We start from the raw sequence: 117,514 nt of genomic DNA, 5'->3' as shown, positions 1-117,514 counted from the left end.
TGCTGTATCATCTGCAAAGAGACGGACTTTGGAGTTAATATTTTGTGGGAGGTCATTTATATAACCTAAGTACGGACCCCTGGGGAACACCGGATGGGACTGGGATGGCATTGGAACTGTTGCCATTCAGGACAACTGGATTGGATAAGTTTATCAAGGAAACTTTTAATCCTCTCAAGAGTTGACCTCTGACTCTATAATTGTGCATTTTCAGTAACACTTTCCATGGCTGACCTTATCGAAATCCTTACAGAAATCTAGAAGTATGAACTCAACTTGTTTCTTATCAAAGACTGCGTTAACCAGGTCATTAACAAACATTACTAACTGAGTGACATACGATCTTTTTTTCACGAAACCCGTGTTGTAGGTCATAGAGGATACTGTGGCTGGTGAAATGTTTTACAATTGAAGAGGAAACAATGTGTTTCAATACTTATTTTGGTCGATTAAAAATTCTGGCGAAATCCTGGATAAGTTGAAAATTAATAATTACAAGGTATCTACAGTCAGTACATACGATTTTTCTACTTTGTATACCACTTTACCACATAACTTAATAAATGACAAATTAACTGCTCTAATTCAAAAGACTTTTGCCAGAGAGAATGCTACATTAATCGCTTTCAATTTTGATAAAGCTTTTTTTACTAGCAATATTATTAAACATTATACTATGTGGACCTGTGACGAAGTTTGTAAAGCCCTTTCCTTTTTATTGAACAACATTTACAACAGGTTTGGGAATGCAGTTTTTAGACAAGTTGTTGGTATTCCCATGGGAACAAATTGTGCACCCCTTGTCGCAGATTTGTTTTTATATTGTTATGAAAGAGACTTTATGATGAGCCTTTCTCCAAATAAGCAAGCAGATATTATAACTGCATTTAATAATACATCACGCTATCTGGATGATATTCTTAATGTAGATAATCCGTTTTTTGGTCATTTGGTGGGTACTATTTATCCTAGGGAGCTTCAGTTAATTAAAACTAACAATTCGGATACTGATGCTTCATTTTTAGATTTACATCTCTCTATTTATGACAATATTATACATACCAAAATTTATGACAAGAGGGATGATTTTAATTTTAGTATTGTAAATTTTCTCCATTTGGATGGGGATGTACCTCAGGCTACATCTTACTGGGTATATATTTCTCAATTAATTCGGTTTGCCAGAGCGTGTAGTCATGTCAAGCATTTCAATGAACGTAATCAATATATTACAAGTAAACTTCTTCAGCAAGGCTACCGTTATTACAAATTGCGTAAATATTTTACTAAATTTTATTATCGTAATTCTGATTTAATTCTAAAGTTCAATAGTAATTTAAAGACACTTCTGCGAGAAGGTGTTTCTGAACCCGTTTTTTATGGGGATGTGGTTTGCAAACTTCGTAGGATCTGGGTCATGGTAATTTTCCAAATGTATTTGAAAAGATTATCAAACGTTTTATTAAAAGAGGTTACGACCCAACTGTTTTGAGACATACCGCATGTTTAGTGTTCAACCAGTTTACAGTTGGACACTACGCTTCCCTCTTTGATTGCGTCTGACGGAAGAGGGGGAGGACTCTATGATGAGCAGTTTTTAAATCCTACCAGGACTGAACTGTTTTGATATTTGTCTTCTGGCTTGTTTCGTCGGGCCCTTGAGGGTTTTTCTCTTGTTGCTCTGTCTTCTGAAAAGGCATTGAGTACATACGTTTTTGGTTCTTAAGGTTTGCTTTTTATATATTTATACACGAGCATTTTTGTGTTTTACATGCCATGCCTTTTTGTTTCCATTACGTGTGTTAGAGATTCACCTGGAGGGGATTACTTTTATTTACACTGTCCCATGTCTTTGGAACATGGTGGGGGTAAGAGTGAGGTTGGGTGCGCACCATAAACCGGTTTAAGCTCCCCAGTGGTGTTTTTGCTACTGACCGTTCCAAGGCGGTGCCTCACTGTGTTCCTTTGTTCGTTTTGTCCTTGTGTGTTGACTTTGTGTGCGCGCGTGTGTGTATGCTTGTTGTTCGTCTTGTCCTTATGTGTTGGCTTTTGTGTGTGTGTGTGTGTGTGTGTGTGTGTGTGTGTGTGTGTGTGTGTTGTTCGTTTTGTCCTGGTGTGTGGGCTTTGAGTGTGTGTGTGATGCGTGCGTTTGCGTGCTGGGGGGTTCGTTTTGAGGAGGCTGCGCTTTTGGTGCGTGGCACTCCCTGTTTGATATTTTTCTTTGTTTTTTTTTTTTGCACAGAACACATGTTAGAGAAATGGGCCTGTAGTTGGCGGGGTTTGACCTTTCACCTTTTTTTTTTTGTAAACAATGGTATTATTAGCTGATTTCAACTGGGATGGTAGGGATCCCTCATCAAGGGATTTCTGGAATAAAACCTTTAGGAGTAGGGCAAGTTCTTTAGATAAAGATTTAAGTATGATTGGTTTCAATTGAAGGGGATTTAGGTTACTGAGAAGTTTCTCTATCCCATTTGAGCTAACATTAATATCTGACATGTCAGGGATGAAATTACCATTTTGATTAACAGACATGTCTTGCAATTTCATTTTACAAAGTGAGGAAAGTCTCAGGGGAGATTTTGGGCTGAAGACTGACTGGAACTGCTTGTTCAGTACTGTGGCCTTACCGTTTTCTTCATAATGGAGTTTCTTATCATACTTTAGGGGTGGAAGGAAGAAGGGTCTTGTTTGGAATCCTTAATCAATGAGTAAAGTATTTTAGAATTTCGTCTTTCGTTTACTTGGAAGGTTGGCAACAGTACTGTGTAGATTTTGGATGTCTTCAAGATAATGGTGATAAGCCTCTTTGACCCTTTTCCACACTAAGTGTTTTAGGTCTAGAAACTTCTTCCGACCAGAAGACTTGTTTGATATCCTAACATTTTTAAAGGTCCTATTACGTCTTCTGATCATTCTCTTAACGCTCTGATTGATCCAGGGAAGATGGTCCCTTACTAATGACTGTTCGGATGGAATCCATTTTTCTGTTAAGCTATTGAGTGTGTGTGAAAAACAGAAAAACTATCCCACAACACTTCTGTATTTAGTGCGGAATATTTTTCTTGAGGGGTCATAACCTGGTGGTAGTTGTTTAGTGACTGTACAGTGGAATCTTACGAGGCTTTTGGTAACAGTTCCTTGCATATGTATTGACATTAACTTAAACTATGTTTCATTACCTCTTATGAACAAACTCAGTCAAACCGAGTCTGCTATTACTCTTCTTGGTTGCGTTCTTTGCTCCCAAAGGACCTTTTTACTGATTTTATTAACTATCACAACAGCAAACTTTAAGTACCGTGTGGCGGCTGTAAAAAGTCTCCATGTATTTGGATTCGGTGTTGTTATATTTTCTTACCCTTTGGGGGTCGTGGAGTCCATCTAACATATGTGTAATAGAGTTCCGCTTAAGCCGGTGCTAGGGAGGTGTTGCACATTTCATTACCTCTCATGATCAGACTCAATTAAACCGAGTCTGCTATTATTCTTCTTGGTTGCATTTTTTGCTTCCAAAGGATCTTTTAACTGATTTTATTGTGATCACTGATGCCTCGTAGAATATTGACTTGATTTAAGTAAGAAGGATTTGTTGTGAGGAATAGGTCTAGGATATTACTTTCACGTGTTGGGAGATTAACCATTTGGGTGATATTTATATCATTAAATGTTTCAATAACCTGTCTATAGAAGGAAGGGTGTTTACAATCAGCGGCCGGACCAGTAGTGTCCCTGTCCATCTTTGGAAGTTTTAGATCCCCAGCAACCTAGATGTTAGAGAATGTTTTGTTGACATTTTCTAGGGATTTGGTAAACACGGTGAAGCTGTTTGTGTTGAGCTCATGGGGTTTGTAATGAACACCAGTCACAAGGGACTTATTGGAGAAGTCTATCAAGACCTCTCCATAGTGTTGGCTTTCAAACTAGGAGGATTTAGACTAACTGGAGAGGTCTATCACACACATGTAAGTTTTGAAATCCTCTAAGACGAAACTAATTGTTTGTTTAAAATAAAGAAAAATAGTGTAATACTATTATTACAAATGTTAGAAACGGTTCAGTTATTAATAGCAAAGTATATAGATATATATTTACTATTCTTTGTTCGCAGTATTCAAAGATATGCATATGCATTGAATCACGTTAAATATATTTCGTTCAATTAAATACATTTATTGTCTAACCGGCGGTTCGTTTTCCCCGTTCGTTTGGGCCATGGAAGATCTACCGGAATAAGAAGAGCTCTTCCGATACGTTCCATTGTGCATCTTCTGTTTTTAGAAGATCTTCTGTGTCTTCCACCTGATAGTAGGAAGAGATGGCAGTGATGTTAATCACGTGATCAAAACAACGCAGCAATTCGACATATAAAACTTACAAACTGAGTAATAAACTAGAACAAATAAAATGTTTAGAATTTCTTTTTCAAATAGCACATTAACAATAAAAATCTCTAAAGAAATACATTTAAAGAAAAGAATGATATATTTTTTCACTTCCGGCAGACGTCTGTTCGATTGGGTTTTATTATCTATGTCCCTGATATAACTTTAAATGGAGCAACACTGGACTTCTCCTAGGTTTCTTTTTTAAAAGAAGCCTACACGATTCCTTCTAGGTCTTATTTTAACCACATAGAAAAAGTGGAAACTCCACAGGTCGCTCAACACGACAAAAACGAAAATGTTGCAGGCTCGGTTTGATTGAGCCTGTTCATGGACTGTAGTGGAGGGTTGAGCAGAACTCGACATTAACACATGCTACACGTACAAAATAATTTAGAGACATCCGCAGACGTGTTCATACGGCGGTTACAATCAGACTGGAGTTCTGGCATTTCCTGGGCTATTATACAGCCCCTTACTACAATAAAGACTCCACCGTCTGCCTGACTGGTGCGATCATGGCGGAAGACAGAATAACCTGGATTGGAATTGAATATTTCATTGGTATAATGTTTGGGCTTTAGCCAAGATTCAGTACCTATCACAATGTCTGGTTTAGCTGATGTGTCTAGACTGCTAAAATCCAGTTGTTTTTGTCTACAATTGACCTGCAGTTTATGATATGAGCTTTAAGTGACCTTCTTTTATGTTATTTTTCTTACTAGATTTTGGCTTTGGTCTGGACTGTGATAAGGAATGGTCACGTTTAGGTGTAGATGTGTGGGCCATAGAGACGGATAAATCACTGGTGCTTGTGGTATCAGTATTTGCAAAGAGGTTTGAAGTTTCAAGGGAGTCTAAGGTTGGGATGGAGCTATGTGAAATATTTATATTTTCACACAGGGAGCACTTCCAGACTGCGAAATCTCCGAGTCTGTCATAATCATAAGGAATCATTTATATGCAGGCAGTCAGCATAGAACCAGACCATGCACATTTCACACTGGACTCTTTTACAACTTCATGTGACTGGCTGTTGGCAGCTTGCAAATGGAAAAACTGCCTAGTTACATTCAAGGAGTAATTCTATCTATATTTTGCATAAAATTAAATGTACTTGTTGGATTTTTGAAGCAACCCTTCTGTAATATTTTTCCGTTGTGGCTTCTGTTTTTTTTGTGGGCCTACTTTGCAAATGCGTAACTCTGAGGCTGTGTTTGTGGTGCTCTGTGCTTCCGAGAAATTTTACCGTTACAGATTATCTTTTGGATAGGACCAGAGTTGCTCTCAATGTCATGTGACAGGGCAGGCAGAAGGAGACACAAAAGTGTAATAGTGTTGGGGACACTTTTACCATTCCTCTTACGGTTCGTAGTCTTCTCAAATCTTTTGCACAGTATTCGTGTTTGACTAAAGACCGAGAGCTGTATGGATGCTTTTGTTGGTATTGGTCGATTAGGACCATCTTTGCAACAGGAAATGATACTTATAAAGACAAAAATAATAACAAAAATAGCTTTAAGCATGATGAAAATAACAGCAGGGATGACAAAATTTGCCTGTGCCACAAAAGAAGCACATAAAAACCAGTTCCATCAGTACTCTACATCAACTGACTACTACAAATACAGCTTCTTCCCTAGGACCATCCCGATGTGGAACAGACTCCCAGCCAGTGTCGCTGAGGCTCCCTCTTTGGCATCATTCACTGGAGCACTGCCGGCGGCGGAACCTTGGGTCTTGGTAGCGCCGCGCAAGTCAGGCTGGTCACTCATATGGGAAGTATTAGAAGGCACTTCTCATGCTTTTAACTTCTTATTTTTCTCTTTGCACCATATCCTTGACCGTTTCTATTTTCTTACTGTATTATACTTTACTTCATGTTTCTTATTTCTTACTTGTTGTCTTTTCTTGCGCACCGTCAAGTCATGGTCAAAGTCGACAGTTTGACGTAGTTGTAGATATAGACTTGTGGGATGCAAAAAATGAAGAGTAATCAAGGGAGCTAATCAGGGGAACAACTTCGGGTTGAAAACTGGACACAAAAGGGTAAATCAAACAGTACCAAACATGTGCAGCGACAATAATATTCAAAAGGAATCTGTAAAGAAAACTTCTTTTGTCAATGTTACCACTTATACCTAGCCTGATTGATCGATTGCTGCTAAAAGCAAAACGTTGAAGTTTGCAAGAGCGCAAAGAACAGGATATTGTTGTTGACATATGCCCGCGCAGGTATGATATAATTGGTTTTAAGTAATCTTTCTTAAAATAGGGTCATTTAAACAGACACTCAAAAGCTATACAGAGCTTATGTTCATTGTTTCACAAAGCGTCCGCCAGGGTGAAAGTTCTTATTATCCCACGCCGATGAAATCGGGAGGGGGTATTGAAATGGCGTTGTCCGTTCGTGCTTGTGTGCGTTCGTCCGTCTGTCCGCAGCCGTTTCTCAGTAACTAGCAGGTAGAATTTCATGAAACTTGAAATAAACATGGACCAGCATACTGCGATGATGCCCGTCAATTTTTTTTTTGGATTCAGTTTCCCTTAGAGTTATTGCCCTTTAATTGTTAAAAAATCCACAGATTTGTACATAACAAACGAACCAATTGGTAGAATTTCATTAAACTTCTTTCATTTTTTTCCATGAACATTTATTATAAACATGTGAAGTTGTGTACCCACATCTGGTCAACACCTTGCCTTGGTCACACTCCCCCCACCCCCACCCCTCACCCTCCAAAAAACCATTCCTTTTTATTATTTTTTCAAATCTTCCATGAATATTTTATCAACATGCAAAGTTGTACCATTCCCCCACCTCACTCTCCACTCAGTCAAGCCCACCACCTCGATCATGCACCCCCCCCCCCCCCACCCCGCCACCCCCAAGTTTTTTTTTAATTTTTAATTTTCCATCAATATTTATAATCAACATGTGAAGTTTTGTACCCTCACCCGGTCACCCCCACTGCCCCCCCCCCCCCCCCCCCCCCATTTATTCATTTTTCTGTTAAAATAATTTTGACTAATGAAATTATTTGCTTCTTAGTAAAATCCTTAACTTTTTGCCAGGTATATTTTTTGCCATTCCTCTCACCGCAAACCCTTTTGGCAGGGGATACCAATTCATTGAATTTTCTTGTTACCTATATAATTTTCGTGTTTTTTTTTTCTTTCTTTCTTTTTTATTTGAATGATTTAAACGAGTTCATGTCGCACTAATAAAGTGATCTTCAGCTTTCATCTGACCAATAATGTTAACACAAAGATAAGTGATGATGATACATATGGTTTTGGAATTTCCACTATTTCTATTTTCTTAGACTTTTTAATGTTTTTATATATGCTGCTGATACTGTTATTTCAGCTGATGATGAACATTAATTTCGGCTAGCTTTATATGCTATGTCTTATTATTGTAACCTTTGTGGTTTACAAGTTAATTCTACTTAAATTAAGATTGTTGTATTTTGGAAAAAATAAAAGAGGTTTAAGAAACAATGAAGATTTTGAATTAGATGATAATGTTTTAGAGATTCTTTACATATCAGATACCTGGGAATAAAGTGAAATTTAGTCCGTTAATGTTGTTCAATAATGTAAACAAATTCAAGAGTGATATATTTCGCGAAATTGAACCTTGTTAGTGTTTTTAGAGTATTTTGATGCACCTTTTGGCAATATTTGTTACATTTGATGAATACTGAAATAGTTTTCTCCTTAAAGTCAAACGATGTAAACAGAAGGTCATATCATTTACACGAAAAATACTCAAATGAATTATCATTATTCATATGTTTTTCACCCGTTATTTTGGTAGAACTAAGACATTTCTTGAAAAGTTGTGATCTGATTTACATATTTCAATTTAGGCATACAGATACTAAGAAGGAAAATGGTGCAAAAAATGGTGGATCCAATAAAATCGTCCTCGGTTTTTTTTTATTGATCTGTAGAGCTATTTCCTTATTCCCAGTGCATATTTTTACCGAAATCACATGACAGATGCTTGGCATGTAGGCAGGAGTTTCATAATGAAATAATGGCATGACACAATTTGTCATATATATTCAGATCATACACCACCACTGCAATTTGGGGTCTTATTATTAGCTGACTTTGCAGTTTGTATGTTTGACTGAAAATATTTTTATTGCATCAAAATGACCCCCACTTTCCTTCTGATTTTTTCCAGCACTGACATTATTCTGCAAGAAAATGTAAGTTACAGACATTTAAAATGGGTCCTGATGTGTGCTACAGCCATTGGGAATATGTCAATTTTATTTAGAATAGAGAAGAATAGCTATTTAATGTGTTGAAACCTTTATGAAAGGCCGAACAGGTCATAATGTCACAATGGAAGTTTATGGGAAAACAATTGGTGGTCTCTGACCTAACAACTAAACTTCTGTACAGGAGTATAACGGGCTATATAGTTATTATCCTCAACCGTAATGGCGGCCTCCATGCAACATTTTTCGTTACAAGACTGTAAAGGTATTTTTTATTTTTTTCTGTGGAAATGGACTTGCAACACTTCGTCCAACGTTCGGTTATTTAATGTAATAGCGTTTGTGCGATTTGTTAACTGTTTTACTTTGTTCAGGTAGAGTCAAGTTACCTATGCTCGGCCAGTCCAGTGCTCGGCCACCTAATATTCTTTATTGTTTATCAAAAATAGGACTTCAAACCCTTGCTTTTAGTGTTTGTTTATTTTTCGATGTAAGGACGCCAATTCAAAATGGGGTCAAATCTGTTTCGACCAGGCGCTTGTTTTTTCTATAGCAGACGAAACCGGTCAATAGTGACAGCTATCATTTTGCGTTTTCTGAGTTAAGATCACCGCAATCAAAGAACTATAAAATACACAGAATGGCAACTTGGGATAATCCCGCGACATCTCGTGTTAGCGTGTTATCTTATTTCAAAGCGTTTGCCGACTTGATCAATCATGATCAGATCAACAGACGCTTACTGAAGTATAAAACTGGTGGTACGTCCGGCACGTAATAAACCAATTTGAGTCCTTTTTCAAACGAAAGCTGTTGATTTCTCAGACTTTCAATCATAAATTCATTCCTTCCCCGTGTAGAAAATACTAATAACATTAAAAATGCACCATTATCATGATAAACAAATGATCCGAAAGTAACCTTATTTCAAAGCATTTGCTGACTTGATCAATCATGATCAACAGACGCTTACAACGAGATCTCATTCAGTTGTCACGGGATGTTGGCGAGATTTGTTCTATATGGCTTTCAAGTTGCCGATCTGTTTATTTTATAGCTCTTTGCCGCAATCTATGGTAAAAACGTTCATCTGTATATTTTCTTACATAAATATATACAAAAATATATATTCTATTGAATTATATACAGAATATACTATATTTTATGTTTTTTTACTGCAAAAATTTGCTTCTATCGGCAACACCATCGGTGTTATCAGTGTAGATAATAGACCGCACCGCACTAGCCCCCCAACGTTAATGAGTTAAATTATTTGTTATTCATTTAAATTCTAATATATAAACTTTTTTATTGTATTAGAGTTAATTGCTGCTGCATTTGTTGTTACCTGATCTGTTTCATTGTTTTAGTTTGACTGAAAGAAAAATGTACTAATCGAAATACATGTAGGTTTAATATGTGTATATACCTATTTCAAAATATTGAAATATTATTGTTTTACTCATAATTTTTTCTAGAAACATGTTTAATAACATAAGAATATAATAAAATCAAAGCACATACCTTTCACAACCGCTATAAATGGGTGGCCGAGCATTGGTTCGTATCTGGTGAAATTAGTGGTGTTTGACCTTAGTTGCACCGCACTTATTTTACTCCGAAATCTGTGATCAATCAGGCGCTTGATCACTTGACCTATTTTCTACAATGGTGTACTGTTTAAAAAACGATTCTGATCGAAACTGAACAACTTCAGTAAAACAATATTAGCAATAATGTAAAGAAAATGGCCGAGCATTGGTAACTTGACTCTATAAAATGGGCTATATAACCGATAAGTTCTGTTTATCAACAAAGACAAAAGTCAAAAAACGTAAACAGACTAAATCTACAGAGAGTGGTGACGTCTGTATTGGGCCATTCAAGAAAGTATTCTTCAACCATCTGGAATCAGTTTTTATATACAGAGGGGGTTGGTAATTTATAGATAAATGTAAGGAAGTGGCTAGTTCTGGCTACCATAACTTAACTGACGCTGTTTTTATTTTCTGATGGTTGCATCTATTAAGTTATGGCGAAACCCCATTTGGTTAACTAACAGTATCAAACCGCAACATCTCGCACAGTCTCTCGTGAGAAACTGATGTAACATGCAACAGTTCAGAGCACGTGGTTATTTTTGAAAATCAAGATCAAAATTTTACCTATTTATGAATTTAATTTAATCATAAACATAACTATTTTCAATAAAATTCATAAAAAACATACATTAGAAGGTTTAAGTTCTCAGAAAAGGTCAACAAATAATGATTCTATACTGCCTGTTTGTTTTCAAAATGAAGAGTACCGTAATCAGGTGACAACTGCAATGGCAAACAAAATATTGCAGACAGGGGTACCAATTTGAAACTTGTGTGTATAAGTTAACTTGTGTTCAAATTATATTTCATGTATTGTTTTGTGCCAGATCAAAAGAATAATGGAATAGAAATATTTTAAAGTAAAAGGTGAGTCCATTGCATTTAATTTGATGAAATTATAGCGTGACAGACTTCTGGCACAATTCCTGGATAGGTTTCAATATGGGATTCGTTTCAGCTCAGGGATCTGTAACAGCTTATAAACATCTCTGAACTGAAATTGTTTAGCTTGGAAGTGGCTAACCTACTCAAAATAATTCGAAGTTCAGATTGTTTTATATTTGTGACAGGGCAATCTATAAGTCAAAACTTTGAAGGACCAAAATAATGGAAGATAAATCACAGTACACCACGTGTAAAGTTATTGGTTTTATCGCTTGCGCATATTGGCATACTGTACACGGTAAACGTTAATTGTGTACAGTACATACAAAGGTTTAAATCACCAGAAAATCTGTAATTTTGGATATTATTTGATAATTTTTACATAAATCAATGAGGAATTGAATCCCCTTTTGATAGATGAAAGTTTTATTTGAATTTATGGCCAATTCATGAAATAAACGGCATTTAAACCTATATCATATAAAGCATCGGCAGTGATGAAAATTTCATCGGAAGTTGTTTCAACTATTTTGGTCTTTTGAGTGTTTGACGCAAGTGGGGATATTGCCCATATGAAGAAATTATCTCAGTATTCATAGGATCGCGTCCGGGCTTGGGGTAATTGAATACAGTAATTGTAATCACCTGTAACTGATTACTCAAATGCAAGTATTCAAATGTTTTTGGTATTCACCTCAATCTGATTACATGTAATGTAATTTAATCAATTACAGTGAATTTCTGCCTGTAATTGTGATTACTTTTGATTACTCTCTGATTACTGAAGGAAAAGTATGACATCAGGGTATCAATATATAAATTTACAATGTTAGTGATTATCTCTAATATGTTTGATTCACTTCATCTTGAGAATATTCCAAATAAGTTCAATGTAGTCAAAAACATTTCCCTAATCAATTGAGAGGTACAAAATGTATGATAAATGTACTAAATTACCATCTTATTATAGTTTTAACTTATTTACAAGTTTATTAGGCAATTGGCATTATAACATGCCTTTGGCCACTATTAAGGATCAATAATCCACTGACACCTGCATTATCTACTGTCACTGTGGATTCAATGTATTATGCACAGGTGAGAAAATATGACATTTAGCAGTTAATATACATACGAACAGTTTAAACAATGACCCTTGGTAATGCAAACATGACTTGCCTGAATTGAAATCAGAATGCTATTAATATTATAATTTATCCTTCAAAATTTGTGAGCATTTAATTGTAACCAAACTGTCCTTTCACGACTTTACTGAAAGATGTCAAAGTGGGTGCTGGATTATTTTGATATCCCCAAGGGTTGTTCTGGGCCCATAAAGGCCAAATATAAAACGTGCCCATCCATAATTTTTGGGAGTACATTGTCGATATCAAAGGTGAAAAATGGCTACAGACAGCAAATGTTACTTGTTGGAACTCAAACTGACAATGATAAGGTCAGTCTTGAACATTCCTGAAGAAAAGCTGAACAAACTTGACAGTGTCACAGTGAAATTAAATTCATATAAACGTAAGCTTCTAAGTGAACTGTGCACAATTTTACAGCCCTTTGAAGAAGCAACAGTACTAATACAAGCAGATGTGAATGTTACGGCCAGTTTAATTATTCCAATCACAATTTGATTAAAACAAGCTATGGACAAAATCTGCTCCAAACACAACAATAAAATGACCCAATTGTTGAAAGCAACATTGCAGATTGCTTTCTAACTATTAAAATGATGATTTGTTCAAAATGTCAGCTCCAGAAGAACGACTGTTTAGTATTGCAGGAAAAATCTTCAGATCTGAACAATTTTGTCTAAGTGATGAAAACTTTCACAAGTTAATGATTATCAAGGACAATGATACCCTATAGTGAGAAGCCTGATCACGTCAAATTATTTGGCCTAGTGTCAAACTGTCCATTTACCGGACGCCTAGCCTGCGTTTTAGCCATCCGGATACCGAACAGTTAGCAATTACTCAGGGGATTTTCTAGCCATCAAGTAATCGATCTCTTAATGAATAAGTAATGATTTCATATAATTTTGCCTGTTATTTACTTAAGATAATATGAATTAGGTGTTACCCAACGATCACGCTACCGTTGCATCGAAGTGTTTCTGTGATGTCATCCTCAACAATTTTATGTATATATGAAATATTTCAGTCACGACAGCGGGATGAAAATCGTTTCACATTGTAATTTATGTATTACAGCTTTTTTGTACCTAGAAAATTTATTTGGCACTAATTTCTTATCATCAAACACCCATTTACATTGTTATTCCATGTTCATAGCAGTAAGCAGGACATTTTTATGCCCCCGAAGGGAGGCATATAGTTTTTGAACCGTCTGTCCATCTGTCGGTCCGTCGGTCTGTCAGTCTGTCCGCAATTTTCGTGTCCGGTCCATATCTTTGTCATCGATGGATGGATTTTCAAATAACTTGGCATGAACGTGTACCACAGTAAGACGACGTGTAGCGCGCAAGACCCAAGTCCGTAGCTCAGAGGTCAAGGTCACACTTAGAAATTAAAGGATAGTGCATTGATGGGCGTGTCCGGTCCATATCTTTGTCATCGATGGATGGATTTTCAAATAACTTGGCATGAATGTGTACCACAGTAAGACGACGTGTCGCGCGCAAGACCCAGGTCCGTAGCTCAAAGGTCAAGGTCACACTTAGACGTTAAAGGTCATTTTTCATGATAGTGCATTGATGGGCGTGTCCGGTCCATATCTTTGTCATTCATGCATGGATTTTAAAATAACTACGCATGAATGTGTGACACAGTAAGACGACGTGTCGCGCGCAAGACCAAGCTCCATAGGTCAAAGGTCCTAAACTCTAACATCGGCCATAACTATTCATTCAAAGTGCCATCGGGGGCATGTGTCATCCTATGGAGACAGCTCTTGTTGTAATACGTAAACATCAAGAGTCTACTGACACCGTTAATTACTTTGTGTATATTCTACTGGAAGAGAACGGAACAGCACTGATTCCAATAAATACCATGAATTTTCAATTGATAGTATATACACTATATCTGTTTTATTTTTCACACGTCTAACTATAATGCGACACTGTCAGCGGTGCCGGTAGCTCTGCTGTCAATACTTATCTGCAACCACATTTTCTGTGAATACATATACCAAAGTATATTTTTAATCGACTCGAATAGATTACTACTTTCCAGCCAATAAAACAAAATTTTACCAAAATCAATAATGGTGAAACAATTAGGAGATGATTATGTTGTTGTCATTTTGTTGTTAAAAAGCATTTGTTACATAATTATGTGCTAGGAACTTGATGGTTTACCAAGCAGCCTATATCCACTATATTAAAAATGATAATTCAAAAACTTGTTTTCTAATGTTATTATAGTTTCGAAGAAAAAGTAGAGCTATTGCACTCGCCCCGGTGTCGGCGTCGCCGTTGGTTAAAATTTTTGATAAAGTCAAATATCTCTGTTACTATCAAAGCTATTGACTTGAAACTTAAAGTACTTATTTACTATCAAAGTCTACACCAGGAGAAACAATCCCATAACTCTGGTTTTAATTTTGACAGAATTATGCCCCTTTTTAACTTAGAATTTTTGGTTAAAGTTTTTGATAAAGTCAAATATCTCTGTTACTATAAAAGCTATTGACTTGAAACTTAAAATACTTATTAACCGTCAAAGTCTACACCAGGAGAAATAACCCCATAACTCTGAATTGAATTTTGACAGAATTATGCCCCTTTTTAACTTAAAATTTTTGGTTAAAGTTTTTGATAAAGTCAAATGTCTCTGTTACTATCAAAGCTATTGACTTGAAACTTAAAATACTTATTTACCGTCAAAGTCTACACCAGGAGAAACAATCCCTATAACTCTGATTTGAATTTTGACAGAATTATGCCCCTTTTTAACTTAGAATTATTTGTTAAAGTCTTTGATAAAGTCAAATATATCTGTTACTATCAAAGCTTTTGACTTGAAACTTAAAATACTTATTTACCATCAAAGTCTACACCAGGAGAAACAATCCCCATAACTCTGATTTTAATTTTGACAGAATTATGTCCTTTTTTTTACTTGGAATTTTTTTGTTAAAATTTTTGATAAAGTCAAATATCTCTGTTACTATTAAAGCTTTTGATTTGAAACTCAAAAATAGTTATTTACTATCAAAGTCTACACCAGGAGACACAATTCCCACAACTGATTTGAATTTTGACAGAGTTATGTCCCTTTTTAACTTGGATTTTTTTTTACTGGCAAAGCTCTAATTCAGAGTCAAGCACTGAGAAAAGTTGAGCGCGCTGTCTTACAGACAGCTGTTGTTATTATTAATGTATATGCGTGTCTGAGATATAAATGAATAATTAAATATCGATTCTACACATTTTTGTTGTATTATTATTATCATCATCAAGAATTCAAAATTAATTAAAGAATAAAAGTTCGAAAATAACAAGATATTTTTCGAAATAAATCATGAAACAATTGTGAAATATAAGATTTTTACCTTTCATTTTCAAACTTTGGAATAAAATCAATATATTAGAAGATAGTTACTTACAAAATATTACATTTAAATATTTTGTCAGTGTAATTTCATTCATTCAAAAAAAAAAAATATTGAGGCATGATGAGAGTGCCTCATTGTAGTATGGCAGGGATGCCTATGAACTGTGTACTGCGTGATATCTCCTCAGTTGTAGGCAAACATGTAACTAAATGCTCTCTTACAACAAAGATGACAACGACATAATCATCTCCTTATATTTGTTTCGCCATTATTGATTTTGGCAAACTTTCATTTTATGGGCTGAAAATGCAGTAATCTATTCGAGATAATTAACAATATACTTTGATATGTATCCACACAAAAATTTGTTTGCAGATAAGTATTGATATCTTAAGTAAATAAAAGGTAAAAATGTATTAAATAATAACTTATTAATTATGAAATCGATTACTGGATGGCTAGAAAATCCCCTGAGCCTAGACACTTCCTAAATGTAACAGGGTGTCTAAAGAGGAGAAGGGTAGCCTTACTCATCTGGCTTATCGAGACTAGCTCCTAGACTATGATATATTTTTTTTACATTTTTAATTTAATGTAGTGAACTGAACCAGTCTATATCCTGTGTCCAATATCATATGATACTTCTAACATCAGTCCTCTTAGAAAATCTCTAGAATAGACTGGCTTTTGTCTCTATGAACAAAAAAAAATCATAGAAATATCTTAATTATCAGTCTAGTGGCTAGTCTAGGCTTATCGGGATGACTTATTTTATGATTTAATATTTCATAGTTGTCATTTCTGTATGCCTACCCATATCTGCAATTTACTGTTAGGAAAACAAATGCAATAAAAAATCTAAAGGCATAAGATGCTGGTTAGACTTATTTGCTCCAATAAATTAAACATTAATATCCATGTAGAAACTTCAGATGGGTTGAATATACCTCATAATTTTAAATAAGAGACTTCAGTCTGCGATAATATAATGCGGACATGTGCGAGGAGATACATGTACTTATCCCGACACCAGTTTTGATACACAGCGGGCTCCCGATGGCACTAAATTGCAGAAACATGACATTTTGAGGCTGGGTCATTTGTCAGGGAATATTTTTTAAACATTTCATTTTTGTAAAATAATTACATTTCCAATTATTATAATTAAATGATTAATATTAATAGTAATTCTGAGCTATTTGCATATCTATAAAATAATACCAATAATAACAACATTGTTTTGCAGTAGAGAAAACAAACAAGGCATTGGGTAATGTAAAAATATAATTATAATGCTTTGTATTAAATTTAAATGAGTTAATAACTGGGCATCATATGCAAATTCTCCTGAAGAAATCCTGACAGTGTAGTTTAAAGCTAAATCGAAAATGTTGAAGAAGGCACTTTATTCAGTCTCAGGTACAAAAGTGTGTGTCAACTACCAGATTGCAGGGGTTCCATTTGACATGGAATGTCACTTGGGACTGGGGGTGGTGGGGGAGGGGGTGGTGCAGCATTTTGTGTATTCTAAATAAACACTCGCAGTCACTGAAAGCACACATACACTAATAATGATATGCGTGACGTAAGCAGTAAGGTATGGACCATTGACAGGTGATCGCAAGGCGGTACTTGTCTAATGATAGCAGTAAATCTGCTAAAAGGTGTTTGTGGACAGCCATTGTCAAAATACCATCTTTTTAAAACATGAACCAGTAAACTGTAAAGATTTGATTATTTTCAGGAGCACTACAGGAAATTTTATATGCATTTCGTGAACCTGGCAATGTGCGTAGACTGGATGAAGCCCGAGATCATGCTGGAAATGACATGTTACGGGCCATGCAGACCGTGTTCCCTGTAGCATCACAAATACAAATGGAAGTTATAGAAAAATATGGGTTCCCTTCTGACGGCGATGGTAAGTGCTTGTGGTTTTACTAACAGAATAAGTTAGGTATATTCCCACAAGTGAAGCAGTTGCCACACTGATCTCTTACAGTGAACTCCTCTGAAATGATTAATATGCTAGCATGAAGTATTGTAACTTTCTAACATACCAGTGCTATAGGTCTGTTTGGGGGTGTTACTGTGAAACAGCTCTACGAGCATCTTTATTTATATGCATTTAGAACACTCGCTTTCACCCCTTGATTTAGAACAATCCAAATAAAATTTGTCTAAATGTCTCGGTAGCAGTTTCATTTTCAGCTCACTATTCCAAATTGCACCATATTGTACCTGCTCATCCATATAGATTGAGTATCTTGTGTTCTATTCATGAAATATATCTCAAGCTTACACTGAAACAAACATATATCCTCTATAACTGACATTTCAGGTGTCATATTGATATAACCTCTATATCTGACATTTCAGATGTCATATTGATATATCCTCTATAGCTGACATTTCAGGTGTCATATTGATATATCCTCTATAGCTGACATTTCAGGTGTCATATTGATATATCCTCTATAGCTGACATTTCAGGTGTCATATTAATATATCCTCTATATCTGACATTTTAGGTGTCATTTATCCTCTATATCTGACATTTCAGGGGTCATACGATTCACACAGGCTGTGAAAGTTTACGAGAAACAAGACCAAGATGTTGCACAACTCAACAGTCAGCTTCGAGCCATACTTATCCCACCTATAGCAGCACAGGGTCCCAGTACCAACGGGTCATGACACAAGACATTTAAAATTTCACTGTTATGAATGACTAAATGTGTGAATATGTTGATGTAAAACCGTATTTTTAGTGCTTTTACACATAATTTATTGTTACAGTAGATCTGTAGTTATGTGTTGTGAATGAAAGGGTATCAGTTGTATACTTTGTATATATATTTATGATTGTAACACGATATATATGCTTCCAGTGCATGTAAGAACAATAATTCATCTTTTAGCTCATCTGATTTTTTTTTATTGTCATCACTTGATCAACGTTGGCGTTGCCTGGTTAAGTTTTATGTTTAGGTCAGCTTTTCTCCTAAACCATCTTGGCCCTCTTATTTATGCAATTTTGTAAGCTTCCTTAGTGTCTAAACTCAGACCATTCTAATTTCAACAAAGTTTAGAAGTAGACATTAATATTCCAGATGTAGTGTCAAAACCTTCATAATTATACATTATGTATATGTAACATGTTTGGTTGTATTATATAAATAAAAGGGGCTAGTGAGTGTGATATGGGATATTGTCAACATGAGGAAAGTAGTAACACTAGAGGCACTAGCTTGAGGAAGTTATGTTTTGAAGGTTGACAATTTTCTCATCTCACCCAAACAGGCCTGTGTTATTTTGTTTTATCATACAGGAAAACATATCCCCAAAGATGGCAACATTTGTTTTCTTCAAAACAGGGTAAAATATGTATTTAGAAATAGGAAGGACTCCTTAATAATATTTAGGTGGGACTTATTTGAACGCTTGTTGGTACAGGGTTTTGAAAATGAAGAACATACAGGGTTTTATCAAACAAGCTTCTTAGTAGATCTAAAGGTTTGAGACACATTTTTGTACAATGTAGAATTTTATTGAAAAGTTGTTTTTTTTTCAAAGTCTCATTCTATCCAAAGGAAATTCAGCCAGTAAAAGAAAAGGTCATGTGCTTGTTGTTTTGCAAGGCTGATTCGAAAATATTGGTCAACTGTCAATTTTCACTATTGGCTTCTACTGAAAATGTTCCACGAAGTAGATTTTATTGAAACTGTTTTTAGTTGTACATTTACCTACTTTTAATCATATGATTAGATAAAAGTGTAGGTTCATGTGCTCAATTTTTCCTAATTCGTCAAAAAAAAAAATTTGAGTCTTAAAATTGCTGCTTATAAATTTTTCTTTTCTTTTTTTTTTTAAATCAAAACACATCTATAGTAAAACTTAATACAGTTCTACACACTTAATTTTGGGCATATAATAGATTCCCAGCCACATTAAAGTTACTGTATAATGGCTACCCAGCATCATTTTAGCTTGAACGAATAAGTTACCTTACACTGTCACTTAAGATTAATCAGATGTGCAGAACCACCTTAATGAGTGATGGGACGGGCTTGTCATCTTATTACTCATGTATAGTTATCAATGTAATCTTCCATGTGCCATTTTGAATCTCGTATGAAATAAAGACAAAAAACCTTTTAAAATTGTTAATGTTTTATTGTTTTTCAATTTTACAGAAATGAATATTTCTACTTCTGTACATATTGATAACCTACCGGTATGCTGCGCAATAAATTATCTACACGATGGAACAGTATGTTACACAATATGAGAGCAGCAAAACAGCATATATATGTAACAGCATATGTTGATAATACACAGTAACAGATTATAACGAACAAACATGTTGTAATGAAAAATATACCAGTAAAACTTGTTCAATATTCCTACCCAACCTATTCACACACAGTATAATTCTTCCACTTAATACATGCTTTTCACAGATTCTAGTTGATTTACTGACTGACATGGGATAAACCAATGCACAATTCCGAGGTCCTGCACGACAATTTTTACAAATAAAAAGTTTTTGTTATGATTCAAAGGTAAAGCAACCTCCATGAAAATGACGATGTTCACGATAACAGACTGCAATGTTTATACTATATGTTAATGTGTATATGTAGTCATCACTTCGGTTGTATATTTATCTTAAATACTGATGGTGAAACAAATTCTTCTAACTAACTTACAAATATTAAAAGCAAGAAATATTTATCTCTTAAGAGGGCCTCATAACACTGATTTATCACCAGTGTCTTACTGTACATTAGGTGAACTGCCATGCTTTTCCAGTTTCACAACATGATAACTGAAGTATGATTGGTAGACGCCTTTAAAGGGACACACCTCCAGATTTTTGTCAAAATATTTGAAATAGACGAAACAATCTAATATTTCAGAAAATGTAAAGACTGTATTGCTCGAAGTACAGGGAAATAACTCTATTTTTGTGTGTAAAATATGCACAAAGTCGTTAATACGTTACACTGGTTAAAACTGTAAAACAGACATGCTTTTAGAAGTACCTGGTACATTGTGGCATACAGTGAAAATACCACTTGGGATTTCAACAGTTTCCATAATTACGATCTTTTTGAAAATTGTGATATTTTGACATTAATGTGGGGGCGAAGTCCATTTAAGTTTTTCTGGCAATGGTTCTTTAAGTACACCTTGAATGAAAGATTTTACACAGAAGATAATACGCTTCAAAGAGACAGCTTGTAGCATTGTATAATTTCCATAAACATGCATTGTATTTAGTCCTGCTTTAATTTCAAAACTCGTGTTATAAATTCTGAAAAGAGACATTATTGCACACTTGGAATAAAGCAAAAAGCATATCATTTTTAGTACAAAAAAACAAGAGTAAATTTCAATTTTATATGTAAATATATATTTAACACTATTGGCCATATGGCCCTCAAGAAACAGTCGAAGTTATATGTACTAAAAAATAATGCCACATATATTACATGTAGTACATATTATCATAATTGATAATTAATCACTTGCAAATTAAACTTCTATTGCAACTACTTTTTTAAGTTCTAAGCATAAGTATTTATTATGCCAAGTTATATTTCAAGTAAACATTCATTATGTGTATATCCTAATAAAGATTCCTATATATATCACAAAACAAATGCGTGTAATTTAACACTTTGAAAGATTCTGGTTTCACAACATTCTGTAGAGGTAAGATGTGCGAGATCCTTAAACCTAGAGCTATTACAGAAATGATTAATACCCCTGTAATACTGCACTATCATAAGACACATTTTGTCTCAAGTCCAATGATCCTTAACTCTATATTGCTTAGACTGACCCTTAAACAGAAAAGGCACATTATACATATTACGGTGAACATGCATAGAATTATTATCCTTTTTAAGTATGTAAAGTAAGAAGTTAATTTTGCAATCTTTTTTTGCAACAAACCAACTGCATTACCTTCAGTAAGACGACTCCAATGTACCACCTTGAAACATTTACAAAGCATAAAAAGTAAATTATTTCAAATATATGGAAACACAAAAAGAAGTAACTGTGTATTTTGAGCACGCTGCTTGATCTATTTATCAGGAAAAATGCAGCAGGCCCTCATTACTATGCATCACAATTTCCTACATGTAAAATCTCAAAATATCTACAGTGAAAATTCTGCAAGACTCTATTTCTTTTAATTTACATGTAGTTACTGGGAAGCGATCAGAGAAAATCAAATTCTATTTCAACATTAATTTTGTTCTATGCTGTATTAATGAAGAAAAACACACACCATGTGAAATTAATGCCTGAAAAAGTACAAGTACAACTTAACAAGATGCATAGATGTCATAAAAGCTTAATCCATTCATTTCTAAAATGATGGATGCAAAAATATTACAGAGCAAAAACATAAACAAAGATGAAATTTCAAAGGAAATATTTCAACACTAAGATTTGCTTTTCAATTTTTTGGTACAATGCTCTGCACGGCTACAGACTTTTAACTTTTCAAGTTTGGCAATAAATATGATTGTTCCAATGTATTTTAAACTTCAGCCTGCTGGCAGCAAGTGATTCTGCCTTTGCAACCAGTGCAGACCAAAATCAGCCTGCACGTCCATTCGCCCTGTTTGCTATTCAGTCAGTAAACACCCCTTTGAATAATAACTGGTAATGTTAAAATTGAACTAGAGCTATCACTAAAGGTGATGAATGTACCCCCCACATGCACTGACACAGTACATTGCAATTTGACGCACACAAGATTGCTTAATTATGTGGACTGTATGTATATAGACTGTATGTATACAGTATAGTAACAAAAAACAAAGTCCCATAACTATGTAGAATATTTATCTAAAAGAATGTAACATGCACCATGCACAACTAGGGTTGGTACTGATCACTTGTGTGAAGTTTCATTAAATTGTGTGCAAGGGTTTGGTAGATTAGGCACGCACAAGACTGCATATGCAGACTGTATGTACATAGTATGTTAACAAGAAACAAAGTCCCATAACTCTGCAATTTTTGCCAATGAAAGAATCTAACATGTCCTGTGCACAACTACTGTTGTTACTGATCACTTGTGTGAAGTTTCATTAAACTGTGTCAAGGAGATGAGGAGAGATGGTGCGCACAAGATTGTGTCTACGTATATAGTATAGTAACAAAAAACAAAGTCCCATAACTATGCAAAAATTTTTTCTAAAAGAACCTAACATGCCCCATGCACAACTACTGTTGGTACTGATCACTTGTGTGAAGTTTCATTAAATTGTGTCAAGGGGATGAGGAGAGATGGTGCGCACAAGATTGTGTCTATGTATATAGTATAGTAACAAAAAACAAAGTCCCATTACTCTGCAAATTTTTTTTCTAAAAGAACCTCACATGCCCCATGCACAACTACTGTTGGTACTGATCACTTGTGTGAAGTTTCATTAAACTGTGTCAAGGGGATGAGGAGAGATGGTGCGCACAAGATTGTGTCTATGTATATAGTATAGTAACAAAAAAAACAAAGTCCCATAACTCTGCAAATTTTTTTTCTAAAAGAACCTAACATGCCCCATGCACAACTACTGTTGGTACTGATCACTTCTGTGAAGTTTCATTAAATTGTGTCAAGGGGATGAGGAGAGATGGTGCGCACAAGATTGTGTCTATGTATATAGTATAGTAACAAAAAACAAAGTCCCATAACTATGCAAATTTTTTTTCTAAAAGAACCTAACTTGCCCCATGCACAACTACTGTTGGTACTGATCACTTGTGTGAAGTTTCATTAAATTCTGTCAAGGGGATAAGGAGAGATGGTGCGCACAAGATTGCGTCTACGGACAGACGGACAGACAGACAGACAGACAACCTGAAACCAGTATACCCCCTCTTACAACTTTGTTGTCAGGGGGTACAATAATGGACAAGTTCATTTTAGAAATTTAGCAGGGTAAAGGTTCAAGAGATAAAAGAACTACCACAACCCCCGACTTGTGTTGGTTTCAATACTTCTAACTTACTACTTATTACTCAAAGTACTATCTGTGTGTACTATTTCCTGCCAAGCTGGAAGACTTGTGTAACATGGAAGTGGACATGTGACTTGATAAATTAGGAATAACAGGAGTACACATGTATACCTCTTGTAAATATAAAATTAAGCCATTCTCAACAAAATAACAAATGAATGGCTAATATCAGTTACGCCTACAACAGTGCATAAATAGAACAAGACACTTAGGCCATAATATATCAACAAACTAAATTTTTTATTTCATTATGGACTTCAAATCTTGACAATCTTTTCATCATTTGCATTTCTTCACAACATTAACGTCAATTTAATCAAGGTTTCAGTACACATCTTTAAGTCCATTTAATCTTTCATCAAGTGTAGTTCAAGCTTTAACATAGCCCATTCAACTGGACATAATTGTTGATATAATATAAAGTTTAAAAGGGGAAAGCATCCAGATTCAAGGTAATGGACCTGTAGTGACAACTGGTGTTTTCTGTTCGAGACCATGTCCTCCATATCGGGGGCTGAGCGCGAAACTATTGTATCTTGTTCTTTATTCATATACAGTTACAATAGTTTCGCGCTCAGCCCACGATATGTGCTTTTGTCATTCTCCGGTTGATATGGAATAGTAACTTTTTTTTCTCTGGCCAAAGGACGCTGAAATAGCATATGATGACACGAAAATGCACAAGAATTGCTTATTGTCCATACTGGTCCATTACCTTAAAATTTGCATTTTTTTTTTTGAAATTAAATGAACTTGTAATTACTTCATGTAGTCAGTTGGTATGTAGAGAAGTCTTAAGCATTAGTCTTGTGTAAAAGAGAAAGAACTTAAATATCTGTTTTACACTATACATTTTAGAATCAACTTAATGTGGTGGAGCCATAATAATGACCAGTAATTTCTGTGCATTAACGTGTTTGCCTTTGCTATTTCGTCATTCTTTCGCCGTTGATGTAGCCCACTAATCAAATGACTTCCCATAAAAACAGAGAGTGAAATCCAACAAGCTGAATAAAGCATATCTTATGTACTTGAACAAAAGTTACTGATTGTCAGTACCTGTACACTACCTTAAATAATACTGACTTACGATTTTTACCGTAAAATCAAGAACATTCCTGAACGGAAAATTTCTTTGGATTTTGTGGTAGAGTCAATCCATAAAATTAAATCCAAAATAACAAGTTATATTCCAATTCATCTACATGTATGTTCAAAGGGTGAAATATGAATGTTAATGTACACTCAAAATAGCTGTTTTTCCCCCCAAAACCACAGAATTTCTCGCTCCACAAAATTTTAAAATATATTTTGCTATCATGTTTTTTAAAAAAAAGTAAATATAATGAAAATAATAACTGAACGGACATACTGAGAAATGAAATGCTGACTGAACATACATTACACATGATTTACAGAACTATATAAATATATGAAATAGATGATGTAAAAAAATATGTATTTTTTTAACAACAAGCACTTTTATAAAGTGGAAAAAATGTACAATGGTAAGAGCACTATGACTTGATAAGTTTTTTCACTATCATATGTAAACTCGTGAAAACTTTTGAATGTGTCTACATTGATGTTTGAACTTAATTTAAACAGAAGGGTGATTGTTTCCAAGTTACAACTATAAAGTTGTTGACAGGTCTCGTTTTCTGTTAACTCCCAACTGAATTTGAACATAACTGTTATCACATGTAAGTCTTAAATTTCATTACAGCACTGGCAATGTGTGCACGTCTAAATTTCCTTTACGGAAACAAAGTTTAACTTATGTCATCTTCTGCATCTGGGTTTGCATTACAACTGAACATAATGACTCAAAATTAAACACAACAGAAAGAGTAATTTTCCTTTTCTGATCTGAATTGTCTGGTTTTAAGCAACTTTTGAACTTACATTAAAATTAACAGGTCATCACTTCACAAAGGACTTGTCTACTTTTTCATAACATTTACACAAGGTTTATTATCTGCATGAATAACTAGCATTAAAACTGTGAAGACTGGTTAAGCCTCGTTTCCGTACTATCTTAACTGTATATAAATATGCTGTTTAACATCTTCGCAATTAAATTATGAAATAACACAAATGTTTTGAACATGCCACACCTTCTACAGCATTTGAACAGAATTTATGTAAGCTGTTTATCATCTATGATACAGAGTTCAAACAATTCCTATATCTCCTCGAACATACAAACACCTTGATTTTTGATACGCAACAATCCTGTTAACTGATTTCAAAGGAAGCCCAACTTGTCAATATTTCCAATGTCCACAATCATCTAACTGGCCTCTACTAGTCTAAAAGCTCTAGCACTGATATATTATACAAATTCATAATTGTTTATTGCCTTAATAGTTTTTCACTGCATTTGTCTACATTGCATAGAAAAGTCACTTTCTCTACAACAGTATCTCGTAAAATCCAGTCCATGTGGCACCATGAAATCTCAAATTCTGTTACTCCGCATTATGTGCCAGAATAAATTCAAACGCTCCTGGCAAGTAAATCTCTCCCAAGTAAGTACTTATTATTCAATGCATCTGACAATATTGGCACTGTTAGATTTCACATAAATTACCAATACTTTACAAATATAAGCAACGCCCAGTATTCACGACACTCAAAAGAACGTCAAGATTTCAAACACACACTGTAAACTGTTATACAGCAGTGTATTGCTAAAAGATAACTTAGAAAATTAACACAATCCTTAATATAGGAGGTAAGTATCCAGATTTTGCTAGTGTCAAAAATCCTGCGTAAAAAATTCAACACCACGCAATAAAATTAACTCGACACTGAACCAACTCAACTCCCTTTCAAGCCAAAGATGATAGCAGCATTGGGCATAACCGTATATCTTCCTTGCCAACATGATGTCTGTCAGATTTTCTCTTCCAAGTTTTGAACAAATCGTACTTCTAACAGCGATTTTACTTGTGTTCATCAAGGAAGATGCAACTGGCACAATTTTAATGACACCTTAATAACACTCTATGAAAATGGTTCTCAATGAAGTGTTGTAAATCCTAATTCCTTTTCATTGTGCTAGCACCAGTCGGCAATATAGTTAAAGTCTTTGAACAAGTCTTGATCTTCCAAATTTAGGCTCCTTCGATCCTTAGCCGGTGTTAACACAGCTTTTTCCTGAGTAAACTCGTCATCAAAATTACTAACATCTTCGGGATGGCGCTGTAACATAACATTAATAAACATCAAAATAGTTACAGTTAATAGTACTGATCAGAACAAGCTCAGAATGGTGCTGTAACCTAACACCAATAAAATTAAAACAGTCTTAACTGTACATAAGGTAAATTGCCACAATTTATATTTAGCTTTTTGTCTTCTAAACACATCTATTTATTTGTTATTTAATAACATTTTCATAATTTATTTGATATGGCAACTATCCACTGAATGGTGGAATGAAGACCAAAGGTGCCTCCTCAGGAAAATATTTCAGGCACAAGCTGGCATCTTGGTAGAACCAGTAACCTTCTGAAGCCAACATGATAGCTTTTTTTCACATGCAAGAATTCTACTCTCCAATTGTGGCTTTTTAATCCATACTAGGGGACAGTGACCTTAAATCCTCCATCTAGACTAAATGCCCAAGGGCAACATGTGGAGCCTGCCAGCTGTCAAAAGGACTGGGAGTTGCACATGAAACTCTGTCTCACTGAGACAAACATTTGTGCCAAATAAAACAATTGTGCCAGGTTATTCTATAATCCCACATTCAATGACGAAGTTATTGTCTGGACAAGGTCAATTATAGCCATATTTGACCTTTAAACTCCAAGTGTGACCTTAACCTTTAAGAAATTGATACGGGTGTTGCGGACGACACGCCGTCTTATGGTGGTGAACAACTGTGCAAAGTTATTTTAAAATCCCACAATCAATGACAATGTTATTGTCCGTACAAGGTTAATCATAGCCATATTTGACTTTGAAACTCAGTGTGACCTTGACCTTTAAGATATTGACACGGGTGTTGCGCGCGACACGCCTTCTCGTGGTGAACAATTGTGCCCAGTTATTTCAAAATCCCACAATCAATGACAAACTTATGGTCTGGACAAAGAAATCTGGATGGACAGACACACCCATGCACATACACCGAACTGCCATTTGGACAACTATGTCTTCGCTCCCTTACAGGCTTGACAAAAACCTCTAGTGAACAGATAAAAAGTGGATACTTACAACAGTTGGAACAAATGGTGGCTTTACTCGTCTCATTAACAACTCATTCCAGTCCAGGTTCTGTAACATAAATATATTAACATTTTGCTTTTCTGGGTTTAATGCAAACATCTTTGAACAGTACAGGTATTTAGGTTAAACACCATGATCAATACTCCATACAAACACAACTTTCTTACTGCAACTACCAATTCTCCGCATAACCAAAAAATTTCAACAACAAAAATTTGATGTCTTATATCATCAAACAAAACATCGCCAAGTTAATAACTTACATTAATGAAGTATAAAAAATATTTCCGGCATTTCTGAGTAGTCTGCTTACATTATGTCTTGTTCAGGATAGGGATTTCATGGTTGGCATGTTCTGTAAGTGGTTTAATCATTTGGTATTTATTGAAACTACATGGATCAACAAATGGATCAAAATGACCTTGCAATATTTTCTCAAGATGGAGCGTTATTATGCATCTGTAATGACAAAGCATCCAGCATGCTCTGTGACTCATATTTCAAACTGCAATAACATACCAACTGATGAAATTCATGCGCCGACGATAACTTATCAATTTGCATTTGTTACAGTCAGCAGTCGTAAGGAATAACCGAACTAAGACCAGTTTAATGTCTAAACTTGATATTCCTAGTCCAGAACATTATTTCAAGTTTCTTAAAAATCTTACCCTGAAGAATGCTTGCTTCTTCACATCTTCAGCATCTCTCTCACTGGATCCCAACCTTCTGTCAGGGTTACGGCGTAATAACTGAAATATTTACTAGATTGTCAATGTTTATTGTTTCACACGTCTTTTAAACCATTTTTTTTAACTGTTTGTCAGCTATGTAATTGGATCAGTAACCTGAATTAGTGTTCCTGAACCTGCTCATATTCATCCTCTGTAAGTACCTTACAACTTCTACACAAATTTGCTCACAGCAAGGAACTCACAATTACGCAACTTTGATCGAAGGTGGTGATCAAACGAAAAAACAAATTGTGGACTGAGTGCGAAACTATTGTAACTGTATATAAATCAAAAACAAGATACAATATTTTTGCGCTCAGACCTCAAAATATGCCTTTGGCCCATATATTAAGACAGGTTTAGTGTTATTTTGTAAGTAAAGCAACACCTGTAAACTTCATGACTATAAAATTTAGTTAAAGACATTGTAAGAAATGTGCGCTTACCCGTCTCATTATAGCTATGGCCTCTGTGGATAGAAATCGTGGATATTTCACCTCCTCATTTACTATACTGTCAAACACCTCCTCCTCATCATCACCAGGGAATGGAGACTGTAATGTGCAAAATATTTCAAAATAAACAAAATCATGTCCATTACTTCTAATTCACCGACACTGACACAAAATCTATGCATCTCTGTAGAAGAGGTACTGATGGGAAGCTTAAATTGTGTGACTTACTAGTATACAGAAGTTGTGTTGCTCTGAAAAGGTTCTGTATCTTATAATACATACATACCAGCTGTTCAAACTCTATATCACAAACTCACTTATCTCAAAATTCTGGCAATCTCGAAGACATTTTCAAGTCCAATGTCGAAAACAGGTGCACAAAATATCATTTTAAGTTGAATTTCAATTACCTCAAAGTAAAATGCTTGATCCCTTGGAATTCGAGGTACAGAGTTTCAACTGTATATGTATCTTCGTACATATCTGATTAATTTACAAATAAACTTGTCTAAAAATACCTGCAGAATTTTGCTTTTAACAGGCGTAAGTACATGTATACAGAAATCATGACTTTGCCAACAAATAACTAAAAATTCATGCTTGATTGGAGAAAATCTTAGGACTATAATAATAATTTTTATTTAAGTCTAACAGAGGTTTACCTCTTGTGAATAACGATAAGCTCTATATAACTAAATCATGCTCACCTAATGCAATGAAGTACAAAATTTCAGTTGCAAGATTTATATAGCTGACAGATTCTTAAGTTAAATATCATTAACAAAATTTCAAACATACCTCTCCAACAAGCATTTCAAATATCAGAACACCAAGACCCCACCAATCCACGGCTCGAGTATAGGATGGTTCAGTTAGAACTTCAGGGGCAAGGAACTCTGGTGTACCACAGAACGTACTTGTACGATCACCGAATCCCATTCCTTCTTTACAAAGGCCGAAGTCAGCAATCTTAAGATAACCTTCCGAATCTAGCAGTAAGTTGTCTAACTTTAAATCTCTGTAAAAAAATATTACTCTTGTATAATATCACACAACATTAAATCTGTTATTATATATGTTATATAAATACATATATAAACCATGCCATTTCTTACAATTTATTCTGCATACTGAAAAAATTATTGTCAATGGTTGTCATTCCACTAAAGTAAAGCCCAACAAACATGTAAACTCCATTCATCTTTAATATCTCCTTGAATTCATGTCCACCTGAAATAGCTGTTTGGACCAAAGCAAGAAATGTCATGCTCACAAAAAAATGTGATTTACAAGTAATAAGCGAATTCCGGAAAGTTTATCCGTTCAAAATGTAACCAATGTGTCATTACACCATAAAAACATCCTCTCAGTACTTGGAATGAATTACAACTTAACCAAACTTTTGACCACTTTAAAAATTTCTTATTTCACAAGTGCGAGATCTCTATGATGTTTAAACTAATTATCCCTGATAAAAGTAAGAGTGTAAAGGCAGAATCAAATGACAGACAGATGGATAGCCATAGGCAAATCTACTGGCACAGTTCCCCCATTTTTAGGGGGAACAATCAAAGTAACATACTTTTCTGCCTACCTTTAAACTGAATGTTCTGAGGTTAACTTTCTTAACCCTTAGCCTGCTAAATTTCTAAAATGGACTGTTCCATCATTCAGTTTGGGCAATACCATTTATTATTCGAAGGGGTGTTCACTGAAAATTTACGAACTGAATAGCGAACAGTGCAGACCATGATCAGACTGCACGGATGTGCAGGCTGATCTTGGTCTACACTGGTCGCAAAGGCAGAATCATCTGCCGCCAGCAGGCTAAGGGTTAAGTATTGCTTACTCTTGTCTTGCATATCCTACATATCTACTTACCTATATACAACATTATGCTCATGTAGATATTGCAACCCAAGTACAACACAGCCTGCATAAAACACGGTACGAGGTTCGGTGAACACGTCATTGTGTATATGCATCATAAGATCACCTCCACATGCATATTCCATCACAAATATTACGTGCTCCTGTAAAAACAGATCACAGACATTCATATACATGTGCACTATAAGTTCAAAATGAACTCTTTCCATCATTCAATCGAGCAGTTTATTTCTTGTCTTAAGGGGGCTGTATCATTGTGTATATGCACCACAAGATCACCTCCACATGCATATTCCATGGGAAATTTTGAATTTTAGTATTTATCGTGAAGTATAAAATAGAATAGCACTGTTAAAGGGCCGACTTGGCTATAAATTAGCTTCCAGAGTCTTGTGGTTTTCCCTGACATTAATGCCCATTTTATCATAATGTTTATCGCATTTCAATGATCAGCCATTACCAGGTACACACTAAGGCAATAATGCTGGACATGGCTGCTCACTGACCATCTGGGTTCCTCTCAGGGAATATGTTCCATAGGCGTAGGAGCAGGGGGGGGGGGGGGGGGCAGCGGGGGCCAGGCCCCCCCAAAGCTAGGAGAGGGGGGGCCAAACTAGTTTGGCCCCCCCAATATTTTGAAAAAGAGATATAACTTGCAGTCTAATATAACATTTACTTAGCATCATATAATTCTTTTCAACCTGATTTTTTGATTTGCATTTGGCCTTCCCTTGTATTCTGACTTGTCTCTTTCCGTAGTGCGAGTACTGAAATCTGTACGCGCCACGCCAAGGATTGTTTGATTACATTTTATAAAAATAATATGTCATTGAGCGCAATCACTACAGTTCCGGCTTGAGCGTCTGCAAAATCTATGTAGGCCTAACCTGTTTACGCATGTAAACGTTATGTATTTTTTTTTTTGTTTTTCATTATCCATTGAAGGGAAGTGATATTTCCACAACTTTATATCACAATTAGACAAATGCAGCGCTAACTGATTGTATGTCCAGGATTTCAACAGAAGAATGTAAAAAATGGCACACTTAATTAGAACAATATATAATATGACTGATTAAGACAGTTTAGTGCCTAGTCATATGTGTATCATCAATTGATAACTTTTTTTCATAATTTACTTGCTTTTATTATGTCATAATGAAATATGAAGAAATAATTAAATAAATTCCAATAATAAACATATGGCAGGCCCTTTCCGATCATGTTAAGCCCTTTTTGCGGAAATGGCCCTTTCCGGTATCTAGTCATAGCGGCTCGCCGTCTATCATTAGAATAACTCAATGATTGCTAAAACATAGAGGCTTGAGGGGGCCTATGGCCCATTTGGCCCCTGTACATAGAGGCTTGAGGGGGCCTATGGCCCATTTGGCCCCCCCCCCCCCCCCCCAAAAAGTTAAACTCACTCCTACGCCCATGTGTTCATGCTCCAGTGTTGAATTGCACTTGTGATACAGAAAAAAATATTCTATCCAATGTCATGTGCAATGATATATAAACCAGTAATTTGATAATTTACAGTTCAATCACTGTGAGTCATTTGTAGTACAATCACTGGGTCTGGGAACTAAAACCCCCATTACTTAGTACTTGAGTTTCTGTTTTTCTGAAATATATCTTTCATCGTTTTCATCATTGGGGTTAGTTTTTTATGAAACACATACTAAGATCTATTGTATTTCAAAGTAATTAAATGTGATATTAGTAATTTCTTTACATAAGTATGAGACAATTATGGATTTACAGTCAACTCGTCACCTAGTCAACTCGTTTCCGAGTCAACTCGTCCCCTATTTGGTCATTTCGTCCCCCTCGGTGATTTCAAATTGGTCATTTCGTCACCCTTTTGAGGTGACACCGTACATTACTATCTATGTACATGACTGAGATGAATGTGATGAAAGTAATTTATTTAAATAAATATAAGACAACTAAGGAGAGTGTTGGTCTACGGATCACGGGGTTGACAGTTCGATCCCCGTGCAGGGTGTATGTTCTCCGTGACGATTTGATAAAGGGCATTGTGTCTGAAACCATTCGTCCTCCACCTCTGATAATTCATGTGGAGATTCGAGAAGTTGGCAGTTACTTGCGGAGAACAGGTTTGTACCAGTACAGAATCCAGGAACACTTGTTAGGTTAACTGCCCGCCGTTACATGATTGAAATACTGTTGAAAAACGGCGTTAGACCCCAAAACAAACAAACAAAAGAGGTAATCCTAAAGCATAAAAAACAACTGTCTTTATTCCAGATTCCCAAATGAGTGTTACATTTTTTTTTTTTGCTGTTTTAAAATAGTTTTGATAAAGTTTATGTACATTTTGGTTACCAAAGGAACAGTTATACTGTTTAACAATTACTGAAATGCTTTATTATGCAATCTATTAATATTATACACAAACATTTTTTTTTTACATAGATTTTGAAATTTGAAAATATTCCCACAAGAGCATTATCCCAAATCCACTGGTTTTGGTGGCATTCCCAAAATGATGAAGAAAAGGCCCGATAGTAATTTATTTGCATAACTGTAAATGTCTGCGCATATATATAAACAGATGGAGAAAGAATAATATACAATAAATTTACATATATGTAACAATAGATGTATTTACAATAAATTACATATCAAATATTCCCGAAGAATGGATTTACTTCATGGAAAGATAATATCAATATACATGTATAATGAATAATAATATACTCTAGAAATATAATAAGCCTAATCAATTTGGGCAAGTGAATGGATAACGACATGGAAACAGTAATAAACCTACACTATTGTAGTTTATTTTGTGTTATAAGTAGTTGCATTACTTCATGTTTTTTTTTAGTGTGACACAAATACCATAACGTCATAATAACGTTAGTGCTGAATAGTTTAATTTGTGTATTTTTATCTTGTTTTTTTTTTTTGTGAATATTTTTTGAGATTCAGAGTTCAACTTTTGTTTTCTCTCAGAGATATTTATACAGCATACATGCTTGGTGTGAAATTTCAACATGTAACAACACACACCTGATTCCAAAAATTGACCAAATTAATTGCTCTCTTGCAATTCATGCTGGGCGTAATGGCCATTAAATTTCCATGTTATAGCTGTAAGCAGATAACTGATAAAAGTTGCCTGGAGAACCAAGTCGGCCCTTTAAGTTTCACACACTGATATGAGAAGGAAAACTTATGTCTGACCGTAACAGTCATCATAAACCGGTAACCTCATCCATATTTACCCTAGTTCAGTTATCAAGGTATTTACATGAATTTGGAAGCAAAAAACAGGTAAACAAGTTATTTTATCAGAGTTTGGAAGCTCGCAAACAAGTTTACAAGGTATGTACCAAAGTTGTGATGCTGAAAACAAATTAACAAGGAATTTCACCTGAGTCTGGAAGCAGGCAAACAAGTTAACGAGGTACGGATGTCGCATGGCATTTATCACTTCAAATATTCTCTTCTCTGACATCAAGCTTTCCACTTCGTCTCGCGCTATAATCTCACCTTTCTTTAATGCTTTTAAGGCAAAATATTCCCCAGTGTTCTTATACTCTGATAATATAACCTGAAATAGAACAGAGCAAAATGGAAAATAAATTCTGCAATAATAATATAAATAATTAATTAGCCTAAATTAGGCTTTCTATTTTTGGTAACTACCTCCTGAGTCTAAGGTTATTAAATACTGTTTTGAGTACCAGTCTCACAACTCCAGCATCTGACTGGTTGTTCAAGAGTACGTTAATTGAAACTGACCAATGGCAAGGCTGCATTTTGGGACTTCTCTCCGAACTTTGACTCAGGATTTCAAACCAGTATTTGCTTCAAAGTGTGGAAACATACAGACAGCAAACACCCATGATTTTTAACCCACCCTGCAACATCCCAGTTTTGGTATAGGTATTTTGTTGTTGTATAATGAGTAGGAGCAACTTTCAACAGTTTTTCAGACACATAATATAAGTCTACATGCCTTATCATGTTCCTGGGTAGTTACTATCTTGTTCTCCACCAGTGAGTGACAACTCTCCCACTTTCGGTAGCGGAAGACTGACACTGGAGGCAATTTTTGTAGAAGGTGTAAACCTGTTTCTACTAAATTAAGGTATTTGTATGTTAACATTGTTATCCTATCTTATGTATTTTTCTAACCAAAACCCAACTTTTTCTACACTCATTTAAACTTCTTAAAATGGCACCAGGGTGGCGGATAAATGACTATGTAAGCAATGCCTTCATTAAATAATTTCATACTTGGTATAACAACTGACGACGAAAGTAAAAGACAGACAGAACAATACAGGTTTTCAATCACTTTTGACCGTAACAAAAGAAATTTTACCTTTCCAAAATGGCCACGACCAAGAACACTGATGGGTCGAAATTCTGTCATATTTACAGCTTGACCAGTAAAACTGAAAACAAAGATAACATTTTAAAATTTTATCAATACATGTCTGTAGTCCTGTACTACCAACATGAAGCCAATTATTAGAATTAAAATTCAACAACTGAACAGAAGTCCCATTCATTTAGCTTCAAAAGTTGAAATCTGAGAATTCCTATCACCATGCAATAATTGTTTTTACCAACATCACAAAATTTTATGCCCATGAATTCTAACCATTTCACCATACTGCAATTATTCTACCTCACTAATTTTTAAGATTTTAGCCTCGCAAAAATATTGCATTTTTCAGTATTTTCAAACTTTTTAATACATAATTCTAACATGATCCACAGAAACTGCTATATAAATATAATACAAACAACCTATATATGATTCTACTATAAAATATGCTTAGCTATTACATTTCACCCATAGAACTATAACATAAAAAGACTCTATGTTTAAGTCACTGTTAAAACATATGTACACATTTATTACTTTTAAAATTTCCAAACTATACTTACTCTGGTTGAGACTGTTGCACTGCTGGCGGGTATTTTCTGCTTGGTGTATCATAAATAATGGGCGGGGCTTCTGCAGGTAATGGGGGCGGGGGTGATGGGGCTCGGGGACTGGCATAGTTGGCAGGGGGTATCTGTGAGGCGGGGACACGTAACCCCACATTGTTGGCAGGTATAGAGTCTAAATCAATTGTATGACCAGAAGAATCTTCGCCAAGAAAATCTAATGACTTTAATGCTTCCTGAAACAAAAAAGCAACAAAAGTATATTCATGGGTGTTGTTTTTTTTTTTATTTTGTGGCTGCACAAGTCCATAAAATTACATCTGAGAAAACTAATAAATTAAACCTTTCTTTTACCTTTCCAAAATTAAAATCCATTAATATGTGCCCTCATGAATGTTAAGAAAATTGTGAGATTTCACAGAAACCTTTTTATATTCTTAAACAATTCTTTCAGTTTGGTTAGAATGTAAACTTTCATCAAATTTTAAACATACTGATACAAATAAAGTATCACAGCTCTGCTAAAATAGAATTATAATAAATCTTTTACACTATTTTCCATTTAAAGAAGAAGCCTCCCAATCTTTCTAATACCTTCTTCTTTCTCTTTATGTCCAATGTGTGGGTGGCACAAAAACTATGTTGAACCTATTAACCCTTATCAGGCTGGACACAACCGATTCTGCCTTTGCGACCAGTGTTGATCATGATCAGCCTGCACATCTGTGCAATCTGATCATGATCTACACTGTTCGCTATTCAGTCAGTATCTTTTTGGTAAGCACCCCTTTTAACAGTTAATGGCACTGTCTAAACTGGAAAATGGACGAGCTCATTATAGAAATTTTGCAGGGTAAGGGTTAAACACAGAAACAAAATGTGATTTTTTCCAAGTAAGTTATTTCCTACCTGTATATCTCTTTCTTGACCTTCTGGTGATCTGGAAGTGTTGAGAGTTTCGGAATGATGTCGGTTATTGAGCTGCTTATCATTGGGCGTAACAGGTTCAAAATGCATCGGGTGGACAGCAGGTCGAACAGCTGTAAATAAACAATAGTTGATCTATCTTGTACACAAGTATATGTATGTCAAAGATATATAACGATATCACTAAGCAGTCTATCATCTGGCGTTAACAAAATCCGAACAAATGTTAGTAATTTATACTTTCTCCACCCTACTTGTTTTCTTGTTTTATGATCTTTAAACAAGTTGAAACACTGTCACCCTTGAGGTATTCTTTGTCAGACATGACAGGTTCAAAGGCAGGCAGCTGTGTACAACCACAGACCTTCCATATACAAGCTGGATAGCTTCTCCATATTAAAGAATTCTACAGCAAAAGCTAAGTTTGGAACCCAAGGGGTGAGGGGCAAGTGATTTCAAGCCAGTAACCATTACCGTTCGGCTGCAATGGACCTCTATAGAATGAACAATCTACAGGCCCCTATTTAAAGAACAATATCAAAATATATATTTCAATCTAAATATGCTGCAAAGGCATCCACTAACATAGTGTTTACTTTTTTCAAAACATATGTACCAGTATTAACAGCTGGAGGACTGAAAGCACTAGTAGATTCTGCACACTGTGGAGGGATAGCTCTTTTCATCAACCGACCCCAAGTTGCAACATTTATATTCATCTGACCAGGTCGGAGAAAATTCTTTCCTGAAATTATTCAATAAATTTATTAACCGTTTAATCAATAATTTCTATAGTATAGCTAAGATAATTGGCCTGAATGAATTTTTCAATCTGCACACAAAAACTGGAATGCATTAACAAGTTTTAACTAACTTTCGAGAAAATCAGGTGAAAAATTCTTTCCTGAAATTATTCAACAAGTGTATACTCTGTTTGCCTTATAGTAAATACTGTAAAACCTAGACAGACTGGCACAAATGAACCATTGTATGTGAGAAAAAACAGAAATACATACACCCCTTTACCCACATTTAAAAACCAGTGCATAGAAATTTTTCCCTGAAGATATTAACTTTTTTTGCTAATAAAATTAATGTTCTCAAATAAAAGAAACAATTGGCAAAACCTTTTAAAGGTTACAACACTTTTTACAACAGAAACAGTTCTGAAATCAGTTCAAGCACATCAACAAAATAAACCTTCCAGTATACTTGAACAGAATATATGTAAACATTTTATGTTACCTTTATGTTTTGGGAAAATTCTTCTTTGTCTCTGAAGCTTTGGTTTTCTAGACAAGGTTGGGTTTAAAAATGTAATCTGCAATACAAAAACAACTCTTTAACAGTTTTGATACTGCAATAACTTATGATTTATGTGATAGTGATTTAGAAAAAAAAATCAGACTAAAAGAAATGAACTGCATTATAACTAAAAGAACAAAATTTGGATTAGAAAAAATAAAAGCATTTTCATTTACCCTGCACATGATCTGTAAAATCCTCTAAAATATGACACAGAAAATTATGTATCACATAACAATTGGTATTAAATATTTCTAAACAACATAGGCAGAGTGCTATATCTGTTCTCAATTTCAAAAACATCTTAGACATTTTACTACTTTGGAATCATTCATTTTATAACAATTTGTACAAGGACACATTGTAACAGTGTATTTGGTGTTACTTCTGAGGAATTGGGAACCATATTGTATCACTGCTGAATATACTACACAGGAAACGCAAGTACTGGGTTAAAGGCCCTAACATTTTTTAGACCAGTCTTAAAAAAGATGCTGCCATGAAATTGGTCTATTTCAAATGCGAGCTACAAATCAACAATAGTATTGCAAGACTTGCAAGCATTTAGGGTTTACCTCAGCAAAAAGAATGCCTTGTGGTTCTAGATGTATAGCAATACCATGCCTCTGATTGTCAAGGAAATCTTCTAGTCGGAGAAACTTGACAGCCGCCATCTGACGCCAATCTTTCCAATATATTGCTATTTCTAGTTCCCTACTCTGAAACAATAAACACAGTACATTATAGTTTAAACACAGTCTGTAAACTCCATTATATCAATAATAAACAAGAAAGAACTTACAGAGCTTCTTCATACAAAATAAATTGTTCTTGTAGTTGGGTTAAGAGTCACAGTGACACAATTTAGGTCATTTATCAACTTTTTCAGCTTTTCATGGTCAAGGAAGACCATAGGGTCCCAGACAAGTATTTCAGGAGAGGATGAACACCTGAGTAGAACCACGCGCTTTCTGCAATCCAGCTTGATGACTTCCTGACATGAAAGAATTCTACACTACCAATTCAGTTTTCATACAAAATATTTTTTGTTTTGTTTTGGGTGTAAACACTGTTTTTCAACAGTATTTCAGTTATGTAATGGCGGGCAGATAACTTAACCAGTGTTCCTGGATTCTGTACCAATACAAACCTGTTCTACGCAAGTAACTGCAAACTTCCCCACATGTGGAGGACAAATGATTTCAGATCAAATCGTCATGGAGAACATATGCTCAGCACAGGGAACTAACTCATGAACCCACAATCCGTAGGGCTGTGCTCTCCCTATTAAGCTAAACAGGTGGGTTTACATACAAAACAAAATTTGAGCCATGCCATGAGAAAACCAACATAGTGGGTTTGCGACCAGCATGGATCCAGACCAGCCTGCGCATCCGCGCAGTCTGGTCAGGATCCATGCTGTTTGCTAACAGTTTCTCTAATTCCAATAGGCTTTGAAAGTGACCAACATGGATCCTGACGAGACTGCGCGGATGCGCAGGCTGGTCTGGATCCATGCTGGTCGCAAACCCACTATGTTGGTTTTCCCATGGCACGGCTCATTTGTAGAAGACAGCGTACCCTGTCAAGGTCTATACTAGCTCTATGATCCCAGCACTGCTGACTGTTGGCTTTCCACGATGTTTGAACAACCTGCTGGTGGTCCAGCTTGATCACAGCCATTACTTCATCTGAAATATTTACATTAAAACAGTTAAACACCACCTGTGAACAGTGACAACAAGACGATATGTTCATTAACGAAAAATTCTTTTGTGGAGTTCATGCGAAATGAACAACAGATTATCACTGGCAAATCCATGAATTGGTTGATTTTCGAATTATATTCTATTGTTTATTTTTTATTCAAGCGAGACTTATTTTCATAAATTTTGTGGAGGCATTCTGTATGAGTTTCAAAAAGAAATTCATCTCCTCTATTAACAATACATTTTCTTTGCATGTGCTAACAAGTTTTTCTATGAATCATACACATTTTGTTGAATCTGGTGTAAGAACCAGCTTCCAGGCCATTAGGTTCACCAGTAAGAAATGCAATGTCATCTAAGGAACATTCTCTCTGACAACATGAAGGTATCATCCAAACAGAGGCAAATTATCATAAATGGCATTATCATAAAGTTGGTGCTTTTCCTTTTGCAGTTCAAGAAAACTCGTGTCATTTTTTTTTTCATAAAACAAATAGGGAGAATATGACTACTTCCTTTTTAATTACATGCAGAATTTTAACCTCTGAATAAAATCTGGTCCACACTGACATGACAGTTGATGATGGTTATTTATAGTTAGTTAACACTGCTTTTTAAAAGTTTTATTGTATGCTTTCACAATGTTGGACTCACTCCAAAACATAAATGCTACTACTGATACAAATGCTATGACATATATGGGACTTGCTTGGCATACCGTAAATGCTATGACATTGTTACTGGATAATTCGTTAAATTCCTCTTTAACACTAAATTTGCCAAGTTAGACTTTCTTGCAGGGTTTTTTCTTTCTGTTTTGGGAACATAGCCTATACCCTCAATATTGGGAATTTTGACGCGTAAATGTTCCAAATTGGGAAATATTTAGTCTCACAGAATATAGTAAGGATGTGTTTAAGTACTTTCTCATACACTTGTTTCACATTTACAACCTCTTTAACATACTGCCATTACTAAACTGTTCATAATTTGGCCAATGTTCATGCAATTTTGATGAAATTTTTTTCAGAATGTAGATTGGGAATTTTTGCACACATTTTGGGAAAAATACATACTTTTTTGCATTGGGAGTATAGCCCAATAACGGCTTTAAAAACAGCGGAAAAAAAAAACCCTGTCTTGCCATAAATGCTATGACATTGTTACTTGGTAATTCCTCTTTAACACTTAATTTGCCAAGTTAGACTTTCTTGACATAAATGCTATGACACTGCTGATTTTTTCTGAAGTCAGTGCTATGGCATCATGGGTCTTTCTAGACAATTTCTTTTTAACACTATACGAAATTAAATTTTCTAACACTTACTTGACATAAATGCTATGACTTTTTTATTTTTTGAAAACATTGCTATATCATGGAACTTACTTGATAATTCCTCTTTGACATTGTAGGATTTAGATTTTCTGAGTAGACTTTTACTCTCTCCTGGACTAGCTACCAATAACTGTAGACTGTCTTTCCGTCTACCTGGGATTTCTTCTAACAAACCTTGACAACCTACCAGTCTACAAAAAATGAAAAGATATTTAGTCATGTATAGATCTAAGATGATTATTTGACACTGGTGTACATGAAAAGGTAACAATGCTATAAACACTAATGGGTAAATCCTGCAGATCTGTACACAAATATTTGTTTACTTTAAGTCGACTGTTCAGAAATTCCAGTTATCACAGTAGAGATACCAAAACGAAGATTATCCCATATATCTGTAATTACATACTCTTCAAATTGTACATAAGAAATTTGAGCCATGCCATGAGAAATCCAACATAGTGGCTTTCCGACCAGCATGGATCCAGACCAGCCTTGCATCTGCGCAATCTGGTCAGGAATCAAGCTGTTCGCTAACGGTTTTTCTAATTGCAATAGGCTTTGAAAGTGAACAGCATGGATCCTGACCAGACTGCGCAGATGCGTAGGGTGGTCTGGATCCATGCTGGTCGCAAAGCTCCTATGTTGGTTTTCTCATGGCGCAGCTCACATTATTTCTTTTAAAACAATACTTGATAAAAACAGATTTGCCTTCTCAAAATCATGTACTCGTTTTAACTATACCATGAAGAATTCCAAGACAGTGACAAATATCCTTTTTTTTTTTTTTTAAAAAAGCAATAAAAAGAAAGGCAAAATATTTTGTGGGTTAATACAAAATATCAAATTGTCTTGCCATCTGTTTTATGTAAGTGAGACAAGTATTTAAGAAATTCACCCCATACATTTACACAAAAACTGCAACATGGCTTCAGAAAAGTATCGGAACTGGACATCATTGGACATTTGTCGTTAATAGTGTTGTGCTGCTGGTAACTGTATTGCAGGCCAATGCCCTTTTATTTTCAATTAATTCTTTAAAGTAAAAAAGTCTGTTAATAAAGTGACTGCTTGGGCTATGCCAATCATAATAAGTATTAAACTTAACGTATAGCTTGAAATCTTACCGAACTTCAAGTTTTCCCGTTAGTGCCGCAGCTTTAGCGAACGGTGAATTACTTTGGGTACGTTTTAAACTGTTATGCAGTTTATTAGTGTTACTATAAGAATTTGGACTCATTGCATCCAATTCTTGTTTCAAAAAGTCTATTTTCAAAGAGCTTGGTCCAAGCTCATTTATTCGTTTCTCCATCGAGATCCGTAACAATTCACATTTATAATTGGATTCCGATAAACTTGCCTGTGCCTGAAAATACAAGAAAAACCGTGCATTATCATATACTGAAATAAAAGTGTTTTCATCACTTGTAACAGATCTTAACCTTCACCCTGCTAAAATTCTATAATGAACTTGTCCATCTTTCAATTTGGACAGTACCATTAACTGTTCAAAGGCGTGCATACCAAAAAGATACTGACTGAACATGCTGAATGGCGAACAGTGCAAATCATGATCAGACTGCAGAGATGTGCAGGCTGATCATGATTTGCACTGGTCACAAAGGCAGAATCAGTTGTGTTCAGCATGACTGATATGGGTTAAGTTTGTTGTACTTGCTAATGTTTAACAGCAATATCATTAGATAATCCCTTCCAACTAATAATGCTTATCAATTATCATAAAATAAACTACTTATTAATTATCAAAAATAAAATTACTTATCAATTATCACACTTCATTTTAAAACTGACTTATCTGGTTGTTTTACCTCTTGCAGGGCTTTTTTATCTTTCTCTTTGGCCATCTGTAAAAGTTTAATAGCATTTTTGGCACCTTCCATTACCGCAGATTCTATCTTGATGTGATGACGTAATTCTTCTATTCGTAGTTCAAGGGGAGACAACACTTCACATCTTTGTGATGCTGTAAATTTATAATAACATTGTGTCATGAATATACAGTACAACTTTCATTAAGAGAACACCTCACAGAATAGCAAAAAGGTGGTCTCTTAACACAACCCATCTCATTATATATTTTTTCTTTGACAACATGAGAAGGAATTGATAAAATGGTTTCTTAATAGAGGTAGTCTCTTAAGTTCCAGAATAATACCATAATAATATCTTATGTCAAACTGAGGTTTACCTAATTCTGGTACCTATCTTATTTCAATATGAGCCTTCCAGGATAGTGATATCTTATTTCAGTTCGAGAGTAACAAGATTCTGGTATCTTATTTGAATATGAGCCTTCCAGGATAGTGATATCTTATTTCAGTTCGAGAGTAACAAGATTCTGGTATCTTATTTCACTATGAGCCTTCCAGGATAGTGATATCTTATTTCAGTTTGAGAGTAACAAGATTCTGGTATCTTATTTCAATATGAGCCTTCCAGGATAGTGATATTTTCAGTTCGAGAGTAACAAGATCCTGGTATCTTATTTCACTATGAGCCTTCCAAGATAGTGATATCTTATTTCAGTTCGAGAGTAACAAGATTCTGGTATCTTATTTCAATATGAGCCTTCCAGGATAGTGATATCTTATTTCAGTTTGAGAGTAACAAGATTCTGGTATCTTATTTCACTATGAGCCTTCCAGGATAGTGATATCTTATTTCAGTTTGAGAGTAACAAGATTCTGGTATCTTATTTCAATATGAGCCTTCCAGGATAGTGATATTTTCAGTTTGAGAGTAACAAGATCCTGGTATCTTATTTCAATATGAGCCTTCCAGGATAGTGATATTTTATTTCAGTTTGAGAGTAACAAGATTCTGGTATCTTATTTCAATATGAGCCTTCCAGGATAGTGATATCTTATTTCAGTTTGAGAGTAACAAGATTCTGGTATTTCATTTCACTGTGAGAGTAACAGGATAGTGATATTTTATTTCAGTTTGAGAGTAACAGGACTGTGAATATTTTGTCAATATGATACTAACAGGATTGTGATATTTTATTTCAGTCTGAGGGTAACAGGACTGTGAATATTTTGTCAATATGATACTAACAGGATTGTGATATTTCAGTGTACATGTTAAAGGATAGTGACATCTTATTTCAGTCAGAGAGTAAGAGGATTGTGGTGTCTTGTTATACCTACCATCGTCTGCGGATGCGGTATCCTGATTGACTTTGAGTATCTGCATACGTATGATTTCTATTTTAGTTTTAGAGTCTGCTAACATCTGCTGGGCATCGGCTAATAATTTCCGATCCTTTGATGAACCGGTGCTGTACATGGTTATAAGATTCTCTGCTCCCTGCTTAACCTGAAGAATACATGTGAAACAATCAAATGTATCTTTCCTATATATGCCACTGGAAGAATATTGTATCTGTTATTAAATTCTATTTCCTGTTTGTTTTGTTGCAACAAATGTCACATCAATGCTGTGGACAATAATGGTTATTAGATAATTTTTTGTTTTACAATAATAATCAAAAGTGCCTCTCTCGACCAAAATCCTTTAAAATGCCAGCCAGATGATATTCTCATTTGAATTTCTTTTTCGCAATGCTTGAATGGGAAAATAGAAGGAAATTTTCGTCAACAATACCAAACTCAGGCAACAAGGCTCATGTTCATATTAGCTCAAGCAAGAGACTTTTTCCTTGTGTCATAGAAGCAAAACTCAAACAATTCTGCCTTGATATTTCTTTCCATTACATCACTACTAAATACTTACAAAATCAAAATACTGTGGAATTATTCAATTTACCAGGGTTTTTTTTTTTTTTGGAGGGGGGGGGGGGGGGTATTTTTCACCTAAACAACACTGGATACATATTTGTGGATTCCAACTTTAAAGTTTTAACATTAAATTAATTCAAAATGTACTTTTTCAAAGGGATTAAATTTTGTGGATTGACTAAACCATGAAAAATGAGTCCTCCATGAATATAAAGGATGTCACAGTATTGTAATAACTGATACTTTCTCTGTATAACAAATAAACAATAGAGAGCTAGATACCTTATTTTCAATGTTGAGTTGTTTTTCCAGCGACATAAGTCGGTTCGGTCTGTCATCCTCCCCTTCACCTCCCCTAACCACACCCGAGTCTTTGTGAATCTCTGGAGATCTCACATCTGTTAATATAAAACAACACTAAAGTAATATTGTTACCTGCATCGTAAGATGTCATTTTCTACGTATCACTGACAATTTGATTTCAGGCTTCACTTCTGCAGCGGTAGTAGGTGGTATTGGGTTTTCACAAGAATACAAAATGATGTCAGATGACAATGAGAAAATAGATCATCAGTGATGAAGGCAAGGATGAAAATTACCGTGAGTGATAATCACAAATGATGGCGATGATAAAAATTATCATGCATGATAATCACAAGTGATGGTTTAATATGTTGAAAATTATCATGAGTGATAAGGGTGATGATGAAAATTATCAAGACTGTTGGTGGTGACAAAAAAAAATATCATGAGTGATAAGGGTGGTGATGAAAACTTGTTATGATGGATGATGAAAATTATGATGAAAACTACCAAAAATAAAGATCTGTTTGTTTAAGATGGAGTTAACAGCATCAGTTTTTCTGTCTGAAGCTGTTACTGTCAAACAAGCGTCTATACCCAATGTTTACAAATAGACACTACAGTGAAACACCGCTCGCTCGAGCATCGATGACTCGAGCACCCGGGCTCGCTCGAGCAATTCATGTGGTCCCGGCCGATTTCCTTCTATTTTCTATGTGAAATTACCATGGCTGGGTCGAGCATCGATAACTCGATCGCTCGAGCATGACACCTGGTCCCTGTGTATTAATTTACTCTTTGTTGCATATGGCAAACTCGAGCAGAGGTGTCAAAAATTTTCACACCTTCGGCGGTCAGAATGTATCGGTTAATTTAAAATTTTCTCACGTCGTGAAAATTGCATGGTCTATTCCCTGACTATCTTAAATGTTTGTTTGTCGGTATATTTGATCTGATAATGAGATTAATTATTGATGAAAGGTGGAAGAAAAATTTTATTGATCAAAATTGTTATTAATTATTACTTTTTTTCTGCCGGATCGAGGAGATAATTATGAGATCTTAATATTTTAATCAACAATTGTTTGCATGCAAATAAAGGAAATAAGATAGCATTTTCATAAAATTGAGACGATAATTATGAGATCTTATTTTGGAGAAGAAAATTGCGAATTCGATTACAGTATTTCAAATAAAAAAAATGTCTTAGCTGTTTCTTCATATGTGCCATTTACGATCTCTCATAAATAACGTTTGTAATACGTTTTCTTTGAAAATGTCACGAGTGTGCTATTATTACGCATTACCGTTTCCTCTGCAAATGGTCTCGATGACAATTGGTAAAACAAACTTCAATTTTCTTCGTATGTTGGTCAATGTTTGGATCGCTCGAAACCATGGATAACTCGAGCATTTTGCTCATCCCCTTGCGACCTCGAGCGAGCGGTGTTTCACTGTATTTATTATGATAATTGAACTAAGGGAAATCTTAAGTGACAACACATCCTGAATTTATTTCATTCATGTCTGTGCATATAAATGAAACCTGATTTCTAATGACATTTTCACAACAACTCTAATCCATACTAAAACTGGGGAAAATCATGGGTTTTAACCAGAAAAGGGGATGGGGTTTGCATATAAATTACTGAACTGCTCAGCTGGCTGGTCAGTAAGGTAGCAAGACCTTGGGGTTATTTCTGCAAATCTGTTTACTTAATTTTTTTTTTTTTTTTTAAATAAATAAACAAATAAATACAATATCAATCACCTGTTTCCTAGATTTAAACTGTGGTGCAGTTAACATCCCCTAGCAGGTTAATCTACACTACAAAAAATGAACTACTTTTCAGTGGTTTTTCTTTATATGTTAAACAACTATCCTTATTGGTTGATTCTGAGTCTGAGATCAGTCTTTAAACTGACCAATGACAAAGTTGCATCCTTAGACTAGTCCTCAAATCTACTTCCTGAACTACTTGAAGGAACTAAAACAAAATGGTATAACTATATTCTGTCTTTTCTTTTCTTTATTATTACCTCCCCTTAAATACACACAAGAGTTTACACCCTTGCCACTCAGACACTAGATCAGCTAATGCATGAATGTACATGTACATGAACAATAGCTCACCCCCATGCTATTAATCTTGCATCAGTTTTCTTACTAACGGCCCTAACACCTCGGCCAATACTTTATATCACTGTTTACTTTGGTGGCATAACAATGTTACTGCAAGTATGTAAAATTGTTTAGCATGTAATTCTGCTTGCATTATCGACTAGACTGCATGATAACAGATTATATCGTGTGCAAACATATGTTCTACAGCTACTGAAACATGACCCTCTGCAATATTTCATGAGAGATACTGCCAAAAATAATCCAAACTAAATCTATGTTACCGAATTAGAGTTTAGTTGTTTACAATTCTCATTTTGTTTTTGTTTCAATCGCAACAAGGGTTTAACTTTTTGGTATGATTTGAAGGACTAACTTAACTCACAAACTATTCTTCTACTTGTCCAGCATTGAACAGAAATGCAAAGACGTAAATTTAATGAATATACTGGTAATCAAATTAAATATAATAAATAATGAAATATACTAGTAATATTTTAAAGTTTTAGCTTTAAAATTGGGGAAAAACATACTCAGACTAGCTCCTAGACTATATTTTTTTTAACATTTTTTTTTTCAAAATTGTGAATATAGCCAGTCTATAATTATCCTATGTCCAATATCACAGTCAGTCTGATAATATTACAATCTAAAACAGACTTGCATTTTTCACTATCACATGAAATAAAAGAAAAATTTTAAAAGTTGAAATTTTGTAACAAAAATTCTTTATTCAGGGTTTTCCCTCGGGTTTTTTATTTGGGAGTCCATGGACTCCCATGGCTGCTAATTTAAGGGTCCCTAATAATTTTTGGGGGTCCACAAATTACTGATCTTGAAAAGGGACATTATTACTATAAAAATTTACCCTGAAACCGAATTAACTTGTATCTTTTTAATTTAGATAGCAGATGATTCAATATTTTGGAATGGCATCTTTCAAAATGACATGAGCTTCTCAATTCAGACCGACAACAAAAGGTGTGATACTCTTTTAGTTAAGATCAAATAGCCAGTAATTACCGGCAATTAGTGTGTCCCCTCGTGCCAGTTGTGTTGTTCACAGTTTGATCTCAGTTAAAGATAATACTCGATCCTTAATTAGTATCATAATTTTTGTGATTTATTTAGATTTCTTACATCAAAATACTTCTAATTCATATGAAATTAATTTTGTTTGAAAGAAAAATAAACCGTTTGATCTTTTACGGAACATAACGGCAATCTTAGATTTTAGCGGTGATGTTAGCGCGGAGACTGGTTTCCCTTTACCAAAATGGCGAACATCGGTAACAAAACTTGTTTGAAGTTGGAAAATTGTCTATACCTAAGTATAAATGTGCACACACGATTCGGGTTGGTCCCGGCTGTAAAAAATCTGCACATTATATATGGGTATCTGCGCAAAGGTGGCTTAAGTGCAAAGGAGTTTTGTGACCGATTTTGCGGGTCCATTAGACGCAGAGGCACTGAAAATTGCGAGTTCAAAGCAGTTAAAGCGCGTCAGGGATGCAGAAAACCTGCGTCCGGGAAAACCCTGTTTATTATCAGTCTAGTGGCTAGTCTAAAACATACTATATTATGCCATTGTTGTTGCAGCAAAGCAAATTGGTCAGACAAAACGAAAACAATGAGTAGACCTACATTGAAACAAATAAACATTACAGTTGATATACTGCCCAATCAATGTAAACAAAAGATGACATAATGTAACAGATGTTAAATATATCTTCTTCCTTCCACATTGTGATAGAATGACTAATACTCTATTCACCCGGTTCTATTACCAGTAATAATGACCCTACCATACTATGAGACCTATCAATTTACCATGCTCTTTTCAAAAAGCTTCCTTATGACCTTGATCTCTGAAACCTGATCAATCCAATGATTCTATGCTCCTTTTTTCGAAATATAAACATACCTAAAACCTGAGAAATAAACAGGGAAATGGTGTCCGAAATAAAATAATGACTCGGATTAAAATTTAGTTGATATCTGTATTAAAATTTCATCTTTTATTTCTGTGTGTCCGTTACATCTCCACTTCTTCCACCGTCAACAATAAGATATCATATTTCTTCTTCAACTGCTCATTGTGACTCATGTTCGTCTTCCAAATCTCCCAAATTAGTTCTGCCCAATATCTAGTTACCATTAATAGCTCTAGAATATCCTAATATAAAGGTTTCTATATAGGAAACTGTATCTAGGGCATGTATCTTAAAGCAGACCATCACCCATTTTTCATTAGGCTTAAGAAAGTTTATTTTTATAATCTTGTCCCCTTCCTACTTGTCCTTAGCTTCCCAACCTCCTCTTTCATAATCTTTACCCTGCTAAATTTCTAAAATGGACTGGTCAATCATTCAATTTCAGCTGTACCATTTATCATTCGAAGGGGTACTTCACTGAAAAATTACTGACTGAATAAGTGAACAGTGCAGACCAAGATGAGCCTGCAAGGATTGGTCTGCACTGGTCGCAAAGGCAGAATCACTTGCTACCAGCAGGCTAAAGGTTAACAGTTTAACCTTTAACATGCTAGATAAATAGTCGTCTGCTGGAAATGTCGTTTAATCGGCGTCTGATCTGGTTCCAAGCTGTTTGCAAAGGCTGTTAATTTCGCCTGCAGCAGGCTAAGGGTTAATTTGCCATAATAAATTTATAAGTAGCTAATCAAAGACATTTTAAAAAATCTGACAGTGGGGGTGGGGGCAGGTAGTTGAGTGGGTGGGGGTGTACAACTATAAAAATTACTTATGAATTTTTAACAACAGTTAACCTTTTACATCCAACACTTACAGTACCAAAAATAAGCATGTGAAATTTGTCAAAATATTTTGTTGACAATCAATCATATAAAGTTGTATTGCCTTATTGAAAATCATGTTCAAAACAGATTCAAACAGGCATAAAATCATGACTAACAAAAACCACAGACCTTACTCAAAATTCAAAAACACTTTTTAAACAGACAAAAGAAAATTAGAAGGTTAAACATCTTCAACGACCCTAAAACCACAAACGACTGATGTGTTTTAGGGCACAAAATAAGGCCATAAAAACATGAAAATTTATCACTTATCTCCATCTTGTGGGCGAGCATACTTTTGGGGCGGATAATTGACATCAACCCTATTTTTAGAATTAATTTTAAAAAAGCTTGGATTTAATATCAATGTTTATTTCTGATTTTTGATAATACATAAATAATTTAACTTTTTACAGATTTTATATCATCCTTGGTCAATCAAAATACATAAATAATTTAACTTTTTACAGATTTTATATTATCCTTGGTCAATAAAAATACATAAATAATTCAACTTTTTACAGATTTTATATCATCCTTGGTCAATCAAAATACATAAATAATTTAACTTTTTACAGATTTTATATCATCCTTGGTCAGTTAAGACACATTTAACGTAACTACATTTATAAATGTTTTTTGTTAACTCCAGTAGACAGATTTTAAACAGATATTGCTATTGCCCCTTGTACCATTGAAATATAAATTAAGATTATGATGAATATAAAGCAATCACATGAAAATGTGCTTACTAATAGTTTTATTACGCAGTGTTGGTCTTGTTGGACTCAGGCTATATATAGGACAGTCTGTAACCTTTATAACTAGACTGCAGCTGGAAGGCATTTTGTTGACAGACAATGAAATCTGATCTGAACATCAGTGAGTTAATGGTATTAGTCATGGACCACAATTAGAAATGTTTTGTTTGTTTGTTTTGGGTATAACGTTGCTTTTCAACAGTATTTCTGTCACGTAACACTGGGCTGTTAACCTAACCAGTGTTCCTGGATTCTGTATCAGCACAAACCTGTTCTTCGCAAGTAACTGCCAACTTCCCCACATGAATCAGATGGGGAGGTCAATGCTTTCAAACATGTCTTTTAACAAATTGTCTTGGGAAACAAAAGCAACGCCTTTGGACCGAACTCACAACCCCACAATCCGTAGATCTGCCCTCTCCCTATTGAGCTAAGCAGGCAGGAAATTAGAACTGTGCTCATATAACTGACAAAACAATAGTTGTAAAATCAAATAAAATCATGTCAGGACTTTTTTGTAATCTTCAACAGTGGTTCCATTTTTGTTAGTCTGCCTGTTTTGTGTGGAAAGGGAAAACATAACAGAACAAATTCTACAGTTGCGATTTTGACTACGTGTTTTTAATGGATTTTGATAAGTCAAGCGCTCCGAAATCATGGCCAGGTGACACATCTGGCAAAAACGGGCTAGAAAGAACTCTGGTTTACGGGTTTGCAAACATGAACTCATGACGAAACTATACCAAATAACTAAAATACTTGAACAATATGCAAATTACTGGTATTTGCATTCCTTCTGTAAGACAATTATAATTCCTGCATTAATTATATTTCAGTAAGATTATTGAAGTGTCTACAAACACCCTGAACAAACCTGTAAACACAACCATCCATCATTTTTAAGGTAGTGCTAACCCATCTCTTTTAACCCATCTTTCATTTTAAGGTAGCTCCTGCTACCAGTTTTTGGAAGCACTTTCTTTGGGAAGTCTAGATGAAAATATCACTTACAAAATCAGTTCTAGTAACTTCTACAACAAAGGCTTTTCAGTGTGTTTTACAAACAAGCAAGACTGTTTTAGCAGCAGGTCTGAAAATTAGAACCCTCAAAGATGACATACAGCCAACTCAATGGTTCTATTTTCAAAGAATAATATGTCCGAAACTTTATTCACTTTTTGTTCATCACTCATATGGCTATGCCCCAGCTTTATTGGTGTAGAAGATCCTAGTAGATGCTCTAACCTTTAGCCTGCTGGCGTTGAGTTATTCTGCCTTTGCAATCAGTGCAGACCAAGATTAGCCTGCACATCCGTGCAGGCTAATCATGGTCTGCACTGTTTGCTATTCAGTCAGTAAATTTTCAGTGAACACCCCTTTGAATAATAAATGGTATTGCCCAAATTGAATGATGGACCAGTTCATTTTAGAAATTTAGCAGGGTAAAGGTTAAAGCATTATTGTGGGCATGACCATATAACCACCAAACTTAGGCATGCTAGTTGGACTGAAAGAATATGAAAATCAGTGGAGCTTGATAAGTAAATTAAATACAATGTTAACTTTTATAGCCAAACGACCCAATCACTAGTATAATTTTTTTATAATTTCTTTTTTTTTTTTCATTGTTACTACATTATTTTACTTCTGTCTTTCTACCCAGGTGCCTGCTTGTGACAAAATAATGCACGGAGGGGCACCTGGGGTCTTCCTCCGTCATCAAAGCTGGAAAGTCGCCATATGACCTATAATTGTGTTGGTGGATGTGAAACCCAATAAAATAAATAAATAAACTTCTGCCTTCATAATTCTGATATTGGTGGTAAATCTATCTGCGGTAGGAAATGATGTTAATAAACTTAAGTTTGTTTCTTTGCAAAGTATCATTTACCATGCACTGAAAACACAACAAAGAAAAGATAGCAGGGTCAATGCAAAATCTTGTCAGGGACTGTTTATAATGAAAATAAATTATTCACATGACAAGTTCAATACTAAATCGTTGATTACTGAGGAGATAGCAACCAGGCCAGTGACACATTATTAGTGTACAACTTGAGTAAGCAGGTGATCAGGTACATGTAAACATACTCCTAGCATATTTATCAGCCTCAAGTGTTGACAATATTTTTAAGGGACTTCACCTTACATATAAGAAACTGTAAAATCATTAATATTCAAGTGGGGAGTAATTTTTGCCATGAATATTGCTTGAGTCAATTCACCAAAAAATCAGCACATTCTCCATTTTTTGATCCTTAAAATTTAAAATCACAAAAAACTTGATGGTTAATTAGATTTTGGAAGATGTAGAGGGTCATCCAAGGAACATTCTATGAAAATGTTTCAAAATCAGACCTGCAGTAATTGTTTCTGAGCATAAGATTTTCAAAGTTTTTCCTTTTGGTTGCCAAGAATTCTTCATGGATGACCTAGTTTTGACAGAATCTGAAAAAGAACCACCCAAGAAACATGCCTGGGAAGTTTGGTTGAAACTGCCGTAGTGGTTTAGGAAGAGATATTCTTTAAAGAATTTGTGGACAACAGATAGACGGACAGATGTCAGACATATAATGATCCTAAAAGCTCACCATGTGCACTTTGTGCTCAGGTGAGCTAAAATGCTGTAGTGGAAATTGTTGCAAAAAGTTGCATCCCCACCCCCTCTCCCAACCCCCCAGTTTTTTCACACTTTTGACCATTATGTTTACACATTCAACACGTTTGTATGACCACAAGCCTTGACAATAAAGAAAAGCGCCTGAAGTCCCATGTATATGTGTCTGCTTATCAGCCAAAAAATAATCACACACCATCGGGTTTCATAAACACACTTCCTAATACCGCAGACAACTGTATTGAATTTTTCAGAAAGCAAGATCAAGAGTTATTCCGATTACATTTATAGTTCCAATCTTACATCGCAACAAAGCTAAAACAGTAAAATCTAAAAATAACTTGTTAGACTCACCGTCGATGATATCTCCTCCAAGACTGTTTGAGACGAGGAGGTAGGTGCTCAGTTCATTTAACTCTTGTTGTAATTCCTGTAACCTATTGTTAGCTTTCTTAACAATTGTTTGTACATGTGCTAAACTCTTCTTATCAGTTGTTGCTTCGCGAAGCTTCTCCGCACCTTCTTTGATTTTCATTTCTTTTCGTATTTCTTTCTTGACGGCTTCCCGGGCTTCTTCTATCTCTGCCTTGGAGTGAAACGAGTTCGGCATGGCACCTCCCTGAAACAGCAAAATTATAATCAACATAAGAATTAGTAAAGTGTGCTGTACATAACAATATTTGAAATAGGCTATAGATTTAAATAAATCTCTGCTGCAGACCTATTTTAAAGTTCAGAAGTTTGCGAAACAGGCTATTAGATAAGTTTTAAATCAACTCCATTTTAAAAGTTACACAGCTTTATTCAATACTATAATACATCATTTTTAATGATGAAGCAAGCAAGGTGAACTTTTATACCAACAGAAAATCATTTCCTTAGATTTTTTTTCCAAAGATTTTAACAAAAAGGGGAAAAAGACAAAAAGGAGGTAGATCTAATGTCAAAGAAAAAATATTGATAAAAATCTACCAAAAAAAAAAAAAATAAATAAATAAATAAAATAAAGCCAAATATTCTCCAAAATCTATCCTAAAGGATGAAAACAAAAAAGAGTAAATCTATTAAAGTTCAGTCTTAAGCTAGAAGACTGTGTGTAAAATCATTCCCCAACCACACCCCCTCCAACCTCGGACGTGGAGAAGTTTTCATTTAATAGAAGAGAGTATGTTAATACTGGTACAGGATAAAAAAATACTTGGTAACTTAAATGAAATACTGTATTGTTGAAAATGGAAATAGACCAAAAACAAAACAAACTAAATATATAATACTAATATTGTAGTACAATTAAAACAGCCTGCCAACTACACATTTTTTTGAAAGTGAGGAATTACGTAATACCCATATTTGAAAGTGAAAAAAACACATTTCATATTCTGTAAATTTGTGATCAGTGAATATTTTCAGGAAGTATATTTCTTTTAATATTTATACTTAAAAACAAACACATTTAATATGAAAACAAGTAAAAAGCATATTACTACTTTATTTAATAGTTTGACAGAAAAATCATAAGAAATACTATTATAGAGTATAAAATGTTTTATATAGTATACACCTATTGAAAGGCTTGCTGGTCAATAACCAAAACTATCTGCTCAAAGGCTAGTAGTTTCCTCTAATCTACTGACCCAGCAAGCCATTCAATAAGTCTTTTATTACATGACATCATAAATTTATCAGATCTGACTTTAGCAAAGCAAAGCAGAATGTCAACAGGGGCGGTCGTTATAACTAGTCATATAATAACATGGCTTACAGGTAAGCTAACTGCTTAAATAGAGTAGTTATAATTACTTATAATTTTGATAATTTGGTTGAAAAATCTATAATTGCCAGCTTTAAGAGTCCTTTCCTTAGAAATTAACAGACATCCATGTACTAAAGTAATACCACATATAAATAATTAAGCAAGGAATTTTTTCTCCAGAATACATTTCTTTTCATATGAATAAAATACAAACCTTTTTATAAACCAATAAATCCCTCATTATACAAGTTCTACAATCGGCATTAATTTCAAAATCTTACAAACATATTCTAATGTAACACTTTTGTTTTGACACACAACAAAAACTGAAAATGTTATTATTATGCTATTGTACTAGAAGTAGGGTAACGATTACAAATCGGCTACCACCCTGTGTTTAACCACATAGAGTGGGACTTGCAAATGTTTACATCTGTCACGAATCTATAATTATAAAGGTCAATCTTGCGTGTAGAGGTGTATTCGTAATTTACTTAATTTATCTTATAAGGAAGAACCACGCTGTGTTAAGAAATCATTTAGCTCTAAGGAAAGAAGTTTAAGCGTTTAAAATAAAGCAAACTATAGAACTGGCAACAAAAATAAAAAATTTGGAAATCACAGCCTGAACAAGGGGCTGGAAAAATGCTATGCAGCCTGAACAAGGGGTCAACACCTGAGAAAGCTCTCTACTGGCTGAACAAGGGATCAACACCTGAGAAAGCTCGCTACTTGCTGAACATGAATTCAGGATCTGAAAAAGTGCTCTACAGCCTATCATCATCTACAGGCAGATGAATATATGGTAAACCCTCAATATCCAGGACTTTTAAAGGTCAAATGGTCCCCTTCCACCTCAAATCAATGATGATAAAAACTGATTGTGATAATGTAGGCACAAAAAGAGAGAAAAAACAGTTAAGATAAATAAGGCTGGTTAGCTGTTAAGGGTCAAACAAAAAGTTCTTATATATTTGTGTGAGAGAAGTTCTAATGCTTATAATCTATAAACTGATTAGTCAGAATTCAAAAATCCAATCAGTTGCCAAGCTGAAGACAAAAATGATAAACAAAATGGGATTTGTGCAACATTACAGATGATTTTTAATAATACCAGTTTTCATTTCCTTGCTATTTTTTTCAATGACATAATTATGTAAATTTCAAATCAAACTGTATGTATAACTGTAGAGATATTCCAGTTTTTCACAATATGGTGTACCAGTTACTGTAGCTTTAAAGGGGCATGCTAAAAATGTTTACAATCAAAATACCAAATTTTTCAAAACGGAATTCAGCGAGCGTTTTTTAAGTCAAGTCTACAAAAAACTAACAGTATAAACTCATTCATCACTTTGAAATATCTTTATATAAATTTATGGTTTAAATACTAACAATATTAAATTTTATGAAAGTAGCTCCTAAGTTCTTGAAAAATACTGAAATAAATGTTGCAGCATGTCCCTTTAATAATTTGGTTGTAAGTTAGTCATCTTGCAGATTGTAATACTGGGTTCTAAGTTACAAAACCAAGCCGGAGACCGATCTCAAAACTCTAGCACCTGATTGGTTGTTTTTAATGCAATCTGAAATTGACCAATCAAAAAGCTGTATTCCAAGGTTGATCTCCAAATTTGGGTTTCATAACCTTAACTGTAAAACTGAAAACTGAAACTAAAGAAGGCGCACTGTATAGGTGTAAAATGTTCTGATAGCAGTTCTTCCATTTCATCAAATTCAAATCTTTTTGCTTTCATTCTATCTTCAGTGGAAGTAATGAGAAAAAATGTGACATCACATTTTCATGCATTTCGATAAAAATAACCCTTACCATGCTGGACACGATTAGTTTTGCCTTTGTGACCAGTGTAGATCATGATAAGCCTGCACATCCATGCAGTCTGATCATGATCTGCACTGTTTGCTATTCAACCAGTATCCTTTTGGTAAACTCCCCTTTTAACAATTAATGGTACTGTCCAAATTGAAAGATGGACCAGTCCATTTTAGAAATTGAGCATGGCAAGGGCTAAATGACACAGCAAGAGTTAACAGTACTGTTCTTTTACATTGGCGTTTTAGTATTATGGAGTGGTACTACCGAGTCTACCATAATTCTCAGCAAACTGAATAAAAGCACATTTCTCAATTAGCTTTTCATACCAGTGGTCAGAAAATTTTAATGGACAAAATTTCAAAAAAGCGCTGAATAGCCTCGGAGTTGTGTCTTCTTGTCTATGCCAATTCAATTAATCATCAAACTGAAATGCATGAGAATGTAGAGCTTCTACATTTTTCAATTACAGATTTCTAAACCACTGTCACCATCGGCACACATTTCTAAAAACTAGACCGAAAATGCACAAGACACATTTCTGGAAAGTAGATGTTGTAAACGGAATAACTGCATCATCAAAACATTTGAGCCGTGCCATGGGAAAACCAACATAGTGGCTTTGCGACCAGCATGGATCCAAACCAGCCTGCGCATCTGTGCAGTCTGGTCAGGATCCATGCTGTTCGCTAACAGTTTCTCTAATAGCAATAGGCTTTGAAAGCGAACAGCATAGATCCTGACCAGACTGCACGGATGCGCAGGCTGGTCTGGACCCATGCTGGTCGCAAAGCCACTATGTTGGTTTTCTCATGACACAGCTCATTTGGTGTTTCGTCACATTAAATAAAGACCATCTTGCTCAGAAGTACTAATTTAAACTTTAGTGGTACTTCTTTAATTTTGGCCAAGTTCACAATTAGGTGTATAGTTTCTTGAAAAGTAATTATACAGGGTCTTACCTTCACCTTTTTTTTGTAAATTAGGCCAAAGCCCTGCATTTTCATGGGAAAGGGATATTGAATTTTCTTGAATTAAAATAAAATAATAACCCTGGTAAATGATGGAAGTTTACCATTTTAGTTAAATCCAGCATTGGATGAAAAAAGTATATCCCCAGACAGTGGAAATGTGGCCTTCTTTAGGCCAAAGAAAACATAGAATTTGAGTCCTGTACTTTACTTTTAAGAAACTTTGAAAAACAAAAATTCCTAAAATATTTAACAAGATGGTCCTTTAATGTGATGATACAATTTTAATCAAGCTCTGCTATTCACACACATCACACTGCATTATTACCGCATGTCCCCCTGACCCTGCTGACAGCCGTCGTTTAGACGTCTTCAACATCACTCCATTCTGTGTCCCGCTTTTAGCTGACATACTGTGAAGCAACACACATGCATTAACTAATTATCTGTTATCTATCTTACGTGTACAGTAAGCAAAACAATGCATTATGGGATTAGAGTATGAAAAGTTGAAAACAATTTATTTTCAACACTGTCCTCTGCCAAATATGACTACAGTCAAACCTTTACACAAAAACAATGTGTGAGAACCAAAACTGGGATTTATTTTGACTTCATTGAATTTTCAAATACTACTAAGGATGCATGTGACAGTTTTGGGTGAAAAAATTCCCAGTAATAGAATTTGTTCAAACTTTGTATATGAACACAGTGTCATGTTAAAAACAGAATTATGAAAACAAATCGGAGATCACCCTGCTTGCTTCAAGAAAAATCCAGTTTTAAGGGCAGATAACTCCTAAACAAGCACAGTGACATAGGATAGTTTTTGCATTTCTCTGTTTCTAACAAGAAACTGTGTTAATGTACAAAGTTTGAACAAATTCTATTATTGGGAAATTTTTGCCCCATCTCTCATACAAGAAACTGTAGCAAGTGTCTTTAAAATGTTTAAATCGGAAAAGAAACTAGCGATCTTTCCAGCCAGGTTCTGTTCTGTTCACATGTGGTATTTAGCAAAAGTTTGACTGTATCCTGAGAATGAAAACAAGAGGACCATGATGGTCCTGAATCGCTCACCTCTTCCCACATGACCCAGTTTTGAGTATGACATCGTTTTTGACCAGCTTTCATGAAGATCCCATGAAAAATGTGACCTCTAGAGTGGTCACAAGGTTTTTCTATTTTTAGACCTACTGACCTAGTTTTTGAAGGCACGTGACCCAGTTTCGAACTTGACCTAGATATCATCAAGATGAACATTCTGACCAACTTTCATAAAGATCCCATGAAAAATGTGACCTCTAGAGTGGTCACAAGGTTTTTCTATTTTTAGACCTACTGACCTAGTTTTTGACCGCACGTGACCCAGTTTCGAACTTGACCTAGAAATCATCAAGATGAACATTCTGACCAACTTTCATGAAGATCCCAAGAAAAATGTGACCTCTAGAGTGGTCACAAGGTTTTTCTATTTTTAGACCTACTGACCTAGTTTTTGAAGGCACGTAACCCAGTTTCGCACTTGACCTAGATATATTCAAGATGAACATTCTGACCAACTTTCATGAAGATCCCATGAAAAATGTGACCTCTAGAGTGGTCACAAGGTTTTTCTATTTTTAGACCTACTGACCTAGTTTTTGACCGCACGTCACCCAGTTTCGAACTTGACCTAGATATCATCAAGATGAACATTCTGACCATTTTTCATGAGATCCCATGAAAAATGTGACCTCTAGAGTGGTCACAAGGTTTTTCTATTTTTAGACCTACTGACCTAGTTTTGACCGCACGTGACCCAGTTTCGAACTTGACCTAGATATCATCAAGATGAACATTCTGACCAACTTTCATGAAGATCCCATGAAAAATGTGACCTCTAGAGTGGTCACAAGGTTTTTGTATTTTTAGACCTACTGACCTAGTTTCTGAAGGCACGTGACCCAGTTTCGAATTTGACCTAGATATCATCAAGATGAACATTCTGACCATTTTCATGAAGATCCCATGAAAAATGTGACCTCTAGAGTGGTCACAAGGTTTTTCTATTTTTAGACCTACTGACCTAGTTTTGACCACGTGACCCAGTTTCGAACTTGACCTAGATATCATCAAGATGAACATTCTGACCAACTTTCATGAAGATCCATGAAAAATGTGACCTCTAGAGTGGTCACAAGGTTTTTCTATTTTTAGACCTACTGACCTAGTTTTTGAACGCACGTGACCCAGTTTCGAATTTGACCTAGATATCATCAAGATGAACATTCTGACCAACTTTCATGAAGATCCCATGAAAAATGTGACCTCTAGAGTGGTCACAAGTTTTTCTATTTTTAGACCTACTGACCTAGTTTTTGACTGCACTGACCCAGTTTCGAACTTGACCTAGATATCATCAAGATGAACATTCTGACCAACTTTCATGAAGACCCATGAAAATGTACCTCTAGGTTGGTCACAAGGTTTTTCTATTTTTAGACCTACTGACCTAGTTTTTGACCACACGTACCAGTTTCGAACCTGACCTAGATATCATCAAGATGAACAATCTGACCAACTTTCATGAAGATCCATGAAAAATGTGACCTCTAGAGTGGTCACAAGGTTTTTCTATTTTTAGACCTATGACCTAGTTTTTGACGCACGTGACCAGTTCGAATTGACCTAGATTCATCAAGATGAACATCTGACCAACTTTCATGAAGATCCCATGAAAAATGTGACCTCTACAGTGGTCACAAGGTTTTTCTATTTTTAGACCTACTGACCTAGTTTTTGACTGCACGTGACCCAGTTTCGAACTTGACCTAGATATCTCAAGATGAACATTCTGACCAACTTTCATGAAGATCCCATGAAAAATGTGACCTCTAGAGTGGTCACAGGTTTTATTTCTATTTTAGACCTACTGACCTAGTTTTGACTTCACGTGACCAGTTTCGAACTTGACCTAGATATCATCAGATGAAACATTCTGACCAATTTTCATGAAGATCACATGAAAATGTGACCTCTAGAGTGGTCACAAGGTTTTTCTATTTTAGACCTACTGACCTAGTTTTTGACCGCACGTGACCCAGTTTCGAACTTGACCTAGATATCATCAAGATGAACATTCTGACCAATTTTCATAAAGATCCCATGAAAAATGTGACCTCTAGAGTGGTCACAAGCAAAAAGTTTACGGACGCACGGACGGACGACGGACACTGCGCGATCACAAAAGCTCACCTTGTCACTTTGTGACAGGTGAGCTAACAAAGATGATAGAGACAAGAGTCAATGTATACATGTAAGTTGTCACTTTAAGGCAGTGGACCGGATATGACAATCTCGCAGCATTCTCCGGACATTAATTGCGCATAAATTGCCAATTGCTATTACAGGTAGGCCTACTACCTTAAACATGATAATCTTGCAAAACAATGAACGGTCAACAAACAACAGTGTAATTTTCATTCCAAGACAGATTTTCTTTCATATCTCTACATGTCAATTTCTCTGAATTTCTTTTGAAAAATCTGAGTACACTATTTCCTTCAACTTAAAATATAACATCATACAAGCAGAAATCATCAAGCAACATTTTATAGTTTTTACCATATATTTTACAGGTAAGGACCTTTTTTATTGTGGTAGAAAGACACATTGTATCTAGTAACTACAGCAACTTTAAACCAATAATTTACACGTTTTCAATTGTATATGTGTAAATAGTAAGAGCTCTTTACACAAAAAAGCAGAAGACTTAAGTGCATATACTTTTTTTTTTTAAAGAATTTTTTAAAAAATTCAAATTTTCACACTTGAGGTTATCTAACTTTTAAGGGTTTTTCATTACTGAGTGTTCCTGGATTCTGTACCAGTTGCAAGCTATTCTCCACAAGTAATTGCCAACCTTTCAACATCAATCTGAGGTGGAGGTCGAAATGAATTCCGACATAATGTCTACCAAGAACATACATCTCAGCTGGGGACATGTCATCCTTGGACCTGAACTCTCTTATTTAGTTAAGTAACCTGGCTAACTAACATCATTGTAACTTGAAACACAATGAGCAAAAAGTATATATTAAGCAGGCTAAAGAAATGTATACAGCAAGAACTAGGTTGTGTCTTGAAAGAGAACCAAAAATAGTAGTTAAACATGTTATTTTTTTAAAAGAGATTATACAAGAAGAAACAACTTATAGGACAGTAACACACAAGAGTTTAAATAGTTTTTACTGGTAATTGTTCAAAAGCACTACACTCACAATATAAAACACATTTTCTATCTTAAACGTTGTTTGATAATTTTCAAATAATACATGTCTGAAACCTTTAAGGAATCATTTATAATTATATGTAAAAGCACAGGGGGACTACTTTCTTGGAATTAAGCTTACAAGTTCAATTGCGATAAACAAGTAAAATTCCCAATTACTTTAATCCCAATAAACAAGTAAATTCCAAATCATTTTATTTTCAGGGATTGAAATCGACCAATTCATATCCTCGCTAATTACTGTTTTGGATCAAACGATTCCACAGTATGGCATCAAAGTACTTGATTTTCTAATTTGTACAGTTCTGTTCTTCAATTCCATTCAGGCTGTCAGATGTTACAGTACCATTGTATATCAACAACCATTGGGTTACAGTTTGTGAAAACAATGTCACAATAATTATTAAATGATGCCTTCAAAATTAATTGAATTTATTAGGTTTCTTCACCTGGTAACTTGAAAGGTCTTTTCGACTAAAGTCAAGAAATGAAAATATTGACAGGCAGATATGGGTGGTTTTCAAAATAATGAAGCTTTTTCTTCTCTCTCACCTTACTTTAATTCAGTTCAGTTTTATAATGTGTTTTTGGGCAAATTATATCCAAATCAGTGTAGTCAATAAATGTGTGCAATTTCAGCTTAATGGCTCAAGCAGTTTTAAAGTTATATTAAATTATATAGCTAATTTTGTCCCCTGTGCACCCAAAAAAGTGTGACATTTTACATGAAGGATAGTTTTCAACTGTGTTTTACTTTTTCAAACCAAGCTTTATTGTTACAGCTTTGGCTTTTTTATGTAACTTAAACTCTGCACATTTAAAGCAAAATACTTTTTTTCATTAACTACATCTTATTCTTACCAATATTTCACATCTTGTGATGGAACCCCCTTCACAAAAAATAGTGAAAAAAACACTTAATTTAAATGTTGAACACTACAATTTCATAACCCCATTACTTTTCTTAAGTCCTAATGTTTTTCTAAGATCTTTATCCTTTCAGCTGTGAAGACACCATATGAATTTTTTGTTTAATAAATCAATTTTCTCAGAATCTTGATGAATGTCTATACACCCAAAAATGTCCCCTGTGCACCTTTTCAGTTGTTAAGTGTCAGATTTCTTTTATTCTTTAAATAAAATGGGTTTTCACTTTATTATCCTTGAAAGGGAGTTACAATGGATACAAAAGCAGCTTTCAACTTCACATATTAAGGACTGTTAAACATTCACAAAGCCAAAAGTGATGTCCCCTGTGCACCCTTTTTTGACATTCATCAATTATCATAGCATTACTGTAATATGTGGTGGCAGTTCTATATTCTTAGCAGTGTGTACACAAAATTTAGGCATTACTTGATAATTTAGCATTTATATAAGAAATCCTGGACAAATTAAAATTCATTGTTTGCATTTTTTCTGAAGTTGCCAGTTTTCAAGTTAAAAAGTGGAAAAATCAATTTTATTGCTTCTTAAGCTCTTAAGTTTACCTACATATGTAAATGTTCACTAGTGAATATTGTGTAGTTCAAAGAATTTTACTTACTATGAACAATATCTATAAAAATATATTTTGCTGCGGTTTGTCCCATATGCACCTTCTTAGTAACATTATAAAGTATGTATGAATTTTTCTATTCCATTTTACCATGCATGGCATTTTGTAATTTTTCTACTCTGAATAAGCAGTCCATGTAAACTAAATGATTTCAATGTGTTAGTTATGTTTAAAGTCACTTATTTTTCATTTAAAGCATTACATGCTGTTGAATTTTCATGTTTTTGTAGTGAAAATTTTCAGTTTTGTAGTTATTTTGTGGAATAAACTTAATTGTTTGATAGGATTTGTCTTAAGTTGATCACCATTAGTCTTTTTATGAACAGAAAACTAATAATGAATGAATATTACACTTATTTTCAGTATGTGTCCCCTGTGCATCTGTAAAACAACTCAATTTTGAGTTGACAATTTTAGAAATTAAAATTACTGGACATTCTTGAAATTTGGCATGTGATTTATAAACATGCAAAATGCGAGAAAAAAATAGGTTTTATAATAATATATTAATTATTTTTCATTCAGCAACAACTTTTCTAGGTAAAATTTTATTTTCATGTCAGATTTGTGCAGAAAGGGTGATTTTAAAAACCAATGTCCACAAACATTTGATTAAATAAGTTTCAAACCATGCACATACACCTATTACTTATTGTATATGTTGAAAAAATTACTGTTATACATATTTCCTTGTCATAAAACACTGCAGCATTTATCACCCATCTTACTGGAAATTCGCTGAACTTTCGAATTAAAGGCTGAAATATTTTCTTATTGGTATTTCTCAACACTTTCCCAAAGTTATTTTCTTGAAATTTGAAGTATTTGCTATCATAAAAAATAGGTGACCACCATAAGAAATAGGTTTGAATTTTCAACCCCTATGTCACACTTTTGCTTCATTATTTTGAAAACCACCCATATACAAGAGCTGTCTGATGACAGTGCGCTCGACTATTCGAAGAATTGATTGAAGAATGGGATCAAAATATTTCCACGGATATTCAGACAAAGAAAATAAATAGATTAGACAAACAATGTTCCTGTATTACTTTGATTTTTGATAAGTCTTGCACTAAAAGGCAATATATGAGCCAATTTCAAAGTCCAAAAAGGGCCATAATTCAGTCAAAATAGTTATGTACTCCTGCCTACAGATGGAAATCATAATGATAAACAAGTGTTCAAAGTTTAAAAGCCATATGTCAAATAGTTTTGACAAAACACGGACTTGTATGAAAACAGAACCAATTTCAAAGTCCAAAAAGGGCCGTAATTCAGCCAAAATAGATGACAGAGTTATGTTCTCTTTCCTACAGATAGAGACTATTATACTAAACAAGTGATAGAAGTTTCAAAGCCATATGTCAAACACTTTACAAAAAAAATGAACTGGTACGAAAAACTAAACCAAGATTTCTAAGTCAAAAGGGGCCATAATTCAGCCAAAATCCTTGATGGAGTTATGTACTCTTGCCTATAACTGGACGTGGTGATGGTAAACAGGTGTTGAAAGTTTCAAAGCTTTATCTCAAAAGACTTTGTCAAAATATGAACTGGTACGAAATATAAACCCAGATTTCTAAGTCAAAAAGGGCCATAATTCAGCCAAAATCCTTGATGGAGTTATGTGCTCTTGCCTATAACTGGACATGGTGATGGTAAACAAGTGTTGAAAGTTTCAAAGCTTTATCTCAAAAGACTTTGTCTAAATATGAAGTGGTACGAAATACTTAACCAAGATTTCTAAGTCAAAAGGGGCCATAATTCAGCCAAAATCCCTGATGGAGTTATGTACTCTTGCCTATAACTGGCCATGGTGATGGTAAACAAGTGTTGAAAGTTTCAAAGCTTTATCTTAAAAGACCTTGTCAAAATATGAACTGGTACGAAAAACTTAACCATGATTTCTAAGTCAAAAGGGGCCATAATTCAGCCAAAATCCTTGATGGAGTTATGTGCTCTTGCCTATAACTGGCCATGATGATGGTAAACAAGTGTTGAAAGTTTCAAAGCTTTATCTCAAACGACTTTGTCAAAATGTGGACTGGTACGAAAAACTTAACTAAGGTGTGACGCCGACGCTGTGGTGAGTAGAATAGCTCTACTTATTCTTCGAATAGTCGAGCTAAAAAACATCTCCTGGAATAATATTTCTGTTTTGTCAAAATGATTGTACAAAAAGTACTTTAACAAATTTTAGCCGAGAGGTACTTTGTCTTTAATTACTGACTTCACTAACTTTAAAACAGGGGTGTGGAATTCCTATGTCCGACTTGTCCGACTCGGGACTTTTTGACGACGTACAAGTGAGTTTTTACATTCTATTTGTCCGTGGACAAGCACAAATTTTCTGGTTTGAAATGAAAAAGGGAAAGAATAATTTAGAAACGCTGAACAGTGCTTCAAATTTATGGAGTTTATAAAAGAATTTGATGTACAAAACGGATGTTTCACCCGCCGAGGGCCTCTTGATTTCTCCAGTTTTTTGGAAAACCATACTGCGTCTAAATTTAGCATCTCTTTCTCTGCGTTCCAATTGATTCCCTGTCACGATCTCGCGTGATTTTAGCACATGGTAACTCGATGAATAGAAACCAGAAACGTAAACAATTATCACAAAGTTTTGGACAAATTCGTTGTCACAACTTCGTCTGCCAACAAAAATGGAAGTCAACAGTCAAAGCACAAAGAGCTCGCTAGTACGAGTCTGACAGGAAGTTTCATGTTTTCTAACAGTCAGAAAGTTTCATGCTTTCTCACATGGCCTCGCATGGCATGATGGGCAGTCTTTTAGGTATTACTCTGAAATGGTCGATGGTCTCGCGGATGCACACAGCTAAAACGTCGAAAGCTTGTTTTTTAAAACAGCTATGTACAGAATTACACTTTCAGTGACTTTATTATATTTGCTTGTGTTATTGTCCAAAATAATTATTTGCATGCTTAAATGTTGAAAATCCGTGCAAGTAGGTTTTGACTGCGGACAAGTAGATTTTTAAGTCTCATTTGTCCATGGACAAGTGAAAAATATTGGGATTTCCACACCCCTGTTTAAAAGCAAATGATTTCTTCCCAATAAAAATATACCCAATTTATTTAGATCAGAAAAGGTTTCATGCTAAAATTGACTTCATACATTCTAAAACCTCAGATTTGTAAAGAACGTAAGAATAACAACAGCATGTGAACTGACACTTCACAATTATATCAGAAACAAAAAGCATCAAAACTTAAACCAAGCTGCAGATGTGATGCAAGAACAACTCAGGGCTCCAGATAAGATGCGTACTAGCATAAACTATGCTTAGAAATAATGCATATACGCATGTCAGGTAATTTTTAAGCACATAAAAAACATATTAGAAATTACAGAAACACAGGCAATGACTTTTTTTGCTAGCGTAAACAAAATCTTCTTCAAGACCCTTTTTGATTATGGTAAAATTGTGTGGTACTAACTCTCAGAAAAAGGATATTAGGCTAATTGAAAATGTTTAGCACAGAATTATAAAGATATTGCCTGAATTATACAACCTTTGTTACGAAGACAGATTAAACAAGAGGACTATGATGGTCCTGAATCGCTCACCTATCCCCACATGACCCAGTGTTGAACTGAGTATGACGTCGTTATTTCTATTATTTGACATAGTGACCTAGTTTTTGAGCACATGTGACCTAGATATCATCAAGATAAAAAATTCTGACCAATTTTCATGAAGATCCATTGAAAAATATGACCTCTAGAGAGGTCACAAGGTATTTCTATTATTTGACCTAATGACCTAGTTTTTGAAGGCACGTGACCCACTTTTGAACTTGACCTAGATATCATCAAGGAGAACATTCTCACCAATTTTCATGTAGATGTCATGAAAAATATGGCCTCTAGAGAGGTCACAAGGTTTTTCTATTTTTCGATTTACTGACCTAATTTTTGAACGCACATGACCCAGTTTCGAACCTGACCTAGATATCATCAAGATGAACATTCTGACCAATTTTCATGAAGATCCATTGAGAAATATGGCCTCTAGAGAGGTCACAAGGTTTTTCTATTTTTAGACCTACTGACCTAGTTTTTGACTGCACGTGACCCAGTTTCAAAGCTGACCTAGATATCATCAAGGTGAACATTCTGATCAATTTTCATGAAGATCTCATGAAAAATATGGCCTCTAGAGAGGTCACAAGGTTTTTCTTTTTTGAGACCTTCTGACCTAGTTATTGACCGCATGTGACCCAGTTTCGAACTTGACCTAGATATCATCAAGGTGAACATTTTAATTTTCATAAAGATCCCATGAAAAGTATGGCCTCTAGAGAGGTCACAAAGTTTTTCTATTTTTAGACCTACTGACCTAGTTTTTGACTGCACGTGACCCAGTTTCAAACTTGACTTAGATATCATCAAGATGAACACTCTGACCAAATTTCATGAAGATCCATTGAGAAATATGGCCTCTAGAGAGGTCACAAGGTTTTTCTATTTTTAGACCTACTGACCTAGTTTTTGATCCCATGTGACCCAGTTTCACATCTGACATAGATATCATCAAGGTGAACATTCTGACTAATTTTCATGAAGATCTCATGAAAAAATATGGCCTCTAGAGAGGTCACAAGGTTTTTCTTTTTTTAGACCTACTGACCTAGTTTTTGACCGCACGTGACCCAGTTTCGAACTTGACCTAGATATCATCAAGAAAAACATTCTGACCAACTTTCATAAAGATCCCATGAAAAATGTGACCTCTAGAGTGGTCACAAGCAAAAGTTTACGCACGCACGGACGGATGCCACGCGATCACATAAGCTCACCTTGTAACTTTGTGACAGGTGAGCTAAAAAAAATTCCACATTTTATTGTGGAAGAAACCATACAGACTTAATACAAATTTTCAAAATCATGACATTTCTATGGATGTCATAATAAAAAGTTGATAAAACACAGGTGTTTGAAAATGTCTTGTTTAAGATCAGCGATTTTTTTTTGCCATTTTGGGAAAGGGTCCGTGTCCGGACAATTTGGGAAAAATAACGTCGTTATCATCCTAATTGGGAATTTTGTGTAACATACAAAATTACAATAACCCCTTTCCTGGATCTAACTGAGTTACACTAGAGCTAGTGTTCTGATCATCACAACATGAGACAGTGGCCTGACTCCGAGATAACGATGGCTGTTCTAAAGGCACACACTCTGGCACAAATTCAACCAGAATTACACAAATTCAACTGCTGTTAAGCCGATTGCAACATTGTGAAATCGCTGACTTCGTTCAGAGCAATATCATTTCAAGATACACGAAATGTGACATTGAAATAACTTAGAAATCATTTTTACACACATTTTAAACATTAAATGAACAGAATTTATAACAGATTATTACAGAAAAAGTATTAACATTTTATCAAAATGCTAATTTTATTTTTGAACCACAATTCCCTCCATAGGTGCGACGAGATATCTATCCTGACTACTGTTTCAATAACAACAGACTGCCGACATGACAATGAATTTCAGAAATAAAACACAAAATGTCAGTGAGGCAAGTTTATGCTTTAATGTCAATATAAATTCATCAGAGATGTAATCATTACAAATACTTTGTACATGTAACAGAAAACGTTCCCAACGGGTTTTAAGTGGGGATTTCCTAACAGAAATATGCTGAATAAGTTTGGATGTTACGGAGACAGCGACAGTCAAAAGTTATCACGCTGTTCCAAAACGTCTAATTATGTGGACTAATTTCAATGATAATCTGCAAATTTTTATGAAAAACAAGCATGGCTACTATTTCTAGGATTCCTAAATGTTTTATCTATTATTTCAGTTTCATCTAACTGGAGTCTTTCAACAAAAGACACAGTGTCTCTCAAATGAGAGACAGTGTTTAGACTGAGCAAATGTCTCTAAATAATAAATTCATGTAGTTTTTGGTCTGCGAACATCACCACATGCAAATAAACCACGGCTAGACTTTAGAATCTGTCCGTAGCTATTCTCGTTATTTGGGCATTCTTTTATACTGGGTATACCAATTACCGGGATATACATATTACCGTGAATGTCCTGTTTTGATACTTAACATGAAAATTGCTTTACAATTTTTCTTTCATTATTCATGCTCAATGTGCTTAGATTTTTAGCAAAACTATTTTTGAAAATTGGAGTGTCTTTCTTTTTATTTCTCACTGATCCCAGAAATTAAGGAATTCAGCTAAGGGACTGGTCATTATGTTAATCTTTGCAATTTTTCTCCGCAAATTTTCAATGACATTGCTTATTTCTGCATATACTCTTATATTTAGTTTGGCCCATTGTAAAAAGAAATGCTGTCTTTGTCTTAGATCAATTAACAATTCTTTAGATTGAAAGTGAAATTCACGTAATAGGTATATGCAAGAAAATGCTAAAATTACCACTCTGTTCTTTGAATGAAAAGTAGTGGAACTTTTATCTGAAGTTCTGACGATTTTTTGGCCAAAAGTCTAATGCTAATATAAATTAATTAAACAGAATAAAATTTATCTTTTAAAAAATCATTTTGATAAATAGAGTCCATTGAATATAAGACTCACGGTAATTGGTATACCCAGTATATTTATCGATATGGTAGCATGGATATATTTTCCTCGCCAGTTTAGAAAATGCGGGTGTGGGCGGCAGCAGCCCCCCAATTATGAAATATACAAACTAAAAAAGCCTTACCTTTATTTAAACCATACAGGTACTGGATATTGCAAATTATGCAGATTTTACCTACGGACAGATTCTAAAAGTGCTCCTAAACCACAAATGCGCTTACTTCGACTAATATACAATGATTGACAAGTGTCTTCATACCATATGCAACATAGTTTATTGCTGTAATTAGGTAACATGAATGAATATATAACTGTCTCACCTGAAAATAGGAGGTGCCTGTTTCGGCCGCCATGTTTGTTAAACTTTCGCCGATTTCAAGATGAATTTTTGGTTAGGTTAAAGTTCGTGTTTCTTAACATGGGGGTTCATGATAATAAATGGAAATTGCTCTATCTATAAAGTTTTGGGATTTGTGATACGAAACTGATTGGTGATTTCTTTCCGCGAAAAATTAGCTGAAACACTTCGAACACAGTAAAAAAATTCACTTTGATGACATTGGGTGAGTCACGTGATCAGTATTTCTCCAATTGTAGCCAATCGAATTGTGTTTTACGTTGCTCAAAATGAATTATCTATCATTTGTTTTGATTAGTCAAAATGCAAATAATTATTTAACGGATAATTAAAGTATATGCGGTACATATGTTTTTAGGTGCAGGTTGTTACACCAGATTGTGATACAACAACCATGGAACACTAAATTAACATAAATTCAAATATTGGAACATCTCCTGAATAACTGAGATATGGAACGTGGAACAAGTGTACAAGATACAAATTTTTATTTATAGTCAGGTTTCAAACATTAGCTATGAATAGCTATTGGCCGACTTTAATAGCAACAAATAACATAGTCCTAAATATAAGACCTGACATAACTCATATAACTTTATAAGTTCATTTTGATTTTTGATTTTCCATGTTATGTCAAGGCTTTGATAGTAAAAATGTAAAATGTCAGAATATTGACTGTTGAACGTCAAATGACAACTTTTTCACGTCTAATTATTTGGACTACAAATAACAGTCACATTACAATACAAACAAATAAGCACATAGAAAAGCACATGAATGATCAAGCATACAAGCATATTATACATAATACAACTGCAGGGCTTCAAATTATATAAGGTAAAAGCTGAGGGGTTTGTGCTAATCTTGACCAAAGTCTAAAAATAAATTAAGATCTAATCAGGAAAATTCAAGTAACAGGTTACTATCTGCAGTCTCAATTTTTCGACTGCAAGGCAGACAGATTTCACAGACTGAAAAATTATCATAATATCGCGACTCGCGCACAATTAGTTAGACTAGCTATACCTGCTATCTCACAGGTTCTATATCTGTATATATTTTGTAGTTTATTTAATCAGGATTACCCAAGTCTAATCTGTAATTATTTTATAATTTATTTAAATTCAGGAATACGAATTTCAGACGTTTATAAACGGACCCCAAAGACTTTTATTTCCATATCTTATGTTAATAAGTTCAATCTTTTGTTAAATTTACGATATTAAAAGGACAGATATTATATTATATAGTACATAGGTTTATTATCACAAGATTAAACCTATACACATGTATTTGATAACATATTTGCAGCGAAAATAATCTTTATAACCATGAGAACAACCCTACATAATTTACGGAAAATTTGGACACTGTTTTAGAATTACTTTTTAAGTTGCCCCAACCAAAATAAATAAAATACGAGGAGTGTTCGATATGAATTGCTTATTGTCCACTAGTTCGATATCCACGTGGGGCACGATAAAAACCAATACCTACCTGTATAGGGTTATTCAATACCTACACAACGGTGTATAAATGTACATGTTAGACTAAGTGTAAGACATAAAATTTGCCATTTGAATACACACAATCACTGACCACTGTAGTGAAAATGGTTGGTAGAAGTGTCGACAAGAAAGATGAAATACGGGCTTACATCAAAGCTCGCTCAAAACTTGGTTGTTCTTCGAAGCAGCTGATGACTGAACTTTCTACTGCTTATGGACCTTCTTGTGTGTCTTATGACACAGTTCGGTGGTGGAAAAAGAAATCTGAGTCTGGTGTAGAGTCCATCAAAAATGCACCGAAATCAGGTAGGCCAAATTCTGCATCTCGTAAAGAAATCGTTTCCAAAATAAAGGAAATCATTGAAGGAGATGCCAGATTTACAGTTCGTGATATTGCACGAAAGGTAGGCATATCACTATCAACGGTTCACCTTATTTTGAAGAAGCATTTGAAAGTCAAAAAGATTTCTGCTAGATGGGTGCCACATCTGTTGACTGATGAGCAAAAGAGGCAACGGGTTAAAGTGGCCAAAAAGCTGCTTCAAATGTTTCCAAAATATGACAAAAAGCAGTTTGCCAATGTCGTCACAGGTGATGAAACCTGGGTCCATTATTTTGAGCCCGTCAGAAAGGTTAGCAATAAGATCTGAGCCACTAAACACAGCAAACGCCCAATAATTGCCAAACGTTCTTTGAGTGCAATGAAGGTTTTGTATGCAATCTTCTTCTCTGGTGAAGGAGTCGCAATAAAAGTGCCGATGAAAAAGGGCAAAAGCATCACCGGAAAGTACTACAAACACGTAGTACTGAAGAAACTGAAAAAGTATTATCAGAAACGACGCCCTGTCACTGGTTTTAAACATGTCCGTCTTCTACATGACAATGCCCCCACTCATACCTCCGCAATAGTTACGGCGTTTTTGAAGAAAGAAAAAGTAACTGTTTAGCCTCACCCCCCGTATTCCCCAGACCTTGCCCCATGTGATTTCTTTTTGTTTCCGAAATTGAAATCATTCCTTGCTGGGCGGAAATACCAGTCCCGACAGGCACTTGGATCTGCCATTCATCAGTACCTTATTACTGTGCCCAAATCAGCGTACCGTGACGCCTTCAAGAAGTGGATACATCGGCTGAAACTTTGCATTTCTAGCCACGGGGAGTACTTCGAGGGCATGAAATGAGCCCTTTTGGGCTAACTTGAAATTTGAAGTCTCTAGATAGAAATAAGCAATTCATTTCGAACATCCCTCGTAGCCATAATTTACCTATTGAAAATGACTGAGTTCTGACAAAAGGTAAAGTTTACCTTGCCAGTGTCTGTAAACCAGCACTGAATGTGGAAAATGTCGCCATATACCCTTCCATAGCCAAATGCATGGGAATTCCATGCTCAAATATTCAGGGGTATAAAACGTATCCATATAGTATGAATTAAGGTATCCTATCCACAAATAGGTAAATTTTGATGCATGGGGACCCCATGCTTTTTGTTTGTTTGTTTGTTTTTTTTTTATATCATTTGAAAGATTTGTCTCTGATGAACAAGAATTAGTAAATAAGATGACCATACAAAATATGCAAGAATCATACCAGTCATGTTTTTGACTGCAAAATGATAAATTTTATACTGTAATATCTGGGTTTCTGTTGAAGAACCACTAAAAACTATAAAGTAAAAAATAAAAAAAAAAACTGTAACATATTTTTTGTCATGCAATTTATATTTTCTTTTTTACTAGACAATACACTTTCAAATGAAATTATATGAGCATGCCATACATCAATATTCAATATATACTCAAACGCAAAAGAAAGTGTGCCCTCAGGTTTTCGTCAACTGAAGTAGATTATGTTGTCCGAAGTAGATTGTTTGTCTAAAAGTATGTCATGTTTGGTACCAACATTTAGTGCAGTTTATGGCCAATTTTCAAAGTTTTGACATTTATAGGGATTCTTGGCTATTTAAAGTCAACAGGGGTCAAAAACTGAAGTTGTAAATCTCTTTCTTATCAGATGATAAAAAAGTTGCCTGTTCCTCAAACATTATTTTGTTTAGATATCTTGTGTGACCACATCTACTATTTATTCAAGCTTTGATATGACAATGCTTCTAAAGGCCTAACGTAACAGTAGAATGACGTCACGTGGAATTTTTTTCCATTCTTGAGTAGCGGTTGTCACCCGAGTTCTGCTGGATCTATGGCGTACAGCAACTCGACCAGTTTGCTGAAATTGCTGGTGCAAAAGAATTATGACATTACTATGGCAGCAAACTTTCTGATGACGTAAATAACGTTGTCACCCCATCGAAGCATTGTTAATGCTTCAATTTCCTGAGTTTCACTAAGTCGTGGCATTTTATTACAGCACAGATTTGAAATTTAATGTGTTTTTCCTTTCACCAAAGGTGTAAGAAAACTGACAAAACACGTGTTTGTAGACATGTACATTTCATATGGGCAGCACGTGCATATCGTGCAAAAGTCCACTATCGCTAGTTATCTTGACTCCATCCAGTTTTTGTCGTATTAAAAAAAACTTGACCGCGATGGTTGACCTTCAGCTGATAATTCATATCGATTATTTCATTATAGAAATAAAGGGTGAATTGGGTAGCCATATATATTCATATGGAATTAGTTTGTAAACAGTGTTGTTTCAAAGTATGTATGGTTACATTTGATCAGCTAAAACTTTCCAATACACTAATTTATAATCACACAAATTCATATTTCCACGAATACTTACAAAATACAGGTTAAATAAGACAATAGTTTAACATGTTTTCCAACTGAACCACTTAAGAAAACATCTTCTACTGAATAAGTGATTCTAGAGCAGTGCTTTCATTGTTAAGCCTAAATTAATTTTTTCTATGTTCTTTCATGTACCTTTTGACAATTATTTTTAAGCAGCAAGCTTAAAGATATTTATGTTTCAATGTTTTTCCTGTTTCCAATATTGAACTTTTGAGCAAATTATTCAGTAAAATTACATTATTAAAAGGCCACTCTACCCGACTTTTTTTACTGTTACTGTCTTTCTAAAGTTAGAATATGATATTAAAACATCTGACACGTTATAAAACCTCAAAATAATGTATTAAAATTAGCGTGAAAAGTGCGGTTCACTTTAATCCTGGTCAAATATCTTAGAAATAACCTATACATTTTATTTCACCACATTATAGGCCATATGTTTATTTTCAGCTGTGGGAAGTTTCATTAAATTCTACTTTGTAGAAATATTTCTTTTCGCGAAAATGTCATGAAAGTCAAGTATGCTTCCCCGATAGACTCCCATTATGAAATATTGCGTGAGGTCCAAATTTTAAAATCAGTCTAGCAAAAAAATCAAGCACACGACCCTATCTTTTTTTATTTGCTGAATTTTCTAGGTATATTCTGAAATTTTGAAAAATTAGAATTTAATCAGATTCTACATTGAAGAAAAACTTTCGATTTAAACATGCAGAACTACCTTAATTAAATGTATATATTAGAAATTTCGCTGCTTAATTATGCACTTCGACTATATAAATAATTGTCCGTGCAAATCTTTGACAAAAGTCATTCAATTGTCCTTATATTCAAATCATTCGTTAGGCAAAGTACAGTTTATCAAATTTATACTCATGCTAAAATCACTGTGACTCTAACTTGTTTGGGCAATAAAACATATAAAAGAAATCTCTGTTGAAAATCTAACACGTATTAAACAATAATTCGGGTCTATGTGAACTAAATAAATATACATGATCATCCACGGAATCACGAGGTACGGAAAATAACCATTCTTTTAATTTTGGCGGGAGTTTTCACGTACTCCTGTTATGGTCCACTGCACATGTATATAAACAACATCAAACTACAAGATTAACAAGACATGTGCGGCAGGACAGCATGGTAAGGTGCCATATACATCATACTGATACTGTCGTTATATGTATAACGATATTTGAAAGCTAGTTGCTTTCCGCGTCAAAAAGGAATGCACTATAGCACACTAAAGTGATCTACTTTTCGGATATATCACTCCTCGGTTTCAAGCAGACCTGGGGTTATTAAAAATGTAATTGTAACTAATCAGGTGTAGGAAAGTGGAATGTTTACAGATAATCTATAAATTTACAGATTTTTCAATCTGTAAATTTACAGATCAAGTGTTTGAAAACTGTTAAAATTATATTTAGACACAAAATCGCAGCTTGAAAGTAATTGATTTACTTATGGTATGTATAAATAAAGGTCAATTGTAACTTTCAGTCACTTCTGTTGACTTTGATTTTTCTTAAAATGCCAAAAACTCAAAGTCAACAAAAATGGCTGAAACCCACAAATGACCTTAATTTATGCATGCTTTAAATAAACCAATTAATTCCAAGCTGCAGTTTTGAGGATAAATGTAATTTCATCAGTTTTCATACACACAATCTGTAAATTTACAGATTGAAAAATCTGTAAATTTATAGATTATCTGTAAATTTACAGATAATCTGTAAATATTCCACTTTCCTAGACCTGCTAATTGCAATTAAATTACATTTCCTAAGTAATTGAATGTAATTTGTAATTGGGTCGTTTATCAATTACTTGTAATTTTATTAATTACAGAGCAGATTAAGAGTGTAATTGACATTACATTTCAATTAATTTCCAGTATGGGGTTTGCAGAATGTCTGTTTTTTTCAATCATTAAGTCATGAGAACTCAGTCTTATTTTAAGAATGGCCCTTCCTATAGTTTATATTATTCCGAATTTTCACATAATCTGACATTTCAAACACCTGTTTTAACTCTTTGTACATATGTAACGATGGGTGGAAGTTCATATTTTCTCGCCATTCATTTATGAATGTGTCTTTTAGTCTTTGCCTTAAAACTGGTATAAAACTGGTCCATGTTCACTGAACTGGGGAAAAACCAAACGTCACCAAATCCTATTTCGTTCAACATATTTCTCACTTTTAGAGACCAGTTCTCATTGTGTATTTTTAAAAAGTATTTAATAATTCTTATTTAGCGTTCAATGATTAACGGCACACGGCCAGATTCTCCGTACAAGCGTAGGTTGCTACTTGACATTTTAGCATTAAAAGTCCACTTCAAAAACTCTGTGTACGCGTTCAATACCTTCAGCATTTGAGAAACCCCAGATTTCGCTTGAGTATGATAGAATTGAAGATACATATATATTGCTCATTTATCTATTTGGTCCGTTTATTACATAGACACATTATTTCTTGTTTGCAGTCCCTGCTTTGGTAATTGCTCCGCCTCCTAGAATGTGGGAAATCCATAGTACGTGAAACAATGAATACTCATTAATTTTGAACTACTTCATGATTAAGTGGATCAGATTCTTCGGTTATGAAACAATATGAAAATAAGTTGGTTACTTTTTTGAAAATCCCTCGCTTGTCACTGGATAAAAACAGTGTTTGAACTGTAAGTTTAATCATTTTTCATTCTTGATAAAGTTTGTTGTATTAAATGATACAAACAACATTGCATTTGACACCACAGTTCTAACAAGATAAAAATATATTTATTATTGTAGACATTATGAGTATTCTACAGTTTTAGTGACATAGTTATTCTAGGATGGCTCATGAATGTTTAACAACTTATTTTCAATGTGGTCCTTAGGATAACATGTAGAGTCAAGGATAAAAACTTTAAAAATATGTATTAAATGTAAATGATTAAATACTGAACTATACTAGTTAAATTTTAAACTTGAGCTTAAATTCAATTTTGATATAATTGAAATCAGTTTACAGGTGAATTATCATGTATATGTAGTACAAAGTAAACAACTGTGCTACAGTACAGTGTTCATGTAAGAAGCACCACATTTGATATTATAATTGAATGTTATTAATTACAATTTGCCATGTAATTGTAATTCAGTTAATAACATTGCTAAATTTCATGTAATTGTAATTTAATTGGGCATTTCTGAATGTAATTGTAATTTAATTAAATTACATTTTAAAGTAATTGATGCCAGGTCTGGTTTCGAGACGTTTCGGCCTCAACTTTGCTCAAGTCTTTGAAGACATTGCGATCCTACTTATCTGTAGGTCTAAAGATTAAGGATATTCGTCAACATGAAATTAGAAATTACTATGAAAAAAATAGCTTGGAAAATGTTGGGACACAAAAAAGTAAACAATATTGGAAATGTTATTAATTAGTTTTATACAGGCAAGTTTAAAAGAAAGCTACACGGAATGCTGTTCCATTGTGCTTGGTAAAAGAGTTTGGCGTCATATGCTACTTAAACTGCTACAAAATGCATATTTCAAATCAAACTTCGACTTGGTACTACAAGTTCTGGCAACCTTATTTTAACTGACTTGTCACCGTTGGTTAAAGTTTTTGATAAAGTCAGATATCTCTATAACTATCAAAGCTATTGACTTGAAATTTAAAATATTATTTACTGTCAAAGCCTACACCAGGAGAAACGATGCTCATAACTTTGATTTGAATTTTGACAGAGTTATGCCCCTTTTTGACATAGAATTTTTTAGTAAAAGGTTTTGATAAAATCATGCAGATATCTCTGTTACTATCAAAGCTTTCGACTTGACACTTGGAATTGTTATTTACTATCAAAGTCTACACTAGGAGAAACAATGCCCATAACTGTGGTTTGAATTTTGACTGACTTATGCCCCTTTTTAACTTAGATATTTTTGGGTAAAGTTTTTGATAATTCAGATTCAAGTACTGAGAAAAGTCGAGGGCTCTGTCTTACAGACAGTTCTTGTTATAAAAGCTAGTCAGAAGTCCATTTATCATGCTATTAAATGCAACCCAGACTGAAATATCTGTGTAGCACATAAACTGGTATGCCATCAACCAATTATGAGAAAAGCAAATAGCTTCTTTGGGTTTATACATTGCAGTAACTGTTTGTCAGCTTGACAATGCATTTGCTATTACTTGCAATGAAAGCAAGGTAAAAAAGACTCCATGTTATCTGAAAGCTTCAGTCTTTTTCATTGTTTTAAAACAAAACTCCAGTCATAATGACCTGTCAAGACAGACTGGAATAACACTGTTTAACAAACAGTTCATTAAAATATTACTAACTAGCCTCTGTCCAGACTGGGATGTTTCCCAGTTGTAAAGCCCCCTGTTCCCAAATCAGTATAAAAAATAAACATGATTCATATTTCATATTTTTTCAGTACTCTGGCCCCTTGTGATCTGCAAGCTGCTTGCTGTTTTAAAGACAAGCAAGGGAAACAACAAAAACCAGACTGGAGAGATGCACCAAATGGCAAGAGTTACTTCCCTTCATATAACATAGCCCCAGGAGCACATACGTGAGTAGAAAACAATAAAATCTTTAAATCTTGTTTTTATTATCATATAACAAAAATGTATTATTGAAAAATATCAGTAGTACACTGATACACAGACTTGACTCGTAACAAAAATAGACTGAATAAATTTTTTCATTAGAAAAATTTCTTTGAACCGGAAATGTCAGAACATAGGGACAGACTGGTAACATAAAATCCACTATAGAGAGCACACAATACAGGGCTTTTTTCCACTAAGATTGCAGGGGGCCCCTTATTTGGGGAGAAAATTGCCTATTATTTAGGCAAATGGGGAAGAAAAATCTTCATGTAAAATCTTATTTTGGGGAAAATTGCATGAATTGAAATAATTTTTGTGAGGGAAAGGGGCCTGTAAATGGCCCCTGTTGTAGAAGGAAAAAGCCCTGCAATGCTAAGGAAAATATTACATTAATTTTACAAGTATATTAGTTATGTCTCCCCCAGGAGACATATTGTTTTTGCCCTGTCCGTCCGTCCATCCGTCCTTCCGTCCGTCCGTCCGTACGTCACACTTCATTTCCGAGCAATAACTGGAGAACCATTTGACCTAGAACCTTCAAACTTCATAGGGTTGTAGGGCTGCTGGAGTAGACGACCCCTATTGTTTTTGGGGTCACTCCGTCAAAGGTCAAGGTCACAGGGGCCTGAACATTGAAAACCATTTCCGATCAATAACTAGAGAACCACTTGACCCAGAATGTTGAAACTTCATAGGATGATTGGTCATGAAGAGTAAATGACCCCTATTGATTTTGGGGTCACTCCGTCAAAGGTCAAGGTCACAGGGGCCTGAACATTGAAAACCATTTCCGATCAAAAACTAGAGAACCACTTGACCCCGAATGTTGAAACTTCATAGGATGATTGGTCATGAAGAGTAGATGACCCCTAACGATTTTGGGGTCACTCCATCAAAGGTCAAGGTCACAGGGGCCTGAACATTGAAAACCATTTCCGATCAATAACTAGAGAACCACTTGACCCAGAATGTTGAAACTTCATAGAATGATTGGTCATAAAGAGTAATTGACCCCTATTGATTTTGGGGTCACTCCATCAAAGGTCAAGGTCACAGGGGCCTGAACCTGGAAAACCATTTCTGATCAATAACTAGAGAACCACTTGACCCAGAATGTTGAAACTTCATAGGATGATTGTACATGCAAAGTAGATGACCCCCATCTATTTTGGGGTCACTCCATTAAAGGTCAAGGTCACAGGGGCCTGAACATTGAAAACCATTTCCGGTCAATAACTTGAGAACCACTTGACCCAGAATGTTGAAACTTAAGAGGATGATTGATCATGCAGAGTAGATGACCCCTAACGATTTTGGGGTCACTCTGTGAAAGGTCAAGGTCACAGGGGCCCGAACATTGAAAACCATTTCCGGTCAGTAACTTGAGAACCACTTGACCCAGAATGATGAAACTTCATAGGATGATTGGTCATGCAGAGTAGATGACCCCTAAAGATTTTAGGGTCACTCTGTTAAAGGTCAAGGCCACAGGGGCCTGAACATGGAAAACCATTTCCAATCAATAACTTGAGAACCTCTCGACCCAGAATGTTGAAACTTCATAGGATGATTGTTCATGCAGAGTAAATGACCCCTATTGTTTTTGGGGTCACTTGATCAAAGGTCAAGGTCACAGGGGCCTGAACATTGATAACCAGTTCCGATCAATAACTTTAGAACCACTTGACCCGGAATGTTGAAACTTCATAGGATGATTGAACATGCAGAGTAGATGACCCCTATTGATTTTGGGGGTCAGTCTTTTAAAGGTCAAGGTCACAGTGGCCTGTTCATGTAAAATCATTTTTTGGAAATAACTTGAGAACCACTTGACCTACAATGTTGAAACTTAATAGGATGATTGGACATGCAGAGTAGATGACCCCTATTTATTTTGAGGTCACTTGATCAAAGGTCAAGGTCACAGGAGCCTGAACAGTGACTTGAGAACCACTAGGCCAAGAGTGTTGAAATTTAGCGGGATGACTGGACATGCCAAGTAGATGATCCCTATTGCAGCCAACCATCAGTGTCTCTTTGACTTTCTCTCCTGACCCCTATTGACTTCTTGCCTATAGGACTTTGCATTGGGGGAGACATGCGCTTTTTTACAAAAGCATTTTCTAGTTAAATATAAGTATTCTTTTCTTCGTAAATGTACTGTCTGTCTTTGCAGACCAGTACTGCTGTCCTCAGATCATTTCCAAGACTGTGGGTCAAGCAGGCGTGTGATTCAGCCGATGCGGTGGGGATTGATTCCATCTTGGCACAAAGGATCGGCTGGAGACAAATCATATGAGACGAATAATTGCCGGGCGGAGAGCATGTTAGAGAAAATGACATATAAAGTGCCGCTACAGAAAGGACGAAGATGTGTCATTCTTGCTGAGGGGTAAAATTTATATTTACTGCATGCTATTCAGTGAATTATTTGAATATTGGAGTGAAATATATCTTGTTTGGTTTCACTGTGAAAAAAATCAAACGTTTTCAGGGTAACAGACTATGAAATCATAGATGTATATATATTTACTTTTTCAAGCAAGACTGTACCTTTCAAACCTTAAACATTTGAAACACAAGACAGTATGCCGTATTTTTAGGCTGCTAAGTTGATATGATGAGCCCTGTATTTATTTTATGGTCCAAGTTTCTTGCCAGGGACACATGGAGGAAGTACAGATAAAAATAGACCAGGTAGTTTTGATGTATGGGTAAAATTTGTTGCAATCCATTGAAAGGATATGAGATAAAAATATGTTTCTTAATGATTACAATTTTGAACAGTAGACTGTCTAGAGGATGTTTGCTTTCAAAGTCTATTGCAATTTGAGAAGCCATTAGCAATCTGCATGGATCCTGACCAGACTGCGCGGATGCGAAGGCTGGTCTGGATCCATGCTGATCGCAAACACACTATGTTGGTTTTCTCATGGCATAACTCAATTATATCTTCTTTGATTGGTTTCATGATTTCATTTAGATTCTATGAATGGAAAAGAGGGAAGGATTCGAAGCAGCCGTATTATATCTACTTTCCACAAAACAACTTTTGATTTGAGAACTTTTTTCAGGACTTGGGCAACTGTTTCCATTTTTCCAGTCTTTAGGGACAATGCCTGTATTTAGGGATAAATTGAAGATGTGACAAAGAACGGGAGCGATTTCCTGTTGAAGATCCTTAAGAACACGGGAGATATTTCATCTGGACCCGACGCTTTATAAATATGGAGGTAGGCCAAGAAGAAGTTTGCCAACACACTCTGTAGTTACATTTATTTGATCCATTTGGGAAGAAGGGGATATTAACAGTTTGAAGCATAGATGTTTAAGGCTTAGGGGCTTAGGTGAGGAGAAAACTGATTCAAATTGTTTAGTAAGGATATTTGCTTTAGTGACTGGATCTGTGTGGATGTTGCCATCTGATTTAAGAGGGGCTATGCCGACATTTTCTTTTTCGGCGACGCCGTCTAAATTCGTTTTAGTTAACTATGCCACGTGACTTCAGTTTGCAAATCAAACTACTTGATAACGCATTATAGATAATTTATCAAAATGGAAGCTTTATGCAACACTCTGCCTGATTGGACGAGAGTGTCAATTTCTTTCACTCTGTTGATTGTGCTACGCTGGGTGAAATGTAGACAAAGCGTTTATCCTAAACGACGCTGTTCACAGTTTTAAAGCTAACTTTGGCTCAGTATATTTAGCAAGAATATTGATATATCTCAAAATGATAAGTAAGTTTAATAAATATGATAAAAACCTGTTCAAATACCAACATATATCAAATTATATAAAGAGCTGAATACGGTCTGCGTATCACATGAATAAGGGTGTGATAAGAGTCTTTTATGTAAAGAAGTGCTTTTTAAAAGATTTTCCTTGTTACAATTGTCGTCTGTATATGAAAAGGTTTCTTGCTTTTGTGACTTATTCAGATTGCATATTAAAATGAGTACTTGTTTGCTTTGATATATTTGTTATAAATTATTTAACTGATTTATTATATATAAATATTTTTCTTTAGTATGGTATACAAATATTGAACACAGTTGAAATCTGTTTCATTATATATATGCTTTATAATGACTGAATCTCATTACACTGAAATGAAGGTACGTTGCATACAGATTATCTATGTGATATGACTACGGTCAAACTTTGCTTATGAAACAGAAATAGTGAAATAATTACAACTGTATGTTTTGCTTGACCTTCACTTTTTTATAGGTGTGACGTCATTGTCCAAAGATTCACGAATAGCGAATATGCATTTGTTAAAGCGGGATCAGTTGGCCTATTTTAGAAATAAATAAAAATAATAAATAAAAAAAATCATTTAATTGATTTTTTCTCATGTATTCTAATCAAACTTGATTTGTAGCATCTTTATTAGGCCCGCAGCCAACTTTGTTCAGCTGGGACATTTGACAACTTTTAGGGGCTGCTAAAGCTAAAACTAGAAATGCCTTTATACAGCGTCTCATGAACAGCTTGGTGGATCTTTGTCGAACTTGGTCTGGAGCATCATTATCAGGTCCTCTTCCAAATTTATTTATATAGGAACTTGGGCCCTATTAGGGACCACTATAGCTAAAAGTAGATATGCCTTTCTTCGCATTAACCACTAAAATGTACTGGATTTTTATCAAACTCGATGTGTAACAATATCGTAAGGTCTCCTGCTATTTTGTTACAAATGGGGATAGGGACCAATTTAGCTAAAAATATAAACACGTTTAATGACCTCTTCTCATGAACCGCTTCATGAATCTTCATTAAACAACTGCTGTAATTATTCGTCTAAGGATAAACGAAACAAAATTGCAACCCTACGAAACCTTTGCGAAAAATTAAAAGAGAACCATTTAAATTGTTAAAGTGCGGTGTTTAGTTTTGCAATTTGAAAAATGTTAGATGAAAGATGAATGTTAGATGAAAAATTCATAAACTTCTTTCCTTATTACAATTCGCCGACCATCATTTTTAAAGATATTTCTTGTTTGTTTTATGTTTAATGTAGCTATAACATTTCTTGTTCCTACCGGATTGGGAATCATGGCTAAAGATGACATGTTCCATGTGACCATGACCATGACCATGCAATATGAGGCTCTTATTTGCCTTTGTATGTAGGATTTTAGGGACTTGAGTTTCTGGTGCACTTCGCTTGATTTCGGGATTTGCTAAGTTTGTGATAGAGTTTGCCACGTTTAGCCTGATAAGTCTGCATGGCAGGTCGGCACGGGGTTTTGATATTCTAGTAAGGATATGCTTTGTACAAGACTAATTTAAGCTGTCCTTGAGGAAGTACGACCGGTTTTTTTTTCAGGATATCCGCCATTTTTAATAATGTATCTCCGAATATTGCTTTCTAACAAAAATTTTGCCAAAAATTAATGCTAAGTAGTTAAAATATGGCTTATAATGTACCAATTAACCAATTGTGAAAATTTTTATTCACCCTTATTTTTGGCTGATATTTGCCTAAAATTGACGTAAGATTTACAATGAGATAGGGGTAGGTAATTTCAAATATCTGTCAAACTAGATCAGGTATTGTTTTGATATTTTCCTGACTGATACATATAACGATAAGGTATAATAGAAATAAAAGTTTTCAAGATAGCCTTTTGTTTTATCTAGAAAATATAAATTAAAATAAAAAGAACAAAAAGTACCAAAATTCACCAGTTTTAACAGGTTTTTTTCCCAGATAGCAGAGGTTGTAAATATTCGGCCACTTTTTAAACATAAAGTTGGTTGTATTTTCAACATTTTCTTGGAAATAAATTTATGCTACAGCCGAAATTGTTCTTTTATCAACAAACTGCAATCAATTTTCAATAGCATACCTCGTGGGAAATATTTGCCAACAGAGATTATAAAGAGCCTGTCATCCTTCTCACATCAGCATGACGTAGTTTAATTTTTACGTCACTGTTTATCACACATTCTAGCATAAAACTGCTGTTCTTGTCACTTTTCGGGGGTGTTTCAACAGGAGAGTAAAGAGAAACTCTCGCTCACGTGCTGTTATAACACCTTTTTATATATGCGTGTTCCGTGGCAAAGCATAAACGTATTACGGCTCCGAAACGTATAACACAAAAGGGAATGACGTCAACATGAAAAACAACGTAGACATGGAAATTCAATGACGTTGAGGGACAATATATTCATTTTCTTGGTTTTAACGCATTTTGTGCTAGTTAGCGAATGTTCGTTTTGTGTTATAAAGTTTAGATTTAAATTACCCCTTACTGGGCCTCAGCATAAACGAGCCCGTGCAATGACGTCACTCAGCCCGCGAGACAAAATATTTGGTATTTAGAGTACACAACTTTAGGGAAGGACAACTTTTTTTTTCTACTAACCTCAACTTGTTGTTTTTTGCCGACTTTGTTGCTAACGCAAGTGTTTGTGACGACACAGATGCGTTCTCAAGCATCTGACTCGGAAAAAAGGTTTAAAGTGAGTGGCCGAATATTTACGACCTGTCCGAATTTACGGCTTGAACCATATATATTATATAAGCAACATTTTTGCATTTTTTGAGGGGGGAGGGGGGCGTGTAAATCCATATCTTACAAATAGACATTTGCGAATTAAGTCTACGTGGACTGTGGACACCTTCTAAAGATCGATCGATTTTTCAAGGGGACCGTCTCAATATAATTTGATTATATCATGCGTGGTAGGAAAAATAGTTTATAACGGCAATAGGGGTTGGTTATTATATCATCACTATGCGGTAGGTGATATAAATTTGGATGTGTCTGTTTTAGCACGACTTTTCGAAGAAAAAATAGAGCTATTGCACTCGCTCCGGCGTCGGCGTCGCCGTTGGCTTAAGTTTTTGATAAAGTCAAATATCTCTGTTACTACCAGAGCTATTGGTTTGAAACTTAAAATACTTATTTACTATCAAAGTCTACACCGGGAGAAACAATTTCCATAACTCTGATTTGAATTTTGACAGAATAATGCCCCCTTTTAAATTAGAATTTTTGGTTAAAGTGTTTGATAAAGTCAAATATCTCTGTTACTATCAAAGCTATTGACTTGAAACTTAAAATAGTTATTTACTATCGAAATCTACACCAGGAAAAACAATCCTCATAACTCTGATTTGAATTTTGACAGAATTATGTCCCTTTTTAACTTCGAATTTTTGGTTAAAGTTTTTGATAAAGTCAAATATCAGAGGATGGGAGCAAAATTTAAAGAACTTTACTGTTAAAGCCCTAAGGAAAAGGACAACAAAGGGAAGAAATTCCCTGAAAAACTCTAAGTCCACTAAAAATCATTACCAGGTTCAGATATGTCAAAATACACCTTAACTTTACAGGTACCATCCATGTTGTACCAAAGAAAAGTGGCTTCGGTTTTTACCTACGTCTAATAATAAAAAAAGATGTTACAATATAACCTATTTCTAGTAACATAAAAGGGAAGTAATTCAATAAAAAATATTGTAAGTGAACAAAAAAAGAATCTGCCAAATAAAAACAAGAGCATCACAATGCAAAGCGACATAAACACAAAACAAAGTCATGTGACCTTTAACCTCTAAGTGTGACCTTTACTTTGAAGCGAGCCATGTGCTCTGCACGCCGTCTCAATGTGGTGAACATTTTTGCCAAGGTTTTTAAAATCATTCAAGCAGTTCAAGAGTTACAAATCGCATTCGAAACATAGTCATGTGACCTTTGACCTCTAAGTGTGACATTGATCTTGTAGCCAGCCATCCAAAACATACGCTCTGATGGACATTTGTGCAATTGTTTTGTAAAATCCTTTAAACAGATCAAGAGTTATAGAGCGGACACGAAACAAAGTCATATGACCTCGACCCCCAAGTGTAACCTTTACCTTAAAGCGAGCCACCTGACAGAGGCACTCTGCACGTCGTCTTGATGTGGAGAACATGTATATCAAGTATGTTTAAAATCCTTCAAGGGATTCACGATTTACAGAGCGGAGTCGACATGAAATTGCTAACGGACAGACGGACACACAGACAGACAGTTAGACGGTCTGATGAACACCTGGGGTATCCCAAAATATTTTCCTTCGGGCGTATAATAACAACAAAGGAATGGAGACGCAAGATATTACGTTTTCTACAGTTTTCACAATGTTTTACCTGCTGACCTACATTTCGATCCCAGCTGACCCAGTTTAGATTTTGTTTTTCATTTCGGACGATGACGACGACGATGGAATACGGATACATTGCGATCAGATTAGCGCATCTTTTCAACTTTGTCGCAGATGCGCAACTTATAATATTGAAGAACATTTCAGGAAAGTGTTATGACGCTAGATCAAATACTTTTTGCGATATGCATAACAAAACACTTCTCAGGCGAACAGACGGGCGAACAGACAAATCCAAATCTTATCCTGTGCGGTGACATAATAGGCCAAACCTTACCATCATTATAGGAATGTTTTCCTACTACACACAAATTAAAATTATCATGTTGAGACGGTCCCCTTGAAAAATCGATCGTCTCAGGTGTTCACAGTCCACGTAGACTTAATTCGTAAATTTTTTTAATGTCTAACTGTACCAAAGAGCTATAAAATAAATTATTATTAATGTATTTTATAGTTCTTTGACTGTACTTATCGGCCAATCCCCTTCCCGGTGACAAAATGACTTTAGGCCCAATAATGATAATTTGTGGTAATAAATTTTCTTTGGGTTCTTTTATTATTCATCCGCCGTAAGTAGTTCCAACGGTTCAAGATTTCCTTGAGAACACAAAAATAATTAATAAATTACTAAATGAATATATCTTTATATTTATTTTATAATTATAGGAAACATGGTCAGTACTTATTCGCCATCAGTAATTTCAAATAACAAGTTCCTTTGCCGGGAGGGAACTATATTCTGCCTTTTAACAACGCGCAAGGAAAAGGTACCACATGGAAAAATTCTCTGTCTAATTGTTATTAGTTTTTCCACAAATTCTGTCAATTCACTGCAAGTTCTCATGTCAAGCGAACTTTCAGTTTGATCATGTTTGCCCGTGAACAGCTTTATATATTGATAACTGTTGATTTCGGAATTTTAACTGCTAAAATGATTCTTAATCTTACCACCCCACCCACGTAGTTTGGAAATACACAGTTTTTATGGCAATTCATTTAAGGTTTAGGCAAATCTTGTGTCCTATAGCTCTTATCTACATTCCGTGGTTTAATAGACACTGTTGCAAAAGCGCTCTTAGTTTGAAGCATTTTTCGTGACGAAAAGCATAGTCCAAGTTAGCTTAAGATCTTCAGCTCTCTCGGTTTATGTACTGGATTTGGACGGGAGAGCTGAAGTGCACTCCGTAGGGAAATCATACCAATAATCGTGCCAGAAATCTGACAGGCACGCGTTTGTACATTTTAAAAGAAATCGGCAGCAGCCCTTTCTGATCAGTTAATAAATCTACCATTGTGCCAAATTTTACGCATTAAAACCCATAATTGATGGCAGAACTACCTGACAATTTCGAACTGGTCTAAAACGTTTACTCTACGCCGCCATCTTGCTCCTTTGAAATACGAGACTGACCTTTCACACGCGCGAACCGCTAAGAGAGCACTCACATGTGCCGCTTCGTATTTGAAGTTGCATCAGCATCCCGGTGGCACAAACACTTGGGAAAATGGTTATTTTTTATTGAAATTGATTTGAATTATTACTTTCATAGATAAATCCTTAAGAAAACTTGTATGTATAAATCATTTCTTTTGTTTACAAGGTGCTCTAGAGACTCTACATGTGTATTTTTAGCGGCTCGCGCTGTTACGTCATGCGAGAATCTCGTTGTAGCTATTCAACAATGGCCGCCGAAATGATGCTGATCTAGCAGTGACTTGTAAAAATCGGCGATTTTATTGTAAGATTTGCTTCCAGAATTTGATAAATGGTGTTAACTGATGTAGAAATGATTACTTTATCAAGATATCCATACATCTTCGTTCAAAATTTCAGTTGACTACGTTTGCGACGAAAAGTTGGACAACTTTTTATTTTGTTATGGTTTCATAGTAGGCCTGGTCCAAAACTCTAAAGCCGCAACTATGAAAAAAATAAAATATAAAAAAGCGGCATTTAGAGTTTTGGAAGCCAGGACTAAGTCCAAGTAATTTGAAGGAAGTTGCTATAATTTCTTACTGTCCTGTAGGAATAGTGAAAAGCCCGCAGGTGTCCAACGGCTGTCCTTTATGAATTAAGAAGGTGGTTATTTCTGCGGCAGTTTTGTGTTATACATCGTACTGAATTCATTTGATCCAACTTCTTTACTTTTCCGATAAGACAAACAGAGAAGAATAAAAAGGAAAGTGATCCATAGTATAACACATTTTATTACTTCCATTTGTTGCATAAACAAACAGTTTTAATACAACAAATTTATCGTAAGTGTAAAATACTTATAAATGAAATTTGTCTTCTAAATAAATCAGAAAACAATTGTTGGTTGTACAGATGTAGATGCAGGGTTTTCCCTCAGGTTTTTTATTTGGGAGTCCATGGACTCCCATGGCTGCTAAGTTAAGGGTCCCTAATAAGTTTTGGGGGTCCACAAATTACCGATCTTGAAAATGGACATTTATTACTACAAAAAATACCGAAAACCCTGAATGAACTTGCATCTTTGTACCTCCCGACAACAAAGTTGTAAGGGGGGGGGGGTATACTGGATTTAGGTTGTCTGTCTGTCTGTCCGTAGACGCAATATTGTGCACACCATCTCTCCTTATCCCCTTGACAGAATTTAATGAAACTTCACACAAGTGATCAGTACCAACAGTAGTTGTGCATGGGCCATGTTAGGTTCTTTTAGAAAAAAAATTTGCAGAGTTATGGGACTTTGTTTTTTTTGTTACTATACTATATACATAGACACAATATTGTGCGCACCATCTCTCCTCATCCCCTTGACACAATTTAATGAAACTTCACACAAGTGATCAGTAACAACAGTAGTTGTGCATGGGGCATGTTAGGTTCTTTGAGAAAAAAAATTTGCAAAGTTATGGGACTTTGTTTTTAGCCCACCATCATCAGATGGTGGGCTATTCAAATCACTCTGCGTCCGTGGTCCGTCGTCCTTCCGTCCGTCCGTCAGTCCGTCCGTCCTTCCGTCCGTTAACAATTCCTCGTTATCGCATCTCCTCAGAAACTACCTGGGGGATTTTGACCAAACTTTGTCAGAATGATGTATTGGTACCCTAGTTGTGTCCCCCTGAAAATCAGACTGGTTCAACAATTTTTTAGTAAGTTATGGCCCTTTGTTTATTTCTATAATTTACATAGATTTATATAGGGAAAAACTTTGAAAATCTTCTTGTCCAAAACCACAGAGCCTAGGGCTTTGATATTTGGTATGAAGCATCATCTAGTGGTCCTCTACCAAGATGATTCAAAATATTTCCTTGGGGTCTAATATGGCCCCGCCCTGGGGGTCACATGGTTTATATAGACTTATATAGGGAAAAACTTTGAAAAACCTCTTTGTTCAAAACCACAGGGCCTAGGGCTTTGATATTTTGTATATAACATCATCTAGTGGTCTTCTACTAAGATTGTTCAAATTATCCCTCTAGGGTCAAATATGGCTCCGCCCCGGGGGTCACATGGTTTACATAGACTTACATAGGGAAAAACGTTGAAAATCTTCTTGTCCAAACCGCAAAGCCTAGGGCTTTGGCATTTGTAATGTAGCATCATCTAGTGGTTCTCTACCAAGTTTCAGGGGTTCCATTTGACCCGGGACCTCGGGTCCGGAACCGGGAGATTTTCAAAAGACGCTTAAAGGACCCGGCATGATACTTGCCTGTGCGTCCTTCGGGACCCGGAGGCATTTTCCTTTGATAATCCTTTCTCTTATCATTCATTTCCTTCAGTGAAACTATTTCCTCGATAGACACGTGTATTCCAAAATAAACACTCGCGGTCATGCCCTCCTGCCTCTGATCTTCTGCTAAATCCCGCCCTTTCTCCTGTAGACATGCCTCGCTGATTTTTTTATCAGCAAGTTACGTCACGGTGAGTGCACATAGGTAAGAAGAATCAATGAAGTGTTGAAATTAATTGATAAACAGTATTGATCCTGTGTATTGTCAAAAAAGGCGCCAATTATTAAATTATCATAAGCAGCTGATTACCGAGCATGTGAAAAGTGCGCTGCAAGATCTTTTCATGCCAACTTTAAATTAGACCATTGTTTAGTGATCATACCGTAATTTCAACAAGAAACTTCACAAATTTTGATGAATTTTGAAAGCAAAAATAAGTTTAGAATGTCCGTTCACGAGTCTAATTACACCCGATGTCATATGCGTATTTCCAAAATTCCTTAAAAAAGCTGACTTTCAGTGCAGTTTTTAATGACAAGTAGCATCATTATTTGAGGAACTATCTCTGATTTAGCTTAGTTGGCCAAGTAAACTGAGCAAAAACTACTTTCCGATGACATTCCGAAAGTGTACCAGTATCCGGATAATACATTTTGGATACATTTTTATAGAGTGTTATAGCACTGTTCTGTTATTAAAAATTAAATGAAATTTAGAAGAAAAACCTAATCAAAATAACATGAATTTTGATAAATATTAGTTTACAACATGAGACTATATGACCTGAAACCGACATTTTTATTATGCTGTAACTTGATCTTGGGTTTATTGTTTTCTTAGGTAAAGATCTACGTATTACTAAATAAAAAAAATATAGTCAATTATATGGACGTGTTAGGACAGGACCCCTGTATTTTGGAAAAGGACCCTTCAAAATTTGGGCCCAGGGGTCCTGGGACTCTTGGGTTTTCAGGTCTAGTGGAACCCCTGAGTTTGTTCAAATTATCCCCCTAGGGTCAAATATGGCCCCGCCCTGGGGGGTCACATGGTTCATATAGACTTATATAAGAAAAGATTTTAATAACCTACAACATTCAAATTTGGACCACATGTATGGTTTTGAGTGGCAAGATGAACCTTGACATGAGTTGACCTTGATTTTGACATAGTGACCTACTTTCACATTTCTGTAGCTACAGCCTTCAAATTTGGACCACTTGCATAGTTTTGTGCACTGAAAAAAACTTTGACCTTGACTTTGCCTAGTGACCTACTTTCACATTTTTGAAGGTACAGGCTTCAAATTTGGACCACATGCATAGTTTTGTGTTCTGAATTGGAATTTGACCTTGATTTTGACCTACTTTCACATTTCTCAAGCTACAGCCTTCAAATTTGGACCACATGCATAGTTTTGTGTACTGAAACAAACTTTGACCTTTACATTGACCTAGTGACCTACTTTCACATTTTTGAAGGTACAGGCTTCAAATTTGGAACAGATGCATAGTTCTGTGTTCCGAAATAAAATTTGACCGTGATTTTGACCTAGTGACCTACTTTCACATTTCTCGAGCTACAGCCTTCAAATTTGGACCACATGCATAGTTTTGTGTACCGAAATGAACTTTGACCTTAAGATTGACCTAGTGACCTACTTTCACATTTCTGTAGCTACAGGCTTCAAATTTAGACCACATGCATAGGATTGTGTACCGAAACAAACTTTGACCTTGACATTGACCTAGTGACCTACTTCCACATTTTTGAAGGTACAGGCTTTAAATTTGGACCACATGCATTAATTTGTGTTCTGAAGTGTAATTTGACCTTGATTTTGACCTAGTGACCTACTTTCACATTTCGTCCTTGAAATTGATCTAGTGACCTACTTTCACATTTCTCAAGCTACAGCTTTCGAATTTGGACCACATGCAAAGTGTTGTGTATGGAAATGAAATTTGACCTTGAGCTAGTCAGTAAGTCTTGAAATTTGGAACACTCAAAAATGGCACATTGGTGGGCGCCAAGATCACTCTGTGATCTCTTGTTTTGTTACTATACTATATACATAGACACAGTCTTGTGTGCACCATCTCTCCTCATCCCCTTGACACAATTTAATGAAACTTCACACCAAGTCAGAGAGATGGCCTGTTTGCACCAGCTGGTTCATTTGAACAAGGCTGGTCCAATTGACCCATAATAAGACATGTACAAATGGGCCTAATGAACCATATTTGTCATCAAATTAGGATGAAAAACTTTAATGTAAAAATATGCACTTAGAAACACATTCACAATCTTGTTTTGACGAGTACGCTTACTTCTGAGCATGCACTTTGTGCTCAGACAAGTTATATAAGCTGCTTTGACCTAGCTTCTTGCCTCTGAATGAAGATTCTATGAAACAGATTTAGAACTGTCGGTAAAGCAGGAGTTATTTGCATCAAATTTACAGTATTTTTCAACTTTTATACATTATTTTGCTGTGTTTCATCAGTTTGCCTCCATTTTGCAACTTTCCCAGCTGTATGATTTATGATCATGTGACTGAAAGTAGCCATTTGATGCTGGCGAAACTGAAAATAGTGTAAAGGGAGATAAATGTTGCCATATTTTAGTTATGGATGCAGGGGAATACGAATATATGGTTGCATCTCAAATCAGTGGAAGTCAGTGTGTTTTCTTCCTCATTTATCTCTAGGATTTTACAAATGGCTGAAATAAAGATTTTCCAACAACTACATAGTTTTATTTTAAGAATTTGTAAAATCTATGGTGACCAAAGTTTAAAAAATAAAGTACCTGTTTGCAAAGCGATTCGGAGATTACGTTTAAGTGCCAAATTCATTGAAATTTAGTTGCATTGCATAAGTAAATGCCCAATAAATCATAAAATGTCCATACCATGATGCGAATATCCACACACTAAAACCAGAAAAATGTGCGTCTCGTGATTTATATGGTTCATTAGGCCTATGTATACATGTCTTATGGGTCATTTGAACTAGCCTGGTTCAAACGAACTAGCCTGGTTCAAAAAGGCCGTCTCTCTGACCTGTTTAAGCACTATTTCTTCTTTTTTTTTATAGTATATTGGTGACACATTCGTTGGTTAAGACAGCAAAACAAGTTTATCTCTCTGATCTGTTTAAGCACTATTTCTTTTCTTTTTAGCTCACCTGTCACAAAGTGACAAGGTGAGCTTTTGTGATCGCGCGTCGTCCATCCGTGCGTCCGTCCGTAAACTTTTGCTTGTGACCACTCTAGAGGTCACATTTTTCATGGGATCTTTATGAAAATTGGTCAGAATGTTCACCTTGATGATATCTAGGTCAAGTTCGAAACTGGGTCACGTGCCCTCAAAAACTAGGTCAGTAGGTCTAAAAATAGAAAAACATTGTGACCTCTCTAGAGGCCATATATTTCACAAGATCTTCATGAAAATTGGTCAGAATGTTCATCTTGATGATATCTAGGTCAAGTTCGAAACTGGGTCACATGGGGTCAAAAACTAGGTCAGTAGGTCTAAAAATAGAAAAACCTTGTGACCTCTCTAGAGGCCATATATTTCATGAGATCTTCATGAATATTGGTCAGAATGTTCACCTTGATGATATCTAGGTCAAGTTCGAAACTGGGTCACGTGGGGTCAAAAACTAGGTCAGTAGGTCTAAAAATAGAAAAACCTTGTGACCTCTCTAGAGGCCATATTTTTCATGAGATCTTCATGAATATTGGTCAGAATGTTCACCTTGATGATATCTAGGTCAAGTTTGAAACTGGGTCACGTGGGGTCAAAAACTAGGTCATTAGGTCTAAAACTAGAGAAACCTTGTGACCTCTCTAGAGGCCATATTTCTCAATGGATCTTCATGAAAATTTGTCAGAATGTTCAGCTTGATGATATCTAGGTCAAGTTCGAAACTAGGTCACGTGGGGTTAAAAACTAGGTCAGTAGATCTAAAAATAGAAAAACCTTGTGACCTCTCTAGAGGCCATATTTTTCATGAGATCTTCATGAATATTGGTCAGAAGGTTCATCTTGATGATATCTAGGTCAAGTTTGAAACTGGGTCACGTGGGGTCAAAAACTAGGTCAGTAGGTCTAAAAATAGAAAAACCTTGTGACCTCTCTAGAGGCCATATTTCTCTATGGATCTTCATGAAAATTTGTGAGACTGTTCAGCTTGATGATATCTAGGTCAGGTTCGTAACTGGGTCATGTGCCGTCAAAAACTAGGTCAGTAGGTCGAAAAATAGAAAAACCTTGTGACCTCTCTAGAGGCCATATTTTTCACGAGATCTTCATGAAAATTGGTGAGAATGTTCACCTTGATGATATCTAGGTCAAGTTTAAAAGTGGGTCACGTGCCTTCAAAAACTAGGTCATTAGGTCAAATAATAGAAAAACCTTGTGACCTCTCTAGAGGCCATATTTTTCAATGGATCTTCATGAAAATTTGTCAGAATGTTAACCTTGATGATCTCTAGATCAAGTTCGAAACTGTGTCACGTGGGGTCAAAAACTAGGTCAGTAGGTCTAAAAATAGAAAAACCTTGTGACCTCTCTAGAGGCCATATTTCTCTATGGATCTTCATGAAAATTTGTGAGACTGTTCAGCTTGATGATATCTAGGTCAGGTTCGTAACTGGGTCATGTGCCGTCAAAAACTAGGTCAGTAGGTCGAAAAATAGAAAAACCTTGTGACCTCTCTAGAGGCCATATTTTTCACGAGATCTTCATGAAAATTGGTGAGAATGTTCACCTTGATGATATCTAGGTCAAGTTTAAAAGTGGGTCACGTGCCTTCAAAAACTAGGTCATTAGGTCAAATAATAGAAAAACCTTGTGACCTCTCTAGAGGCCATATTTTTCAATGGATCTTCATGAAAATTGGTCAGAATTTTTTATCTTGATGATATCTATGTCACATGTGCTGAAAAACTAGGTCACTTTGTCAAATAATAGAAATAACGAAGTCATACTCAGTTCAACACTGGGTCATATGGGGATAGGTGAGCGATTCAGGACCATCATGGTCCTCTTGTTTATAGTACATAAGTGACACATTCGTTGGTTAAGACAACAAAACAAGTTTACCATTTATTAATATTTAAAGTTAATTCTAGTCGGAATCTAGTCACTGTCAGAGAAGTATTAAAGAATAAACATAAAGATTTGTGGTCATAACTGATTAGTTGTTGTATTTGAAAACTCTGTTCAGAACTGCATTCATTCTGTTATGTGTAAGTATCGCAATAATATCCTGATATTTTCATCGGTGATACGGTACTGATACTGAACTCTAATATTATGATATTATTTTATCATTGCTTTGTCATTTTGTGTGTATTTTCAGACTTCACCATGTCTGCATCTCCAGAACTTTTGTGGGGAATCATCAGAAATAACTCCAGCTTCCTACTCAAAGGAAGTGGACAGACTTACAGTCGGGTAATGTTTTGTACACACAATATTATGTAAATTTTGCCAATCAGTACCATCTATTTTTGATGGAATTCATTCAAAAAGTAATTTATAATTGTTTTGATAGTTATTTATCCCCCCGCCAAAGGCGAAGGGGATATTAGAAATGCTATCCGTGCGTGCGTGCGTCCGTCCGCAACGATCTTTGTCCGGAGCATAACTCCAAAAGTACTGGAGGGATTTTCTTCAAACTTCATACAGTGATAGAACACATTGGGAGGAAGTGCAGTGTGCAAGAACAATAACTCTACCTTGCCTATTTTTTTAGTTATTCCCCTTTATCTTATTTTCTTAAAACATTTTGTCCGGAGCATAACTCCAAAAGTACTAGAGGGATTTTCTTCAAACTTCATACACTGATAGAACACATTGGGAGGAAGTGCAGTGTGCAAGAACAATAACTCTACCTTCCCTATTTTTTAGTTATTCCCCTTTATCATATTTTCTTTAAAAAAATTGTCCGGAGCATATCTTTTTCATGCATGGAAGGATTTTGATATATGTTGGCATAAATGTTCACCACCACGAGGCGGAGTGTCATGCGCAAGAACCAGGTCCCTAGGTCTAAGGTCAAGGTCACACTTAGAGGTCAAAGGATACAGAAATGAAAACCTTGTCCGGAGCATTTCTTCTTCATCCATAGAGGGATTTTGATATAACTTGGCACAAATGTTCACCACCACGAGACAGAGTGTCATGCGCAAGATCCAGGTCCCTAGGTCTAAGGTCAAGGTCACACTTAGAGACCAAAGATCAGATACAAGAATGACTTTGTCCGAAGCATTTCTTCTTCATGCATGGAGGGATTTTGATGTAACTTGGCACAATTATACACCATCATGAGACGAAATTTCATGCGCAGTTCCTTTCTTTAGAATTACCTCCCTTTGTTGTTACTTTAAATAGCTTTTATTATAACTTTTTCATTACTAGTCGTAGGGAAAAATCGAGACCACTTTTCTGTAGTACAACATGCATGCTACATCCAATTTTGAGGTGTTTTTTGACCAATCTCTACCTGGTAAAGATTTTTGTGTGGACTTACAATTTTTTTTTTTTTTTTTTTTTTTTTTTAAGATTAACTTCCCTTAGTTGTTACTATAAATAACTTATATTGTAACATTTTTATAATTGACCATAGGCAAAAAATAAGACCACTTTTCTGTGGTACAACATGGATGTTACTTTCCAATTTTAGGTGTATTTTAAGATATCTCTACCTGGTAAGGAGTTTTTTTGTGGACTTAGAAAAACAAAAGACTTACAATGATTACTAAACAACCACAAAATTAAAATTCCATTTGCAAATACAGCTGCTAGAGTAAACAAATTTGCTGTGACGGGCATATATTGTGACATTCTGGCACTAGTGTTCCCTGTTAGCTTTCCATTCTTTCTTTTTACAGTAGCCATATAGAAAAACGTCATAGCTTTACTGTTCATGAAAATTGATAAAATTTAGCAGTAAACCACCTCACCACTGACTTATTCTTTCTTCCACATCTTTAAAACCCCTGATGCGGACCACAGCTAAATGGTTCTTCAAAGCTTTCCCCAAAATTAATACTTTCAGACACTAACTTGCCAGGAACTTTAGCCTTCAATTATAATATGCCCAGCGGGGGGATTGGCCATGTCTAACATGGCTCTTGTTAAAATTCTAAATAGTTTGAAAAAAAACCCACAAGGTTATAAATTTATAAGTCTATCGAACAGTGGGGCAGAGTAGTGACGAAATAAACTGTTAGTCTACTTTTGACTTGATAGTGAATATTTTTGCTTGATAATTAACTAACACCTTTGAAATATACAAATCTTTAAACAAAATTGTTTTTTTTGGCTGGAAATATGACAATTTAAAAAGCACAAATTTTATTACAATTTACGTGGATGTTAGTACTTGGAAGAATTGAAGCATACAGAATTTGTAAATAGGTCATACTAACAAATTTAATGCTGTGCTCTAGCTGGTATCGGGTGACAGTATTCCAGAAAAATGAAAGTGAAAACCTTGACAAGACTTGTCTGACTCCTACCTGTAGTTAGGACAAGGCTTTTTGTTTTGTTTTTCTGATGGGCATTCATTTAATGTCATAATTCTCATTGTCTTACAATAGGAGGCAAACAACTTGAGATCCCGTAACTCTTACCGCTACAATGGATTGATCCACCGTAAATCTCTGGGTGTTGAACCAGCCAAGGATGGAAAGGGAGTTGTTCTTGTTACCAGGAAGTCAGGAGGTGTGACCATGAATTATATTTTTTAGTTTATAAATACATGTACTTACTTTAATATATCTGGGGGTTTTTTAACGAAATTGTGAAGCTGATGTGATTCTCTATCTGTCTGCATAATTATGATCATTAATATACGATGTTGAATTCAATTTATGAAAAACACAAGTGTACATACAAGTAACATCTGACATGTTTTGGCCACATTGATCATATGAAGAGATGCACTTTCTTCTGCCTTGTGTCCACATCAGTGTTAGATCTCGAGTATTTGGCCTAGAGTTAACAAACCTCACAGGATTGATACTCAGCATGTGAAGATATGCACATTGTGTTTTACTTTGGATTGCTCACAGCCAGGCCAGATAAATCAATTATTACTCTTAATCCATTTTTTCTATAATTTCTAACAATTCTCAGTTTGTATGTTTTTAGCTCACCTGTCACATAGTGACAAGGTGAGCTTTTGTGATCACCCGTCGTCCGTGTGTCCGTCAACAATTTCTTGTCTGCACGATAGTGGTTTCATTTATGATTTTATTTTAACCAAACTTGCACACAACTTGTATCACCATAAGATCTCGGTTCCTTTCTTGAACTGGCCGGATCCCATTATGGGTTCCAGAGTTATGGCCCCTGAAAGGGCCAAAATTAGCTATTTTGACCTTGTCTGCACATTAGCAGCTTTATTTATAATTTGACTTTTACCAAACTTGCACACAACTTGTATCACCATAAGATCTTGGTTCCTTTCTTGAACTGGCCAGATTCCATCATGGGTTCCAGAGTATGGCCCCTGAAAGGGCCAGAATTAGCTATTTTGACCTTGTCTGCACAATAGCAGCTTCATTTATGATTTGAATTTAATCAAACTTGCACAAAACTTGTGTCACCATAAGATCTTGGTTCCTTTCTTGAACTGGCCAGACCCTTTAATTTGTTCCAGAGTTAGGGCCCCTGAAAGGGCCAAAATTAGCTATTTTGACTTTGTCTGCACAAAAGCAGCTTCATTTGTGATTTTATTTTAACTAAACTTGCACACAACTTGTATCACCATAAGATCTTGGTTCCTTTCGTGAACTGGCCAGATTCCATTATGGATTCCAGAGTTATGGCCCCTGAAAGGGCCAGAATTAGCTATTTTGACCTTGTCTGCACAATAGCAGCTTCATTTATGATTTGAATTTAACCAGACTTGCACAAAACTTGTTTCACCATAAGATCGTGGTTCCTTTCTTGAACTGGCCAGATCCCATTATGGGTTCCAGAGTTAGGGCCCCTAATAGGGCCAAATTTAGCTATTTTGACCTTGTTTGCATAATAGCAGCTTTATTTATGATTTGATTTTAACCAATCTTGCACACAACTTGTATCACCACAAGATCGTTGTTCCTTTCTTGAACTGACCAGATTCCATCATGGGTTCCAGAGTTATAGCCCCTTAAATGTCCAAAATTGGCTATTTTTGGCTTTTGCAGCCATATAGAGACTTCATTGATGGTTTGATTTGATACAAACTTCCAAAATATCTTCAAGAACAATAAATCTTGGCTTCCATGACGAACCTGTCAGATCCAATCGTAGGTTCCAGAGTTATTAACTCATCTGATTTTTTGAAAAAAAATGATGAGTTATTGTCATCACTTGAGCGGTTGTCGGCGTCGGCGTTGCCTGGTTAAGTTTTATGTTTAGGTCAGCTTTTCTCCTAAACTATCAAAGCTATTGCTTTGAAACTTGGAATACTTGTTCACCATCATAAGCTGACCCTGTATAGCAAGAAACATAACTCCATCTTGCTTTTTGCAAGATTTATGGCCCCTTTTGTACTTAGAAAATATCAGATTTCTTGGTTAAGTTTTATGTTTAGGTCAGCTTTTCTCCAAAACTATCAAAGCTATTGCTTTGAAACTTGGAATACTTGTTCACCATCATAAGCAGACCCTGTACATCAAGAAACATAACTCCATCTTGCTTTTTGCAAGATTTATTGCCCCTTTTGGACTTAGAAAATCAGTTTTCTTGGTAAAGTTTTATGTTTAGGTCAGCTTTTATCCTAAACTATCAAAGCTATTGCTTTAAAACTTGCAACAGTTGTTCACCATCATAAGTTGACCCTGTACAGCAAGAAACATAACTCCATCCTGCTTTTTGCAAGATTTATGGCCCCTTTTGGACTTAGAAAATATCAGATTTCTTGGTTAATTTTTATGTTTAGGTCAACTTTTTCTCTTAAACTATCAAAGCTATTGCTTTGAAACTTGCAACACTTGTTGACCATCATAAGCTGACCCTGTACAGCAAGCAACATAACTCCATCCTGCTTTTTGCAATAATTATTGCCCCTTTTGGACTTAGAAAATCATTTTCTTGGTTGAGCATTATGTTTAAGTCAACTTATCTCATAAACTATCAAAGCTATTGCTTTAAAACTTGCAACAGTTTTTCACCATCATAAGTGGACACTAAACATCAAGAAACATAACTCTATCCTGCTTTTTGCAAGAATGATGGCCCTTTTTAGACTTAGAAAATCATGGGTAGGACAGTATTTCTATTACACCAAAAAAATCAGATGAGCGTCAGCACCCGCAAGGCGGTGCTCTTGTTTTATATCTTATTACCTCCCCTGATTGTAATCAAAATGGATTTATATCAGTAAGTACTTATAGGTCACCGTGGCCCAGTGGTTAAGGCGTCCGCCTTGGGATTGGGAGGTCGAAGGCTCGAGCCCCATAGGGAGCGTTCGTCCGGGGGATGTTTGTCATGGGACTCATTCCGAAATGGCTGGTTCGTGAGCCGCTAGCTAGTTAAATGAATGGTTACCGATTCCTATCTGCCTGGCATAATGGCAGAAGTTGGGAGGTAATTAGTACGCACAATAAAAGGCGTCTCATAAGTCAAATTGGCTGGTCCTTTCAATAGGGATGACATTATAATAAACAAGACCTTTTATAGGACTTATTTGAAATTTCATTATTGTCATAAGTTGGACTGAGACAATCAGGGTAGATAACTATGGACTGATTTTATGTCAAATTACCTCCCTTTATTTCAAATTAAAATGGGTATATCTCCGTAACTAATTAAGATACTGATCTGAAATTTCATTTATGTCAACAGATGGATTTGGACAATCAGTGAAGATACATATTGACTGAATTTATGACAGATTACCTCCTTTATTATTTATCTAAATGAATACACCTTAGCAGCTTCTAATGAGATTGGTTTGAAATGATCATATCATTTTGAGCAATAGTACTCAGGTGAGCGACACAGGGCCATCATGGCCCTCTTGTATAAGAATTTTATCCCAATTGTAATGTGGTGTCCAGTTGAGGGGGGGACTGCATTCCCCCATTGCATTGTGTGACTTCCAGTATAAAGAACAGATTTCACATTCAAATATTACATATTTTCTTTTTCACCAGTTGTTGGACGGCCAGGAAAATCATACAATCGTGTTGAGTTGAAGAAGGGAGGCCGAAAAACCCTGACAACCATCAGAAACTCCATCAGAAAGGGCAGATACAGGAAGGACCTCAAAATGGTAATTTCTTCAACTCTTAGTAAACCTTGAGTTTAAGGGTTACCGTAGTGGGTCCCTATTAACACACAGCAATTTTGATGTGATATTAAGTGTATTTTCGGTAGGTAATTAGGTAGTCGTCAGAAGTAACTATCACTCGGTGTGCTATTGGCTTTCTGTTAAACAGGAGAAAGCTGAAAAAAAATCCCCAAAAAAACAACATAGTTTGCTGATTGTAAATATGGGTCCACTATTGTACATGAAACTGCAATGCAGTATTTAGTTTTCTCTACTTTTTCGACCAATCATATGCTAGGCATTTTCAAAATTATCCAGTATGTATTTATGTAGAGTCAATCCATGTAAATATCTGTCACTCTACCATGAAAGTTAAAAGGCGGGTCTGTTTATTAGGAGTATGAGACTGATGTTAAGAAGGATCTTCAAAATTAAGCTTAACATTGGCTTACCCTGGTCTAAATATTTGAAGTAAAAACTTTTCCTGGCCAAATACATGCAACAAGTTATCCAGGACTATATTTTGTGTATTTAGTATAAATTACAGGCTTCTCTACTTGATGGAAATGTTGGTCTATGATTACCGGTACATACATTTAAAGTTACGCACTTGAAATCATGAACACTTAGCATTGTACAGCACAATATAATTTAATTTAAATGTCTTTACTGTTCTTAACCCAATAGAGCAGTATGAAATGTAAATTTGTCTCTAACAGCTTGTTTGTTTAATCTGTAATTACATTAAATTTTGCTTTATTGTTTAAATTATAACTTCCACATTGCTTGATTAAATGTTGTGTAAAGTAACATCTATTGTAACTTCTTCATTTTGTGACTTTCAGGCTGCTGTCCGACGTGCCAGCGCCATCTTGAAGAGCCAGAAGCCCATTGCTGTTAGAAAAACTGTCCGAAAAAGGAAAGATTAATGTATATAGACACAGCAAAAAAATAAAATAACGACGAAGAATACTGTGTTCTTGTTTTCAACCAATATACTGTAAAATCATTTAATTTCGAGGGCATGAAATTTCGTGGTTTTGGTCAAAACAGCTATTTCATGGGGATATGAATTCGTGGATTTCAAATTTTGAACATTAAATTAATGGGAATTTTACTTGTTCGTTGGGATTAAATTTCGTGGATTGACTCAACAGCGAAATCCACGAAAATTAGTCCCCCATGAATATTAATGATTTCACAGTATGCATTTTATGTGGACTAAACTCAATAAATATTGTGCTGCTTATTCATTGGAGACAAACAGATTGAATTTGTGACCACTTTCTGTGCCTCTGTTCAAAATAATAATTTTTTAGCTGGACTTTCAAAGAATAGGTAGAGCTATTGGACTCGCACATGTGTCGGCATCCCAATTTGGTTCAGTTTTTGTATGTAAGCTAGTATCTCAGTAACCACGCGTGAAAATGGATTGAAACTTTGCACACTTATTCGCTGTGATAAACTGACTTACATGCACAGGTTCCATAACTCTTTTTTGCTCTTTTACAAAATCATGTCCCTTTTTAGCTCGACTTTTCGAAGAATAGGGGAGCTATCCTACTTGTGGTGGCGTGAGCATCACACAGATGTTAAAGTTTGCGTACCACCCCAAATATTTTCAATGTCCACTGATATACTGCTTTCTTATTTTGCATACTTGTTTACCATCATGACCCCAGTCTGTAAAAAAGAGGAGGCAACTCTATCAAGCATTTAAACTGAATTATGGCCCCTTTTCGACTTAGAATAAATGTTAAAGTTTGCGTACCACCCCAAATATTTTCAAAGTCCATTGAGATATTGCTTTCATATTTTGCATACTTCATTACCATCATGACCCCAGTCTGAAAAAAGGAGGAGGCAACTCTATCAAGCATTTTGACGGAATTATGGCCCCTTTTTGACTTAGAATATACTTATAGTAATGTTAAAGTTTTACTCATTGCTTATGTTATACTATAAAGCACTGAGAATAGTTGAGCGCGCTGTCCACTTACAGCTCTTGTTTTGGCCCCCCCCCCTCCCATTGTGCTGCATCAACATTTTTACTTAAACATCTTTTCCAGAATTTGGTCAATCGCATCCACTACGAGCGTTACCTTAAAAATATAATTCTTACCACTGATGATTTAATTTGTAAAACACTGGTATATTCGAGGTCAAAAGTCAGATGAGCAATCCTGGGCCATCTAAACCCACAGCGACAGTTGTAGGCGATACAACTTCATTTCTTAGCTAGACTATTCGAAGAACAAGTACAGCTATCCTACTCACCCCTGCGTCACACCTTGGTTAAGGCTTTTCATAACAGCCCACATTTTGACAGTCTTTTGAGATAAAGTTTTGAACTTTGTGTACCACCACCATGTCCAGCTTTAGGCAAGAGGATATAACTCCATGGATTTTGTCTGAATTATGGCCCCTTTAAATTCCAAATGCTGATTAATTTTTAGCTCGACTATGAGCTATCCTACTCGACCCGGCGTCAGCATCCTTCCGCGTCCGCACTTTGGTTATAGTTTTGATGCACTTTCCCTTTATCTTTGTTATTACTTGACGGATTTACTTCGGACTTAAAATAGTTGTTCCTCATCATCACCCACATCATATGACACAAGGGCCATAACTCTGGCACCAATGTTTCATGAATAAGCCCCCCTTTTTACTTAGAATTTTAGGTTAAAGTTTTGATGCACTTTCACTTTATCTCAGTTATTACTGAATGGACTTGATCCAAACTTAAAATAGTTGTTCAACATCATCACCCACATCATATGGCACAAGGGTCATATCTTGGCACCAATATTTCACAAATTATCTCTCCTTTTTACTTAGAATTTCAGGTTTAAGTTTTGGTGCACTTTCACTTTATCTCAGTTATTACTGCATAGATGGATTTTATTCAAACTTATAATAGTTGTTCAACATCATCACTCATATCATATGACACAAGGTCCATAACTCTTGCACTAGTATTTCATGAATTATCCCGCCTTTTTACTTAATATTTCAGGTTAAAGTTTTAGTGCACTTTCACTCTATCTCAGTTATTACTAAATGGATTTGATTCAAACTGAAAGTAGTTGTGCCACATCATAAGACAAAAGGTCCATAACTCTGATACAAATATTTAATAAATTTTTCCCCCTTTTACTTAGTATTTCAGTTTTAAGTTGTGGTGCACTTTCACTCTATCTCAATTATTACTAAATGGATTTGATTCAAACTTAAAATAGTTGTTCCACCTTCTCACCCACATCATATGACACAAGGGACATAATTCTTGCACCATTATTTCATGAATTATCTCCCCTTTTTACTGAATGGATTTGATCCAAACTTTAAATAGTTCCACCTTATCACCCACATCCTATGACACAAGGTCCGTTAACTGGCACCAGTTTTTTAGCTCACCTGTCACAAAGTGACAAGGTGAGCTTTTGTGATCGCGCGGTGTCCGTCGTCCGTCCGTGCGTGCGTGCGTGCGTCCGTCCGTCCGTCTTCATGAAAATTGGTCAGAACGTTCACCTTGATGATATCTAGGTCAAGTTCGAAACTGGGTCACATGCCATCAAAAACTAGGTCAGTAGGTCAAATAATAGAAAAACCTTGTGACCTCGCTAAAGGCCATATTTTTCATGGGATCTGTATGAAAGTTGGTCTGAATGTTCATCTTGATGATATCTAGGTCAAGTTCGAAACTGGGTCACGTGCCAGCAAAAACTAGGTCAGTAGGTCTAAAAATAGAAAAACCTTGTGACCTCTCTAGAGGCCATATATTTCATGAGATCTTCATGAAAATTGGTCAGAATGTTCGCCTTGATGATATCTAGGTCAAGTTCAAAAGTGGGTCACGTTCCTTCAAAAACTAGGTCAGTAGGTCAAATAATAGAAAAACCTTGTGACCTCTCTAGAGGCCATATTTTTCATGGGATCTGTATGAAAGTTGGTCTGAATGTTCATCTTGATGATATCTAGGTCAAGTTCGAAAGTGGATCACGTGCCATCAAAAACTAGGTCAGTAGGTCAAATAATAGAAAAACCTTGTGACCTCTCTAAAGGCCGTATTTTTCATGGGATCTGTATGAAAATTGGTCTGAATGTTCATCTTGATGATATCTAGGTCGAGTTCGAAACAGGGTCATGTGCGGACAAAAACTAGGTCAGCAGGTCTAAAAATAGAAAAACCTTGTGACCTCTCTAGAGGCCATACTTATGAATGGATCTCCATTAAATTGGTCAGAATGTTCACCTTGATGATATCTAGGTCAAGTTTGAAACTGGTCACGTGCCTTAAAAAACTAGGTCAGTAGGTTCAAATAATAAAAAAACCTTGTGACCTCTCTGAGGCCATACTTTCATGGGATCTGTATGAAATTTGGTCTGAATGTTCATCTTGATGATATCTAGGTCAAGTTTTAAACTGGTTCAACTGCGGTCAAAAACTAGGTCAGTCTCAAATTATCAAAATCTTTTGACCTCTCTAGAGGCCATATTTTTCAATGGATCTTCATGAAAATTGATCTGAATGTTCACCTTGATGATATCTAGGTCAGTTTCGAAACTGGGTCACGTGCGTTCAAAAACTAGGCCAGTAGGTATAAAAATAGAAAAACCTTGTGACCTCTCTAGAGGCCATATTTTTCATGAGATCTTCATGAAAATTAGTGAGAATGTTCACCTTGATGATATCTAGGTAAAGTTCAAAACAGGGTCACGTACCTTCGAAAACTAGGTCAATAGGTCAAATAATAGAAAAACCTTGTGACCTCTGTAGAGACCATATTTTTCCATGGATCTTCATGAAAATTGGTCAGAATTTTTATCTTCATGGGATCTGTATGAAATTTGGTCTGAATGTTCATCTTGATAATATCTAGGTCAAGTTCAAAACTGGGTCACATGAGCTCAAAAACTAGGTTACTATGTCAAATAATGACGTCATACTCAAAACTGGGTCATGTGGGAAGAGGTGAGCGATTCAGGACCATCATGGTCCTCTTGTCATGAATTTTGCCACTTTAAAGGTTAATTTTGATGAATTTTCACTATTTCTCAGTTATTACAAAATGGATTTGATTCAACATGACATAAGGTGCATCACTCTAGCACCAATATTTCATGAATTATGCCCCCTTTTTATACGCCCGTTTGAAAAACGGGACGTATTATGGGAACGCCCCTGGCGGGCGGGCGGGCGGCGTCCACAGACTTTGTCCGGAGCATATCTTCTACATGCATGGAGGGATTTTGATGAAACTTGGCACAGTTGTTCACCATCATGAGACGGAGTGTCATGCGCAAGAACCAGGTCCCTAGGTCTAAGGTCAAGGTCACACTTAGAGGTCAAAGGTCAAATTCAAGAATGACTTTGTCCGGAGCATATCTTCTTCATGCATGGAGGGATTTTGATGAAAGTTGGCACAGTTGTTCATCATCATGAGACGGAGTGTCATGCGCAAGAACCAGGTCCCTAGGTCTAAGGTATAGGTCACACTTAGAGGTCAAAGGACACAAGAAAGAAAACTTTGTCCGGAGCATATCTTCTTCATTCATAGAGGGATTTTGATATAACTTGGCACAAATGTTCACCACCACAAGGCGGAGTGTCATGCGCAAGAACCAGGTCCCTAGGTCTAAGGTCAAGGTCACACTTAGAGGTCAAAGGATACAAGAATGAAAACCTTGTCCGGAGCATTTCTTCATGCATAGAGGGATTCTGATATAACTTGGCACAAATGTTCACCACCACGAGACGGAGTGTCATGCGCAAGAACCAGGTCCCTAGGTCTAAGGTCAAGGTTACACTTAGAGGCCAAAGGTCAGATACAAGAATGACTGTCCGAAGCATTTCTTCTTCATGCATGGAGGGATTTTGATGTAACTTGGCACAATTATACACCATCATGAGACGAAGTGTCATGCGCAGTTCCCTTTTTAGAATTACTTCCCTTTGTTGTTACTATAAATAGCTTATATTGTTACTTTTTCATTACTAGTCGTAGGGAAAAATCGAGACCACTTTTCTGTAGTACAACATGCATGCTACATCCAATTATGAGGTGTATTTTGACCAATCTCTACCTGGTAAAGATTTTTGTGTGGACTTACAATTTTTTTTTTTGGATTTTTTTTTTTTTTTTTTTGGATTTTTTTTAGCTCACCTGTCACAAAGTGACAAGGTGAGCTTTTGTGATCGCGCGGTGTCCGTCGTCCGTCCGTGCGTCCGTAAACTTTTGCTTGTGACCACTCTAGAGGTCACATTTTTCATTGGATCTTTATGAAAGTTGGTCAGAATGTTCATCTTGATGATATCTAGGTCAAGTTCGAAACTGGGTCACGTGCCATCAAAAACTAGGTCAGTAGGTCTAAAAATAGAAAAACCTTGTGACCTCTCTAGAGGCCATATATTTCATAAGATCTTCATGAAAATTGGTCAGAATGTTCACCTTGATGATATCTAGGTCAAGTTCGAAACTGGGTGACGTGGGTTCAAAAACTAGGTCAGTAGGTCTAAAAATAGAAAAACCTTGTGACCTCTCTAGAGGCCATATTTTTCATGATATCTTTATGAATATTGGTCAGAATGTTTACCTTGATGATATCTAGGTCAAGTTCGAAACTGGGTCACGTAGGGTCAAAAACTAGTCATTAGGTCTAAAAATAGAAAAACCTTGTGACCTCTCTAGAGGCCATATTTCTCAATGGATCTTCATGAAAATTGGTCAGAATGTTCACCTTGATGATATCTAGGTCAAGTTCGAAACTGGGTCACGTGGGTTAAAAACTAGGTCAGTAGATCTAAAAATAGAAAAACCTTGTGACCTCTCTAGAGGCCATATTTTTCATGAGATCTTCATGAATATTGGTCAGAATGTTCACCTTGATGATATCTAGGTCAAGTTCGAAACTGGTTCATGTGGGGTCAAAAACTAGGTCAGTAGATCTAAAATAGAAAAACCTTGTGACCTCTCTAGAGGCCATATTTCTCAATGGATCTTCATGAAAATTGGTCAGAATGTTCACCTTGATGATACTAGGTCAAGTTCGAAACTGGGGCACGTGGGGTTAAAAACTAGGTCAGTAGATCTAAAAATAGAAAAACCTTGTGACCTCTCTAGAGGCCATATTTTCATGAGATCTTCATGAATATTGGTCAGAATGTTCACCTTGATGATATCTAGGTCAAGTTCGAAACTGGTTCATGTGGGTCAAAACTAGGTCAGTAGATCTAAAAATAGAAAAACCTTGTGACCTCTCTAGAGGCCATATTTCTCAATGGATCTTCATGAAAATTGTCAGAATGTTCATCTTGATGATATCTAGGTCAAGTTCGAAACTGGGTCACGTGCGGTCAAAAACTAGGTCAGTAGGTCTAAAAATAGGAAAACCTTGTGACCTCTCTAGAGGCGATATTTTTCAATGGATCTTCATGAAAATTGTCAGGGTGTTTACCTTGAAGATATCTAGGTCAGGTTCCATACTGGGTCACGTGGGTTTAAAAACTAGGTCAGTAGATCTAAAAATAGAAAAACCTTGTGACCTCTCTAGAGGCCATATTTTTCATGAGATCTTCATGATTATTGGTCAGAATGTTCACCTTGATAATATCTAAGTCAAGTTCGAAACTGGGTCACGTGGGGTTAAAAACTAGGTCAGTAGGTCTAAAAATAGAAAAAACCTTGTGACCTCTCTAGAGGCCATATTTCTCAACGGATCTTCATGAAAATTGTGAGAATGTTCAGCTTGATGATATCTAGATCAGGTTTGTAACTGGGTCATGTGCGGTCAAAAACTAGGTCAGTAGGTCGAAAAATAGAAAAACCTTGTGACCTCTCTAGAGGCCATATTTTTCAGGAGATCTTCATGAAAATTGGTGAGAATGTTCACCTTGATGATATCTAGGTCAAGTTTAAAAGTGGGTCACGTGCCTTCAAAAACTAGGCCATTAGGTCAAATAATAGAAAAACCTTGTGACCTCTCTAGAGGCCATATTTTTCAATGGATCTTCATGAAAATTGATCAGAATTTTTTATCTTGATGATATCTAGGTCACATGTGCTCAAAAACTAGGTCACTATGTCAAATAATAGAAATAATGACGTCATACTCAGTTCAACACTGGGTCATGTGGGGATAGGTGAGCGATTCAGGACCATCATGGTCCTCTTGTTTTTTTAAAGATTACCTTCCCTTAGTTGTTACTATAAATAACTTATATTGTAACTCTTTTATAATTGACCGTAGGGAAAAAACAAGACCACTTTTCTGTGGTACAACATAGATGTTACTTTCAAATTTTAGGTGTATTTTAAGGTATCTCTACCTGGTAAGAAGTTTTTTTGTGGACTTACAATGATTACTAAACATTAAAATTCCATTTGCAAATACAGGTGCTAGAGTAAAGAAATTTGCTGTGACGGGCGTATATTGTGACATTCTGGCACTCTTGTTCCTAAAAATTATACTAAATATTTAATGTTTTGATGCATTTGATCCTTATCTCTCTTATTACTTAATACTTTTGACATAGATTCAAGCTATTATCCAATATTTCATCCACGTTGGAGTCATTAAACACTCCAGTGACAGCTCTAGCTTCGTCAAATGTGCCCAGTTCCACTATCCAGCATCGAAATAGTCGAGCGTGCTGTCTCTTGTGACAGCTTTAGTTTCGTACCAGTTCTCATTTTGTGTAAAGTGTTGGACCTTTTATCACTTGTTTATTACAACAGTCTCTATCTGTAAGCAAGAGTAAGTAACTATTTAGGCTGAATTATGGCCCTTTATGGACTTGTACCAGTCCATATTTTGCCTAACCTTTTTGTCATGGCTTTGAAACGTTTACCCCCGTCTAGCATCATGGTCTGGACTGCATCTGTAGGCAGTGATGAGCTTTTGTGACCGCTCATTGTCCATCGTCCATTGTGCGTCGGTCAACATTTTCTAAAAAAATCTTGAAAACCACTGGGCAGAATTACACCAAACTTCACAGGGATGATCCTTGGGTGGTCCCCTTTCAAAATTGTTCAAAGAATTTAATTCCATGCAAAACTCTGAAAAGAGGCTCCGTCCCGGGGGTGACTTGTTATACAAGAGCTGTCACAGGAGACGGCGTGCTCGACTATTTCGATGCCGGATAGTGAAACAGGGCACATCTGAGGAAACTGGAGCTGTCACTGGAGTGTTTATTAACTTCAATGGTGGGTGAAGATATTGCACAATAGCCCGAGTCTGTGTCAAAAATATTGAGTAATAAGAGAAGTACAGATAAAGTGTATCAAAACACTATACAAGTACAGCCTAAGCAAAAAGGGGGCATAATTAATTTAATTTTGGCGCAAGAGTTATGCATCTTGTATCATATGATGTGGGTGATGATGTGGAACAACTACTTCATGTTTGAATCAAATGCATTTCATAATAACTGAGATATAGTGAAAATGCATCAAAATTAACTTAATTCTAAGTAAAAGGGGGCATAATTCATGAAAAATTGGTGCCAGAGTTATGCACCTTGTGTTAAGTGGTGTGGGTGATGATGTTGAACTTCAGTTTGAATCAAATCCATTCAGTAATAACAGAGATAAAGTGGAAGTGCATCAAAACTTTAACCTGAAATTCTTAGTAAAAAGGGTGAATAATTCATGAACAAGAGCTGTCTCCACAGGATGACACATGCCCCCGATGGCACTTTGAATGAATATATGGTTATGGCCGATGTTAGAGTTTAGGACCTTTGACCTACGGAACTGGGTCTTGCGCCCGACACGTCGTCTTACTGTGTCACACATTCATGCATAGTTATTTTAAAATCCATGCATGAATGACAAAGATATGGACCGGACACGCCTATCAATGCACTATCATGAAAAATAACCTTTAACGTCTAAGTGTGACCTTGACCTTTGAGCTACGGACCTGGGTCTTGCGTGCGACACGTCGTCTTACTGTGGTACACATTCATGCCAAGTTATTTGAAAATCCATCCATGGATGACAAAGATATGGACCGGACACGCCCATCAATGCACTGTCTTTTAACGTCTAAGTGTGACCTTGAACTTTGAGCTACGGACCTGGGTCCTGCGCGTGACACGTCTTACTGTGGTACACATTCATGCCAAGTTATTTGAAAATCCATCCATCGATGACAAAGATATGGACCGGACACGCCCATCAATGCACTATCCTATAATGTCTAAGTGTGACCTTGACCTTTGAGCTACGGACCTGGGTCTTGCGCGCGACACGTCGTCTTACTGTGGTACACATTCATGCCAAGTTATTTGAAAATCCATCCATCGATGACAAAGATATGGACCGGACACGCCCATCAATGCACTATCCTTTAATGTCTAAGTGTGACCTTTACCTTTGAGCTACGGACCTGGGTCTTGTGCGCGACACATCGTCTTACTGTGGTACACATTCATGCCAAGTTATTTGAAAATCCATCCATCGACGACAAAGATATGGACCGGACACGAAAATTGCGGACAAACCGACAGACAGTTCAAAAACTATATGCCTCCCTTCGGGGGCATAAATATTGGTGCCAGTGTTATGCACCTTGTGCCAAATGGTGTGGGTGATGATGTTGAACAACTTTTTTAAGTTTGAATCAAATCCATTCAGTAATAACAGTGATAGAGTGAAAGTGCATAACTTTAACCTGAAATTCTAAGTAAAAAGGAGGAATAATTCATGAAAATTGGTGCCAGAGTTACGCACCTTGTGTCATATGGCGTGGGTGATGATGTTGAACAACAATTTTAAGTTTGAATCAAATCCATTTAGTAATAACTGAGATAGAGTGAAAGTGCATCAAAACTTTAACCTGAAATTCTAAGTAAAAAGGGGGAATAATTCAGAAAAAATTTGTGCAAGAGTTATGCATATTGTGTCATATGATGTGGGTGATGATGTTAAACAAGTACTTTAAGTTTGAATCAAATCCATTCAGTAATAACAGAGACAGAATGAAAGTGCATCAAAACTTTAACCTTAAAAACTAAGTGAAAAGGGGAGATAAATCATAAAATATTGGTGCCAGAGTTATGGCCCTTATGTCAGATGATGTGGGTGATGAAGAGGAATAACTATTTCAAGTTTGAATCAAATCCATCAAGTAATTACAGAGATACGTTGAAAAAAGAGAAAGTGTAAAAAAACTAACCAAGGTGGGGACGCGGAAAGACACCAACGCTGGGTTGAGTAGGATAGCTCTCCTTATACTTCGTATAGTCGAGCTAATAAGAAAAAATACTTAAAAAATTATCAGGTCATATTTCCTAGACTGTTTAGTTATAATTACCTGATGACCCAAGCAATTAGGGATCACTTGACCTACTGACCTAATTTCTGGGAAAAATGATTATCAATCTAAAGTAGCCAAAATCTGGTTATTAATAAATATAAATTTTCATACATTTCTCCATAATAGTAATGATGTTGTCTAGCCAATACCTGTTATTTTAAAAACATTTTGGCCAGTAATGGGTATAATATAATGTTTTCAAATATTATACATTCTGTGTTAGTGACCTTTAATCATTAAATAGCCACCTGCTGCCATTTCTGGCAATGGCTACAAATTGTCTTCAACTGTTTGGCATTCTTGACTTCATCTACTAGTCTGATTTCCCTGCCAAGCTAGGCACCATTATTATTAATGACTGGTTTTGTTAGTGACCCTGTATGGAAGTAAATGGGGGCAGTATGATAAATTTCTATGGAGGGTAACCCTGTAATCGATTTGTTTTATAGACCACTTATTTATAGCATAGACCTACTTGAAGATCTTAGCTGACCCTCCACAGAAATATTGGGGGACCAAGAATCTTACAGGAGGTAAAACAAATGCGAATATTTCTCCTCCCTTTGAGATATTAAATATTCGGCAGTTTTGTTAGTACCTGGTTTGAACTTGTAGTTACCACTAACCACTAGGTTGCATTGCACATAAAATTAGTCAAAACACCATGGGTGTTTTCCAGCTACCAAGGCAGTACAGTTGACCCATGTAATGTGCCGAGTAAACCTGAAGCTCAGACAAAACCTAATCTTGAATGAAAGTATAATTACCAATTTGAAACTTTAAGATCGTTGTTCTATGTTCCAGAATAAGCTGATTACTACACACTATACCAAAATACTGAAAAGTCATATAATTTCCTGGGCATTTGGTTTTGTCCAAAAATCTATTTTGTGCGGAATTTGAATTTGTAGATTCAATGTTTGAAGATTATCATATATTCCACAGAGACATTCTGGTAAAGTTTTATGATAATCCAGTAGTAAATGTGGCCTCTAGTGTGTTAATAAGGTTTTCCAATCGATCTAGTGACCTTTCTTAATACATGGACGGCCCAATTTTAAACTTAACCTAGATTTCACGCACGACCAAAACAGACACAGCACGATTACAATAGCTCACTGTATTAAAGACCTGCTCCAGTCCTACCTTTTAACCTTAAACTGTCACTGAAAAAGCATGAAAATCCTATGAACAGTGACACCTGTCAAAATAGTCTATTTTATATAAAATTCTACATAAAATACCTCTGATTTTGCGTGCTAAAGTGTGGCGTGTGGTCGTTAACTGTTACCTACTGTAATCATGGGTTGCGTACACACAACAGAATTTGAATAGCCGTGGAGCAGGGCCTTAAGCACTTTATACTCGGGCAAGTTATAAATTCTAACAAATCTTAATCGCCTGTCACAGAAACGAAGACATTAAATTTTTTACATTTATTATTATATTTGTAAAATGTAAATGCCAGTAAAATACAACTGTTGCCATCCTACTGAAAGATATGACAATTGTCCAGGTTTTAGCACGATACATCCTCATCTTCCCACATACAACATCAACCACTTTATGTTCAAAAACGGCATTTTCCTGATTTATACAAACTGCTGTAGCAGAAGATTATAAACAATTTCATTGATTCAAGTTAAGGTTTCGATGGAGGCCTTGAGAAACAAAAATCAAACATCACCAAATCATAGAAAGAAAGAGTTGTTTGACATGAAAATTGAACAGCATGTAAAACATGTATATTACTTTACGAAACAAGTGTCAGTATACTGATATAAACATTGAATTCCGGAAAAGGGCTGCCTAAAGGGGCTCCACTTCCGGACAGTTAAACGCCTTTAAAAACTCACCATTTTCAAAGAACAGTTACACATGTTCGTTTTGATGCATTTGCAATAGCGTGCGAGTGGTGAAATTTCGCATAACAAAGTGGAACACAGTTTTCAGCAATTGTTTATCATTATTTCTTTACATATGGTATTCATTTTCAAAGGGAGACAACTGTTCCCGATTATTTTAAGTACAAATGGCATTCATTTTCAAAGGGAAACAACTTTTTTTCGATTATTTTAAGTAATCTTTGAGAAAAAGTTGTCTCCCTTTGAAAATGAATGCCATTTGTAAAGAAAAAAAGATAAACAATTGCTGAAAACTATGTTCCACCTTGTTACGTGAAATTTCACCACTCGCACGCTATTGCAAATGCATCAAAACAAACATGTGTAACAGTTCTTTGAAAATGGTGAGTTTTTAAAGGCGTTTAACTGTCCGGAAGTGGAGCCCCTTTAGGCAGCCCTTTTCCGGAATTCAATGTTTATATCAGTTTACTGACACTTGTTTCGTAAAGTAATATACATGTTTTACATGCTGTTCAATTTTATGTCAAACAACTCTTTCTTTCTATGATTTGGTGTTGTTTGATTTTTGTTTCTCAAGGCCTCCATCGAAACCTTAAATATAGCCTGTAGAAAGCTGAGTATTTTGAGAGGCTTAGATTACATACTTGCATGAACACCACTGTCTTTTTTTAAAAACAATCAGGAATGCATTCTGAACATTGTTGTTAAACATAATCCTGACATGTCTGTTCAGGAAATGCAAAAACGTCGTCAACTCGAAATAATAATCAGCAAATCTTGTGTTCTCTGTATCTGTTTTGGCATTCTCCACGTTTTTTTTTATGAAAAAGGTGAGCTAAAAATAAGTCTGGTTGTGATTACACACTTGTAAGCTTCATTTTCTACTTTTAATACATGTCTTGGGTGTCAAAATTGTGAGCACTGCAGGTAAATCATGATTTTGCTGCTTATTACCATGTATAGAAATTTACAAACACAAATATTGATACAACAAGCATCAAACGCCTTATACATTTGTAATTATTTACCGACATGGATGTTAAAAATCTGATAATACTACTTATTACCTAGCCTGATGTCTGAGATGTTTGTTATACTGCGCTAATAAACATTAGTATGCATGTCGAGGGCTGAACACAATACTGTAGTAACTCCTTTTAAATAAAGACCGACTTACCACAGTATTGTGTTTAACCCTCTATGTATGTAATGTAAGCCTCTCTACTGTCAAATTTAATAAATTGAATAAGCATGGCCTGTCTTCATCACTGTTCCTGAGACATAACATTGCTAACTTTCATGTTTTGAAGAAAAGATATGATACTGATTTCTTTCACTTTGTTTGGTTTATGTCCA

General features: G+C 35.5%; 4 protein-coding genes across 6 annotated transcripts; 3 read left to right on the top strand and 1 right to left on the bottom strand.

Moving 5' to 3' along the window:
* Positions 1 to 8,831: 8,831 nt before the first annotated feature.
* On the top strand, positions 8,832 to 20,695 carry LOC123562420 (protein C10-like). The gene is made up of 3 exons (XM_053525443.1): positions 8,832 to 8,888; positions 17,384 to 17,560; positions 18,203 to 20,695. The coding sequence occupies exons 1-3, from the start codon at positions 8,846 to 8,848 to the stop codon at positions 18,334 to 18,336; spliced, it is 354 nt and encodes a 117-aa protein (XP_053381418.1). The 5' UTR covers positions 8,832 to 8,845; the 3' UTR covers positions 18,337 to 20,695.
* A 2,549-nt stretch (positions 20,696 to 23,244) lies between these two features.
* On the bottom strand, positions 23,245 to 71,166 carry LOC123556614 (serine/threonine-protein kinase N2-like). Of its 3 annotated transcripts, XM_053525442.1 has the most exons (22): positions 70,900 to 71,166; positions 58,480 to 58,564; positions 53,948 to 54,212; positions 45,258 to 45,373; positions 44,385 to 44,553; positions 43,044 to 43,198; positions 42,342 to 42,580; positions 41,266 to 41,405; positions 39,751 to 39,860; positions 38,745 to 38,888; positions 38,110 to 38,185; positions 37,481 to 37,609; positions 36,847 to 36,977; positions 35,935 to 36,173; positions 35,363 to 35,435; positions 34,406 to 34,585; positions 30,994 to 31,145; positions 29,911 to 30,130; positions 29,104 to 29,211; positions 28,595 to 28,675; positions 27,912 to 27,971; positions 23,245 to 26,891 (listed from the first exon to the last, which is right to left on the bottom strand). In XM_053525442.1, exons 2-22 carry the CDS (start codon positions 58,561 to 58,563, stop codon positions 26,748 to 26,750), a joined length of 3,015 nt encoding a protein of 1,004 aa, XP_053381417.1. In that variant the 5' UTR covers position 58,564; positions 70,900 to 71,166; the 3' UTR covers positions 23,245 to 26,747. The 3 variants fall into 3 exon arrangements, with proteins under 3 accessions (XP_053381417.1, XP_045203432.2, XP_045203440.2); XM_045347497.2 differs by lacking the exon at positions 58,480 to 58,564 and having other exon boundaries at positions 70,900 to 71,165; XM_045347505.2 differs by lacking the exons at positions 58,480 to 58,564; positions 70,900 to 71,166 and adding an exon at positions 55,561 to 55,754.
* A 5,063-nt stretch (positions 71,167 to 76,229) lies between these two features.
* LOC128548806 (abasic site processing protein HMCES-like) lies at positions 76,230 to 82,880 on the top strand. Its single transcript, XM_053524290.1, has 4 exons — positions 76,230 to 76,350; positions 79,647 to 79,784; positions 82,001 to 82,216; positions 82,808 to 82,880. The coding sequence occupies exons 1-4, from the start codon at positions 76,331 to 76,333 to the stop codon at positions 82,878 to 82,880; spliced, it is 447 nt and encodes a 148-aa protein (XP_053380265.1). The 5' UTR covers positions 76,230 to 76,330.
* Positions 82,881 to 97,001: 14,121 nt separating this feature from the next.
* Positions 97,002 to 103,941, top strand: LOC128549128 (60S ribosomal protein L28-like). The gene is made up of 4 exons (XM_053525441.1): positions 97,002 to 97,156; positions 99,307 to 99,430; positions 102,856 to 102,974; positions 103,817 to 103,941. The coding sequence occupies exons 1-4, from the start codon at positions 97,016 to 97,018 to the stop codon at positions 103,898 to 103,900; spliced, it is 468 nt and encodes a 155-aa protein (XP_053381416.1). The 5' UTR covers positions 97,002 to 97,015; the 3' UTR covers positions 103,901 to 103,941.
* Positions 103,942 to 117,514: the final 13,573 nt, after the last annotated feature.

Source organism: Mercenaria mercenaria, chromosome 15, assembly GCF_021730395.1.
Source record: "Mercenaria mercenaria strain notata chromosome 15, MADL_Memer_1, whole genome shotgun sequence".
Lineage (NCBI taxonomy): Eukaryota > Metazoa > Mollusca > Bivalvia > Venerida > Veneridae > Mercenaria > Mercenaria mercenaria.
Note: the sequence above shows the minus strand (reverse complement) of the source record. Positions and strands in the feature narration are given on the sequence as shown.

Coding starts and splice junctions, on each gene's coding strand:
- LOC123562420 (XM_053525443.1), top strand. CDS start 8,846: ATGGCGGCCTCCATGCAACATTTTTCGTTACAAGACTGTAAAG. Junction 8,889..17,383: donor TTCGTTACAAGACTGTAAAG/GTATTTTTTATT, acceptor GATTATTTTCAG/GAGCACTACAGGAAATTTTA. Junction 17,561..18,202: donor GTTCCCTTCTGACGGCGATG/GTAAGTGCTTGT, acceptor CTGACATTTCAG/GGGTCATACGATTCACACAG.
- LOC128549128 (XM_053525441.1), top strand. CDS start 97,016: ATGATATTATTTTATCATTGCTTTGTCATTTTGTGTGTATTTTCAGAC. Junction 99,431..102,855: donor TGTTACCAGGAAGTCAGGAG/GTGTGACCATGA, acceptor CTTTTTCACCAG/TTGTTGGACGGCCAGGAAAA. Junction 102,975..103,816: donor ACAGGAAGGACCTCAAAATG/GTAATTTCTTCA, acceptor TGTGACTTTCAG/GCTGCTGTCCGACGTGCCAG.
- LOC123556614 (XM_053525442.1), bottom strand. CDS start 58,563: ATGTCAGCTAAAAGCGGGACACAGAATGGAGTGATGTTGAAGACGTCT. Junction 44,554..45,257: donor AACTCAACATTGAAAATAAG/GTATCTAGCTCT, acceptor TGTATTCTTCAG/GTTAAGCAGGGAGCAGAGAA. Junction 30,131..30,993: donor GAGCATAATGTTGTATATAG/GTAAGTAGATAT, acceptor ATTTTTTTACAG/AGATTTAAAGTTAGACAACT.
- LOC128548806 (XM_053524290.1), top strand. CDS start 76,331: ATGTGCGGCAGGACAGCATG. Junction 76,351..79,646: donor ATGTGCGGCAGGACAGCATG/GTAAGGTGCCAT, acceptor ATATTTTTTCAG/TACTCTGGCCCCTTGTGATC. Junction 82,217..82,807: donor TGTGTCATTCTTGCTGAGGG/GTAAAATTTATA, acceptor GATTTCATTTAG/ATTCTATGAATGGAAAAGAG.